This window comes from Meles meles, chromosome 11 (assembly GCF_922984935.1).
Source record: "Meles meles chromosome 11, mMelMel3.1 paternal haplotype, whole genome shotgun sequence".
Lineage (NCBI taxonomy): Eukaryota > Metazoa > Chordata > Mammalia > Carnivora > Mustelidae > Meles > Meles meles.
The window spans coordinates 68,738,520-68,882,698 of NC_060076.1; the positions used below are offsets into that span (position 1 = coordinate 68,738,520).

The window sequence follows — 144,179 nt, forward strand, 5'->3', positions numbered from 1 at the left end:
ACTGAGCCACCCAGGCGCCCCCAGAATAAGCAATTCTTGACCTGAGATCTGAGTGTTGAGAAGATGTTAAGTGGGTGAAGAAAGGAGAGAAAAGCCTCTTGGGAAGAAGAATGTATGTAAAGGCCCTGGTGGAGCAGGTTTGAGGACAGAGAGGAGGCAAAGTGTGGGTAGGGCCAATAGTCCAGGGCAGGGTGATGTTGAAAGGCAGGCAAGAACCAGGCCTCTTGGGGACCAAGGACCATGGGATGGAGTCAGTCTTTATCTCAAGAGCAGTGGGAGGTCATTGAAAGGAAATTGGCAGAAACGCCCAGAACGTCTGAAAATGTCAAGACACCCCTGTTTATACATTATCCACACTTTCCTTCCATTGACTATCAGTCTGGCTTTGCTTGAATAACTGAATATGCCCAAAATCAGAAAAGAAAATATTTAACATTATTATCTTAGTAATTTCTCTTAAATAACCAATATTTTTTAAATGCATTTTCAGGACACCTGGGAGACTCAGTTGGTTAAACATCCGCCTTCAGCTGAGGTCATGATCCCAGGGTCTTAAATGGAGCCCTGCATTGTGCTCCCTGCTCAGTGAGGAGCCTGCTTCTCCCTCTGCCTCTGCCCCTCCCCCTGCTTGTGCTCTGTCTCTCACTCTCTCACTCAAATACATAAATAAAATCTTTGAAAGAAAACAGAAACGCAGAGAAGATAAACAAATGAATTTGATTATCTATGGTGTTGGGGGAATGGGATGGAAGAGGAAAAGAGGATGCAGCTGAATATAACTTTTTATGTAGTTTCAGATTTTGAACAAGGTTAACATTTTACATATTCAGAAAATAGGAGTAAATCAACAAGAATGGGGGTGGGGAGGAAGTTGGGTAGGAGAACATGAAAGTGAAAGAAATGAATGTACTTGATTATAACCAAGCTGATAACCCAACTGTAAAGAAAAACAGTGTATCTGAAAATCTTTTGAGCATAATAACAAGGTGTTCTGATGCTTTCAGTGGGATATATATTCTAAGGACAAAAGAAATCTTGAACTTTACTTGGCAGGCTTGTTTGAGTAGTGATATTGGTGAGGCAATTCAGAAAGTGCTTTGTGTATATTGCAGATCAAGCAAATGAGTAAATATTTTTATATTTTAAGAAAGCAGGAGTTCGGGGCGCCTGGGTGGCTGAGTTGGTTGGGCATCTGCCTTCAGCTCAGGTCATGATCTCAGGGTCCTGGAATTGAGCCCTGCATTGGGCTCTCTGCTCAGTGGGGATCCTGAATCCCCCCGCTCTCTCTCTGCCTACTTGTGATCTCTGTCTGTCAAATAAACAAATAAAATCTTTAAAAAAAAAAAAAAAAAGAAGAAGAAGAAGAATGCAAGCCCCAGCAGAAAGCCCCAGGGACACTGGGATGTAGATGAATTTAGCAACAACAAAATTATTTAATCAATTGATTAAATACAGGACACCCTGTTAAATTTGAATTTCAGATAAACAACCAATAATTTTTTAGTATAAGTATGCCCCCAAATATTGCCTGGGTCACACTATATTTTATCTGGCAGCCCTTCCCTGAGAAGCACTTTGACCTCTTCTGTGCCCAGGGGATAAAGCTTGCCAGTTTCAGGAAGACCAGCACAGTTCAAGGTTAGGACCTTATTACATTTGTTACTACTACTTTTCTTTAATCAAACTCAGCTCTTCTTTAATAAAGAACTCCTCAAGTCATATTTTCTCCTTACATATTATTGGTACAACTCTCATTTAGACTCAATTTTCTCTCACTGCCTTTCAAAGTATTCTCCCAGCTCCACCCAGCTTTGATTTCTAAATACTTCACCTTTCCCACCCCTTACTCTACCGTTTTCCCATCTCAACTTCATCTCTCTGGCCCAGGCATGAATAGCTCCAAAGCAACAGTTGATAGTTCGCAGGAATTGCTTCCGGGAATTTGAGTCATGGTGTAACCCCACCCAATGCCATTAGTTAAATGCCTTGACCTAAGCCAGTTAGGGGACTCTCCCCTCCCAAAGTAATCCGTGGATGTCTTTTCCTGCATTTTTGGTACATTTGGCCTCCATGAGGCCAGGGTAATTAAGACAAAATATTTATAAACTACACTTTCTTAAATTCAGTGAAGCCCCTCCTTTTTTCGTCTTCTTTATCAGCTTCTCTTATTTTTCTTAGTTCTAAAGGTTAGTCAGCCTCAGTTTTTAATCCTGGATATACTCTTTTCTCTCCCTTAGGTCTAGTGCTTACCAAAGTTCAATCATGAGTAGATCATCTTTATGATTTTGGACATCTCTGCATAATTATCAGTATTTTTTCTTCAAATGGATTTGATCGTTTTAATTTAGATGTTTAAAAGAAAATTTTACTTCACAACTCTAAATGGAAATTTAGCATGTCAGAAGATAAATCTAAAAATTTAAAAACCCCAGATACATAAAATTTAATTTTTAACTTGGGTTTAAAATAACCAATAAAGGCAAGTCTTTAAAAATTTATAAACTTATAAAATGCACACCCCAAAATAAGTTACAGAGAAGAATTGAAAGATTTGTGGTCAGACAGGAATAGTGCCTATTTGGCTTCCTGTTCCTTGTCTCCGGCTTACAGTTAGGGAAACTGAAGCTCGGGAAGGAAGATAAGTTGCTCAAGATCAAAGCAAAAAAGAGAGAGAGCTGGATTGATAGCCAGAGGCTAGTGAGTCCCAGCTTCAGAGTGTGATCCCAGAATGGGAGCCTTCAGAAAGGAACAGTGCTTTTTTGGGGTGTGACGCCTTCATCAGAAGATAGGAGCTTGGTGCGTGATAGAGTAAAAATAACAAAAACAATGGAGTCAGAAAGACTCTGGTCAGGTCTTGACTAGACTAGGCCACTCAAGCCATGTTGCCATTCCTTCCCCCCACCCACCCCCATTATTTCACTCTGAGCCTCTGGGTTTTTTGTTTTGTTTTGTTTTTTGCTTCTTTGAGAGAATGAGAGAGAGAGCACACACGTGTGAGCGGGGAGGGGCAGAGGGACAGAGAGGATCTTAAGCAGTCTCCACACGCAGCACATAGCCCGACTAGGGGCTTGATCTCAAGACTCTGAGAAATCATGATGTGAGGCAAGATAAGAGTTGGCCACTTAACCGACTGAGCCACCCAGATGCCCCTGAGCCTCTGTTTTATACCATAACACTTTGAATTGTAAAATTCCAAGAGGACAATCAGACCTATGTCCTGAATACCCAGCTCGGTGCTCATTCCATCAGGAGACTTTTCCTTCCTTCTGCCACAGACCCACCCACCACCAGCTATGTCTCCTTTTGAAAGAAAGTTTTGTTTGGGTTTGTCTTTTTCTAGCCCTGATTTCTCTCCATCACTGCCTTATGTCTGGAGCCAGGAGAAGGGATGCCTTCTGGGCAGAGTGGATTGGTGAGGAGAGAGGCAGCAATGTCCAGGGGGGCTGGGTCTTGAAAGCCAAAGATGGCCTAGTGATGAGTTCTGATGTGCTCAGATAGTCCCATCTCTGGGGAGCCAAGGGAGGGCTGCAGGCTCTGGGGTATAGTCTGTGAGCCCAGAAATATTCTCAGGCTCCAGATCCAGTGAGTGCTCAGAAGCCTATTGGGAAGTTTGACCCCAGGAAAGCCCTGGACGTGGAAGGCCTGTGGGAGCCTAGAGAAGTCTATAGAGTAAAACATTTGATGTGTGTGGAGATGAGAGGGTCTTCCTCCACTGTGACAGTTGGAGAGGCATGCAGTGGGATCTATGAAACAGCCCCGAGTTGGATATTCAGTTTCCATGGGGAAAAGAGACAGCTGTGACTTGGAAGTGGGGGGAGGAGGGAAAGATAAGGTGGCTGGTCTCCATGGCAACAGGAAGGGGAAGCAGAAGTTTCCATCAATCAGAGGGTGAGATTACTTGAGGGAAAAGTTTCAAGCATGTGACCCATCCCCAGCTTGGTACCAGAGGGAAGTAGACCACCCCACCCAGGAGAAACATGGGAGGATTTCAGAAGTATGAAACTAACAGCAGGGCACAACCAAGCAGAGGAAGCTGAAATTGGCACTTCGGGCATCCTTGAGATTCTATGTGTCCTTTGAAAGTATCCAGGTGTTTCTGGATTCTTGGTGTCAAGGAAGACAGATGGCAAAGTAGAGATTGCCAGAACTGGGGGGAAAAGGGGAGGGGGGGGGTCAGTGGTGTCAGCCATGCTGAACATCACCTGGAAGTTACAGCTGGAAGTCAAGAGTGACACACGACACCATCAAATACAGGGCAAGTCCAAGTCAGCGACAGCAAACCATTGGAATGGACTGGCCTGAGAGAACCAATCCTGGGTCCCTGAGCTTGAGACTCAGCATTTGATGTCCAGCAACAAGGCAAAGAAGAGAGACTGTGAAGATACCAGAGAAGTAACAGGTCTGCTTATAGAGCCTGTGGTTGTGTATCCAGAGGGCACTTCTTTCCAGTTCTATGATTACAGAGCATCCCTTCCCCAGACGACATCCAAGGAAAGTGGAGAAGGAAATCTGAACAATGGGGGACATATCCAAGAGACCAAACCATCAAAGGTACTATTTAAATCCGAAGTCTGAGATACATTTACTGGCAAGTTTAACTTTTTTCCTCCATCGTTCCTAGGAGAGTAGAGCCCCAGAGTAAGATTAGATCAATTTGGGGGCGGGTGAAGAAGTACATTCAAAGTCAAGCCTTAACTTTTCCATTTCAGGACATTTGTCACCATTACCATATATTTTAACACAACAAGATCTGGGACTATGTTTGTTTTCTCTCACTCTTCAGACACATATCAGGCACTCAACATTTCTTGAAAAAATGTAATGAAGGAAGGTCCATAAATATATGGCTAATTCTGGAACAACAAGGTCTAGGTTTTAATTAGAGTTCACTGGCTTCCTGATTTTCCTGAGATTTGAAAACATGCACTGGAAATAACCTCCTTGTACTTTACACAACACATCTTAGGTTGTAAATATAAGGTCCTGGAGTAATTTCAATTAAAACTCTTTGACAGGCAGAAGCAAGAGATTCTATTAGCCCTTGGCAATTCCTCAAGCCAGAGAAATTAGAAATGTCCAGTCTAAGCCAGACTTAGAGGAAGGTCTTCGAAAAGACTGTACAAGGACAGCCCCCCAGAGACCCCCTGAATGTTGTCCCCTGTAATTCTCCTTTGTCCTCTGCCTTCCAGGGAGCAGCGAAAGGAGTATCTGTCTCCTCTGAAATTCTAAAAAGGTCTATATCGGACTGGAAGCTCTTCTCTGATCAAACATCAAAATTCTAAACACATTTTTTAAATTTCCCCATTCATACTGTGATTTTCAGGAAAGCCAGAGTTTGTTGCAAAGTCTGGAGGTGAATCTGTTTAACAGAGATGACATAAACATTGTTGGCTGCCATCCATTCTCAGCTTTCTCCTTCCTAACAGACGCTCCCTGGTGGTCTAGTGCTTAGGATTCAGCCCTCTCTCTCCTTCCTAACAGGACCCAGATTTTATCCACTATCCCAGTCTCCCCCAAAGCAAGCTGGCCTCTCCCCCTCACTCTGCGTGGGGGCCTGAGGCTCTATAATATGGTTCTTCACTGAAGGTAATAATTGCACCCCAGGGATGTCTGGCAATGCCTGGGGATAATTTTGACTTGTCACAAAAAGGGGGAAGTCATCTACTAGGTAGAGGTCAAGAACATTGCAAAACAGCCTGCCACACCCAGGACAGCCTTCCACAACAGAGAACTGTTCAACCCAAAATGCCAGTAATCCACTGGTAGAGAAACCTTGGTCTAAGGGTCATGGCATCCACCTTACCACCAATTGATTCAAGTTGGAAAGTTTCTTGGTAGGTTGGTCCTGGCTTCTGGAGGCTGCCTTCTCTCCTGCTGGATACAGTGGTGGACAGATGTGACGCCAGGATCTGCCAACACCATTGTTATGGGTCCAAACACACAGGAGGGCACAACTGCTTCATAAGGCTGACATTGAAGCTTACGCCGCCCCTCTGAACTCCCAGTTTTGGGAGCCAATAAGTATCTTCATTGTGTAAGCCAGGTTGTTTTTTTTTAAGATTTTATTTACTTATTTGACAGAGATCACAAGTAGGCAAAGAGGCAGGCAGAGAGAGAGGGGGAAGCAGTCTCCCTGCTCCTGATGCAGGGCTCGATCCCAGGACTCTGAGATTATGACCTGGGCCAAAGGCAGAGAATTAACCCACTGAGCCACCCAGGCGCCCCTGTGTAAGCCAGTTTTGAGAGAAGACATCACCTACCTCCATTTTGACCTCTGTCTGTACTTCCTAATTAAATTCTTTCTGTTTTATCTCTTAACTCAGGCAAAAGACCCTACAGGGCAAAGCATCCCATGACTAGAACCAAAACTACACTCTCAAGCAGGAACTAGTGCCCTGAGCCAGCAAGGCTTGTGTGATTGACCCCAAGACAATGATCTACCTGACCTTTACTGCCTACCTGCACGTACCCACTCACCTTTGTCCCATGTTCTCATTATATAAATCTAGAAGTATTTTCAGCACTTTGGAGACAGTCTTTGAGACACTAGCCTGCCTTCTTCCCAGTACTGGCCTCACTGAAATAAATTCCTTTCCTGTTTCACCACCACTTATCTCTCTGCCTTCAGATTTGGTCAGTGGCCAGTGGCCAAACCTGGTCTGCTTGGGATCCTGGGGCCAGGTGCTCTCACTCCTCTGTGTCCCAGTTATAGTTTAAATTCAGTTTTACACCAAACTCAAAGCTTCCTGCATCCTAACTGATTCAAGAAGTACTCTAACATAATTTTCTGAGAAATCTGGGGGAAAAAAGAAAGAAAAGGAAAAGAAAGAAAGCCCTTACGAGGATATTAAAGACTTTAAGCAGACAGTGAGGGAGGGATAGAATATTTTAAAGTTTCTGAGTTCATTGTCAATCCCACTGTAATATTAGACCTTTGTAAGAGAATTGATAAACCTCAAGAAGAGAGGGGAATCAAATGTTCATGAAGAAGCATTGTTGTAGAGCCTGGCTGGTCCTGTACCTTTCATTCATTCCACAGATAGTTTTTGGAGAGTCTGCTATGAGTCCAGCAATGGTCTAAGCTCTAGAGGACATACTGGTAGACAGAACAGTCGGGAACAGTCAGGCCCTTGCCTTTGTTGAACTTACAGTCTACAAGAGGAAGACAGACAAGAAACAAATAACCATGATAACTAACTAAATGATAAGGCAGGTGACAAGGTGTATGTAGTGTTACAAGAAAAAACAATAGAGAAGCCCCTGGGGGGGGCTCCCTGGTTAAGCATCAGACCCCCCCCTTTTTTTAGATTTTATTTATTTGGGGAGAGAAGAGAGTACAAGGAGGGTGAGCTGCAGGTAGAGGGACAAGCAAGCTCCCCGCTGAGCAAGGAGCCTGATCCAGAACTTGATCCCAAGGCCCTGGGAGACCCTGGGAGACCCTGGAGTCCTGACCTGAGTGGAGGGCAGATGCTTAACCATTGGAGCCACCCATGTGTCCCTCTTTCGTTCTTTCTTTCTTTCTTTCTCTCTTTCTTTCTTCCTTCCTTCCTTTCTTTTTTTAAGGCGTCTGACTCTTGATCTCAGCTCAGGTCTTGATCTCAGGGTGGTGAGTTCAGGCCCCATGCTGGGCATGGAGTCTACCTAAAAATAAAAAAAATAAATTTAAAATTTTTTAAAAAAGTAATAGATGAGGTGAGGGGAGTTGGGAAGGCAGAGGAGAGGGTGGTGAATAGCAACTTAAATAGGCAGTCAGAGTAGGCCTCATTGAGAAATGATCTTTGAGCGAAGATATTAAGAGGGTGTTAGCAATACAGACACCAAAGAGAAGAAAAGCATTCTAGACGGAGCGAACAGTCAGTGCAAAGTCCTGAGGCAAGAGCTTTCCTATATGATGCAGGAATGGCAAGAGGTAGTGTGTCTAGGGTGGAATGAATGAAGGGGTAAGAGGAATTAGGAGTGAGATCAGAAATAAAGGGAAGGGCTTTGGAGTCATTGTATGGACTTTGGCTTTTACTTCCACAGAAATGGGAGTCACTGAGGGATCTTGAGGTCGGGGGTGGGGGGTGGGGGGGGGGAGGGATCATAATCTGGCTCACATTTTACCATGACTTTCCTGGCTATCATGTACAGATAAAAGAGAACATAAATGAAAGCTGATGATCACACCAATACAGTGAAGCAGTAGTGGTAACTAGCAGGTTGGAAGTAGCGGAGATGGTGAGATAACCTTGGATTTCACACGCATTAGAAAGACCCAACACAATTCCCTTAACCAAGTAGATAAAACACATGAGGAAAAAACATGTGCTGACCAAGCTGTGAATACAACTCCTCAGCTTCTGACTCCATGGCCCTACAAAGAACAAGAACAGTGGCATGGGTTTGTGAAAGGTTGGCTTGTCAAGATGTATCACAATGTCAAAGTGTGGTTGAAGATAGAAGATACAGTGTAACACATGGAGCAGGGTTAATGTTCCTGGAAGCAGACAGCAGCCAAATTTCTGCTTCATGCTGTTGAGAAATATATCTAAGGGCGCCTGGGTGGCTCAGCGAATTAAGCCTCTGCTTTCAGTTCAGGTCATGATCTCAGGGTCCTGAGATGGAGCCCCACATCAGCCTCTCTGCTCAGCAGGGAGCCTGTTTCCTCCACTGTCTCTCTCTGCCTGCCTCTCTGCCTACTTGTGATCTGTCTGTCGAATAAATAAATAAAATCTTGAAAAAAAAAAGAGAAATATGTCTAGACCATGAAACAATCATCACAAAGGTTCTGAGAAACTCAGCATTCCCTCCAGAGACAGCCAAAACAAAACAAAACAACTTTTATAACCAGATTATAAGGATCAATTTAAATTCCCATTGTAGTATATTATATAGACAAAAAGAGCTGTACTGTCAGTATCTTTTGATTAGTATTGCATCTCGTTTGAGAGAGCCTAATCTACCCTCAATGTGAATCTTAAAGGCAAATTTAGAATGGAATAGACATTGGGGAACAAATACATTGAAGAAAATGCAAATAAAAAGTATTTTAAACTGGGACACCTGGGTGGCTCAGTGGGTTAAGCCTCTGCCTTCAGCTCAGGTCATGATCTTAGGGTCCTATGATCGAGCCCCACATCAGGCTCTCTGCTCAGCAGGGAGCCTGCTTCCTCCTCTCTCTCTGCCTGCCTCTCCACCTACTTGTGATCTCTCTCTCTTAAATAAATAAATAAACAAAATCCTAAAAAAAAAAGTATTTTAAACTCAAAAAGGTGTATCCTCCACTGATCCTATAGAACTCTGGGTATTTGAGGCAGACTTTTCCTCAACCAGTTCTTCTGTATAAGAATTACTCAGCTGGGTGTGGTGACGCTCCTGTCCCATAATAAATGTATTCATGTATCACCACATTCCCTTTGGAGCCTGTTTAAAAGCCATTCTCTGCCTGTCGGACAGATTGTTGGCTTGATTCTCATGTCTGTTCAGAACCAAAGCATCTAGATGAGGCATTATACAAAAGTTGTACCAATGTGTTTTAAATCACCTAAGTATAGATAGTAGTTAGTAAAGGACTCTGCCCCACTGAAGTTTGGTTTCCAGCAGTGCCATTTACTTTACCGTAAATGCTACTTCCCCACCTCTAAAACCGGCATAATGATATTTTTAGAGTATTTGTTGTGAGGATTAGAGTTAGTATTTGTAAAGCCCTCTGAACAGTGCCTGGCAATACCCTCTGTGTATGTGTCCATTATTAAGGACCAATGCTCCCCGGCATCTCATGGATTTAAATTTAATGCTCTTAAAAAGTAGAGAAACCAAAACTGCCACGCTTTTTCAACGCTCTCTGATTTTATTCGTTTCAAAGCATTTAGAACATGACGGACAGCAAAGAAGGTCAAAAGAAAAAGAGATAGGGAACCCCGAGTTGTTTGTTCGCGAGTTCCAGGCGTGTCTTCTTCGTTCAAAAACTGGACCATGACTCTCCCAGATCATTTGTGTGGTTACACACATTTTTGAATACACGGTTTTGTTTCGTTAAGTGTAACCATTCCGTAGACAACCTAAGAAAAAAGCAGAGCATCTCTCCTGACCACACTGAAATCTGGGTGAACGACGGATTATTAAACACTGACATTTCTAAACGGTCGGCAATTAAGACCTCGCTGAGTCCTTCTATCACTCGGACTTGCCAGAAAAATAGCAAGAACGCCACGAGGCCTCAGCGTCTGGCTGCACTTGCCGGGGACGCAACCGAGAGCATCCTGGGGCAAAGCCGAGCCGCCGGGCGTCCGAGCCGAGCGAGCCCCGCGCCTCCCGCGGAGAACCAGAGGCCTGCTCCCCGCGCTTCCGCGGTGCTTTCAAAGCCTGGAAGAGACCTGCGGCCCGGGTGAAGCTGGCCCGGGCGAGGAGGGAGGGACGGAGCTGGAATACTGCTGCCCGGCCCTGGTCCAGACCCCAGTGGCTCTCGCCGCACGATGGCGGCGGAAGCAGGCGGGGCGGGGGCGGGGCGGGGGCGGGGCTGGGCGGGGCTGGGCGGCGAGCGCCTACGGGCGCGGCGCGCGTTTCCGGCGTGAGCGGCGGAGCGCTCGGGCGGGGGGACTGCCGGCTCCGAACAGCGCACAATGAGACAGCGCTGAGCGCCGGAAGTGGGGCCGAAGGAAAACACGGAGAGGGAGCCCGGCCGGGACAGGAAGAGGCGGGGGACCGCGGCGGAGGTGGTGAGTGCTTCGGGGAGCCTTCTCCCCGCGTCCCTCCCAGACCAGCCTCCGGGGTGGGTCTCCGGTGGGTTCCTAGGTCTCCGGAGTAGATGGCGGGCCCGGCCCGAGAGAAACGTTGGCTCCATCCCGCGCCGGCCTCCTCGCCCCAGTTGCGAGGACCTGGGAGCCCTCAGGCCGGCGGAGACTGAGAGTCCGCATCTTCACTTTGTGTCAGACCCTGCCGGCGCCGGAGAAGCAGAGACTTGGGTGGAGGCACTCGGCCCCGGCCCCCTGGCCGGCCGGGGGGACCCCGGAACCCCATCGAGGAGGCAGGTCACTTCCTGCTTCCTGGTCCCCGAGGTGGCTTCGTGGCCAGGAGTGTGGGGACACCTCCTCTTTCTCTGCCTCCTGCCCCGAAGGGTGTAAACTGAGGCAGATCGGGGTGGGGCGATCAAACGGGGTCGAAGAGGGAGAACTGCTGTCCGTGACAAAACCAAACTTGTTTGGGGTTAGAGAATGAAGACTGGGAAGGTTAGTTGGAGTTGTGTCTTGCTCTGAAATCTAGCCCCCTTGACGAGGGAAGCCTTGGTGGGCAGCGAGCCCCTCCGCGAGGCCCTCCCCAGGCCAAGCCACCGAAGCCCCTGGTTCTGGATAGTGGTGGCGAGGGGGAGCCGAGACCCTTCCCTAAAGGACGGAGAAGGGACAGAAAAGTGGAGATGAGCTACGTTCACAGAAAGTTTCGGTTACTTTGTATAAAACTTAAAAGTAATTGCCAACTTTTTTTTTTTTTTTTTTTTTTTTTTTTTTAAAGACCGTCTCCGGAGTTTTCTAACAACAGAGGTTTGGGAATGACGGTTTTGTTTGGTTTTGTGGAGAACTTTTGTTTTATTGGTGAAGCCACCCAACTTGATATGAGTAACATTTTTTAATACTCCAGTTCTCAAGACTGTAGGGAGCTTCCCTTTAGTCACATATATAATCTTCATGTTAAATAGTAAGTACTAATTTTCGTGAAGAATATTACAGGATTCAAGCCTCCCAACTTTCAGTGTAATGTGCTGATTATTAGAATGAGATGGAAATTAGGAAACAAGAGTTTGTATAGGCTTTTGAGCATCTGTGCAATAAACGTGTTGTATTTCAGTATCTTTTTACAGTTTGATGATTTCCCAAAATGCCTTCTTTCAGGTGCAGAGTAAGAAAATTGAAGTCAAAGACCATGGGAGATGCAGCAAAACCGTATTTTGTGAAACGTGCTAAGGACCGAGGGACTATAGATGATGAGGATTTCAGAAGGGGTCACCCCCAGCAAGATTATTTGATAATGGATGATTATGCTAAAGGCCATAGCAGTAAAATGGAAAAAGGCCTTCCAAAAAAAAAAATAACACCAGGGAACTATGGGAGTACCCCAAGAAAAGGACCATATTCTGTTTCCAGCAATCCCTATGCATTTAAAAACCCAATTTACAGTCAACCTGCTTGGATAAATGACAACCACAAAGATCAGAGTAAGAGGTGGCTCTCTGATGAACTTGCTGGTAATTCAGACAGTCGGAGGGAATATAAACCTGGACCTAGAATTCCTGTTATAAACCGACCAAGAAAAGACTCCTTTCAAGAAAGTGAGGATGGATATAGGTGGCAAGACACAAGAGGCTGCAGAACTGTAAGACGACTACTTCATAAAGACTTGACAAGCCTAGAAACCATGTCAGAAATGGAAGCAGGAAGCCCTGGTAATGTGTTCCAACTTGTCAAGTTACAACTCGAAAGTCGCAATGTCTTTTTCATCCAAATGAGGTTTATTATTTTCAGCAATGTAGTTCCGATTTTTCATAGTTCCTGCTTATTTAATGTGAATACTTTAAAAATTGTAATCATGGTATTTGGGCAACTTAAAAACATTGCATGTACTGATCACTTCTAAAGTTCACTTGGCTATGAGGCCCATTTTACTTCAGTAAACGTATTTCCCATTGGTGCCTTTTACTTCAGTAAACGTATTTCCCATTGGTGCCTTTTATTTCCCATTGTGGACTATATCATATTTTCTGAGTGGTGTATATGTATTTTCTAAAATTATGTATTGTAATTTTGTATTTGAATAGCGAATGCGTCCATAATATAAATGACAGAATATAAAGCTAAAAAAAATCGTATTCAATGTAAGTATGCAATATAGACTGTATGTATTTCCTATCACAGAGGGTTATCTGTCTTTTGGATGGAGTATCGCTCTCTACAGGAGGGTAGTCCAAGATTTTTTTTTTTTTTTTTCCCTCAAAAGTGACCATGGCAAACAGGCTGGGACACAATAAGTTTTGAAAGTCAGGAAATACAGATGAAAGTTTTGCCTTTTAGTTTCTGTAGCACCAAACCCATTTCTAAGTGCCCTCTGTGTTTGATAATAATTGCCTCAAAGTGAGTATAAGTTTTTCTAAAAGGTGAATAGATTTTGTCCATGTAGCAGTGATTTCTATAAACAGGAAAATTAGCTAATGGACAGTAATTACTGAAATGAAAGAAACTAATAAATCTGAAAGAAAAAGTAAAACAGTATTTAGTCTGAAAATGTAAATTATGCCTGGGAAAATGGACTTTTAAATATATTAGCTGTAGGCCTTTTTTTTTTTTAAAGATTTTATTTATTGAGAGAGTGAGAGTGAGAAAGAGAGAGCCTGCCTGAGCACACAAAGAGATGGAGAGACAGAAGTAGACTCCCCGCTGAACAAGAAGCTCTGTGCAGGACTTTATCCCAGGGTCCTGGGATCATGACCTGAGCCAAAGGCAGACAGACTCCTAACTGAGCCCTGGGCCGTAAGCACTTTTTTAGTGACCATATGGAATGGGTGGCAAATTGGCCAGCATTTTAAAGTTTTTTTTTTAATTTAAGTAAATCTAGGCAATGTTGGCACTCTCCTCGGTATCCAGAAGCCCTTTTCTTACGTGTTATCTCACAGTGGCCAGTTACATTTATGCATGTTACTGGTAAGGCATTTGAATTTGTGATCTGGACGTTTAGAATACTTAACAGAAAACGTCATTTGTTATCTTTAGGGAGTCTTATGATAGTCTTAAATGAGAGAAGAGGTGCTGTTTTAGATTTCTTAAGGTAGGAAAAGCAAGAGAATATGCCTTGTATAGTAGAAATATAATGAGGTGTTGTAAATGAATCCCAGGAGAGAAAAAGCTTGGCTGCATAAATCTTTAAGCTAGAAAGAAATTGAAGGAATTGTCTGATCTAGTGCTCTGTTGTGATACATCGGGGTACAGTCACAACTTTTCAAAAAAGGTTGCTGTGGTCTGGCGAGGTTAAATTTATTTCCTGGGGTAGTGGCTGAGGAAGTGGAACTGAAATTGAGTGCTGTGCTGCTTTGGCCGTTAACTCAGCCTCACTGGACCTTGAATCTGACAGAGGGAAACCAAACACATTGATAATTTCTCGGCTTTTGATTGGTATTTATCTTTTTTAAAGTCTTCATATATTTAAGTATTTTTATATTATTGTGTCCAGGTAGGACATGGACATCTTAATGCAGTTACCAATAGTCTTTTACAAGAAAAAGTTGGTCTCGAGTAGCATTATAAAAACAAAGATTTATAGAATAAAATTTGCAACCAGATAGACATTAATAGGGACTGTTAACAGACTAAAAACTTCTTGTATATGTATTCTTGTTTAGTCTGAAAAGCAGCTAGGAAAGTTACTTTTAAGTGGTTTTGAACAGGAAGTACATACATTTTTACTGTCCTTTTAATTGAAGACAGTGCCCAAACCCCCATGTTCTCTGTAAATGAAAAATACTTATGTGCTTTCCCAACTGCGAGATGAAAAACTGTTCAGTTTCTAGCCCTTGAACATCTTCATAAGGGAAATACTAAGCTTTAGTATAAAATAACTTACTGTAGAGAGAAATTCAATTTGAAGTATAAACTTTGCACTGCATTCAGGATCCTAAAAAGGATCTCGTTAATGGGACTGAAATTTTCCTTGAATCAGAATTCTGTCTTAAGGAAGGGTCTCATTAAATGATGTGAGAAGCCAGTGAAAATTATCTTAGAGTTGCTTTGTTTTTTAATACTTGTTTTCTATTTTACAGTTCTGTGTTACTGTCCTGTACTTCATCCCTCAAGTATCCTAGATTGCCAATTTAATGTATTTGGGACAATGCCATTAGTGATCTTAGCTGGAAACTATCCACTCATATACACATGTCCTTTGTGAATGGTATCATGGGCCATATGCAAATAAAATATGGGAGACTTGGAATACTGTATACAGAGAATTCATGTTACAAGACACCTGCAAGAGCCAGGTAGTCTTCCTTTATGTAATTGTGGGAACTTTTTAGCAATATCCAGTTTTGTCTTTCAAGATTCCCTTCAGTGAGACTTTATTTGACTGCTTTTACCATGCAGTCCTGTGAATCTCAGTTTGGAAGGTGATACTGTCTTGTCAGTTATGGTCTACTCTAGATATGAATGGATACAAAGGGGGATTTCAGTAAGTTCTTTCCAGTTCGTATATTATTAGATAAAAGGCTGAATGTCAGAATTCCATCCATGCTTTAATCTTTATTTTAAATCCCATTACTTTCACTTAGTCATTAGTCCCTGAGTAAGTTATTTTCTTGGGCCAGCATTTTCCCCATCTGGATGATGGGGGCAGTATCAGCATCTATGACAGGATCACTGCGGGGATGAAACAAGGCAGTGCACATCAAGTTCTTGCATTGCATCTGTCGCATAAAAAATACTCCATAATGACAGCTGCTGTCGTCATTGTCATCAGACAGAATTTCTGCAGCCATCCCTTCTCCGTATAAAGACAATAAGGAGTAGGGCACCTGGCTGGCTCAGTTTGGAGCATGCAACCCTTGATATTGGGGTTGTGACTCTGAGCCCACGTTGGATGTAGAGATTACCTAAAAATAAAATCTTTAAAAGGAAAAAAGGATTAATCGTGCTCTTTGAAGGGAAATTGTCATTCCAGAAGATGACAGCAAATATAGTTACATGAAAAGCCTTTATGATTCGAGAGAGGAGGAGTTAAAAATGGGATTTGGTTCCATATCAATCACTGTACTATAACTAATTTGGACTTTTTTTCTTTTTTTTTAAGTAGGGATTCATCTGTATTTTTTTTAAGATTTTATTTATTTATTTGACAGATATAGATTTGACAGAGATAGAGCAGGTGCACAAACAGGGAATGGCAGAAGGAGAGGGAGAAGCAGGCTCCCCCACTGAGCAGGGAGCCTGATGAGGGACTCAATCCCACAACCCTGGGATCACGACCTGAGCCAATGGCAGACATTTAACTGACTGAGCCACCCAGGTGCCTCTAATATGGACTTTTCTAATGGTATTGCACATATTTGTGTAAATCTCTAATGAGTGTTTGCCAAAGTAGGAAACTTGTGAACACTGAAACCAGATATAATTATTTAGAGTAGAGCTTTGAAGATACACAAATGAGAACAGACACGCCTCTAAGTTAAAAGAAGTGCTTATTTCAGAAGGTGATGCAGATGGAGAGCACAGTCCTTAAAAGATGGTGATAATTTAATTGGGAGTAGAGGAGTGTTAAAAAGTAAGTATTAAAAGTAGACTGGTTTTTCTCCACAAATGACTACTTACCTTGTAGTATTTGTTTGGCCCCTTTTGATGGCTTTTAAAAAAAGAAACTATTTGTCCTAATACTTTAATTTCTTTCAATTGCCACTTGGAGAAGCTATTTATGGAATTTCATTGCATATTCATCTTATGGTACTTTGAGCATAGTGCTTGCTACTTTTCCTTTAGAGTTGTTGGCAACAGCCTTTTGCAAATTAGAGATCTTATATTTCCCTTTTCTGACTCACAAGTTTTTTCAGACAACTGGTTCATTGTAACTGCTGTACAAGAAATGAGTTCCACTGAAAACTTGACATAGAAATTGCCTCATGCAGGGCTTTTCAGTAGGTTTATATTTTGAAAGAGTAATTTTTGATCAGCCATTTAAACATTCAAACCATTTATCACAATTTTACTTGGGGAAATGAGTTTTATTTTAATCATATGTAATACTGATTTATTTTCAGAGCTTGATAGAGGTTATCAAAGCTATTTAAAACAATTTTTTAATAGATTAATCCCACAGTCATCTTCAGTTCCACAGGTAGAAAAGTTGTAAATTTAAAAAAAGGCAACAGATTGACTTATTAGTTACAAAGGTTGTAGAACTAACAGCAGAGTTTAAATGAATTAGTCTATACTTGTAGAAAACTTTTATTTCAACTAACGGCCTTTTTTTCTTTGAAATGTGCTTATTGTACAGGCTGTCTAAAGAAGCTAAAATGAAAGTAAAGATAAGATGGGAACTAGTTGTCCTCTGTAAATAAAATTTTGGCCTGAACTGCTTATATCCGTGTGGGGAGAGGGCCCAATGACATGAAAGCTGAATTTACAACTAAATGATGGATTTTCATTCCATGTGAGAATGTAGTTAATTTCTGAGTTCTTTGGAGATCATATTGTCAGTCTTTGCTCTGTTGAGGTTGTTCACCAAAAAAAAAAAAAAAGAAAGTAAATGTGGATAGTTTTCATTAAAATAACAGGTATACCAGAATATATTTGATACATTTATATTGTCTGTCATAACATATTAGGTGTATTAGAATTACAAGTATACTTACCTTCAGAGGACAGTTTTTACTATTGCTGAATATGTTCAGGAGTATACTTGGAAGAAATGATAAAATCACATTGTATGCTTAAAGCGACTTCTTTTCCAGTGTTTCTGAAAGAGGATTTCTATGGGTTGGTGTATCCAGATGAGGTGGCCAATGAGTATTCATGCATTTTATCCATGGAAGAGCTTTCCTTTTCCTGTGCTCAGATGTCGTTCAGATAATCACATTATTTTTTAGTTAATAAATATGTATGAATAAATTCGTACGGTCTGCTTTTTTGTCAGAGCAGTAATACTCAAGATTACCATTAATATTTTCCCCCTAACTTAAGAAAACAAGAAGCAGAGGTCCAGACCTCGGAAGCCACGTAGGACTAGAAATGAGGAAAATGAGCAGGACGGAGACTTGGAAGGCCCCGTGATTGACGAGTCTGTGCTTTCAACGAAGGAGCTCCTGGGCTTACAGCAGGCAGAGGAGCGATTAAAAAGAGACTTCATTGACAGGCTAAAAAGGGTAATGTCTTTTATTTGTTACTTAAAGTCCTTGTCTTGGTTTAAGCTGTGCTAGTAATTGGAACGTAAGCTTTGATGAGTTAGGCATCCTACAACAGTTATTAGCATTTAAGCCCTGTGAGTTTAAAAGTGACACTCAATTTGATTTAATAGAATTGCTTCCAAAAAATGGCCATTAGGATAGTGATTAAAAGTGACAATAATATATTAACAGTTTTTAAAGTGATGGGGAAATCATTTCTGGCTAACTTTTGTTTGCCTCTGTTTTGGAAGATACTGTATATATATATATATATATATATATATATATATATATATATAAATCTCTCCAAATTATAGCGACCAAGAAACTACCCTACAGCTAAGTACACCTGCAAACTTTGTGATGTTTTAATTGAATCCATTGCATTTGCCCATAAGCACATCAAAGAGAAGAGGCACAAGAAAAACATTAAGGTGAGTTCAATGTAACCCAAACAAATGTTTATTTGTTAGTTGCTTTTACTTGTCATCTTTGTGACTTTCCTGTCTTTAAGGGTATGATATTAATAACTTCACTACTTATATTACTGAATTTATTTTAGACAAAATACATTGGTCAGATATGTTTTGCTGGGCAGTCTTGTGAATTTCATTAAGAACAATATCAGGATGAGTGAAGTCATTGATAGGACCTTGGTATATGCCCTTATGCCAGTAATACTAAAGCAAATAATTTGTCATTGCTGCTTTTAATGTTTTTTCCCTGCACTTTTTCCTTATTTTTGCCTGCCTTCTATTATCACTTTATGTGCATAAAGAAGTATATGTGTTTGATGAACTGAAGACTAACACAGCTAAGGTGAGAGGGAGAGCTAAGAAAAATATTCCAGAATACTCTACAGGGTGTTATCTCAGTGAATGGTAGAAGGTAAAAACTGTGTGAGTCATTTTTAATCTCAATATTGATCTTAAAAGGAGAAACAAGAGGAAGAGTTGCTCACTACGTTACCCCCGCCTACACCCTCCCAGATAAATGCAATTGGTATTGCCATTGACAAAGTGGTACAGGAGTTTGGCTTACACAATGAGAACTTGGAACAGAGACTAGAAATTAAACGTATCATGGGAAATGTGTTCCAACACAAGTTACCAGGTATTTTCTAGATTTGTTTTTCTATTTAGCTACCTAAAAGTGCCTCATGCATTTTTCCAACCCGTAGTAATTTTCATCTAATAGAAACTGAGTTACCATGTCCTGAAGCTCTTAATTTTTGTGTGTTTTTGTTTCTTCTGGCTTTTCCCCAAGGTAACAAAGACTTTTATGTGCACTGTCATTAAACCTGTCTTCATTATGAATTTCCTTGTACACATGTACTTTAAGTTAAATGCTCCAGATTATGGGGGCACTGTGGGACTTTTGTGTATCTACCTGTTTACCTTCCTACCTATTCAAATTGACGCAACATTTTGAGTTAAAATAAAAAGTATATTTGAGTCATTCTCAGGTTATCTGTGTCCAAAAAAGGTTCTGTTTAACTACTTTTAAAAAGAATTGCAACATCTAAAATGAGTTCTGAACCTATTTTGTAATAGATTTTGTGTACTGTTGATTAAATTTTCCAGGCTATGTTTGTGGAGCCACAGAAGGCTATTTTTCATAAAGTTCCACAAGTGATTCTAACCCATAGTTAGGATTGGAATGACTATTCAGAGGTTATCACCATATTCCCCTATAGAACCATTTGTTCTACTGAAAAAACATTCATATGGCCTATCATTCATACTTGTGTATACCTTCATAAAAATAAAGGGCAAGGATCTGTTCATTTCATTATATCTGTATCTCATCCTTTGTGTTATAGACAAGTTCCAAGAAAGGGATTTGTAATGTCAGTGATTTTTGCTGTAGATTTCCATTATAAAATTTAATGTACTTTGTCATGGAAAACTGTTAAAACTCAAAGAAACCACTTGACTTAACAAACCTAGAAAACCCCACAAAAAACCCTGGTGGAAAGGAGATAAATTTTTGCACAGTAATGTTAAACATTGGGGGGAAATGCCATAAATAAATATAGGCAGCAAACACACACACACACACACACACACACACACCCACACCTGTCTTCCTCTGAAGAGTGAATTGCTTGTTGCCTAACATCTTAAGTTATATCAGTGATTTTATAATTATTTTTCAAAAATTTTCCTGAAGAGAGGATATTGCATTAAAGGTCTTTTTGTTCATAATCATACTGAAAAGTAACTTCATGCTGATTTTTATGAGTATTCTATTGAAACACGATCTTTACAGTAAATTATACCTGTGTGTGTGTTTTCTAAAAGATTAAATGTTTGTACTAACTCTTGAGTATACTATCAAGTTTATAAATATAAGACAAAGTTAGGCATCGTTTTTGACTTTCAGATTGTAAAAATCCTGGCAAATAATATTTTCTGCACAAAATATAAAATAAGTTAGAATTTTTTAAACATGTTACAATTGACATAAAAGAGTAGCTGTTAACCTAAACTGCAGATAATACAGCCTTCCCCCGTTACATAAAACAAAGTGAATATAAGCAAAGAGCCAGCTGTTCCTTTTTGTTTATTTATACCAGATTTGAATACTGTCTTACATTCACGCATAGTCTTAATTGATGGTTCCATGTCTTAAACAGCAGTATTTTGTTATGACTTTCAAGAAATTTCACCTTATATATGACTTACTTTTTTTTTTTTTCCAGATTGTTCTCTGAGATTATATGGGTCATCCTGTAGCAGATTGGGTTTCAAAAATTCAGATGTAAATATCGACATTCAATTTCCAGCCATTGTAAGTACAAAATAAAATGTTGAAATTTTCACAGAGTGGTCTGGAAATTCTTTTTTTTCAAATGTGAGCTATATAGGAATATATTTAGATACTTGAAGATAATATAAGTGGCAGCTTTCCCCCCTAAAACTTCCAGTTCCATGCTCTTCTGCCAACCTTCAATTTTAGTGCATTTCTTTTAATACTGTACAGATTTCTGTACTTCTTTATAGATCTTTCATGTATACTTCAAATGCTGGTTTTCTAACTGTGTGACTCTAATGGGGCTTTTTAGGTTCTGTTCACTTGAGATTAAATTATCTTGGTAAAGTCAACTTTCCAATGTCAGAGAAGAATTTCAAATTTGAAACAGTGTGGATGTGGCAACATATGTGACCTGAAAACTCCATTCGCTCCTAAGTTGCTACTGCTATACACCTACTTTGTTAAAATAATTAGGCTTTTGAAGACTCACACCTAGCCTGGATTTCAGGTTTCAATGTGATTGAAAAAGATGTGAGTCAGAATTTTGAATCTGGAAGGCACTCTAATAGATCATCTGTTCATCCACTGCTGGTTCCCCAGGCCAGTTTGCAGATGGTTTATGCCCATTTATCTGCTTTGCTAGTTAAAAATAATGAAGAAGATTCCTGGGCACCATCCCCAGATGTTCTGTCATACAGCTTCTCATTCATTGCCATCCCTGACTGCTATAGCTATATGGTCAGCTGACCAATAGGTTTTACTCATCTTTTAACTTTCAGTCAAAATTGAATTACATTTAAATTTGAATTAAAATTCAATCGAAGTTAGTAATTTACCAGCATAGCAGTTATTTTGGTGTCATTATTCGTTTAGCAAATACTCACTGAGTCCGTGTTGTATGCCAGGCACTGTCCTAGATCCCAGAGAACAAAACAGTTAGGATTCCTCCCTCATGGAACTCATGCCTAGTGGAGGAAATAAGTAATTACATATATATGATTAATTAGAATGAGAGCTATGTTGGGAAACAAGGTTCTGTGACAGAAAAGAACAGGAGATGTGTAGATCCAGCCATCATGAAGTCCCCTTTGAAGCAATGGCTTTGACTCTAGGCTCTAAACAATGAAAAGGAATAAGGAAGTCAAAGGGTGAGTGTTTCAGGCAGAGAGAGCAGTGTTTGCGAGCACCCTAAATCCCTACAGAGCTTGGCCTAGTCAGGGAGCTGAACGGAAGGTGGAACGGAAGCCATGGTGGAAGGACCTAGAGAAAGAAGCAGCCAGAATATTAGGACAGAGGGCCCAACATGCAGGATCTGTGGGCTTTGGTAAAGAGTTTCACTGTGACCTAAGGGCAATTAGGAAGCTATTGAGAGTTTTAAGGAGGGGCAGGACTAGGTCTGATTTATGATGTTAAGTGGTTGTGGTTCCTACATGGAGCAAGGACTGGAGAGGCCAAGGCTGAAGTGGAGACCAGCAAGCAATCTGTTGAAGTAATCTTACAGTGATCGGCAACATGAATAGTTTCACGTCTGGGAGGTTTGCGGAGAGGCTAATTATGTCAGGAATTCGTTATGCAGGAGTTGACTGTGCAACGATCACTTGCCCTCCTTTGGCATTCATCTCTGTCTCTGACTGATGTGTACACGTAGCATATGATTAATTTATTTACTGGGGTAGCAGCGTGCTTTCTAATTTGGAAAGGAGTTTGGATAACTTCCAATGACTGTGTATTCTCTCAGTGAAACAACAGTACTTATGGATTATTGCATTCATTGATTTGTCCTACGTATGGATTAGTAATGTATTCATTGACTTGTTTCCTAGATGTCTCAGCCAGATGTTCTCTTACTTGTTCAAGAATGTTTAAAGAACAGTGGTAAGGCCAAATTCTTTCCACGTTTTGCTCTAAATTTTCTTTCTTTTGTCATAATTTGAATATATCTTATCTGTCAAACGTTGAAAATAGGAAGTCATGCATCTTTTAATTATTTATGTGGGTAATATCCAAACAGAAAACTATTCTGTGATTTAAATTAATACCTCACAGATGATAAATAGGTGTGACCCAACCCTGATTAATAAGTCATCAAATACTTGCTCCTGGTTAAGGTTATCAGTGTCCAAAGTAATGTCTGGCTTAGGACTTGATGACTCATTAAACTGTCTCATCCCATGAATTAGTCTTTCCCATCCTTCTTGTTTGGGTTGGATGAAACATTGAAACATTTCTTCTTACTTCAGTCAATATGTATTTTGAGCCCAGATATTTTACAGTAGCTTTTGCAGCAGTTTTGGTTTTGAATATATCCTATCCACATTTCTACTTACCTTATCCATATAACAACACTTAAATATTCTGATTCAGTAATGAGTCAGCTCTAATCAAATGTGAGCCTTACAAAATAAGGGTTTTAAATTAACGTGATTACTTGACTGTTGTACATAATACTGTTTCCCTTTTCAAGTTATCTCAGAGCTTTATTTTGTAATCCTCTTTCAGAAGGCCAAACAGATTAAGTCACAACTTGTACTTCATCTAGTTCTGCTTTTAAACAGAGGTTTAATTAACCTACTTAATATTTTTTCTTCTTTCCTCAGACTCTTTTATTGATGTTGATGCAGACTTCCATGCTAGGGTGCCAGTGGTGGTGTGCAGAGAAAAGCAAAGGTCTCTGTTTCTTTAAGCTATTTATATATTAAATAGAAACTTGCCAGGAGCACATGTACTTTATTATATCTTAATGTCCAATTTCTAGAATAATAAGCTCCTTATGTAGTTAATTTCACAGGCTCACTATTAGCATTCTCTCTGTATGTTAGCATTTGATGCAAGAGGAGAAGGTGTTTTATTTTAAAAAGAATAAAATTATTTGAAAGGAAACAGCATTGGTTTGAAATGGAAGTATTTCATTCCAGTAAAAAACAACTTTATCAAAGGGCTACTTTCTGTAGCCACCTTATTCTGTCATCCTTTTTAGCAGCATTTTTAGCAGTGCTGAATAACAATTAGCGTGACTTCCCCCATGTGTCTCTTCCTCCATCTGGAAGCATTACCATCACCACAGTACATGGGTGGTTTGTAGGCTGTAATGATTCTTCATTAGGCAGATTCCCCCAACTCTTGGGAAAATACTCTTTTACAAAGATGAATTCCTACTCCCATTTGAACCATTTTACTGTATTTTCCTAATTTGTATTTCCCCCAGAATAGTATTAATGTATGAAAATACAGTTTTAGTTCTGAAAAATAAAGTTCACTCAGAGAATACCTGCCCTGTCTTGTTCTTAATGCAGTGACCTAAATGACCCATAAAGATTTTGTGAGTTTTTTATTTTCATTTTGAAGGTATTTATTATCAGTGCAAATTAGTTATTGTCAGTGTAAATAATACCTGATACCTGTATAATGCTTTTTATCTTTCTTTTTCTTTCCCCCTACCCCCAGTGGTCTTCTTTGTAAAGTGAGTGCAGGAAATGAAAATGCTTGTTTGACAACAAACCATTTAACTGCCCTTGGAAAACTTGAATCGAAGCTGGTTCCTTTGGTGATTGCCTTTCGGCACTGGGCAAAGGTAGGTTTGAGTTCTTTAAATGTGTGAGCACTTTCTATGTATGCATAAACAGTCTGATTTTTGCCTGGTTAATCTTAAACGTTTGGATGCATATTTATAGACATGAAGAGAGTAAACATCTGAGCATTGGAACAGAAATTTTTATGTCTGCAGAAAGGAAAATTTAGTGTATCTATTTCACTGTAACATATTGCTGAAAAGATCAAAATGACTTATAGTGCTTATTAAAAATCAGATTTGTGGGTCAAATATAGAATATGGCCCAAGAATTTACATTCTAACTAGTTTCCCAACATGATTCTTAGGCACAGGAAGGTTTGAGTGATACCATTTATAATCATGTACGCAGAAACTCCAAAAAATTGAAGCCATTCTCTGCTCATTCTTACATTTCTATAATGTTTTAAGTGTGATATCTCGATATTTATTAGAGCTTTTAGTATTTCCTTAAAATTGAAGGCCCCATGATGATTATAAAATTGAGATTCTGTGTTGGTACTTTATAGAGAAAAGCTAGAGCTTTACTGATTAAGATTTGTCTGTAACAGGGACACCTGGGTGGCTCAGTGGGTTAAGCGTCTGCCTTTGGCTCAGGTCATGATCCCAGGGTTCTGGGATCGAGCCTGCATCGGAATCCTTGCTCAGTGGGGAACCTACTTCTCTCTCTGCCTGCCACTCCCCCACCTGAGCACTTTAATGCGTTCTCTCCCTCTTTCTCTCTGACAAATAAATAAATTCTTAAAAAAAAAAAAAAAAAAAGATACAGCAGTAACAATATATAGTGCCTATTGCTCTGGTCCAGGATAAGCCAAGGATTGCACCAGTCTTAACTGGGTGAATTGGTAATTACAACATGCCATCCTTTGAAAGCTGCTTCCCACTTCGTCACTGAGTAGGCTGTGCTTTTTAAATGGTTATTCCTGTTGGTGCTAATGAGTTTGCCTACATTCTCTCCCCAGTCACCTTTCTGAGCAAAGCATGAATTTTCAAGGCAATAGGTTCAGATGAGGGGACCATTAAACTGAGCAGAGCCAGTTGGCTTCCACTTAGGATTGAACCATCATTTTGATTCACTAACAAGTGTGTTAACCAAGTCGAGTGGATTTGCCATGGGTGTCAAAAAAAAAAAAAAATTAGATTAAAAATTTGAAATGGAAGCTGCCCCTCAACATCATAACATGTGGTTGCTCCAGAAGTTTCAGGAAGTTTTATTTTTTTGTCACTGTGGTGTTTGGGGTTTTAGACCAAATTATATAGATCATAGACTGGTACAAAAGAATGCTTATCCTTTTTTCTCCTACTTGTAGCTTTGCAGTATAGATCGCCCTGAAGAAGGAGGCTTGCCACCTTATGTGTTTGCCCTGATGGCCATTTTCTTTCTTCAACAGAGGAAAGAACCTCTTCTGCCTGTTTATCTAGGATCATGGGTATAAAACTTTTTTTACTTATATATCTGATACTGATTTTATTACAGGGCCAGAATTGCTTACACATAATTTCAAAATCTAAACTTAACCAGAATGGACATGAATTTATTTATCTTGCTAGTATGAATATTCTTGCCTCTCACTGCTGAAATATTAGTGTATTTGACTATAAGATGCTGGTGTTTTAATTTGCGAAACACGTAGGGTCCTGAGGATTTTAAACAAGACATTGTGAACCCGAATTAAATTTATCCTTTGGTACATACTTCCTTTGGGTATAACTAAATTCTTAAATTTACAAGTCACCTCCAGACAAACTGTATGAAGCATTTGATTGCTGTAACTTACTTTCTGTTCTAGTCTAAATAGCTCTCTGCATTCCGCATTCTCTGGGAAACGAAAGAAAATAGAAGTATGGAGACTGCAAGATGCAGAGAATGTTGTCGTCACCCCTTGAATAGTATTTTGTTGTTCAAGATGAGTTAGAATTCAGTAATGTGACCACTCTTTCTACATAAATTAAAGTTGATTTATTCAAATAGGATCGAAGAAGTCTCCATCTCAAAGTCAAAATAATACTCTTCTCATCCTTTTGGAAACTTTTCTTTTAAATCCTAGGTGTTTATCGTGATAAAATCTTATATGCATACTTACTATATAAAAAGTCTAACTTGGTAAAAAGCTTATTTTGGCACATATGGTACTGTAACCACCTTTCTTCTTAAAGTACACAAGATTCTCATCATTTAAGGAGGATTTGTTCTGCAGCAGTAGCTTAACTATGAATACATACGAAAAATATATGATTATAGGGAAAAGCTTTTTCTTTGTACTTATATAGTGAGTATTGAGCACGGACCTTTATCTGCTGGGTCCAAGGAACAAAGACCAAAGCAGAATGAGCCCCTCGTAAACTCTGTCATGGAGGAGGGATCACAGACCACTGTGTGTTCCACTGGCCTGAAGGGTACTTTCTTTGTGCTTGTGGTACTGAAATGAAAGAATGCAGGGGACCAGTGGGTGTCTGCCAGATAGCTGTCCTGGTGGAAAGAAGAGAGAACAGCCAACCTTTCGCTGTCACTATTTCCATCAGACCCAAAAGGGCCTGTGAAGGTCTTTAAGGTTTTTCTTTCACTTTAATCCATAGAGACAGGAGTTTAGAATGGAACCAAACCAGTTAAATTCCTGTGCCTGAGAGGGCCTTTAGAACACATCGAATGCGTTCCCATGCTTACTATTGTCTTAGTGAGATCTGCTTTTTCTGGTGTCCTGATCACTTCTGAGTAGTCATCTGCACTGATGTGAGGATGCAGGAAAAGGGATGTTTCTGTTCTGGTGATGTGATTCTCCTCAGGATTTGCTTAAGAATACAGTAGTATGAGTACCATGTTCAATGGCTAGTGTATTCTAGGCAGTGGTACTGGACATCCTCTAAAGTGACATTGAATTTGCTTTTGATTATACCATTTGTTTATTTAAGATTTAATCACAGAAACAGGTATGTGGTGGCCAAAAATGGATTGAATTCTGTGATCAAATAAGGCACACTCTACTGCCTGAACCGAAATGATCTACAGTTTTCAGTATTTTAAACTCATCAGGCATCAATGCTAAAGTCTTAACCAATACTAGAAGCTTCTGCTAGGGTCATAGGAATATAAAGCAAGTACGGGAAAAGAAATTAAATTCAGCTCCTTATTGGTGCCAGACATTTTACATTGTTATTCCTGTACAAAATGCTTTGAAGATTTCAGTTATGTTTATAAAAGTTTCTAAATGTTAATTCCTTAAAATCTTTAAAGCACTATGTACATTTGTCATTTTACTTGGCCCCAAAGGGAATATACAGATAACTAAGATGAAATTCCCAATCAAGAATTTCAGGATATCATGCCTCTATGCCCTCAAGTATCTCTTCAGAGATTGTTGAACCGTTTCTTCCCAACCTACGCTGAACTCTTCCGTGTCGGAGGCTGTCCTTACAGACCTTTTACTCCTATGTATCGTTATTAGACTTTGATTTGACTAAAATTAATCATAGTGAGTTGTGACTGATGAGCAGGTTTAACCCTGTCTTCTCAGCATCCTTTATCCCCAACAACTAGTCTTCTAGTATTTGTTCTTTGGAATCTACCTAAATCTGTATAGATTTAGCTTTTAGCAGTTATTTACCCATGAAAGATGGCAGGTAATATAATAGAAAAAATAGTAGTCTAAAGTTTGCTAGCCCTACGATTCCTCTAGATCTTGTCACTTATACATGTCCTTAGGACCTTCAGCAAGTTATTTATTTTCTTGGAGCCTCGAAGTCCTCACCTGAGAAATTCTGAAATGAGATCATGAATGTAAAGCTCCTGAACCAAGGCAGGAGAACAAATGTAGTTCTTTTCTCCCTCAACAGAAAGTCAAGTTCTACTTAAGATGGGGGGGCACAACCTCCTGACCAAATGATCCTTATATAAATAACAGCTATAAATTCTCAGCAAAACACAAAAAACAACAACGTGAAGGCTCTGGAGACTGAATAAGCACAAGCAGACTTCGGACAGTCAAACTTTGGAGCAAGTGGCCAACACATAGAGAGTTTCTGTTCTTTTGTGGCTTTACCCTGAAGGCACGTACTCTGACAGCAAAACCTTCTCTCTGGCCAGAGGAACTAGGGCCACAGATAGAAGGGAAAAATATGGAGGGAAAGATACTGAGAAATGGGACCCTTAATTCTCTGTGTAAACTCAGCATGTCTCTGACCAATGCTGAACCAGTCTAGTCTGTCCTGTAAGGAGCTTGGAAGTCATCACTCTGTCTTCACAAAAAGAAAAAAAAAAAAAAACTGAATAAACTGAAAATCAACAACTCTTAGATCCATCGGAGATTTGAGGTCAAGGAAGGCCAGTGCCCTGTAACTGGAGAGATAGGCAAATACAGCAGATTATAATTTGTTAGAGCAGAAGCCCAGGAGCAGAGCCAATACCAGGGTAAGAGGGCTTCAATTGTGGTTCTGGAGGCTCAGTCTGCACAAGCCTGAGAGTGAAAAATAGCAGGGGTCCCAGTCTTCGGGAACCTCCCAATGGTTTCACAGGTTCTACTCCAAGAATCCCCACCAGGTTCTCAGGGTGGAGATCCAAGAAAAATCCCATTGTGCTTTTGGCAGGATGAGAAAAGAAGTCACCATTTTGCAGTATGCCCAGAGCACGCTATTCTCCTAAACAAAAGCCTGCCTTCAAGTGAAACTTTTTTTACCAGGGCCTAACCGGCCTAGAGAAAAGAAAAATACCCAATTCCAGCCCCTTTTCTGAGCCTTCCTGTCTTACTTCAGGTGGGGAGGATTGAAAAGCACTTTGTCAAGGTCACAGCCCAGGACCACAGGCTCAGCTAAAAGACTGACACCTGATCATAGGACTATAGAATGCTTCCCCTCCCCCAGACCTTACCACATTGTTAGGGCTCCTGCATAAAATGGGATTATAATGGAAAGACCTCAATTCAGAAGAGATCTCTTGGGAAACCCAAAAACAACCGGGAAGACAAAAACAAGGACGCCAGAGAAACTTTTAGCCTCGTGACATCTACAGCTACAACAATCAGTAAACATAGCCTAACTCCTAGCAAAATTAAACTTCACATTAAAGGCCTTTCTACCTCAGTTCCTTAAAAAAATGAACAGATCAGAATTGCTGTCCACCAGAGAAGAGACAGTCTGCAGTTGGTGTAGCCAAGTTAATTACCTATAAAAGTAGCCACATGTTCTGGAGCAGCATAAAGAATCCAGAATTTTCACAATACAGTATAATATTATAGTAACCAGAATGCAGTCTAAAATTACTCAATATACAAAGAGCAAGGAAAATGGGACCTAGGGGAGCCTGAGGCAGGGCTCACATCTCACAACCCTGAGATATGACCTGAGCTGAAATCAAGAGTGGGATGCTCAACTGACTGAGCCATCCAGGTGTTGCAACCCATAATAAGTTCTTGAAGAAAGGAAATAATAAAGATACAGACAAAATCAATAAAGAGAAAATAGAGTAACAGTAGAGAAAACACGGCCAACTGTTCAATCAGTAATACTGATAAGCCTCCCACAGATTCATGAGAAAGGAAGAGAACACAGTATCAGGAATGAAGGGGGGTTATCTCTCCAGATCTTACAGACATAAATGGATAAAAGAATATTATAAACAATTTTTTTAAGATTTTGTTTTATTTATTTATATTTATTTATTTGACAGACAAGAGATCACAAGTAGGCAGAGAAGCAGGCAGAGAGAGGGAAGGGGAACCAGGCTCCCCACTGAGTGGAGAACCCAGGACCCTGAAACCATGACCTGAGCCGAAGGCAGAGGCCCAACCCACTAAGCCACCCAGACACTGAGCCACCCAGGCACCCCTATAAACAATTTTATACCAAAAAATTAGAAAACTTAGATCAAGGAAACCTGTCCTTATAAGACTCACAAAAAGAGCATTCAAGAAAAAAATAACCTGAGTAGCCCTTTATTCACTGAAGAAAATGAATTTGTAATTAAAGACCTTCCCATGAAGAAAACCCCAGGCCCAAATGGCTTTACTTGTGAATTCTGCCAAACGTTTAAGGAAGAAATAAATATCAACTACATAAACTCTTTCAAAAGATAGGAGAAAGAGGCCAGCATTACCCTGATAACGAAACCAGACACACAAAAGAAAGCTGTTATATACCAGTATCCCTCATGAGTATGGACACTGAAACCCTGAGCAAAATATTAACAAATCAACTCAGAAATATACAAAAATAATAAAGGAGAAAAAGCCATGTGATCCTCGAGATGCAGAAAGAAAAAAAAACAATAAAATTCAACATTCGTTTATGATTAAAAGAAAACAAAAACAAAACCTCTCTACAAACTGGGCACAGAAGGGAACTTTCTCAGCCTGAAAATGGGCTTTTATGAAAAACACCTGGCAGTAACATCCTACCTAATATTGGAATCTGGATATTTCACCTGTACCACTGTGAACAAAAAAGGATGTGTCCTTCCCCATCCCACCCCCCGCCCACACACACATACACACACTATTTCTGTTTAAATATTTAAAGGAAGTCCTCGTCATTACAATAAGGAAAGGAAATAAAATCAAAAACCTGAAAAGAAAAAATAGAAGTTTCTCTATTTTGGGTAACGTGATGGTTTACATAGAAAATCCTCAGAAAACTACAAAACCACCTCTAGAGCTTACTAGTAAATTTAGTATGAACATAGAATACAAAGATGATATACAAAAAAAAAAAAAAAATTGTTCTTTTATATATTAGCAACATTTAAAAAGGTTTTAAAAATTCCATTAACAATGCTTCTTGAAAACACACTAATGAAGAATAAATTTAACAAAAGATCCATAAGACTTCCAACTTGAAAACTAGAATTTACTGTGAAAATTAAATAGGAACATACATAAATGTAGAGACATACCAAGTCTGTGGATTGGAAGCATTGATACTGTTTTCAACAAAAGTGCCTATGCATTTCATTGGGGGAAAGTCTTTTCAGCGTTGATCATGGAAAAACTAGATAATAAGGAAAAATATTTATAAACATCAACCCTTTAGCTTCCAAATTACCCCAAAATAGATCAGAGACTTAAAGGTGGAAGTTAAAATTATCAAAGTCCCTGGGCACCTGGGTGGCTCAGTCGGTTAAGCCTCTGCCTTCAGCTCGGGTCATGATCCCAGGCTCCTGGGACTGAGCTCCTTATCGGGATCCCTGGTTGGTGGAGAGTCTAACGCTCCTCCGTCTGCCTCTCCCTCAACTCATGCTCTCGCTTGCTCACTCTGAAACCATTGTGAGCAGGAGAAATGACAGGACGGCTTATGTTTTGGGATTACTCTGTGTACTAAACGAAAAAAGTAGTCCCACTTGTTGTAGAAATACATTTGAGAGGGGCGCCTGGGTGGTTCAGTGGATTAAGCCGCTGCCTTCGGCTCAGGTCATGATCTCAGGCTCCTAGGATCGAGCCCCACATCGGGCTCTCTGCTCAGCAGGGAGCCTGCTTCCCCCTGACTCTGCCTACTTGATATTTCTCTCTGTCAAATAAATAAATAAAATCTTTAAAAAAAAAAATACATTTGAGAAACAGGGTACCACATCCGCACCATGACTCATGTACCTTAACCAGTTTAAAGCCTGTGATCAATCTCACTGCACAGTAAAAGAAAAAAAAAAAAAAAAAACTATAAAAACAAACAAAAAAAAAACCTGTTCAACTTTGTTCCACATTTCTTAGACCTTTTGAGCCCAGACTGTGTTCTTTAGCAATTGACATCTCAGGAACATCAGTAGAAACAGTTTCTTACATTGAGCATTCACTGTGTGCTTTATGCTGTGTTGGTGGATTTTGTCCATTATTTCAAGTCACAAGTATCATGGAGGAAGTTCTAGGGTAGCCTGTTTTTACAGAAACCTGAGACCTCACAGTTCCTCCAGGGAGCCGAGGTTTGGACTCCAGAACCTGTGGCCTTGAGCCCAGGCTGTGTTACCTTCTCCTAGACTGTTTACTAAAGAAATATTTCACAAAATCACCATTTCTTTTGCAAGTGAAAACTTTGTTTTTTACATCAAAGAATAGTTTTAAATGAACAGATGTCTCGGTTCATAAACTGATAACCTTTTCTATTTTCAGTGAGTAATGTTTTCATTTCTTCCAAATAAATACACTGTGGTTGGTATAAAATCCTTTCTATCTCATTGTAATAGGATATGTCTAATTTTTCCTAGATTGAAGGATTCTCATTAAACAAACTAGGGAACTTCAACCTTAAAGATGTTCAAAACGATACCGTGTTCTGGGAATACACTGAGAGTGCTGCCGGCGATGCAGACACAGCAAAAGAAGGGGCACCAAAAGAAATGCCTGTTAAAAGGGGACAGGTCTGTTCTCTCTCGTTTTTAATTTTGCCATTTATATTTGATTTCACTGTTAATTGTGGAGTCTGTGAGTTATCAGTCCTCCTCTCATCTGTCAGCTATCTTACCTCTTCCATGGATGTTTTCATTTCCTAGTCTGTTCAGTCCTTGCAATAGACAAGTAATGAGAAAAGGTAAAATTCAGATCACTGAATCCACAGTGAAGAAGTACTCGGTATAATGCATTTCAGTGTCCTCATCCGTACCATTAGGGGTAGGCAGGGAAATTTATGCACAAGGAAAGAATTGCTGTTGAAATTTAAACAGAAATCTGAGCAATGTCATTATACTAGAAATAAGAATAGGAATCTGCCCCAAATTGGTATATGGGCCCTGACCCCACGACATTCCCCATAACTCTCTGGTTTGCAGTGGCCACAATACCCACAAAGGACTTCTGAGACCAGGATCCTAGTCCTCACTGTACTCAAACAAGTCTGTCGCTCCTCTGGTCCATGCCTAAAATAGGGAAGTGGTGGTGAGTCATAGATTCTCCAGTTGTGTTTTCTTGAATCCTTGAGTGCTGGAGAGAGAAGGGAGGTGGTGCCACTCAACCTGTTGCCCCCAGAACACCACCACTTTTTTCTGTATCCTTCTTGGAGTTCCAGTAGTAGAGAAGAGTACAGGCTGTGGAGCCAGAATCTTTGAATTCATATCCCAGCTGTCCCACTTCCTGGCTCTTGTGTCCTTGGGCAAGTGACTTAATCTTCCTGGGCCCCAGTTTCCTCATCTAAAAATGGAGATGATACTGGTACCCTCTGATAGTCATTGACTTCTAGAATGCTTAACTCAGTGCCAAGCAAGTGGTAAGCACTCAGTAAATGTTAACTTGTCGTTTGGGGGGGGGGGGGGGTTGTCTTTTGAAAAAGAAAGCGTTTCCTACTTTAAAAGAAGAAAAACAATAACAAGAAACAGCTTAAGTACCACTAGTGTAGATAAGTCCACATTTTTGTAAGTTCCACGTGGTGGTATTATCAAGTCATCTCAGTGAAATGCTTACAAGCCCTTAGCGATGCTGAATAAGGGTTATGGATAAAGAGGTGAAATTTAATGAGGCTTTCAATTTCTAGGGGCTTTGTGTCCTCAACTACAGTGTTTGGGACCTACATAACTTCAGATTTCAGGCAGTTCTGCCTTGTAAATCTACCAAATGGCTTTATCATACTTGACAAGAATATTTGTGGTCAGGATTTAGTGGTTAATAAAATACTATACTACTAGTTTTGAAGCTCAGTATAATAAAGTGTGATGGGCAACAGATTTGTATCCCTGAGAAGGAAAAGCTGTTGCTGTAAGCCCAAGAAATACTTGATGTTTACATTTTCATGTTATTTGGAGAGATTAGTCCTGCTACCGCATCAGAAATGAAGACCTAGGCAGGGTCGAGAGTGATTGCGTTGTGCGGTGAGAGAGCACTGTACCAGGATCGAGACTCACTGTTCTTGTTCTTTCGCTGACAAGCAGTGGGACCTTTGATAAGTCACGTCAACTCTTCGGGCTTTAGTTTTCTCTTGTAACTTAATGGGAGTTGAACTGGAGTACCTCACAAGAGCCATCTTACAGTTGTGACACTATGTTTCAATGATAAATGGATTTCTTGTACTTAAAAGCCTATAAGTGAAAGAATACAGAGAGCAACCAATCTGCCAGATGCTTTCCCTTGTTTCTCATTTAATCCTCATAACTATCCTGTGTTATAGGTGGTACCGTCCCTACTCTGCAGATAATGATAGCGACCATTTTTTGAACATGTGTGCCAGGCACTGTGCTAAACTCTTTACAGACATTCTCTCACTCAGTCCTCCCAACAACCCTCTGAGGTGGGTACTGTAATTCCCATTGTTCAGATGAGGAAACTGAGCCTTAGACAGCATAGAGCTTGGCCAGGATCATACGTGGCTAGTACATGGCAGAGTTGGATTTCAAGCCTCATGTGCCCCATTGCAAAGCCAGTTCCATTAGCCACGATACTGTCATGCTGACTGAAAGTGAAGAGGCAAAGGCCAAGAGCAGTTAAGAGCTATGAAGTAGCAGAGTCAGTATTTGGACTCTTTTGTTTCTATTCTAGGTCCTACGCACCTTCCAGTATATTCCATCACTGTATGTTCCAGTTTGTTGAGAGTCAGTGAATGTAAAACTGGCATCAATTTCTGATATCAAGGGTTACTTGACTTTGGAGCACTGGCTGGCTCATTTGTAACAGCATGAGACTCTTGATCTCGGGGTCATGAGTTCAAGCCCCATGTTGGGCATAGAGATTACTTAAATAAATAAACCTCTAAAAAAAAAAAAAGCTGACTTTAAAATCAGTTGTCCCTGGCAGATTCAGTGAGCTTATGTAACTTCTCAGAGCGGATGAAAGGAGTGTTTTGCCTTTTGCTCTCTGCCTATAGAAGCCACCCCTTTTTGAGTGCGTGAGCGTAGATGTGCTCCAGGGAGAAGCAATCCGGGCACGTTTCTCTCCACCTGTCATTAAAGCTTCAGAATAAGGAGTGCCCCTGGTTGCCTAAAATTGCCCATCTACTCCTATGATGATGGTTAGATTTTAACATGCTCTCATCCCAGGAGTGCAGGGTAGACATGCCATTTTCCCCACAAACAGAATATAACCTAGATGTGATTTACCTAGATGGATTGTCAAATTCCTAAGGATTTTCAGGTTTTTTGTAATTTGCTTGAATGATCTCTAGTTTTTCAGATTGTGCTGACACCTGAACTCACCTGTGTGTTTTCTCTTTGCTGTTAATAGGTATCATTAATATTTGATTTCAAGCATCTGCCGTCAGTACCAGTTGGGCAGCTCTGGGTGGAAATGCTTCGATTCTATGCTTTAGAATTCAATTTGGCTGACTTAGTGATCAGTATTCGTGTTAAAGAAACTGTATTTCGGGAATCAAAGGATTGGCCCAAAAAGCGCATTGCCATTGAAGGTATCTCAGAATGTTTATTTTTAATTCCTTGTCTTTTTAAGGTACCAGTCTAACTGCATGCTTTTTTACTTCATTCTCCTTTCAGCCTCCACATGTAATGTAGGCCTGATCCCAAAAGTGAAATAGTTAGAATTTTGCATGTGTTAGTTACTGTGGTCATTCCAAGGGATCAAACTGTTTGTTCATCCTGGGTTTTTTAAGCACTGCAGTAAAATGTCTTAGTTAAAAAACAGCTAAAACAGTGGCTGGCCAAGTCCTTGCTTTCTTTGTAAATTGCTTAACAACTTAACCGCTCCCTCCCCGCCGCCCACCCTGATGTGTGAATCCCCCTTTCCTCTTTACTGTTCTCATTGTTGGATTTTTTAAGATTCAGTCCTCTCCTGGATTGTTGTGTTCATTTAGTTTTATGAAGGTGAGAAAATACTTTTTCTCATGAAAAATAATTGTTCATTGGATTCCTTTTCATAGAGAGAGGGGCTTGTTATTTTTGGAATATCTACAGTAGCATTGGGAACTGATTCATGAAAACATTTTTTCTAGCAAAGGCTCATTTAACTAAAACCATTGTATGAAAGACTCGCTGATGTGCCCTGTAGACTACATTAGATGGACTAGCTCTTCTCAGCTTTGCAGAGTCAGGAGGTTGAAACCCCTCTAGAAATCTTAATTCTCCTCCTTCAGACAACTTAAAGAACCTCCTAAATGGAATTCTCATATTTTTCCTTGATTTTTTTCAAGCTTTATATTGCATAAGAGGGTTTTTGGTTTGGTGGTTTTTGTTTTTTTTTTTTTGCATTTTGCATAAATTCTGTGTGCAGTCATGGGGATCTCACATTTTTAAACCCTCCCCTGCAGTTTCTCTGGCTCAGCTCTTCTGGCCAATTGCCTAACCTGCTGGAGTTCTAGGGGAGGAGAAAAGATTGAGAGAAGTGGTGTCTCCTCCTGGTGCCTCCCTCTCGCCCCTGAATTCAGTCCAGCCAGTTCAGTGATGGGGCTTTCCAGGGCAGAAGAGTGGAGGTAAGCTCTACACACCACAGGGCCTAGCTGAGTGGGGAGGCAGAGCACTCAGCAGAGCCTGGCGGGAAGCCCTCACTTCCCCAAGGCACAAGAGCCACACAGATGACACCTTTTTTACCTCCACAGTCACAGAACAAAATAGGGAAGGGATATTGGTTTGGAACAGAACGGGTACTCTTCATAGAACAGACGTTTAAGGAAACATTTCTTTTTGTTCTTAAACTACCTCTTATTCCCCATCCCCAATTTTTTTTTTTTTTTAAAGATTTTATTTATTTATTTGACGGAGAGAGAGATCACAAGCAGGCAGAGAGGCAGGCAGAGAGAGAGGAGGAAGCAGGCTCCCTGTGGAGCAGAGAGCCTGATGCGGGGCTCGATCCCAGGACCCTGAGATCATGACCTGAGCCGAAGGCAGCGGCTTAATCCACTGAGCCACCCAGGCGCCCCCCCCATCCCCAATTTTTAAAAAAGCATACAAGAATCGTGCTAAACTTTAGTACCATTTGTTGTCTGTTTTTATCTACAGCAGGCTGATTTTTAAAACATGAGATAGAAATGTATGAAGTGGTGGATTTTTCTTTCTTTTTTTTTCGTTACAGATCCCTACTCTGTTAAAAGAAATGTGGCAAGGACTCTAAATAATCAACCAGTGTTTGAATATATACTTCATTGTTTAAGGACAACGTATAAGTATTTTGCCCTTCCACACAAAATTACAAAATCCAGCCTTCCAAAGCCTCTGAGTACTGTCACATGTCTTTCTGAACATTTTAAAGAAGTAGCCGAGCATGACCCGGGTACACAAGCAAAAGAGGATAAACTGAAAAACTCAGTTTTGGCTCAAGAGCTAGGTGTTGCCATTTCAACTACAGACACCTGCACGGTACAGCCACTGACTCTTATTAAAGAGACTGCTGAAAGCTTTGGAAGCCCCCCATCGGAGGAACTGGGAAATGGGCATGTCAGTGTCCGCCTGGAAAACCCAGACCGTATCAAGGCAGGGGCCAGTTGTGATGAGCATGGGGATATTAAAGGACACCATCAAGAAACAGGAAGTGAAACTGGGAGAGAGGGCAAGCATCCTTTGACTGCCCATGATCAAGGTTTAAGGAGTAGCAGATGTGGAGAGTTTGTCATCTGTGGCAGCACGCAAAATAATGAGACAGAGAGCACTTTGCATTTAGAAGGCTTCCAAAATCCCGCAGCCAAAGAGTGTGATGGATTCACTACTTTGGAAGACAAGGCCGATGTTGATGAAGAAGGCATAGAAGGTACTGATGCTCTCGAAGATGCTCTAAGCCACTTCACCCCATCAAGACCGGGCCATACATCAGGAATCATTCATTCCGATGAAGAGGAGGAGGAAGAAGAGGAAGAGGATGACGATGAAGAGCCCAGGCTGTCCATTACCCAAAGGGAAGATGAGGATGACTTGGCTAATGAAGATGAGTTAGAAAATACATACACGGGATCAGGGGACGAGGATGCCCTGTCTGAGGAGGAGGATGAATTAGGGGAGTCTGCTAAGTGTAAAGACTTGAAAGAAGGTGGAAAACCTGCGGCTGGGGCTCTACTAGCGGAATTCAGTAAGATCTGTCTTAAAGAAGAAAATACTTGTGAGGAAGGCTCAACTGTGGATCAGTCTGATTTCTTCTATGAATTTAGTAAACTCACCTTCACCAAAGGCAAGGTAATCAGTGCCACTTAGTGCCACAGAACTAAGAGACATTAAACAGTTTTAATGCATGTAATTTTAATTTTTGTGTACTAGAACAGAGCTTTCCCATGTCTCGGGTAGTGAGGAATTGGTGCAGTCCAGTACAACCACTTGATCGCCTTCCCTCCTTAGACCCATGCGAATATGCATTGGAGAAAGGGAATGTTCTTGGTAGTGGAAATTACTACTTTTTCTCCTGAGTATCCCATAAGATGTCGCCGTTTGGCTGCACATTATTTTTATTCCTTTGGCGAGTGAGAGTAGACTGTGGACTTCTCAAAAAGTGATTCAGAGGCCCTTTATTTGGCAGAGTTGTATCTTACGTCTTATTCTGCTTTGCCACCTTCCTGCAGTCTCCTATGGTCGTGTGCAGCTTGTGCAAACGAGAAGGTCATCTTAAGAAGGACTGTCCCGAAGACTTCAAAAGAATTCAGCTGGAACCTTTGCCACCACTGACACCCAAATTTTCAAATATCTTAGATCAAGTTTGCATCCAATGTTATAGTAAGTTATTAATATTTCTTTTCATTTGTCAAAATATTGCATTGACATTGGCTCAAGAGTCCACGGAAGCACTGACCTGTTAGCTCCGTCACCGAGACCGGGTCTCTTCTATTCTCCTCTGTGTCCATGGAGCTCTCTGTAATGCCTGTGCCAGTTGAGACTCACAGTAAACAATTGTGGAAGGAAAGACAGGGAGGGAGGGAGGATCTTTTGATTCTAACTGTTGGAGTACTAGCATTCCCAGCTGGTGTTCCTTGAACTGTTTTCTAAGTGCAGTTAATAGTATCTCTTGGCAAGGAGTACTGCACAGGTCAAGTAGGGAAGGAGTGTGCTCCGCTGCTCTCTGCTCTCGGTGGGGGAGAGTTGTGGGGCAAATTAGCATAATAATGGCCTGTGAGAAATATTCCAGTGAAGAACTTACTTAACTCTTCATCCCAGCATTTCCAAAATCTGAGCATAAAATAATTAATGGCCCCCTAACAGCCCTTTGAGGATACCAATTTGGGGAAGCAGAGGGTTAGAGTTAAAGGAAAAACACTGAAAGCAGGCCGCTCTTCAGATGAACTTGATCCATCACTGTGCTACCTCCTGAGGGAGCTGTGCTGGTAGGCACTTACTTATTAACCAGTGACTGAGTCGTTTTTAAATCTTTTTGGAGTTTATAAGCTATGAAAGGAAACTAGAGTCCCCTTAGAAAACAAATATATATATATGTATATGTATATGTGCACATGCTCACAAACTTCTGTGCCCTGAAGGCCACATTTATAGAACCCTGCGCTTCTGAAATTCATAGCAGAACCACTGTTCAGATTCCTGGGAACAGATTTATTCTTTCTTTCTTTCTTTCAATTATTTTTTATTTTGGGGGGTATAATACATTATTAATTTTTTAATTTTTTTGCTTTTCTAATTTTAAAAAGTTAGCATATAATATATTATTAGTTTCAGAGGTAGAAATCAGTGATTAATAGTTGCATATGTACTCAGTGCTCATTACATCATGTGCCCTCCTTAATGTCCATCACCCAGGTACCCCATCCCTCCCACACCCTTCCCCTCTGGCAAGCCTCAGTTTGTTTCCTATGATTTAGAGTCTCTCTGATTTTGTCTTTGTTTGATTTTTTTTTCCTTCCTTCCCCTCTGATCCTGTTTTGTTTCTTAAATTCCACATATGAGTGAGATCATATGATAATTGTCTTTCTCTGATTGACTTACTTCACTGAGCTTAATAGGCTCTAGTTCCATCCACATCATTGCACATGGCAAAATTTCATTTTTTGAAGGCTGCATAGTATTCCATCATATATATATACCATAGCTTCTTGATCCATTCATCTGTTGATGGACATCTGGGTTCTTTCCATAGTTGGCCATTGTGGATATTGCTGCTATAAACATTCAGGTGCACATGCCCATTTGGATCACTACATTTGTATCTTTGGGGTCAATACCCAGTAGTGCGATTGCTGGGTCGTAGGGTAGCTCTATTTTCAGTGTTTTGAGGGCTCTCCATACTGTTTTCCAGAGTGGCTGCACCAGCTTGCGTTCCCACCAACAGTGTAAATGGTGGGGGCAGACTATTTTCAAAGAAAGACATTCTCTGTTTTATATTACTAATGCTGTCTACCAAGAAGATACATGGAATTTAGTTTTCTTTTTAAGTTGTTAGATTTTGTTTTATAAAATGATTTATATTTTCTCCAGAGCATATGAACAATCTTTGTTTCTAAAATTTTTTTTTATTTTAAACAGAGGATTTTTCTCCAACTATTTTAGAAGATCAAGCTCGTGAACATATTCGGCAAAACCTAGAAAGTTTCATAAGACAGGAGTTTCCAGGTAAATAACTTTTTACATTTAGGAAAAGTAGCATGACCTTCCTTCAGAATGAGTACATGTGTTACAAGCACATTAACTTGGAGAATGAGAAAGAATGGTGATGGTGGAGACAGGGCTTCAGTTACTTTATGACATGCTGAGGATGGTATTTGGTCTGCCCGATCCTACTTTACCAACAGAGAAGACAGTAGCAGTATGGGATTTCTGTTAACAGACCCCACAACTGAAATTTCATTTCGTGTTCTTTTTATTTTTTTTTAAAGATTTTATTCATTTATTTGACAGAGAGATCACAAGTAGGCAGAGAGGCAGGCAGAGAAAGGGTGGGGGGAAGCAGACACCCTGCTGAGCAGAGAGCCCAATGCGGGACTCGATACCAGGACCCTAAGATCATGACCTGAGCCGAAGGCAGAGGCTTAACCCACTGAACCACCCAGGCATCCCATTTTTTGTGTTCTTTTTACAGTCAAAGTTCACATCTCTGAAAAATGAATATTTAGAAAGCAGTAAAATTACATTATTAAATATACTGACGTGATCCACATTTTCCTTGAACTGTCCTTTCATTTAAGAATAAAGTTTGGCACTTGGTAATCTTTCACACTATATCTAGGTTGTATTTATTTAAAGTAAATTTTGAAAAAAAAAAAAACTTTGAAAAGAAAAAGTTTGTAATAATTGAACTGGTTAATAAAAGAACATAATTATAATGAGATTCATACAGGATAGTTAACAACTGGGTATTTTTGATTCATGAGAGGGCCATTTTGATCAGATGATTTAATGTATTTAGGTAATTAGTTATTACTTTTCATATATCCCTAACAGGAACTAAATTGAGCTTGTTTGGCTCCTCCAAAAATGGATTTGGGTTCAAACAGAGTGACCTTGACGTCTGTATGACGATTAATGGACTTGAAACTGCAGAGGTACAGTGACCACCTAAAACTTGAATTTGCCATGGCGGTGTGATTTGACAGTCTTGACTGGCAGTACAGCTTGGTGTTTTCCAAATTTATCAGCAATACCATATGGAGTACGCCATTTGGCACAGTCTCTCTGGTCAGATACTTAAGAAGCTTAGAGGTAAACTTGAGGAGGTACCAGGGCATGTATTTTCAACATATAGTACAGAGAGGATTTGAAAGCGGCCTATGGGAACACTACCAGGCCAAACCAGCCCCTCCGGTGTCCCATTGGCATGGCCAGTGGGCAGACGTTGATGTAAACACACCCACATGAGGCTTTTTGAAAAGTGTTTTAGGAAGCAGGCAGTGTGGTCTTCTGAGACTTGTTTAGCAGGCAGGCAAATGTACCATGATAAGAACGCTAAACATACAGTTCAGAGTCCCAGATTCAAGACAGGCTTGCTTCATCTGTCCCTAACCACGTGGTCTTTGGTTGGTAATCTGTAAAAGGAAAGAGTACCCTCTGCTGCTCGTGCCGCAGGAGATCCTCAGCTTGGATCATGTCTATCAGGAGTCAGTGGACTACAGCCCACAGGCTAAAGCCAACCTACTGCCTGTTCTGTCAAAAATAGAGCCCAGTCACATGCCTCCATTTGTGAAGTGCTGATGGCCTCTGTGTTCGTTCGATAATGACAGAGTTGAGTAGTTACGACAGGGCCATAACGGCCTGCAGAGCAGAAAAGTTTTGCTAGCCCGTAACAAATTTAAGGCCTTCATAAAATATAAAATACTGCATGAAGATATAAAGTCTGAGAACTGCGAAGTCTCTTTTTTTATTTTTAACGACAGCCCAAACACTGTATAGCCAAAAATGAGTGATGTTGCTGTCACTCAAGGTCTTTTTATGTCTTTGCTTACTTTCAAGTCTTTGTCTTTTGAGGATGTATCTGATTTGGGAGAATAGCCAAAACTACCCGAGTTTGGTGAGTAAAGAGGATAAGCAGGATTGGGTCCAACAGATGGAATTACCTCATCGTACATCATCAGTATTGAATTTTCACATAGCTTAGAAATGAGCTTTATGGGCATTTCTGAAGGAAAATTTCCAGTACATTCTGGGATGTGTGTAGCCATCAAAAGGTTTATGTTGTAAAAGGTGAGCCCAATGTTTTTAAGTATGATTTATTTGCAATATTTGGATTTGCTGTATGACTTTCATTTGTGCATTATACACAGTCCTATGGAGGGATTATCTGAGCTTAATCACTTTCCACAGCTGTTCGTCAGCCCTGAACTGAAATATAATGAAAGTCCACCCAGAATGAACAAAACAGGGCACAGAAGCTCCATCTTCTTTATTCTGGCACAGAGGGCACTTCTGAATAACAGAGTTACATAGAGGGGGCAAATGAAGGTCCTTATTTGGACAATGGTTCAGACTTTTCTGGGACACCTAATTTCAGTCTCTCCTATACCTCCAAAAATAATTTTAGTAAATAGGGTCTATGGGAGTTTTTGTATCCTTAGGCTTTTTCCTATGAATACTGGCCTAGGCTTGCCTAAGAGGGAAAAATGTATATAGAATGAGTTGAAATTAATATCATTATTTCTGAAGGTAATGGAAACTCTCTGTAACCAGGTTAGGAACCGGTCTTCCCTTTGTGATTCAACACATACACTTTCTGTTGCAGGGGTTGGACTGTGTAAGAACTATTGAAGAACTGGCAAGAGTCCTCAAAAAACATTCAGGTACCTCAGCAAACCTTGTCTAAAACCATTTCTGTCTTTTTTATCAGTGTTTTGCATACTTAAAATTTATCCATGCCGATGCAACAAGTAAAGTTGCACACGTAGAGTACATTTAGAGAGTCGGTGTCTTTCAGCAATTTTGTGTGATGAAGTAGGACAGAATCGGTAATCATTTATGTGCGTTTTGTTGCCTAGCTGAGTTTTATTTCAGAACAAAGCATATACCATACAGGCAAGAAATTTTGGAAATCCATTTAGCCGTATTGACATTGTATCAGTCCAAGTATTGCTAGCAGCGGTGTGAAGCGTAGTGGAAAGCACGGGGGGGTTCTGGACCGTCTTTGTGCTGCTTGACAATTACATGCACCCTGAGCAAGTCATTTAACTTTATGCTCTCCTTTTCTCTCACCAATAAACTGAGAAAACTGAACTGGGTCACTACTAAATTTGTATAGCTGTAAAATGTACAGCTGCTATAAATCATGCACACTGCTGCCATGCCATTAACATATTCTTTTGCTGTCAGGGACAGCTATGGATGCTGTTAACAGTGGGTATTTTCTTTTTAGATGTGGTTCAGCAAATTTCTGTGCTAGGAGCTGGGAATAAAGGTGAACACAATATGTTCTGTGACCCCACAAAAGTAAAACTCCATGTTCTCTCCATGAGATGCTTTCTTTTAGAGGAAAGCAGCAAACATTGTATAACGAACTCTGTGTGTCCTTCATTCAGAGCCACCAGCTGTTAACATTTTACGACCTTTGATTTATCATCTTCTTCTTGCTTGATCACAATTTTTTTCTGTACCATGTGAGATTAAACTGCAGACATGTTCCTTTCCCCTACATACAGCTGTGTATCTATCTGTCTTAAGCATGAACTATGTTAAAAACAGGTCATTTTTATTTTTTTTAAATATTTTATTTATTTATTTGACAGAGAGAGAGATCACAATGAGGCAGAGAGGCAGGCAGAGAAAGAGGGGGAAGCAGGCTCCCTGCTGAGGGAGGGGCTCAATCTCAGGACCCTGAGATCATGACCTGAGCCGAAGGCAGAGGCTTAACCCACTGAGCCACCCAGGTACCCCAAAAACAGGTCATTTTTAGACTGAAACGACTTATACACACAGATAGTAATGGAATACAGATTACATGGAACAAGAATTGTAAATAATAGCTAAAGGGCTATGATTGAAACCTGATATCATTAAAACAGTCCCCAACTATCTTATTGGGTGCCTACTATGTGCTCAGCACTGTATCGGGCACTTCGGGATGGTGGAAAAATAAAACAAGTCTATACAAGCCTTTTCCTTGAGCAACTTTCAGATTTAAAACAAGGGAAGGTAATTTCATAGACCATGTAATGATGTAAGGCAGTGTTCATTTTTCAGAACAAGTCAGAAGCTACTGTAAGTATTCAGTAGGTTCTGAGGAGAGAGAGGTTCTGGGAAGGAGTTACATAGGGGAGATTCATGGAAGAGATGGGTTTATGCTGATGTCAGGTGATGCTGAATATGATCTGCGAAGGATCTTCTCCCAGAAGAGAAGTCATTCCTGAGAGTGCATGGGTGTGAGCGTGAGAGTTACTGCAGTTTTTCTGGGAGGACAGTGGGAAGATGAGGACATCTAAAGAGGAGTTTCAGGTGGTTCTTATTACTCATTAAGGTAAAGTCTGCAGATACTTGGAAACGAGTGAAGTTTCTTCCAAGAGAGGAACAACCCGATAAAAGCAAAACTTAAGCTTTTTCTTCAGCTGATAGAGTCTCTGAGAGAGGGTATACTCTAAGTGAATTCAGGGCCGAGGGACCTTAACCAGGTGCTAATGATCCTAAAAGGGAAAAGGATAGGAGAGATTCCCAAGGGGATGTGGTACCTGCAAGAAAGAAATAAGAGTTCGGACTGATGTTAGGTACTTGAGAAATGGGAGTGTTTGTAAGAGGACACCACGTGGAGGTGTTTAGTTTGCCATGAAGGTATAATCTCCAGGAGTTAAAAGTCCAGTAAGCAATTAGAAATACAGAGTTGTTGGTCAGGATTAAAGAACAAAAGAAAACAATTTTTCATTGAAATCCTTGAAGAGAAAGAGAGAGAGACCAAGAATAAAACAGAATTCTTAGGGATCCTTTGAGAGAAGTTAAGGACAATTCCTGTGAGTAGAAATTAAGAAAGGACACTGAAAAGGGCACCATTGGAACGACAAGAACCGGAATGATGTGCTGGGAATAGACCATAGCGGACAGGCTGGTAATGGGCAACCGTGTCAAATTCTAGAATGGGAAGGAGATGGAGTGTAGAGCTCTCTAATTTAGAGGCGGTATAGCAGAGTAGTTGTGGAGTCAGACTCTCTGGTTTTAAATTTTGGCTCTCCACTTGTGTGGAGATATTTATAATCTCTCTATTGCATATGGTCTTGCTGTGTGTCCCAGAAAGACACTCAACCTCATTTTAAGTACTTGGCTCCTCATCTACAAAGTAGAATAACGATAATAGCGTTCAAGGTTAAGAAAGGTGGTACATTAAAGTACAGGGTCTAGCATATGCCAGGGATTCAGCAAGTATGACCTACCTTGCCCCGCCTCCCCATCAGGAAAAGTTAGATCTCCTATCTCCCACACAGACTTTCTGTGCTGTAATTTCTTCTATCATCTACATACTTTCCGCCTGAACTTCGGATCACTATGTATCTGCCCTCCAGATACCACCACTTACCTGTTTGAGAAAAAACTCCAACTCCATCTCAGAATGAACTCCTCTTTCTCTTTACTGCCTTCCTGCTGCTGCAGCTTCCACTACCTGCCCTTTCCTCTGAATCCACTTTCTTCATCATTGACACTGACATTCTTGGAATCACCAAAATGGGTGAAGCAATGACTAATTCATCCTAGAATAGGTTCAGTAGAAATTTGGAGTTGGTCACACCTACATGCAAATTTCAGCTCTGCAACTTACTAGCTCCATGTTCGTAAGCAAATTAATATTTCTGGGGCTTTGTCCTCTTATCTGTTGGATGAGGGTGAACATTCTTAGGTGGTGCTTGTGAAGGATTGTGGGTGTGCAGGAACTGGTGGTTCTTATGTTACAGCCCTCCTTCTTTTCCCTTATCCCCCGCTACTTCCATGTCCCTTCCCCTTATCTCCGCTTCCCTAGCCAGTCCAGGCGTACATTTTCTGAAGCATGTCTTGCTGCTTCTCCGCACTGCATGCCACCAAGATAGTTGAGCTCCAGATAGATCATATGCTATGATAGACCATATGGTCACCATGCCCCTCTAGTTGGTGTCTCCAGTCTAGTCCATTGCCAGGGTGTTGTCCAGATAGATGAGGTCAGTGTTTCTCCCCAACTTACACAGTTCATTGGTGTCTCCTTGCCTCTAAGGATAATTCTTAGCAGGATGTATATGTTCTCTATAGGCTCTTCCTGGTTTCAGCCCCACCTCCTATCACTCATTGTTCCTTTCCCTAAAGTCTACTCTATAGCCTTCACAATTCCATGGAAGTTCTCGAACATACCCTTCTGCTTTAGGCATCTATCTGCCTTGTGCCTGTGTAATTTTCCTTGCCTGCTAAATCCCCTCAGTCGCCTCTATCTTTACCTGTCCCTCTCCTTTTTCAAAGCCTAGTTCAGGCAATTTCCTCTCCTATTGATGTTGATTCCTTTCTTTATCATCTTAACTTCTAGCTCTGATGAGTAATTTTTGTTTTGAGGATTCGGATGATTGCCCCAAAGGCTTTTCTCTATATTAGATGTAGTCAGGTGAGGATAATAGGGAGGGTCCACGTAGCCAAGACTCTGTAGTAGTCTCTTCTATTCTGGTGTTTATGAGACTGACAGCCCTATATGCATGCATGTGACCCAATGAGTTCCTAGAGGGCACTGGCTGCCTTGTTCACCCTTGTACTTCAGATATCGATGTGTTTCACTAATATGGACTTTGCCAGAAAAGTCTTCCCAGACGTTGAATAACAGAATTGAGTAGTTCTAGTGACTGCAGTGAAACAGACTAGTTAGGTTTACATCGTTTTATGTTCGAACATTAACAAGAGTAGCTTATGGCCAAGCTGCTGTGTTTCACAATACTATCTTATTCCCAACCTAGGTCTGAGAAACATCTTGCCTATTACAACAGCAAAGGTGCCAATTGTAAAGTTCTTCCATTTGAGAAGTGGTCTGGAAGTGGACATCAGTTTGTATAACACACTGGTAAGATTTTCTCTAAGCTTTTTCTTTAGGGAGATCAAGGGGAACAAATGTCTCTTAATTTACAAAATCTCAAGTAAAATTAAGCCATTTATTTTTATCTTACTCGTTTTTTTTAAAGATCTTATTTATTTATTTGACAGACAGAGGTCACAAGTAGGCAGAGAGGTAGGCAGAGAGAGAGGAGGAAGCAGGCTTCCTGCTGAGCAGAGAGTCTGATGCCAGGCTCAATCCCAGGACCCTGGGATCATGACCTAAGCCGAAGGCAGAGGCTTTAACCCACTGAGCCACCCAGGCACCCCTCATTCTTTTAATCATTGTTTCGGAGTGCTTGCTGTGTGCCTAGCAGTGTTCCAGAGACAGGGGATGTAACAGAGAGTTGCTTGTATTTATTTAAAGTGAGATCAGAGTGGCAGGTGCTTTTAGTTTGGCTTGAAGTTTGTTTAATTTTGTAATGTCTGTCTTTGGTCCCATAGTTGGTTTGCTTCAGAGCTTTATGGACCTTCTCGGGATCCTTGGGGCATTCAGTTTAAATAATGCCAGGGTGAGGTGGGGGCCTCCTAACAGCTACTTAGACAGAATTACCTTAATAGCCCTTATTTCTAGGAATGTTCAGACAAAGGACATATTAACATAATGGAAGTTGTGAGCTCAGATATTATTTATAATTCTTATTATTAGTAAGTTAAGGAAGCTCTGTTTTGGGGGAAAATATATTGGTTTCAGTCTAAATGTCTTCAGTCATTCAGAAGTGAATTACAGTGTAAACCTTTTCAGAATATTCCAGCCTAAAACTTTTTCTTCTAATTAATCCCTTATGGTGTAATTTTCCTTTTAATAGGCCCTTCATAACACAAGGCTCTTATCTGCTTATTCAGCCATTGATCCCAGAGTTAAATATTTATGCTACACCATGAAAGTCTTTACGAAGGTGAGTATCCTTCCTGTTGGGATTCATCAGGAAATTTCACTGCATCTTCAAACCTAGGTGAAAACATAAGTCTATATTTTTTAAGGACCCATGGCTATATTAAATGTTTCCTTTAACTACCTTGGGAAGCCTGCCATAGCAAGCTACAATTTTATCATCTTAAATTTCATACATGATAATCTGATCTTGCTTGTGGCTATTGGTTGGGGTTTTTCTTTTGTTTGTTTTTGACATCCTTTTCGTTGGTCTTGTTTGGTTTTGGTGACATACTTTAGCATTTGAAGATGTAATTTTCATATTAATGCCCTATAGAAGCACCTTACTTTTAGTGATAATAGGATAGCTGCAAATTTAGCAGAAAACATTGGTGATGTTTTCTTTGTTCCTCGCTTTCCTTCCCTCTAGATGTGTGATATTGGTGACGCATCTAGAGGCAGCTTATCGTCATATGCATACACGCTTATGGTGCTATATTTTCTCCAGCAGAGGAATCCACCAGTCATTCCTGTCCTTCAAGAGGTATTAGTAAAAGAAATTGTGTTTCTCACCTGTAAAGCTGGGTTGCCTTTGAGCCCTCTTCCTTCTCTAGTATTCTGTGGTTCTGTAGTTAAATATTTAACTATTTTCCTACAAGTTTTTGTATCAATGCATTAAATTTGTAATCCATACTAATAGTTTAAAAATTAATTTCAGATATACAAAGGTGAAAAGAAACCTGAAATATTTGTTGATGGCTGGAATATTTATTTTTTTGATCAAATAGATGAACTGGTACGTATTTTAAGAGTAAAGATTTTTTTACATCCTTGACTAAAAGTTAGCTATACTATGCTGTGGTGTCGTGGTCAACAACTATATTATCGCTTGTTATATTTATCTATATTATGATAGTGAGAAACTGGCATATCCAGATGTTTCCTTTGAAGTTTGAAAACATTTTTATTAAGCCAGGTGAGTTTCAAGGGACTGTATCTAGGATTCCTTTAATGCCTGTCAATTCCGAATGGTTATGTAACTTTATTCCAAGTGAATATTTGCCAAGTGGTTTTCAGAGTTTGAAAAGACTTTCTTTGAGTTCAAAGATCTAATAACCCAGGCATCATCAAGGCTCTTAAAATTTATTTCCAGATGCTTCCACAAACATGCATTCTGGGGTTTGACATTTAAAACCCTGAGCTCTCCCTGTCTCTGAGTCACAGGGTAGAGATTAATAAACTCATAAATGATATTTTAAAATGTGAAAGAAAGTTATGTAATTATGTTTTTATGTATTTAAATTCCAGTTAATTAAAGTAAATCCAAACTTACTTCCTAAGATACAAATGAAGATAGATATTAACACTTTACTATAGAGCATGATATCTCTTGTTCCCTTCTATTTCTAGCCCACCTATTGGCCAGAATATGGGAAAAATACAGAATCTGTTGGGCAACTATGGTTGGGACTTCTTCGATTCTACACAGAGGAATTTGATTTTAAAGAACATGTTATTAGCATCAGGAGAAAAAGTCTGCTTACAACTTTTAAGAAACAGTGGACCTCAAAATACATTGTTATTGAAGGTACAACGAAAATGAAACTTAAAATGGACTAGAATATAGGGGCGCCTGGGTGGCTCAGTGGGTTAAGCCTCTGCCTTCGGCTCAGGTCATGATCCCAGGGTCCTGGGATCGAGCCCTGCATCAGGCTCTCTGCTCAGTGGGGAGCCTGCTTCCTCCTGTCTCTCTGCCTGCCTCTCTGCCTACTTGTGATCTCTCCCTCTCTGTCAAATAAATAAATAAAATCTTTAGGGAAAAAAAAAAAGGACTAGAATATAGAGTTGGAACTGTGAGGGTGTTCTTTTTCATCCCTGCAGAGCTCTTCCAGAACGGCCTCTTTTTGTATCTACTGTATACAAGCAGTCTTCGATTCTTGATCCCCAAAAAGGGTTTTGAGGGTTTTTTTCCTTTGCTTTTCTTCACTATTTTTAGGCATTTATTGGAAATAAATATCTACACATAACATTCAAAGTATGAATTATTACATATGTATATTATATATAAAATATTTTAATTTAGAAAGTACTTTATCTCCATTTATTTCATGAATAAGTTTTATTCAGATCTTGTATAAATCTTACATCAGCATTTTTTTTCATCCTTCCTACCACTTTCTGGGTCATCTAATAGATAATATTCCAGAACACAACATATATATACCTATCTAAGACTTTGTAATGCAGACTTTTAACATCATAGAAAAGCCCTTTATGAAGATTTCACTAAAAACTGAGGTCCAGATAGCCATTGGTATGCCGTTGGGACAGGTGCATGTGTCTTAATTTGTCTTGTAACTGTGTTTTGTGATCTTCAAGATGACCAAAGTGATCCTTAAAACACTTGTTAGTTAGCAGGAACATCCAGCACTAAAATGTTCTAAATATATTTGTGACCTCTTTATGCTTCCCAGACTAGCACCATTAGATTATACGCAACTAATATGTCTCCAAACAATATTTTGTTGTTCAAAATGAAACAGCTCCTCATAATAGGAAGGAGTCTATACAGATTCAAATATAAAGCAACACGCTCTCTTCTGATGGACACTTTGGAGAAAACACATGACTTAAATTTAGGAATTGATATTACTTAGCTATATTGCATATTGGAAACTCATTAAAAAGGCAATCATTCAATTAAGTTAACCCTTGAACAGCAAGAGGTCGAACTGCACAAGTTCACTTACATGTGAATTTTTTTCGATAAATACAGTACAGTAAATGTACTTTCTCTTGTGATTTTCTTAACATTTTCATTAGCCTACTTTATTGTAAAATGCAGTGTATAATACATATACAAAATATGTATTAATCACCTATGTTATAGGTAAGACTTCTGGTCAATAGTAGGCTGTTAGTAGTTATGTTTTGGGGGACTCAAAAGATATGCGTGGATTTTTTACTCTGTGGGGGGTTGTTGCTTCTATCCCCTACATTTTTCAAAGGACAACTCTACTTTTGCAAATAATAAAGTATGTAACACTTCCTTCTTATATAGTCACTTAATGTATGAACAGTGGCATTTCCTATTTCATCTTTTTGTTCTCATTAATTTTCTTTGCTTAGATCCCTTTGATTTGAATCATAATCTTGGAGCTGGATTATCAAGGAAAAGTAAGTTGCTTTGTTTATAAATGTTATTGTGATCCCTTTTCCTTTCACTCCATCTAATTGAGCACTACTCTTTCTTCTTAGTGACAAATTTTATAATGAAAGCATTCATTAACGGTAGAAGAGTATTTGGTATTCCAGTCAAAGGATTTCCGAAGGACTGCCCCTCAAAAATGGTAAGTGTCCGTTAGAAATACCAAAAATACTGGGATGCCTGGGTGGCTCAGTCGGCTCAGGTCGTGATCCTAGAGTCCTGGGATCGAGTCCCACATCGGGCTCCTAGATCAGCGGGTAGCCTGCTCCTCCCCCTGCTTGTGCTTTCCCTCTCTCTCTCTCTCTGATAAATAAATAATTAAAATCTTTTTTTTTTAAAAAGGAAAGAAAAATACCTAAAAACCAAAAAAGGTGCTTTATTAGTTTGTACATATTACACCAGCAATAAATACTCTGAAAGTCTGGTGAATCTAGCCAAGATAAACAATTGCAATACACAACAATTCCAAAAACATTTTTTTAAACATCTCAGTTCTGAGGCCATTTTTATCAGGAGAAAAGGGAGAAACAGCCAGAAGTGGAGTTTGGATGGGAAGATTAGTCATTGTGGTGTTGATGCTTTGCCTTGGTAGCACATGTAGATGGCATTACTGTTCCGTGGGCATTTGGCTCCGTGCCAGCTTCTGCCAAGGCCAGCATCCATGTGGCTAGGGTTCCTCCACTTACCTCATAGGAAGTCTGGATTTTTCAGCTGGCTTGCAGAATAATACATCTCTTAATGGGCCTAAGAGAGAGACCACGCTCTCTGCTAGCAAGCTTACTGGTGTCCTATAACCAGTACTCAAGATTTGTATGGAACTGGACTCATTAAAAACAAAACACAGTTGCACTGTAAAAATTCTCTTCAGTGAGAGAAAAGGGAGTTAGGAACTAGAGGATTTTCTGTTCATGTTATTTTTTTCCAACATTAATTTTTTTTTTTTTTTTTTTTTTCTGTAAGAGAGAGAGAGGGAGAGCAAGCACAAGCTGGGAGAAGGGGTAGAGGGAGAAGCGGACTCCCTGCTGAGCAAGGAGCTCGATGTGGGACTCGATCCCAAGACCCTGGGATCCTGACCTGAGCCGAAGGCAGACCCTCAACAGACTGAGCCACCCAGGCACCCTAATTTTTTTTTTAAACAAAAACTTTTTAAATGAACCTTAAGTACATTTGTATATATTCAGCACTGGATCCCATCTGTGCATCTCGTTTTTGCTGGATATGCTATGGTTGTCTTCTTCACCAAGGCTTCTGAAGCTTATTCTAAAGAGCACCTTGGGGATTTTGTTAAAATGCAGATCCTGATTCAGGAGATTGGGGTGGGGACCAAAACTAGCATTTCTTAGACTCCCAGGTGATCCTGATGCTTCTGGTCCTCACCTAAATTTCACTGGCAAGGAGGCCTTCAGTCCAGACATTCTCTTTCCTTTCTTCTGATATTTTTCTCCAGAAGCCACAACAAAGAACAGCACATAGCTTCTTTCTTTTTCTCTGTATTTGTAATGCAAATCGTATTCCTCAGTTTATTGGATTTTAGCCTTTTCATTTTATGAGAAAGCAAAGCCTTTGTACCTGACCTCAGCCTCCCCCAAGTCCTGGCGAAGCTGACTCATGGGTATGTGTAATGCTCTTGTGTAGAAATGTCCTGGAAAAACAGGCTGCCTTTGTGGTTAGGGTTAAACCATGGTGTGCATGATGAAAAGGAATAAACCAACATGAATTTAGGTAAAATTATCCTGAAGTAAACCTCTTAATGGTCTTCAGTTTGGAATTAAACAGTATAATAATCATTAAAAAGAAGGTCTCTGATTGATATTTGGTTAGTTTTTATGTTTTGATCTCAGTTTAATAGTTCATACTTTTCTATACTTATGTTCTGTTAGGAGTACTTTTTTGATCCAGAAGTGCTAACTGAAGGAGAGCTGGCCCCAAATGATAGATGTTGCCGAATTTGTGGGAAAATTGGACACTTCATGAAGGACTGTCCAATGAGGAGAAAGTAAGTCAGTGTTCAAAAGGGGTGGTTTCATTTTTACTTTCCTATTGTACCAGTTTTTAAATGAGGTTCTATTGTAACAGAAAATAAACTTGTATTAAATCCAGCAGTTCTCAGATAAATGATTTTTCACAATGAAAATGAACTGATTTAAAACATGCATTTAAGCACAGATGACCAGATGCCCCTCGGGTGTACAGATAACAGTCTTCCAGGCCTGCTCCCCTTTCCTCATTTTGGTCACTGCCCCAGTCACTACTCAGCCATTTGGTCGGCAGCCTCTCCAACAGGGATGGCAGAAGAAACGAGGAAAGTAAAATGGGCTCTTTGGGACATCAGTTACACTTCCAGTGTACAGTAACGGGGCTGTACCAGACTCATGTACAGCTTTTTGCCAGTTAGGACCCTTCACATGTATGTGGTTCAACCCTTAATTATTGCTGTGCTGACCCACTCATGTGGGTCAGGATACTTCTGGTGACGTTTGCAGGAGGTGGGGTAGTGTTGATTGCTTGCTTGGGACGTACTGTTGTTTTGGATGGTGTGTTGGTCTTAATTGGACAATAATACTCTCATTTAAAGACATGCTGTTAAAATAAGGCACCATCTGGAATTTGAGGCTCTTACTTAGTACTTTGGTTTTATATTCAAATAATAGTCACTGCTCATGTAGAGCAAGAAGGAAACATTTTTAGCATTTTAAGAATATAAATCACCTTACAACCATTGTTCCCTTGTGAACTGAAAGTTCCACATCTCAAATTTCTAGTGCCTACTAAAAGAATGGGCCTCAGAGTCACAAGAAATCACCCCAAAGATCACTGGAGTTTCTTTACATCCATATCGTAGCAGGTGCTGGGCCAAGGAGTTCTGCTAACTGCAAACACTGTTTTTATGGCACTAGAGTCGTTGTGAAAATCAAAAAGAAAAACTGTACCATCGCCCTGAGGTTGCTTCCTGAAAGAGGAGACGGACTGAAATGTGTTACATTCTTGTTTTTCCCCCTGATACCTTCTGTCTCTGGTTATCTCCCAAACCTGGAGCACCCTTGGTATCTTGTCAGGTTTCTGTTTAGATTTTTCCTACCAGTGTTATATCATCTTCTAGAGTGAGGCGACGGCGTGATCAGGAAGATACCCTGAACCAAAGATACCCTGAGAACAAAGAGAAGAGAAGCAAAGAGGACAAAGAAATTCAGAACAAGTACACAGAGAGGGAGGTGTCAACAAAAGAAGATAAGCCCATGCAGTGCACACCTCAGAAAGCCAAGCCAGTGAGGGCGGCTGTCCACCTGGGCAGAGAGAAAATTCTCAGGCCTCCAGTGGAAAAATGGAAGAGACAGGATGACAAAGACTTAAGAGAAAAACGTTGTTTTATTTGTGGAAGAGAAGGGCACATTAAAAAGGAATGCCCACAATTTAAAGGCTCTCCAGGTATGGATCCCGGTCATACCTCAATGTTTGCACTCACATCTCAAGGGAAATCTCTTTTTTAGAGTTTAGAATTCTTTATTATTTTAGTTATATTTATTTCTTTAACAAATCAACTTACCAAAAAAGATTTTTAAGAAAGTGAACCCACCCACTTTAAATTCAGACCCTTTTATATGGCAATTTCATTGAGAGGCTTATAGAAGTCATTTGTTTGACTTTTCTAAGGTTATCCATGAATGGAAAATCCGGTCATCCCCAGTGCCTATAAAATGTAGCCTATGTGACCAGAAAACAAGCTACCACTTGAGCTTCACTTCTCAGTACGTGCACTTTGGAAACTAAAGCACTGACTGGCCACGGGGGAGGCATAACTAAGTTATCTCAGGACACCAGGCTGTGTATAGTGAGCCACTTGTACTTTCGTTTAAATATGTACATGCACATGCCTAGAAGAGGGACCAGAAGGAACTCCATGACACAGCTTTTACGGGGGTTCCAACTGCAGAAGAGCATTACGGAGTACGTAATAATACATTATTAGTTTCCCGCAGCGAACATGATTATTCTTACAATGAGGAAAAACACATTATCAGTCCATAGTTGAATGTCATCCATACATCCCGTCCCTTTGAGTTCTTGGATCTGCATTGACCCTTTCTATTAAATGGGTGAAGTGTCCACTGCGGGCACCTTTTTAACAGACTGTTAAGCATGAAGGTACCTTTTGTGTGTATAAGTTAGTATTTACAAAGCAGTTTATACACTCTCACTTTGGTTCTCAGAATAAACCTGTGAGAGTGGATGGAATTTGATTGGCATAGAGAAGAAACCTGGGGAAGTCATTTTTTAGATTAAAGTAGTAACCTCTCCTGTTCCTGTCCTCAACTGTGTATATGTACGGGTGGTGTAAGCGAGTCATCACTGATGACAATGCCCTTAAAATTCTCTACTGTTCGCCGTTCCTGGAACACTGATCCCTCTCTTCCATTTTATTATATCATAGCAGCAATATAATGTGTCTCTTTTTTTATAGACAAAATTTTTAGAGCACTTATTTTTTTAATGGAGCTTTATATGGAATGATGTATATTTTTAAATTATTTAATTATTGGTTTTAAAATAGGACTTCGGTGTTTATGGAAGATACAGCTTGTCCTACTTCTAAGGAGCTCAGACAGATGTAAACTCCAACTTTTTTTTACCCTGACATGGGACATAGACCAGATCTTTAATGATTATAAGAGGAATATATATTTAAGAGAAATTAAAATAATAGCCAGAGCTAACATTCACGGAGTGCTTCCTATGAGTCAGGCACTATTTTAAGTACTTTACGTGGGCAGTCTCATCTCATTTTCTCCCCAACCCCATGAGATGGTGGTATCGATAATCCCAGTTGACAGATGAGGAAACTGGAAGTTGTATAGATCAGATAGAATGAAGTTCTACCAAAGTTATTTTTGTAGACCCTTCTGAAACTGGTGGTCTGTGTTTACTAAGTAGCACAAAGCACGTTACCATCGCGTTCCTCTTGGCTACAGCACAGCGGTAAAGGGAAGCCCCAGCATTCCCCCAGCTTTGATGATTGCTTCCTCCCCAGCTGGTAGCAAAGTTTAAGTTGTCTACTACTGAAGCTGTCAGAACAGAGCAGTGTTTCTGAAAGCCTGCAGGGGCAGCAGTAAATCAAGGAGAGTCAGGGGTATGGTGGGGTGGGAGGCTAGTTATTATCAAACTGAAGGGAAAGCGCCAGAGTCTTGGATTCCTCAGAATGCAGTATTTACACACTAAATCAGGTAGTCACTGTATTCTAAAAGTAAAATGGGAAAGGAGGAGTGGGGCTAGGATATGGGGCGTTTCCTCCCGTAGCTGCTCAGTTGCTTCTTCCTATTGGAAAATTATGCTGCCCCCTCTCATGTCTTCAAATATGTTATTGTTCACACAAGATACTGAGTGGAGCTTCTGTCCTGTCCACAGAAAATCGTTCTGTGGAAGTTTGAAAACAGGGATGCTGCTTTCATTTTAAAGTGAGAACAAAATGCTAATTTTTTCCCAGGTGTGTCTAAATCAGATTGTGTATTCGGATCCCCTTCTTCACCTAGCCCCTTGAGACCAACTGGCACATTTGCTCAGGTAAACCTAGCTCACAGCTGAGCAGGAAGCCCCTGGGTCTCCTGTCTGTTGAGCGAACACTTACTGAGTGCGAGCAGCTCTGTGCAGGCCCTCAGCGAGGTGCCGGGCAGCCGCTGGCCATGCCCTCCTTCCGCTGGCTAACTCTCCTGGCTCCTGTCTCTGGCCCTGGTGCAGCGTGGGGTGCGGCTTGCTGAGCTCCGGATGGCGGGGTGTGCTTTGAGGATTCCCGAGTCTCTGTCTTGCTTTTCAATTAACTTGCAAAGTTGTGCCTTCCACATGCCTAATTTCGACCCTCCTTGGAAATGGTTACAGTTTTAAGGCTGTTTTCAGATGCTCTTCCTTTCAACTTTGTAAACCAGTCTATTTCATTTTTTAGGCAGTGCTTTTACATGAAGACAAAAAGAAACAAAAAACAACTATATTTTTGAGTCCCCAGTCAGGTATGTGGGTTTTGAAAAAAACAAATGTGTGTTCTTTTATTTACTGCATAGCTTACCACATGCCTTTTGAGATGCTTCCTTTGAGTAAGTGGTTTTAACAAGAACTGGACATCAGGGAACTCTTAAAAATACGGGTGCCCTGTCCCCACCTTTACCTTCTCAATCCGATTCTGAGTGGGTAGGCTTAGACCTGCATATCTTTTAAGTGTTCTAAGGTGATTCCTGTACCATCCCTGAGCAGGAACCATAGTCTTTAATTCTTTGTTCCTCTTTCACACTTTTTCTTTCTGCTTTGAAATTGCCACTGTCTTGTCAGCAGTGTACTCCCTCATGAGACTGTGTGCTGTGCACCAGAGTAAGGGAAGGAAGTAATTGTTGGCCTGAACTCCACTCTCTCGCTCTCTCGCTATGTCATTTATTCCTTCCTTCAACAAGTACTGATTAAGCCATTTTCCCTCTCCCCGCTCCCCTGCCCAGCCCCAAGTGCAGGGTACGAGCCTTAACGTGGGTGATACAGCAGGGAACCAGCAAAGTCCTTGCTCTCGTTCACTCTTCTTGTCAGAAGAGATATGTAAGTATTTCTTACGGCAACAGGTGCTGAGAAATACAAAGCAGGAAAAGGGAATGCTGGATAGGGAGGTGGCCATTCTGTTAAGTAACATTTATGCAAAGAATCAAATGAAGGAAGGGGCCGGGCAGGGGAAGTTGGAGGTAGACCGTCACAATAGAACCGAAAACCACCGTTGTCCCTCGGTGTCACTGAGTGGCAAGTGCAGGGACGGGGGTAGTAGGAGGTCAGGTCAGGGTGGATGGGTGTGGATCATGAGGCGCCTTGAGCACTAGCCAGATTGGATTTCTTTCTGTCTGTGAGATGGACAGCTCTTGGAGGGCTCGGAACAAAGGAAGTTGAATCTGAATTCTGTTGTGGAAGGTTCCTTATGGCTGCTGTGAGGCGGTGAGGGTGTCAGCAGGCCCACGAGGAGGCTTCTGCTAGAGCTCAGGGGGGAAATGGTGCTGGCTTACTCTCCGGTGAAAGAAGAAGGCAACGTGAGGACTGGTCATGTTCTGGATATTTGCACCAACGTGGGTTGTCACTGGATTAGATGGTGACATAGGACAAAAAAGTGGACCCGAGATGACACTACAAGTTTAGGCCTGAGCAACTGGAAGAATGGAAGTGGAATTTCCTGTGCTGAGAAGGACTCAGGAAGAGCAGATTTCAGGAAGAAAGAGAATCCAGTTGTAGCCATGTCAGTTTAAGAGACCGCTGGATGTCTGGGTACAGATGCCAGGTCACCCGTGAATGGACACACAAGGTGTTCAGAGCAGAGGGCCAGGCTGAAGATCGAGACTTGAGTATTTTCAGTGTAGAGATAGCGTTTGAAGGCCTGGGTAGGAATGAGATCACCTAGAAAATAATGCAGAAAGAAAAGAGAACACTTAAAGGCTCAAAATAAAGAAGACAGAAGATGGCAGTGAGGGAGCAGAGCAGCAGGAGAGCTGGCTCCTGGAGTAGGAGCTGGCTCAGAGGACAAGTTGCCTCAGAGAGGGCTTGACCATTCTTGGGCTTTTCCGCCGCATATTCGGGTGCAGTGTGGATGGTGCTGTAAGCATTGCATTGGGCAGTGCTCGTGTCATTAGTGACTCTGGAAAGAGCCATCCCTCTGGTGTGGAGAGGACAGAAACCTGACTGCAGGGGTTTCTGGTGAGAAGTGCTGCAAGAGGAACTGTGGGCAACTGAGCCTCATACCATCCCTGCCTGGCCACAGGCCTGTGGACAGATGCCCAGAGGGAGGCAAAACCGGGAGGCTCTCTCTTTTTCCCATGTTTCAAGAATGTGAGTTGGGAAGGGGAAGGGAAACTTGAGAGGGAAAAGGAAAAACTAACTGAGCAACTTTTTCAGCTTTTTTTAATAAGAAAGGATGAAGCTATAAACTCTATAACAAATATTCTGAGTTCTGGCCTATAAACACCCTTAGTAACTTTGCTTAGTTTCTCTCTCTCTCTCTCTCTCTCTCTCTGTCTCTCTTATCCAATAAAGTAGGGTTAAAGAAAGGAAATTGTGTAAGCAAATAGAGCATGTGTAGTCTTTTTAACTTGATTGTACAGTTTATGAGAAAAGTTTCTGAAATTTTAAAACTCCGTTGACAGAACCTGACATTTTTGTATGTAGTGTAAAACAACCCACATATTTTATGGTCAACTTTTACTTATTGTATGTTATTGCCAATATGCAAACACCGTTTGTTTTTAGCTTGGAGAGATGCTGTGTTCGTTAGAATGTGAAGAGACGAAGCTGTCTCTGCCATCAGTTACCGGGAAATAGCACTCCCCACCCCTGGACAGCCTTGTAGACCCCATGGGAGAGAGAGGCTTCCCTGCTTTCACCAGCACAGTCTGAGAGAAGCCAGGGCGCAGTGGTCTCACCCTGGGAAAGCTCTGAGAGCTCCCAGCAAGGGATGTTTGGTTGTCTCTACTCTGAATGTTGTTCACAAGAGAAAAATAAGTGGACTTGTTAAATTATGTAGCTACTTCCGTTTCTGTCCATCTGGGGATGAAGTATCTCAAGTATATACAGTAATCTAAACAGGAATAGGCACTGATTTTTAAGCTATGTGAATTCCAGGGATTTTTTTTTTTTTTTAATGATTGGAGAAAACATTTAAAGTGGCATCAGATCGCATAACAATTCCAATTTGTGAAGCGTGGGCACTGGGTTGGTATAGAGTGAGGTCAGATGGTTCAAGGAGAAAGAGCCAGAAATCTTCAGAAAAGTACCGCCCTTACCTAAAAAGGGAATGGTGGATATAAAGGTAAAGACGAAGGAGGCTCTGTGAGAAATGCAGGAGCAGCTGTTTCCTGGGAAGATTTTGCCATTGTTTTCAGTAGAATGCATGGACGGATGTAAAAACAAGAAACGTTCTAGTGGGAAATCACTCCAAATCGAATAGAAGTGAGTGGGCCTGGGGCCCTGTTGTGAGACGAGAGGAGGAGGCTGACACCCTCTGCCTCTGAAAGCCAAGTGTGGGAAACGGACTCTCCATGGCAGTGTGTGCAGTTCCCATAGATCCTCTGAGAGTTTCAGGGTCACAGAGTTACCATATGTAAACAAGCCAAAGGAGTGTTGTTTTTGCAAGCCTCAGCCTTGAACAGATATTTCCAGAGCATTACACAGGGAAAATAGGGATCCTTGCTTGGTCGCGATGTTGCTTTTGCCAAGGGTAGGGTGTGGAAGAACATGGCCTCTGCCATCAGATTGCAGGATACGATTTCTAGCTTTGTGATCTTGAAAAATCTGCTTACACTCCGCTTGACTCAGTTTCCTCATCTGTTACAAAGGGATAATAATAAAAAAAAAACAAAGGGGTAATAATAGCTGGCTTACAGGGATGTTGAGAAATCCATGTAAAAGCACTTAGAACAGCACCTGCGTGTAGCTGCAGAACAGAGGTTTGTAGGAGTGGTGACACACTGATGCTCCTGCACAGTGTCCGTCGGCGTGGCTCCTGCCAAAGGCTTTACACGTCTTGAAAGTAGAAATTTATTATAATTTTCTGAATTTGTTTGTCAGTGGGGGAAGAATACAGATGTTGGATATCTGGACATAATACCTGGGCATGGCATGACCAATTGGCTGTAAGGATTTCTGTGATTGTCTTCCGTGTCAGAGACTTACATATTTATAAGTATTTTCAGCAACTGTAAAACTTAAAGGTTGAATTGACTACCAAAGAAAAATTATTACAATAAACATACCTACTTTATACCAGAAAAAAAGAAAACATTTATGGGTGGTTAAAATCTATCTTAATTAAACTCCTCAGTCAAGCAACAGCTGTTAAGACTTGTCAGATTTATCCACAATAAATTCACCCATTGTCTATATTATAAATCCGAAATACGTCTCAACTGTCAGTAGTGTTAAATTTCCCCAGAGCTCTTTTTTCCCACAGTACTAAATATGTGACACACAGGTGGTTTCCTGTTGCTAGGACGGCCCCTGCTCTCTCCAGTAGCCATATTGACCTCAGGCAAGAGACCTGCTTTCTCTGAGCTCCAGGTGTCTCATCTAGAGAAGGGCTGTAGCCCCATTTATCTTACCAGATCCTGAGGGTAAAGCACCCAGCCCCTAAAAAGCCAAGTTCTCTTTCCTGATACTTCTTGCTCCATTCCTTTTTCCTGGGCTGTATATAGTCCTTAACTCCCAAATGAGAGAGTAATGAATAGAAGATTCCATGAATTTCCTCGTTTTTCATTGTGACTCCCCTTCCCCTTATACACACTGCTAACACAGTGCCTTAGATGTTCAGTGAGTTTTACTGATAGAGATGTATTCATTTTGAAAGAATAAAGAGACTAAGCAGGAGAAGGGCCAAGAATAAGAGCTTTCAAGTCAGACATATGTGAGTTTGAAATACAGCCCAACTATCTGCTGGCTTTTCAGCCTCTGTCAAGTTACTGGACATCTTTGTACCTCAGTTTTATCAATAAATTGGGGCTGACACCTCACAGGACAGTTGTAAGGATTAATTTTCTATACATAAAGCTCTTTTCACAGCATCTGGCAAATACTATCCCTCAGCAAGTTATCATTGCCTTGTTACGGGTGTAAACAGTTTCCTGCCTCGCTGTTACTTCCCTCTTCTAATAGGACACATATATCATGGACATTAGAACCATAGTCAGCTGGCTTTCCTGCATAAGTGAATTACTCTCGTTTACATAATAACAATTTATTCAGAACAAGAATCTCAAAAAAACTAACATTTCTCTATTCCTTACAACTCCCCCTTTTTGCAAAGAAGGTTATATTTCCAAAAGAACTACATCTGTATCTTCATTTATTCCATTTTAATCTCACAGTTTGAAATCCTAAAAACTGAAGATGTTGGAAGAGATTGATGTTATCGTTACTCCCTCATGATGATGTGTATATACTATTACAGTTTTTTTCCTCAGCCAGAATTTAAAAGCCTAATTTTTTAAAAAAGTGAACTTTATGATAGTAAATTTAAAATAACAGAAACAGGGACGCCTGGTTGGCTCAGTTGGTAGAACATGCAGCTCTTGATCTCAGGGTTCAAACCTCGTTTGAATATAGAGATTACTTAAAATCTTGAGTAAAATAAAATAACAGAAGTACCTTTGTAAACAATATAGGACACCTTGTTATCAGTGAGCAGAGATCATTCTTGTTGATACCCTTCTCGATATTCCAGTATATGAACATGCCATTATTTATTTAATTATTCCTTATTAATGCACTAGCTGCTTTCAGATATTTGGTATATCAGTGTCCTCCAAAACTTTGTTTGCTCTCATATTCTTCCCCCAAAATGTAGAAAGCCCATATATCTCATATATTTTTAAGTTGATATCTAAAATTTTCATCAAAATTGCAAAGCATATAATTCCTGAGGTTTTTCTAAAAATAAATGTTGAAATTTTAAAATAAATCTTATCAATTAGCCTTAAATATATCAAATGAAATTAATATATCACTGCTTTTTCATACACGCTACCATTCATTTACAGCTCCTTAACAGGCAGAAATTTTACATCATTTTTCTTTCCTCCTTGAATTCCTTTGTTTTACTTCCATCTTAAGGTAGTATATTTTTTAGCATATATATTTCAAGCATTTTAGGGGCACCTGGGTGGTTCAGTGAGTAGAGTGTGCAAATCTTGATACCAAGGTTGTAAGTTCGAGACCCACTTTGGGTGTAGAGATTACTTAAAAAACAATCTTACCCACTTTGGGTGTAGAGATTACTTAAAAAACAATCTTAAAAAACAAAAGAAGATTCAAATTCAAGCATATTATTGATCAGCCTATCCTCCTTATCTGCAATAATAATATTTATAGAAATCGGATTTTTTAAGCTTTTTATCAAAATGTAAAAATTTCTTCTAAATTGAGTTTTTGCATTAGAATATATAATTGACCAGATGTTACAACTTTTTATTAAAAATTAGTGAAAAAGATTTTTCTATTTATGTTTACACACTGAAAGTGACTGCCATTTAATGAGATAGTTGGGATTTTTCTCCATACAATCAAGTATTTTTGGATCAATACTACAGGAATGAAAGTGTTCCTCATCATTTCTATCCCAAATCTTTTTTGTTTTTATAGTTGGTAAACATCAAGAAACCCCAATAGTCTTTATGATAGGGTATTAAAAGTAATAGATATGCTTTCTTTGGGAATGGAAGATGTATTACAACAGTGTCATTCAGTTATTGCCATTCCTTTTTAAACGAAATGACCAAAAAATCACATAGTAATTTATCATTAAGAATTATTTGCGAAGAACATCACCTATCAGTGTAATTTCACAAAAGCTAAAAATTTGGAATTTTTGTTAGAGGCATTCATTCCACTTACCACAGATAACCAGCATTTCTTTTCCTTCCTGCCTCCTTGGGTTTTTTCTCCCAAGGCCATGTACCACATTAAGATTTGGATGAGGAGGAGACATGCCTCTCTTTTATAAAGTAGGAGGACTGTGAAAGGAAGACTGGTGTGCCTTCAGAGAACCAGCCCAAAACCTTGGCCGCAGAGGCATTCTCAGAAAGAATCCAGTAGACATGAGGCACCCCAGTCAAGCCCTGTAAAGCCCCCCGCCCACTCATCCTGTACAGCTGGCTCAGGGATTACATGTACCCAAGTTTGAAGACCACTGTTTACATCAAACACCATCAGGCAATATTTGCTTAGTTATTGCCTCAGGATAAATTCCTATTCAGTGGAATGATAGATTAAAAAAGGACACACCTTCTCACAATGATGCCAGCAATGCCAAAAGGGGATTGTTGGCCACCCCAGAGAGTCTCTGACGGCCGGTTTCCCAGACCCTCACTTTATGGGAGTAGTCTTTTGCCCATCGGTGTGTATTCTCCGTTGAAGTCTCCTGCTTTTCACATGTTTTCATCTGTATTTCTTCATGTTTCTATCTTTGTATTTTTTAACTAGGGTAATCATTTCTGTTTTTAGCTTTAGTTTCCCCATAGAAATCCATTTGTCCTTTAGCAAATGTGTTCTGTCCTTCCCTGCCACCACTCCAATTTATTAATCTTTCAGTCTCGTTTATGATTTGTTTTGCCATATAGTTTGTTGCTTGCTTGTTTCAGTCGTTTCATCTTAGCCAATTTTTAGGTGATTTCAAGTCATGCTTCCAGAGTTTTATAAATTTCATCTTCTTCCCTCAGAGTACATAAAAGTTCATGTTTTATTTCTAGTGGGTTTACTTTTTTACATGCACATTTTTATATGAAATTTCTTCAGGTATGATTTATTTTTTTATACAGGCTATGAAGTAATCAGACTATTAGCACTATTCTTAGAAAAGAGTGGTTTCCTAACATGTTGGGGGAAATACGAAGATACAAATATAACTCATCTACTAGAGAACTGACCTTGTTTTTTTTCCTTATTTTCTTCTCAATCTTTTTTTCAATAAAAGAGCATTAAGTTGGTCGAAGTCCGCTTTGACCACCATCCCAGACCCATTCCATCCTTCGTGGCCCCTCCACCCCAGAGCTATCTATTATTAGGAGTTCAGATGTTCTTCCAGTTCTTTTTTTTTTTTAACTTACATATGTACCCTTTAACATACATATCATTGATGAATTTTTTAATTTAAATGATGCATCATACTGTATAGTAAGAATGTTTTACACCCTGCTTTTTCATATCTATTTAATGAAGTGATTTTGAAATTTATATAGATCACTATATATGACTTAGTTGTATTTCTTTCCAGTATTCCATCTATGAATATAGAACATACCGTCCATTACGTAGCACATGAGCATTTAGATTGCATTTGGGTTTTTGCTCTTATAAACAGTGCTGTACTGAACATTCTCATCTGCTGCTCCTTGAGCATGTATGAGAGGTTTTATCATTTGTGTATCTAGAAGCCAAACTCTGTTAAGTCATAGAGTATGTGCATTTTCAACTTAGGTTATCAAGTGATTGGTTGAAATAATTGCCACTCCCAACAGCAGTATTTATTTTTGCAAATTTGATGGGTGAAAAATACCCTGGTGTTGTTCTAATGTATATTTTCTTGACTCTGGGGATACTGTTGTATGTTTATTAGCCAGTTGGAGTTACTCTTCCATGAATTCCCTGTTCATATCATTTGCCCATTTTGTGTTTGTTACCAGTTGGAGTTCTGTAAAATCCCTATACCTATCCTTTGCCTATTTTCCTGTTGCATTATCGTTTCCTTATTAATTTGTAAGTATTCTTCATTTATTCTGAATACTACTCCTTTATTATATACATTCCAGATACCTTCCTCCAGCATGTCTTATCTTTCAACTTGTGTCTGTTGCCACTCCAAAGTTCTAAATTTTGAGGTAATCAGTGGTGAATTTTCCATGGTTAGTTTTCACGGTCATGTCACTCAGTGATTTTAAGGTCATAGTTAAGAAATTCTTCCCTGAGTTCATAAAGATATCCATCTATAGTTTCTAACAGCTTTAAAACTTTTATTTTTTTCTGGTTAGATCTTGAACCTCTATGGATTGTGTGTAAAATACGAGGTGTAGTGATCTAAACTTTTTGTCCCTGGAATGATAAGTCTATCCTCAATACTTTGGGCAGTTCAGAATATCAAAGATTTGTTGCCTATAGACCATTCAAGGCTCTAGAGTATAAATAACCATGGGAGAGTGCTGTGCTTCTTCCTGGTATCACTCATTTTTCACTGTGCATTGACTATCTAGATGCTCTGCTTTGAAAAGTTTGCTTCGGGGTTGGGGAGAGCACATAAGTTTCTATCTGCATACTTAATATGTTTGCTTAATAAATGTAGATAGTTAAGCAAAAATGAATAAAATAAAAGCCATTTATACTTCATTCTAAAGTATAACTACTATTTAGGTTTGGGAAATAAAGTCTTCCCATCTTTTCACATCAATGTACTAATCTAATAATGGCTAACATTTATTGAGTACTTTTCTATGTACCAGCTACTGTTCAGTTGCTTTACCTGTATCCGTTTATTTAATCTTCAAAATAATTCCAAAGGTTATGATAAGTGTAATAACTCACATTTTTTCAGATAAGGACAATGAGGCACCAAACATTGGATTGATAGGATTTTTCATTTCTTTTTAATTTTTAGTGTTTTTTTTTTAAACCGTTTTCAACACAGGGCTTGAACTCACAACCCCGAGGTCAAGGCCTAAGCTGAAATCAAGAGTCAGACACTTAGCCAACTGAGCCACCCAGGCGCCTCTTTAATATTTAGTTTCTATGAAAATACTATTCATGTGGTTTTATAACCTACTTTCTGTGTTAGTAATTATTCTTCTATGCAAATCTAGTATTCTATTGTGTCTATTATATACTTAGTCATTCATATCACAAATTTTGAACATTTAAGTTATTTGCATACCTCAGTTATGGTAAGATTTCTATGACTATTCATTTAGCAGAATTCCAACCCACTTCTCTGTCCTTCTGACCTTCCTTCAGCTTGATGATCAAAAATTGTTTTAAGTTGCATTTCTTTGATTACTCATTGATACTAAATGTTTTTTATATATACTCAAATGCTTTTTTTTTTCCCCCTTCCGTATGTCACTTTTTCTTTCCCCAGCTGTATGTCAGTGTTCATCTTTTCCCTATTAGCTTGCTTTAGTACTAAGCACAGCAAATCTTTCTTATAGGGCAAGATGGTGTACTTAGGAAATTTCCCCACCCCAAGGTTATATAAATAATCATTACTGGGGCACCTGGGTGGCTCAGCGGGTTAAAGCCGCTGCCTTCAGCTCAGGTCATGATCCCAGGGTCCTGGGATCGAGCCCCGCATCGGGCTCTCTGCTTGGCTGGGAGCCTGCTTCCTCCTCTCTCTCTCTCTGCCTGCCTCTCTGCCTACTTGTAATCTCTGTCGAATAAATAAATCTTTAAAAAAATAATAATAATAATAATAATAATAATCATTACTTCTTATACTTTGGTGCTTTTATATTTAATTCTATAATTCATTTGGAATGGGGTGGAGAGAAAGGGTATGTTGAAAGAAAAGAAAACTAACTCTCCTCTCCCTCCCAAAATGACTTATTTGACACAGTACCAGCTATTGAACAATCCAATTTACCTCATTGGTTAGAAATGCAACCTTTGTTATATACTACTTTCTGAAACGTAATTAAGAATTTCTCAGTTTTCTTTTCATTGATCTATTTGTTTATACTCCAGAACAAAACTTATTAAGTCTTGTGTAGTATGGCTTTAATTAGTAATCCACATTTCTGTCCTTTACCTGTAAATATAATAAATTTCCTTTTTTCTTTTGTATCAGTAAGGTATTGCTAGAATGTCACCATTCACAGGTTCATATCTGCAAAGTAATGATGCAAGATATTTATTTTTAGCCAAAGAATTTGTTGCAATCTGTCCTGTGTGGTTGTAAATGAAGACACTGATGTATGCAAAGCAGAGGTTTCAAAAAGTCCACCTGGCCCTCTGCACCAACATGGAAACAGTGATAAGAATGATGTCACTCTAGCAACCTGCCTGCATTTAGAAAGAATTTTGAGTAGGTTTGTGTTTAATAGATCATGTTCCTTACATACCTTTTTTATATCTAGCCCTGCTTACTCAATTCAAAATAAGTGACCAGTACCAGTGTGAAAAGTTTCTGTAAATAAGTAATAATAAGTAATTTTATGGCTTTTGTGATAAAGTGAGGCTTGTTTTATTTATGTTGGGTTTTGTTTTTCCCCCCCTCTAGGTAGCCTTTCCAGTAAATATATGACTCAGGGAAAAGCCTCAGCGAAGAGGACCCAGCAGGAATCATGAGGGAAGGAAAAAATGCAGCACTCTAAATGGCCACTCAGGCGTTCCCATTCACTTTGAAATTAGGTTCATTTCACAGGACATAGCAGCATAGATCAGGCTTCAACTTAACATTTAAGGGAAATGTCAGATTTTTTTAACTTAATGAAATTGTTAATGAGGAAAAAAATTTTATACAGTCTTACGTACCATGAATCCCCATAGATGTAAGAATTTTAAGAAAAAACCATGATGTATGTATTTAAGACAGGTTTGTTTTGTTTTGTTTTGTTTTAGGCCAGGTTTAAAAAAAGAAAAAAGTATAACTGTGGGCCAGTATTCAGTGAATACAATTTCATGGTTTTTAATTCTTTCAAAGCACACTGAAAGTGGTGTGCCGATACACCCAGAGGAAATTAACCCTTTTTTTCACCTACAAATCCCTTTTTTGTTTTGAAGAAGGGAAATTATATTTATTGTTTACTGAATCCTTGTGTGAAAGCATATCAAATATGTGTGAACTGCTACTACTGTATTTACAATTTACAAACCATATTTTATTGATATTTGTAGAAGTGACGTGAACATGAGCACCTATTTATGCCAGCCTTCCGTGGGTCAAGCAGCGCCACTGAGGGGCTCTGGGGTTTTTTCCCTAATTTTAAGTAAATTGACATAGAATTACTGTGCTCATAAAAAAGAATGAAATAAGGAAAACAAGGAGTCCTGTTTGCTGCTAAAAACATTTTCAAAGGAAAAACGACAAAACAGAAGTGCTTTTTACTTTTTATGATACTCAGAAATTAGAGTGGAGAACTTTTAAAAATCCCTGAGGATTAAAGAGGCCATCTCTGCCAATCATAAGTTTGGTTGGTGTCATTCTGGGTCTGACTGGGTCTGGGTCTGACTGGGTCCCCGCTGGAACTGTTTCTCTAACTCCACAAGCCCTCCAGAAGTAGAATGTGGTCAGAACAATGCCTCAGTTTATTTATCATTTTGAAATAAAACCAGAATTTCAACCTGTAATTTTATCCACATTACTTTCTAGCAAGAGTCCTAAATTTCATGAGGAAACCAGATGAAGGAGTGAGGGCAGTATAAATCTGCTCCTCTTTATCTCGTGCTCCCTCTACTTTATCTCGTGCTCGAGCAATCTGCTGTTCATTGACCCCACTGTGTGCCAAGCACTGGGAATACCCACAGGAGAGGGCACAGGCTTGGTGGGATGAAGACAGAGGAGGATGGGGAGAATGTTTGTTGGGCAAGCGTTCCTGGCTAGGAGAGGGCTCAGAAAATAGCACCTGTGAGCCCTTCTTTTCACCTACTTGAAGACATACTCCAGTTAAAGAAGAATCCTATCAAAATTATCTACAGAATTTAGGAAGTTGTGGTAGGAGGGTTTAGTGATTGTTCCTTACTTCATTTGGACAAACCCAAACACCTGAATTAACCGCATGCATTAGTACCCAGGGCAGAAGCTGCTCTTCTGATTTCTCTTGCCTTCAGCATGAAAATGAGCTTCACCTGGCACACAGTTCTTGTTACACTTTCTTTAAAAAGCCATTAATGCTGTCTTCTGGCATGATAGCAGAAATCAGAGGCCAGCCTAATTTATGTTCCCTTGTAGATTCTATTTTTCTGCTTGGATACCTCAGCAGAGGTATCCCTGTAAGTTTTGTGTCTGTGACTTTTCTCTAAAACAGAAGCGAATCCCATGTATCTCCCTAGCCCAGTCTGGTTTTTTGGTTGTTGGTTTTTTTCAACTTGGAAAAGTACATTAATTTTTTTTTTCTCAAAAATACTTTTGTCTTTTTTCAGTATTCTCTATCTTTTTCCTTCCTCCTAGGAGAACTCAAATTTAATCTCCATGTGACTGGCTGGATTTTTTATGTCATTTTGCTGCTTTCTGTCTCACATGAATTTCATCATTTCACTTCTAATCGTTCTCAACGTACCTCAGCCACCTTCCCTTTTCCTTGCATTCAAGTTTATTCTTATTTTCCTTTTCATGGAAACCACATTTCCTTATATCCTTTTAAGAATGTTAAAAAGCTTCCTACCTTTTATTCTAGTTCCTGGTTAAATTTCAGTCCCTCACACTGATCAATGGGACAGGGACCAGTGTTTGCCAGACCTGGAGAATGGATGACCCTTGACTTGGGCGCTGGTCACAGCCCCTTTTTAGCGCCCCAGCCGGGGACAGGTGCATCTGCTTCATGCTGAGACCAGCTCCTAGTTATCGTTCAGATGCAGCTGGCCTATCCCCCACCTCCCCCCCGCAAGCTCCACACATGCTCCACTAGCGCAATTTCCTTTCCTCTTTCTCCCAGGAACACGTAAGAAAATGAAATCTATTCTTACAGCCCCATCTACTCTAATCCCTTGCTCAGTGTATACAGTAATCAGCGGAGTACACACTTAGAGATGTCACTAAAATGTTCTGACATAACTTCAGTTTACTTTTCATTTTCAAATGTGTTTCACAAATGATTCTACTTAAAAAAAAATCTTTCCTGAGTGGAAAAAAAATCCTGGGTAAATAGGGTTCATGGTGTTACAGGCAAAAAGAAAAAAAAGTTCAGATTCAGATGTTCACAGAATTCAACAAACTCCCATAAAATTGTAAAGATGTACTCAGTACTTTTTTCTTTGAAAGTAGGCATGTTTAGGGGCGCCTGGGTGGCTCAGTGGGTTAAGCCGCTGCCTTCGGCTCAGGTCATGATCTCGGGGTCCTGGGATCGAGTCCCGCGTCGGGCTCTCTGCTCGGCAGGGAGCCTGCTTCCCTCCCTCTCTCTCTCTCTCTCTGCCTGCCTCTCTGTCTATTGTGATCTCTGTCAAATAAATAAATAAAATCTTAAAAAAAAAAAGAAAGTAGGCATGTTTAGACAACAGCAGTCAAGAATTTAGCACGCTTCCCTGGGTGGAATTCTAGGCTTAATTAGGGTCTCTGGCTCTGCCGGTTTTCCAGCTGAGAGTGTGGCAATCCTCCTAACCTCATGGCAGTTCAGTTTCTGTGCCTATAAAATGGAAGTCACACCTGTCCTTTCACAGAGTAGCCAGGATCAAGTGAGGTCTTAACTAGGAAAAACACTTTTAAATGTCTAAAACCCTGAAACTAAGGCTGGAAGTGCAATGTTGAACATTTCCCTATTTTAAGTTTTTAACCTATTGGTGGAAATCTAAATGTGGTCACAGCTTGCCAACTCCCTCAACAGTTACCACACCCACCTCATGACACCCTAGGACAGCTGCTGCCCTGAGATAAGGGAGCCCACATATTTCTTAAATAGTCACAAAAACCTCCTAAGGCTTTATCTTAGTTTATCTCAGGGGCCTGCACCAGTTTCAAATAACATTAGGTATGCCTGACCCACCAATAAGTAAATTATGTGACTTACCACTCACACGCAAAACAGCCAACCAAGTTAACTGAGTAGTTTGTATTAAATAGATGAAAGAATTAAGCCTATATGGGATCCTGAGTCAGAAAATTTAGGATTAGGGCGCCTGGGTGGCTCAGTGGGTTAAGCCGCTGCCTTCGGCTCAGGTCATGATCTCGGGGTCGTGGGATCGAGTCCCACATCGGGCTCTCTCTGCTCAGCAGGGAGCCTGCTTCCTTCTCTCTCTCTCTGCCTGCCTCTCTATCTAGTTGTGATCTCTCTCTGTCGAATAAATAAATAAAATCTTTTTAAAAAAAAATTTAGGATTAGATTTTTTAAATGAACTTCTTTTCTAATCCACTATACTAAAAGGCCAGAGTTTATGCATCACTTTTAAACTAGTCGTCCCAATGTTCCTGCCCTATCCTAAAATTGTGAGACTATGAGAAAGTGTGCCCAACGGTGCTCCTGAAATCTATAAAGTGCTACACAATTACGTAACAATATTTCAACAATTAAGAACCATACATGGCATCTTTTTTTTACATTTTATTAACACTATTTCTTAGAACAGTTTCAGGTTCACAACAAAACTGAGTGGAAAGTGCAGAGTTTCTGTATACTCTTGTCCCAACACAAGTCCAGATCCTCCACTATCCACATCCTGCACCAGCGTGGGGTATTTTTTTTTTCAACTGATGAACCTATGTGGACAGAACATTATCCCTAAAGTTCATTGTTTACATTAGGATTCATTCTTGGTGTGATATGTTCTGAACAACTAGCGACAGTTTATTGAGTTGCTGGTACTTAGCTACGTGCCATACACTCCTCCAAGGGCCTTTCATTTAATCTTCACAGGAGGAAGGGCATCGGAAGTAAGACACCTTGTACCAAATCACCCAGCTAGTCCGATGCAGCCAAGACAAACCCACCATACTACCATCACCTAATCTCACCGTGTCTTTTGTGTTAAGCCGGGTTTAGAGGCAAAAACAACCATTCTCTTACTGTCATTACTTAGGGGAATTTTGAACTCTCCAATCCTATAGCAGATGAAAGAAGGCTCTAAAACACACTTCGCTGATTAGTTCTTTCCACACTGAAACACTGAGCAGAGTCCATCCTCCCCAGGACCGCCCCACCGACCCTCCTTTTCCTTTTACCTCTAGCACCGACACGAGAAATGCCACCCATGAGAAAAGCCACCTATCCGGAGGTTGCCCTGCCGAGCGCTAACCCTGCTGCACTTCTGTCCTCCCAGGATCGCTCATTCTTTCCTGGACTCTCCATTTACCAGGCTTAGGTGTATTTCAGTTAACAAGCAGAATTATAAGGCAGAAGCCCCTGAGCAGCCACGACAAGGTCTGGCAAACAGGTGTGCATTCAAGTCTATTCAGTGGCTCTTGCTGAGTGTTGACAGAACTGCCCAATCACATCCTCGGAGTGCGTTGGGTTCCAAAGTCAGCCCCTGAAAGCGAAAGTTGTATTAGCACCAACCTCCAAGAGCCCTTCAAGTCAGCACGCGGTGAGGGGAGGACGAGTAGGGGTGTGTTTGGGTGGTTTATGTCACCACTCTGCGGTAAGTCTACGCTCTGAAAAAGTGTCTAGCTCGACCAGAATGGAAGACAAGTACGTGTGCCTAGGCCTCGGAACCCTTCTGCTTTGGAGAGCACCAGCTCTCGCGCTCAGCGTTCCTAAGCAGTGACGCTGCACCTTTCCCAGAGACAGGTCCGGGAGCGACAAGTCTCCAGAGTCAAGCCAGCAGTCACTCCGCGTTCCCAACGCGCCTAAGCAGTCCCCGGAAGACGACCTTACACCCCCACGCACCGCAGCCTCAGGGTAGTGCCCCCGCGTCACGTGCCCACAGCCGGAGCGCCGCGCCGCGCCCCGCCCTCCGCCCTCCGCCCCTCCGCCCCTCCGCCCTCCGCCCCTCCGCCCCTCCGCCCTCCGCCCCTCCGCCCCTCCGCCCTCCGCCCCTCCGCCCCTCCGCCCTCCGCCCCTCCGCCCCTCCGCCCTCCGCCCCTCCGCCCTCCGCCTGTCACTCATGCGGCTGCCCAATGACGGCGGCGGGGGCGGGGGCGGGCCCGCGCGGGGCGGGGCCTGGGGCGCCGTGCGCCGGAGCCTGTGGCGTCAATGCGGCCGCCGTGTCCATGGAGAGACGGTGAAGTGGCCGAGCTCCGGCCCGAGGCACCGGGGCTCCGGGACGGCGAGGATGTCGGCTTCTTTAGTCCGGGCCACTGTCCGGGCTGTGAGCAAGAGGAAGCTGCAGCCCACCCGGGCCGCCCTCACCCTGGTGAGTGGCCGGGGCGCGCGGTCGGACGGGTGACATTGGTTCACCTCCGCCCTCGCGAGGAGGTCACGGCGGCACGGCGCCCGGCTCTCTGTGCGGTCGCCGCGTCGCCGCCCGGCTCTCCTTGCCCTGGCTCGGGAGATAAACAAGCCCGGGCGGGGCTGCTCCGTGGGGGCCGGGCGCCCCGGGAACTACGTTTCCCAGGAGGCCGTGCGCCGCTGCCTGCGGGGCGAAGGGGGGCGCCGCGTGTGCGCGAAGTCCCGGGCCCCCGGGGAGGCCCGCAGTGAGCCGGGGGCGCGACTGCGCTTGGGTCGCGGGCCCTTAGGAGCTCCAGGAGCGGGAAGCTGGGGGAGGGAACCCGGACTTCTGCCCCTCGAGGTGCGCGGGGAGGGCGGAAGCTCGCCGGGGGACGACGGGGCGAGCGACGTGAGAGCTACCGCGTCCTCAAAGCCCACCCCTCACTGAGATCAAGGCTGTAGTGCACAAAGGGTTCCTTCCTTTCGTCGGGGAGGCTTTTTGAAACACCCTCCGTCGGTCCAGCGGACCCCAGCTGTGGTCGGCTCTCACAAAGGACAAAGAAGGATAAAAATTTCTACCCTGAGTGAGCGTTGGGCGTTTTCTGGGTGAAAGGTTGAACACCCTGGGAGGGCACCTGAGTCCATACCGCGTACGCTCGCCGCAGGATTTACCACGCGATCCCTGGTGCTCTGTGCAGTTTGGTTTTTTTTTTAACTGAGGGAAAACTCACATACCAAAAAATTAACCAATTTTAAAAATGCACCATTCGGTGGCATTTAGTACATTCATAATGTGCAACCATCACCTCTGTCTAGTTACAAAACATTTCACCCCAAGAAAACTCAGTATCCGTTAGACAGTCACTTGTGTTTGCCGTTTTGAAAGAGTTGGATTTCATAGGAGAGCTTATGAATCAGTTCAGCATTCTTCTCACCCCAGTCTTGGTTAAGGAGAAGCCTTTGTGCAAGCATTCAGCACCTAGAGACTGGGAAGTAGAATTGAATCACGGATTCCATTCAAGCTAATGCTGTAAGAAAGCCTGTTGTCAGAAAATAGGTTAAAACAAAATGGAAGAAAGTTGTGATCAGGTGGGAGGATTTATTTTTGTAATGGGTAAGTGTTTTTCAGCCGGTACAGGTTATCCTGATTATTCTATATTCCTGTTTTCTGTGCCACCAACCCTGTTTTCATGTCCAGAAGATAACATCATCAGCTCTGAGGATTCTCCCACCGACTTGAAATCACAAGAACTGAAGGGCCTGGGTCATACTTGTGTCTTTCAGTCTTAGTTAAAAAATACTGAGAACTGAAAAGAATTCTGCCACTGATAATGGTAGAGCCAGAAAGAGGAGATGCTTTTTTGCCTTTTCTTTGTCTATCATTTACCATATTACCTGCTTGTTCAAAATCTCTGAGTCATTCTCTTCCTCCCTGTTCCTTGCCATTCAGCTGACATTTAAGACCTCCTGTGTTTCAGGACAAGAAATAAATTGAGTTACCCAATTCCCACCCTCCAGGGACATAGTTGTGGGCCAGGCCATTGCCACCCCTGGAATTATCAGGGATAATAACAGCTTACAGTCTCAGACCTGCACTCTCTGCACTTGCTCCTGCTTCATGACCTGTTACCGGGCTTATTCTCCTAACAGAATTGTGTCAGTTCTTCATCTTGTCGGTTCTTAGTTCACAAGGGCTCTATGTTGCCTTTGATCAAGTGTTTGATTAACTTACCAGAGGCCATTGTGTGAACTTAGCCTGTTTAACTGTCTACCTAACTTCAGAAGTTCCTTTCCCTGTAGTCTTAGCTGGTGCCAGAGAAAAAGCAAGTCCTAGTTGCTTTCCACGCATGGCCTGCATAGCAGGCTTGCAGTCATTTTAATCAAAGCATATGCTCCCTAGTCCCAAGACCCTGGCATGAACCTTGTAAATCCTAGCATGTTCTGTCGAATGCAGAAGCAGGAAGGTGATCAAAGGGCTAATGAGTGAATACAGATAAAAGCAAATGAAACCAGAAGTGATTCAACAAAATGGGTAGGAAGAGATCAGTGTTACCTAGATACATAAACATGACATCACTAATTTGACACGGTGCAAACTTGTCTAAGTACTGTACCTACGTGGCCAGCAGAGGTCATCAAAAGGCTAGAAAAAGGAAAAGGAGTTGATGAAATGAAAACATGGTTCCATGCTATCAGCGCCCAGGTATCTGCTTTTACTGATGTTAATCCAGGAGAGAACTCATGGTTTGCTGGAACAGAAGGCTTACTTTGGTGACCAGCTAGCTGTCCTTAACACTTCTCTGCAACCAGAGATGGTTTGATTGAATGTTTTAAGTCTCCACCCCACCACTTCAAAGTGAGTACCTTTGGACACCTGCAGAGGAATTGACAAAAGAAATTGAATTTTTAGGAACCAGAGTGAAATATGATGAAAGCCTGAAGATTAACACTGCCCTGCTGGCAGAGGCTTTTTTTTTTTTTTTAATTATTTTGTCAGAGAGAGAGGGAGCGAGCACAGGCAGACAGAGAGGCAGGCAGAGGGAGAAGCAGGCTCCCTGCCAAGGAAGGAGCCCGATGCGGGACTCGATCCCAGTACGCTGGGATCATGACCTGAGCAGAAGGCAGCTGCTTAACCAACTGAGCCACCCAGGTGTCCCTGGCAGAGGCTTTTATTTCCATCATTCTACAGATCAGAGTTAGTGCAGCCAAAGTTGTAAGAGAATGATGGTACATAGCCAGCATCATTCTTCATGCACAGAGAGAAATTAATTCATTTTGTGCAGTGTGTGCTTTAAGACTTAACTTTCTAGTGGCACCTGGTTGAGAAGGACGAGGAAACAATGTTACTTGAGCCCCAGTTAATTCATTGCAGGACAAGTACCAGAAGTGTTTTGGAGCAATGACCAAGGAGTATTTGTATATTTAGGCAATTTACAGGGCATTCTCCAGGAAACAATTGCAAGTCGCCTAAATGTATAACAATGAGAGGATAGTTAAATAAATTAGAGTAGATCCAGTTGGTGACCTATTATGTAGTCACTGTAAATAAATTTTTTTTTAAAGTTTGGGAGTCATAACTCTTCATTCCTTAACTTACTTTCCCTTTATCAGTTATTTACTCTTTAATACTTAATTCACAGAATTGTAAGAATGAGATGATGCATATAAACCATTAAACACCTGGAAGGTACTCAGTAAAGGGTTAATATGTTTATTACTGTGTATTATGAGAAACATGAGAAAGGCCACAAAATATACACACACAGAGATGACTAGGAAAAGACAAAAGGGAAAACATTATAATGCCACCCGTAGCTGTTAAAGAATGAGTTAAAAGATACTATAACTTGTTCGTTGGCTGCTATTTATCTGCCATCTTTTAAACATTAAAATGCCACATTTATAATGAAATTAAAATAGGTTGTAGTTGTTGGCACATGTTTTGTATACATAATCATGGAGTTAGCTTTGGTTTTAGTTTTGTTTTCTTGAGCAGCAAAATATTAAAATTGTCTGGGGAATTACTTAAGGAAATACGGTGTTAAGGATGAGAAGTTTCTGATACCAAAACAGACTAAAGATCTTTTTTAAGGGCCTTTTGTCTTGTTCTATGATCTACCTATGAGTAGATTAAAAACGATCATTCTATTTCATTGAGTTTCAGGAATCTTAAACTTTAATTCATTGGCCAAATTGCAGGTGAATAAGTCATTAATTATATATACATTTCTTAGAAAAGTATAGTTGTCTTAGTCGTTTGGGGGAGTGCATGGAAACGGGAGGCTACCAGGCCTGCAGCAAGTTCTGAAGTTTTTGGACTGTTTGCCAGATTGAGTGTACTTACTGCAGAGTTGCCAGAGTCTGCAAATGACTGTAGAGCCCAGGAGGATCCTCAACGTCTGCCTGGTCCTGAGATACAGAAAGTATTTTTTTATAGCTAGCATTTTTTTTTTTCAAGTGCCACATGTTCCCATTTAGTTCTTCTGACTTGTTCTGAAAATCAAATCCCTCACTTAGAAAGTTACAAGATCTGTATCTTTCCCCTTAAGTACGTACTCTGCTGGGTTTCCATCAGTAACACTCTGCCAGTGGAGTATGCTTGGTTTTGGCTTGATAGAGGAAAATTAAGAAAGACTCATTTTGGTTCCTATGATGACAGTTCCCAGGCATACTGGTTACTTTTCCCTGGACAGTATAGGGGTGTGAAGTCAACCACTCTGGAATAGGTGGACCACTCCATGAATTGTTTTTGTTTATTGTGTAAGTGTTTTCTACTAAGAGTTGGGAAAAGAAGAAAAAACTTTATTTTGTAAAAATCAAGTTCGGTAATTTAATAATCGTGTGGAGATAGAAATGCGTGGGGCTGTTGACAGAGTAGTGTGTACTCCCTGGCTTCTTTGTTTTGGTATCGTAGCAGTGAACACTCATCACCTTTGACGCCCCAGCATTACAGGGCAATTTGTACTTGCAATAAATATTTTCCCACGGTTGTGCTTTTTTTTTTTTTTTTTTAAACTTATCGGAAATCCTTTGCTCTTTGACAGTAATTAGGTTAATTTCTTCAGGACTCAAGTGGGAAATAAGACCATGAGACCAGCAGAAGCTAGTTTTTACTGGCATTTGTTTAGAAGGGTAAATGAGCATTTTTTAACATTTTTCTTCAGGAATATTCCTATAACTATGTGAGGTTGACATGCTGTGATCTCAAAAGAAAAAAAAAAAACAACGTAATTCTACTCTTCTCCATGTCCTTCTTTCCCTGGCGTACTGCTCCTTATTTTCATTATTGTCCTACTGGTTGGCTCCTGTTCTGGTAGAATTGTGGGAAAAGGCCTTTAAAAATCACTGCTAATGGTGATTTTTTTTTTTAACCTTTTTTTTTTTTTTTACAGTTACACACAATAAGTATATATGTGTACACCAACTGTATATTAATAACTGAGGTCATAGTGTCACTGAACATTCATCTTTATTTAGTGTAATACATTGTTTTCTTTTCTAGTTTGTGTTTTTAAAAAATACTAGTGTCAACCTTCTAAATTGGTTTCATGGCTCTTCTAAATTGGGTCCAGACTCTGCTTCCACATCTTCATCTGGCCAGCACCTCCACTGGACAGGCCAGAAGAGCACACATGGAGGCCATCCTCTTGGTCTGCTCCCTTAGCACAGGCTTGGGATTTGGCTACAGTTACTTCCAAGTCATATAATGTCCACTCTGGGATTCCACAAACCAATAAAATGCCAATAAAAAAACTGGAGGACCAGCACAGCATTGCCAGCTAAGGTGCTAATAAAGTAGGAAGGACACTATCTCTTTGTTAATACACTCTCATCATTGTAAAGTAGCAGGTTTATATTGAGCTCTTTGTGCCTGGCACTGTTCTAAATGTACTTCATGAACTCATTTATTTAATCCTCCCAAGAATCCTGAGGAGGAGGGTCTTTTCTCCCCACTTAAGCCAAGTAACAGGCTTGGACACAGCTAGGAAGTAGGGCAGAAATGCCCTGGAACAGACTTTGTCCCTGACAGCACCGTGAAAAAGCAGACAGGACCCAAGATAGAAATACAGTAGATGGGGGAAAATTGCTCTTCCCAGGAAAGGGGGCTTGGGGATGCTGACCCCATACACCTAATACATTGTGGTGTTTTCCTCCTTTTGAAGACATATGGGCCGGGTAATTAAACAGCATTGCTCCTGAAAAATGCCTCCCGGTGCTTGTTTCTATAGTTGACTAGCTTAGTTCTGTTCATCCTGATATCCTGAGATGATGTTTTAAGCCACATTTAGTAGCTGTGCGAACACGTGGTGGGACTGGTATGAGAGGCACCCTCTGGGTTGATGCTGCTGCCTTATTTCCTCTCTGCATTTTAATGGGCTTGAAATAGATTTGGGGTAAACAAAAAACAAAACAAAACAAAAAATAGAGTTAATAATAATCAAAAACTGCCTGAAGGTTTGCTTCCCCAACGATTCCTTGATTGATTCTTGGCTACTAAGCGCCTTCTCTGTGTCAGGGATTGTCTTGTTGCCCAGCATGCAGCAGGAGCACAGAATAGAGGCTGCCCAGCAAACGTATGTTTGTGATGTAAGTAGAACCAGAGAACTGATGACAGGGAGCCGATCTTGACTGGGGGGAACAAGATTCAAAGGATGTTGCTAGAAAGTATTTTAAAAATAAAAATAGAATGTTTTGAGTTGAGGAGAGTTCATGTCTTTGTGTACAAAAGCCACAAGGTACTCAGACAAGAATGGAATATAAATTTGTCAGACAAACGTGCTAATAGACTTGAATAGTCTTAAAGACTAGGGAACTATAAGGCTTTAAAGAAAGCAGGTTTTGTAACTAAAAACTTAATAACTTGTTCTTTTTTCAGACACCTTCAGCAGTAAACAAGATAAGACAGCTTCTTAAAGATAAGCCCGAACACGTAAGTAAAACCAATCAGATGAATATTCAGTAAAAAAATTGAAGTTGTATTTTCACAATGAATTATCTTGTGATACACAGTATGTTTTCACTGGTTAGGGTTATTTAAAAAGTAAGATACGCTCATGATTTTTAGAGGCTCAAATAAAATATAACAGGGTATTGAGTGAAAAGCACATCATTTTGTGACCCAAACTCATGGCTGTCTTTCATCCTTCTAAGGGACCACCTCTTAAGTGTCCTTCCTGAGACGAACGTTTGTGTGTCCATCTCCTTTCCTACTTAGAGAAAGCATTCCGTACATGCTGTGGTTACGCTTTGCTTTTTGCCCCTAATAATACAGCTTGAAGTTCTTTCCAGAGCATTACAGAAAGGCCCACCTTTTTTATCATTCTTTTTTATGAATGGATATATTAGTGTATTTTATTGAACAGGTTCTATTTATTTAGCCAGTCCCCCATATTAAGGTCTTTAGGGTTGTTTACATCCAGTGCTGCCACCAATATCGTTCAACAAATATTTAGTGTCTGTAGCGTGTCAGGCCCATTGTTCTAGAGGACTAAGCCTGTGAGCCTGGTTCAGTGCACTCGTTGTAGGCTGTCCTCCTAGACACAAATCGGTTGAGTAAGGGGAGTGTGCATCCCCTTCACCTTAGGGCATTGTTGCCTGTGGAATACTGTAAATTACGTCCAAGTACTAAACTACTGATATTTAGTAATTAGACTATGGAGTGGTGTCTAGGTTCTGTTGTACAACCTACATTATAGTGTAATGAAGTTCTGGCACATTCCTCCTAAGAATTACTAAATGCTAAAATATATCCGTGTGGCAACCCCGTATGGATAGACTGATGGAAAGTGTATATATACATGGGCCAGATGAAACACTGGTTCAGCTGTGTGTAGGTGTGAGGGAGGATGATGACGTGAAGAGGATGGAGCACACACGCCTCATTGGGTGTCACTGCTGGCGCGAGCAGTCCCTGTTCCAAACTCCAGGTACCTAAAGCTGTATTTTCCTGTCTTCTGTAAGTTTCTGTATTCATTCCCAGTCGTTGGACCTCCTGCTTTGCTTGAGTCTTCCTGTTTATAAAGATAAAAGCTAAGTCAAATTAATACTCAGAACATGTGCTCCAGAATTCCAGCTAGATGGTTTATTATTGGTCATGCTGAATGTGTGAATCGCCCCACACGCTCTCTTCTCTCACTCTGGGAGTGAATAAGACCACAGTTCTGTCTCCTTGTTAAGGACAGAGAGACTACAGTCGGACTGCTTCATTCAGAACTCCCAGGCAGTTTAGCATTCTAGCTCCCGCTCTCACCAAGTGTCTTCCCACTCCACGATTGCTTTCCTGAAGCAAGTATACATTGCTGCTTTTAAGAGAATCAGGATCTGCTTGGCGAAATCCTACTTTTTGTGATAATACTTTTACTGTATACTTCAAAAAAGCAGATAGGATCCAAGATTAGAAGTTCGGTAGATATTCTTAGAAAATCACATTATGGTAGACAATTAGATTAAGGCTGGTATTTTAAAAGTGCAGTTTGGTCCCATTTTAACTTCTTTTTTTTTTTTTTTGAAAGATTTTATTTATTTATTTGACAGAGATCACAAGTAGGCAGGGAGGCAGGTAGAGAGAGAGTGGGGGAAGCAGGCTCCCTGCTGAGCAGAGAGCCCGATATGGGGCTCGATCCCAGGACCCTGGGATCATGACCTGGGCTGAAGGCAGAGGCTTTAACCCACTGAGCCACCCAGGCGCCCCCCATTTTAACTTCTTAACATCTGTGTGGGCTGCAGTCTTTTGATTTCTGGTACTTGAGAATGTTTGCATAGTTCTGCATTAGAATTAGGGCCCTGTGTAGAGGCAGTTTGGTTTCCAGGGGACGGCCTAGGGAACTTAGTGAACCTAAACATAGGGAAGCTTCCTGAGAACATCTCTTGTAATGAGGTGGAGCACAAATATTTTTGAGGAATTGAGAATTTGTTAGGTATGGGCTCCTGGGTGGCTTGGTTCCTCAGGTCATGATCGCAGGTCCTGGGATCGAGCCCCACATCGGGCTCTCTGCTCAGCAGGGAGCCTGCTTTCCCCTCTCTCTGCCTGCCTTCCTGCCTACTTGTGATCTCTGTCTGTCAAATAAACAAATAAAATCTTTTTTAAAATGTTTAAAAAAAAATTTTTTAATTCTAAAAAAATAAAAAAGAATTTTTTTATTAGGTAGTCATCTGTGCCATCAGGTACTTTTCTTTTTCCTTAAAAAAAAGGGGATTATTCATGTTTAGAATTAAAATTCTTCCTTTAAGGGGCACCTGGCTGGCTCAGTTGGTAGAGCATGTAACTCTTGATCTGGGGGTTGTGAATTCAGGCCTTACATTGGGCAGAACTTTAAAAAACAAAAGCAAAAAACCCCCTCTTCCTTTAAAAATGTTATTCCCAGCCTAGTCTGCCAAAAGCAAGGGTTAAGTAGTTAACATGCATTGGTATAGTGGACTGCCAAGGCATTATATGCAGTTGATAATTGTGACAGTTAATCACATGGAAGGATGATGTCTTACTTGGCAAAAACAAATCAGAGAATTAAGACTTATTCCTGTTATAATAAAGCCTGTGTTTGGATTATATGTGTCTATGACAAAGGAAAAAAAAAATGTTTTCCGTAGAGTGGTAGTGACTGGTTTTGGGTTTTTTGCATTTAATTGTTTTTATTTTAGGATCCGCACTAGTATTGCAGTGCTGTTTGTTAAATAGCTAAATTTTTTAAGTGCTTGTTTCCCTTTCCACTTATACTTCTCGATGGGACATTTCATAGCCAGAAATCTAATACCTCTTTAAGCTTATGAAGAAACAAATGTCAAATAGCCAGGGTTTTTATGAATGTTTAATACATACTACTTTAAAACTAAGTTTATATTTACACTGCTTTTTCAGGTAGGTCTGAAAGTTGGTGTCCGAACCAGGGGTTGTAATGGCCTTTCTTATACTCTAGAATATACAAAGACAAAAGGAGATTCTGATGAAGAAGTTGTTCAAGATGGTGAGTTCCAAGCATACATAGTGCTTGCTGTGAGGTAGGGTGGTTTGATGGACTTTGATGTATCAGGTGATTGATACACGGCAGCTGAGTGAGAATGGTACTGTATTGTCCCCCATTTTGCTAATTAAGAGACTGAGACATGGGGAGGTGAAATAGCTTGTCTGAGGGTCACTCCACTAGTTCAGTGGACTGGGGAAAAGTTGAACCTACTCAAGTTGGCTCCAGAGGGTATGCTCTTATCATTTGTTTTATTTCAATTACAAAAGATAATCATTGCAGAAAGATTTTAAATGCGGAAACTTCAGACCGAACCATCCATCTTTTGGGAAGCAGCAGTTTGACGTCTATACCAAATAAGTAATGTCATCTCGTGCTTTTGAAGAATCTGTGTTTTAATTTTTATTAAAAATGCCAGTGCTCTAATTCTCTCCTGCCCCCTGGCCCTACCCAATAATCTAATAAAACCTATTTACAACAAAATAATGTCACGGCCTCGGGGGAATTTCTGCGAGCACTAGCACGTGCTCGGGTATTTCAGTGGTGGCTCTGCGTCAGAGCTGTGCTATTACCTAATTCATCTCATTAAAGTGAAGTTACTGACCAATGATGACATTTTTGTTCATGTGTTTTTTTTTAGATCGCTACATAAAATACCTTAAATATTAAATTTTTTAATTTTAAATATTAAATATTTCTGAAGATGATTTCTAATAACTATATACAGTTTATATTTGAGTAATTACTCAGTTTCTTATAAGGAAGAAAGCTTTCTTAGACCAGTTATGTTTACGAAGATACAGCCTCTACCAGCGTAATTCCAGGGAGTTAGGTTACTGCCAGTTTTCTTGCCCATGAGCAGAAGAACAAAACGGCCACGTTGCACTGACGGGCCTCATGACACCAGCCCAGTGTATCACAGTGCTGTGTATGTGCCTCGGCTTGCCAGTGTGTCATGTGTACAGATGTCCATGCAGGCTTTTACACATTTATTGACTCTGTTTTTACAGAAGTCTCAGAACATACGCCTTTCCTTCATGTTACAAATTGGAAAAATGGGTGAAGTACAGTGAAGAGCAAATTCTAGTTTTGCGTGGGACTGTCATGGAATGTGCTTCTCTGCACCTGTCAGGCCTAATACTGTGTTTGACTTAGATCATTGGGTGGAAAAGGGACAGACAGGAAACTGAGCACTAAAGCTCTTAAAGGAAGTAATAAGATAGATTCAGAAGCTTCCTGTTAGACTTTTGTCAGTGGTTGCTATTTAAAAAGTTCATTTGTGCTTTGAATCAGCAGGTTCCATAGACCTGCAGGCTTTATGTGACACGTGTTTTCTTCTCCCCAAGGAGTCAGAGTGTTCATCGAAAAGAAAGCACAGCTAACACTTTTAGGAACAGAAATGGACTATGTTGAAGATAAATTATCCAGTGAGTTTGTTTTCAATAACCCAAACATCAAAGGAACGTGTGGCTGTGGAGAAAGCTTTAATATTTGACTACTCTGGCTGTAAGCTCCAGGAACACTCATGGAAGTCCTAGGGCTTACTGAAGAAATCATGTGACTGTCACGTGCTTAAAGTTTATAATGTATGACTGCCTTACGAGGAAAATAAAATGATGCATTTTGAAAGTGAAGCCAGCGTGTTAGATTCCAGAAGAAGCGATACTTGTATTCTTTTTAGAGGCAGAAAACGAGAAGCCATTCCTCTCTTTAGGTCATTTTCTTGATTTGTAAAGAAAAAAAATCCTACCCTGCACTTAATTGTCTTGCATCCTTTCTATTAGAACCAGTTTCATGAATGCTGTCTACCTGGGAGGATTTCAGGAAACGTATTTTTAATACGTGTGCACGCCATAGCTCGCTGTTGAGAGTGGCGTGAACGTGCATTTCCCGACAAGATTGATGGCTCATAAAATTCAGAGGCAGAAGATCCTGACAGCGGGCATGACGTGGAACTGCCCTGGTTTTCTCCCCAAACTTGACACGGCATTTCTACATTTGTATCCAAAATGTCTTTGTCAGATGCCTCATTTGCTTTACCCTTTAGCAGCACCAGCCAGTAGGTGAAAGTATCGAACAGAGATTTCCTTGAACTGCAGTGCAGAACAGTTCTGAGCGATGGCATCAAAAGGTAAGAAATACTTCACCCACTGTTTTTAATCCATTTCTTTTGCCACCCAAAACGTCCCCTCAAAGGTGGAATCTCAAGCTGGTGTCTTAAAAGCCATCCAGCACACCCCCTCGATTCCATACCTGGGGAAGCAACCCCCAGTTCGTCCACTCTCACTCTGTGGGCTATGTAGCCACAGAGCTGGGACAGCTCTCTCCTCCCGCCCGTGTAAGGGACATTAGCCCTGCAGTCAGTGAAGATCAGTCTGTGGTTTGGCTTCTTTATCTGATTGGCATTGATAAGATTTCTTTGTAATTTGATGAAGCTCATACTTAGTTTATTTTATTTTGAGTGAGAAGAATCTTATTTTAAAACCCACTTATGTGAATTAGCATCTTGTTTCTTTAGAACTTTGAAACGGTGGTTTATGCTCGCAGAGAAGACATTTGTAGCAACCCCGAAATATCCTTTCAAATATAGTCGTCAGTTTGAAGCAGCACATGAGGGTCTTTTCTTAAAATTCCCAATACGTGTACACTTTCTGGATCTCAAGTTCAATGACAAATTCTTCACCTAACATTTCGTCACCAACTTTCCTTTGACGGCATTCTTTTTGCCATTTAGTTACTGATTTTCCTGGGTTTGACATACTAAGTGTTCTGTGAGAAGACACATACGCTTTTTTTGAAAGCTGACTTTGTATTGAAGTAGCTGTCCTATTTATGTCCGTCGTGTTCACTGAAGTACCTGGCACAGAGTACACCACCGCCCAGAGCAGTAGCCGTATGTGCGTGCTCCTGAGTCCGTATTGTTAATGATTGTCAGTCCACTTATTATCTGTGCAATACTGTACGTGTGTAGAGATTGAATTGTCAATAAAAAAAGAACATGGCCTCTTTGTGATCATAAAATTGCCTTTTCTTTATAGTAAAGAAGGGTTTGGGAATGGTACCTCTTCCAGCGACTAATGAATAGTGGCTGTTTTCTCTAACCAGCCTCGTCGCCAACAGGCATTTTCTGTGCCAGATTCTGTTGCATCATCATCTTGCTGCTGTGTTCTCCATGCCGCCCTCTGACAGAGCCATTTGGGATTTCTCTTGGCCCCAGACACATCAGCATTCCCTTTCTTCTGCAGCCTTGTCCTCTCCCTGTTTTGCTTCCTCCATCCTCTCACACAGATTCCTTCTTACGTTCTCGTGTCATAATCTCTCCCTGGAATGCTGTTTCCAGATCTGTCTTCCAGGCTTTATGTTCACCTCAGGCATGTTTATAAGCACCTGCTCTCCGCCTGCCCTGAGGTTTCACAGATGACCAGAGCTAGTCCCCAACCGCAAGAGATCTTAGGGTTGGCAAATGAGACACCAACGAAGAGAACGCTCTAAGTGTTGTAGTAGGGAAAATGTATTGCATACTTGCTCCATGCCAGGAGCTGTTTGAATGCAACCTTCACAGTAAGCCAGTGAGGTATGTCTGACTCCTGTCATTTCATAGATGAGAAATTGAAGCATGATGTGAACAAAATAGTGGACCTAAGTAACACAGTCAGTGGCCAGGTCAGAGTGACAGCCCACAGCATCGGGCACCAGCCTGTGCTCCTAGCAGTCGGGCCATACTGCATGTTCTAGCACCAGGACGGCTGCACTTTCTAAGAAGTTATCTTCGAGGTCGTGACACTTAGGCCAAGTTTAAAAAGCCCTGAGAGATTAGGGGAAGAGGGAAGAGAACAGACAAAACTAAAGAGGACTGAAAACATGCAGGAAGCTAAGCTCTCCGAAGAATGTGAAGCAGAAGGGCAACAGGACAGAGAACGCTGGGGCTTTCACTTTCTGTACAGGCGCGGAACCACTCAGTCATTACAAGGGGCCATGAAAGCATCTGCATTCAGAAGTATCTGGCTAGCTGGCTGCCTGTGGAGCATGAAGAAAGCCTGCCAGCGAGGAAGACAGGAGGAGGTACTGCAGAAGCCCGAGTGGGGCCCGAGGGGGAGACTGGTGAGAGGCTTCGGACGTGCTGTCGGCAAGACTCCATTGACCAGACCAAGCTCAGCAGGGCTGTGGTGGTGTGGCCCTTGGCTAATCACACTAGCAACACTTTACTGGGGATATTTGTTGTTGTTTTAGTCTTGCACAATATCAAAAGGTTTTTGAATACAGGAGCTTAATCATTTCTTCAGTGTTCATTTAACACCAGTCATGCTGTCATTATTTTTGACAAAAAGACTCTCTAACAGCCACATCCTGTTCTTTCCATTTCAGTCAAGCTCCTCTTCAGACCTCTGAGAGGTCACTTCACAGTGCTCCCGTGTGACATGGAGGACATCAGCTGCTGTGGTGGGAGCGTGCCACAGAGACAGGGCTGATGGTTTTTCAGTTAGAAGAGCAAACTAGAAGCCCACTCCAGTGGCTGAACTATCCCAGGAAGGATTTCAGGAGGCAGAAGCTACAGCACTCTTCTGCTACCTGCTGTCTCTCTGTCCTCTGCCCCACAAGAATGATCTTCTCTTTGGCAAAGAGGAAGAGGGGGGTGGCATTTGGAAAAATCCCTACAAGATCAGACGTCCCTAAGATTTCCAGTACTTCCTAGGTTTCATTCATCAGGAAATACCTCTACAAAACAGCCTTTCTTCTCGTGTTTTGATGTCTGAGACCAGGAAATGCGAAAAGTCTGTGATGTTAAGCTGCCTGGTCATTCTCATGCCGTCAGAGAGCGGTGAGGCCCGTGGAGCCTGCAGAGCTCTCTACAGGCGTCCAGTTTGTGCCTCAGCGCAGACGTGCCGTGGGCCACGAGATCACATCACCTCAAGGGTGAACACATGTAACCAGCCTGATGTGGGGGTTCAGTTCGGCGGTTCTTGAGATGCCAGCTTGCAAACCTATGGGTCTGAGGAGAGATACACCTGGATTTAAGTCACGGGCGCTGTTGTTTTGTAGCCTTTTAACCTGGCATGGGTTAGGTGATTTCTCTGAGCCTGTTGCCCTTTGTGTGGAATAGTCTCAGGATTTGGGGGAATTTGATGAGCTAATTACATGTAAACAGCATGCACATTAGAGTTAAAGAGTTTGTAGTTTTAGTCCTTTATACCTGTGGTTATTAGTCAAAGCAAGAGTTTAGGGAAAGGAGTATTTCCATTCAATTAGGGAGTTACTGCCCCATATTAAAATCTGGGGGAGATTTCCTTATTTCTTCATGTGACCACAAATATAATCATACAGAGATTTTTTTCTCTTTGTAGTTAGCCATCAAGAGAATTCCCATGTCAAGGGGCCTGAGAAGCTCAGTCAGTTAAGTGTCTGCCTTCAGCTCAGATCACGATCCCGGGGTCCTGGGACTGAGCCCCATGTCAAGCTCCCTGCTCGGCAGGAAGCCTGCTTCTCACTCTGCCTCTGCAGCTCCCCCTACTTGTGCATGCTCTCCCACCCCCTTAAATAAAATCTTAGAAAAGAAAAGCCCATGTAGAGAGATGTGTCTTAACCAAGTAGCTGAACCCCCTCCTTGCGCTGGAGGATTGGGGATCCACCTACCCTGTCCCTCTGTGATGCGGAGCCGTGTTGGGGGTGAGCCACAGTGGGATATGCGATAGCGACTGCCTCTCTTGCTCTCCACCAAAACCTTTGGTAAAGGCTAGAGTTCTCATGAATGACAGAACATAATCTTCCCCAAGGCAAGGGCTCTGTAGCAGTGTTAGCACCCCACATGAAATTCCCCTAGGTCTTTGATAGCCCTAGTGGATTGCATTAGAGGTTTACTTCCATGAACAGGTAATTCCCACCTGTTTACTGTGAAGTACACGTTTAGGGTTGCCTTACTGGCTCAGTCAGAAGAGCATGCAACACTCGATCTCAGGGTCGTGAGGGATTACTAAAATAATAACTTTACGTGTTTATTGTTCTCCATAGGGTCCACGTCTTAAAGCAATCCTCAAGCTTCAAAGTATAAATGAATCTGAGGATCTTGTTAATAGTGCAGACCTGATCCCAAAGATCTAGGGGATCCCGGGGTTCTGCACGTTGAGCCAGGGTCCAAGTAAAGCCCATGCTCGTGCTCTGCAGACCACCTTCGAGTAGGAAGGTTTTACCGACTACCCACCACAGTGTTCAGCGCTTCTGATCGGCCCGAGATGTGGCCGTGTTGTCACCCTTGAGATGACGGGACCACTCAGACTGCTTACCTGCCAGTTTTAACTCTAAGCACTGTGTGATACCTTCCAGTATTGTGAAATTCTTAATGTCTCAAGGATGTCCAGCCCCATTTCCACTTAGCTTCCTTGGTGGCTGGGTGCCCAGCTCAGTCCCCACTGTACGACCTAGCACAACCAGGCGACCTGGACAGCCCATAAGTCGTTTTGACCCTAATACTCTGGAACCAGAATCTTCTCGGATAGACCAAGTTTGACATCTCAGGGAGGAGAAATCTTGCACGGCCCTTCTCTGAGCGGCCACAGGTGGCACAGAGCCTTTCCTTTCCTCAGGAAATGTTTCGTGGTAAACTGCACAGAACAGAATTTACCATTTAAGCCACTTTAGACGGTGCAGTTCGTGGCCATAAGTACCTTCACAACCGTCACCATCTGTCTATAGACCTTTCTCATCTTCCCAAACTGAAACTCTGTACCCATTAAACACTAACCGTTTGTTCTGAGCCACCGCCAGTCTCCTGTCTCTGGACTTGTCCAGTCTAGGCACCTCAGCCCCGCAGTCACACAGCATGTGTCCTCGTGTGTCTGGTCAGGGGATACAGTTTTAATCTTCATCAGCAGGAGGCATGGCCTACATAGTCACTACTGTTGCGCTTTAACCCACGCTGGTGGAGTCTGACTGGCCACCGACGATGTGTCTGCTGATGGTTGTTTATGAACAATTGAGGGCAGTTTAAGAAAAGCATCAGACAGGAGAAAAGGAAAGCATCAAAAGACTGCACTCGACAGACCCAGACAAAATTCCTCCTGAGGACTCAGGAGAAACAGGTAAAACGAAGTTAAATATATAGCATAACCCTCACTTTTGTCAGGGAACAAAGTTCAGGGACATAATTTGGTGCTACAACAGATCTTCTCTTCCTCCTTTTCTTTCCAGCATGGCCCCATTCCACTTCTAGCCAGACCTTGTGGGCAGAGGTAGGAAGCAGTCTGTCTCCCAGTAACTGCCTCGATTTCTCTTCTGCATCTTGTCTGTATCTATAGAAGGGAAAACTTGACAATTCAGCTACTTAATTTACTACTTTTTCAGTTAACTTACAACTTAATCAGCTACTTTTTAAAATGTCCATCCTCCACATTCCACCCATTACCCTCATACAGGAAGATAGTCCCATGACCCTTGGTGTCATGCAGCTGTTGATGTGACCTTGAGGAGGTCCGTATGTCACAATGCATAGTTATTTACCAACACTGAGCATTAGCATTGCCCCATGCCAGGCTAGCCCAAGGGGTATCAGATGAATGAGACCCAGCCCTGCTCCCAGACATGCCGGTTCATGAACAAGATGGCCACATGAACAATTAAAAAGCAAGTGGTAAGTGCCACTCCTAGGGCATAATGAGAGAAGAGAAAACGGGAACTTCAGCAAGCTTGGGCGTGGCTAGGAGAGGAGGGGTGAGGTGGGAGGTGGAGAGAGACTGGAGATGCTGGTGCTGAGGGATGAAGTGGTAGCTGGGTTCATGTCTACAACTCAGGGTTGGGAAACTGACCTCCTTCCAGCAGGTCAGCAGGAAGCTGGATCCAGCTGGTCATGACTGAACTCACCAGTCCCCCTCTTCCCTTGGGGCTATCACTTAGCAGCCTTGCCCTCTTTCTGGATGTGTGTGCCTGCCTTCCCCACCCACCATGTTCCCACTGACTCTGAACCCTGACTTGGCTCTCCTCTACTCTGCCTGTCCTCACACCCAGCCCTGGGAGTGTACGGCCTTGGTAGAGGCAACAGTCTGAAAGAGGTGATGAGAAGACAGTAGAGAGCTTCCTCTCCCGGCTTCCCTTGGGCCCAAACTGCATGGTGGAAATAAATGAGCTCATCAAACTGGCTTCCATCCAAAGCTTCCAGGTGTTACCTCCTCCCCCTGCCCAAGCAGTCCTGTCAGTCCAGCCAGTGACACTAAGCAGGTGTCATTCCCTGGGGACCATTCACAGAGCTCAGAGGACAGTCAGCATTGGTCCATGGCAATCCCTTTGGATAGAATCACACTGTTCCAATCCATCTCACCACTTTGTACTCCAGCTGCGACCCACCTAGGGTCTTGTCTTCCTTCTCCCATTCCATACATGCTACCCCACGTTTCAGGGGCTAGGGGCGCCCGTAAACACACTGCGCTGGTGTGGACGGCAGACAAAGCGAAGGCCGATCACCCAGGAGTGCCTCCAGACTGGCCTAGGAGCCTGCTCCGTACCTTAGCCAATTCCCTGGAGAAGAGGTGGGAAGTAAGCCCCACTGCGGCTGTGCAGCTGTCTTTGGTATCAAAGGAAGTGAAGTAGACATGGTTGTGGGTGTGGAGATGGTTGGGCACGGTTGGCATTGCCCATGGAAAACCCCAAGGACATCTGTTCCTCCTGTAGGATGCTGAGCAGAACTGTGCACCCTCTTCTCTGGTTTCTGTCTTTGGGAGTCCGGCTCCTCCTCTTTGGGGTTCTGTCCTATAGGTCAAGGGCTGCTGCCTCCCCCAAGCAAACCAGAATCAAGCAGAGATCTTCCCTGGAGCTTACACCAGGTACTGATTCCCATTTTTAAAAACTGTCCTCTCCTGAGGCCCCTGAGCTGCCCCCACGTCCCCTGCACTGAGAGTCCGTAGCACAGCCACGTGCTGACATCGCCACATGTTCATTACCACTTTCTTTGTCCCCAGCTTGGGGAGGCTGGGGGCTGGCTCATTTGGAGAGGGCTCCAAGGAATGCCACTGTCCGCACGCAGATCTGTCTGGTTTGGTTTGGGCTTGCTTTCGGTGCGTTTAGGCTGGCTTTCTCCATGGGACCACACGGCCCCCCTGTTTCATCAGCACGTGTTTATGGACCCCTTGTGTTGGGCTGTCCACAACGGTGTCCCCCCACCCACCCAGAGGCAACCTCATAGGAGGAGGAGAGGTAGGAGGAGGAGGAAGAGCATAGTGGCAGCAGCTGGTGGCGGCAGCGGCTGGGATAAAGCCACTAGCCTCGGGAGAACAGGTTCCGGGAGCCAGGCTGCCTTCCAGGCCCTCTGCAGGACTCAGCGCGCTGAAAACCCACGCAGCTCCAGGGAGTTGACACCGTGCTCACCAGGCCCATTTTACATATGGGCGTCCTGAGTCCTGCGCTCAAGGCTAGCAACAAGGACCTTGATTCTCTCAGCCACTGTGCTCAGCTGAGGAATATAAAGCCAGTACAACCATCAACAAGACGGAAAACAATGGATGCCATTGAGGAGACGCAGGGACAGTGCCAAGGAGGCTCAGAGAAGCAGGGGAGGACTGCGTGAGGGAAGAGAAGTGGGCTGCCACTGTGAGGAGAAAGGCACCGGGGCTTCTGTCCAGGTGGGGCAGATAACCAGGCACGGACGCTCAGAAGTAGAGCTGCCCGACAGGGAAGCGTTGGGGACACTCACGGCTTCTGGCCAGGCTGAGAAACCCTGAGCACTAGGTGAATGCGCTTGCACACTGTGGGCCACTGAGGCTTTTGAGCGAGAGCAAGTCTGGATCAGAATTCTCTTAGGAAGAGTTGACCCAGAGTGGCTTATAAAAAATAAGACATGGGAGCACAGGGGTTCTCAGGCACTGAAACTGTTCTGTGATGTGTAATGGTGAATACGTTTGTCAACACCCACAGATGGACAACACGAAGTCAACCCCAAGGTAAACTAAGGACTTAATAATATTGGTCTGGCTTGGTCAGGCAGGCATCGGACTTGATTTCAGCTCAGGTCATGATCTCAGAGTTGTGAGATGAGACCCCACATCGGGCTCCACGCTCAGCAGGGAATCTGCTAGAGATTCTCTCTCTCTCCTACCTCCCCCTGCTTATGCTCACTCTCTCAAATAAGTAAATAGTTAAAAAATAATAGTAATACTGGTCCATCAGTTGTCATAAATGCATCGCACTAATACAAGATGTTAGTAGGGGAAGCTGTGTTTATGATGGTGGGGAAAGGTGAATACTTTTCACACAATTTTCTGTAAACCTGAAACTGCTCTTTAAAAAAACAAAGTATTAATATTCAGAAGTCTTTTTTTTTTAAGATTTTATTTATTTATGAAGGGGGGTGGTAGGAGAAGCACAGGGAGAGGACAAGCAGACTCCGTGCTGAAGGCCGAGCCTGACGTGGGCTCGATCTCATGACGCTGAGATCATGATCTGAGCCGAAACCCACTGAGCCGCCCAGGGGCCCCTCAGAAGTCTTTTTTTTTTTTTTTTAAGAGCTTTTCTAAAAATGTTAATGCCAGTCTAGTTAACATATAGTGTGATACTAGTTTCGGATGTACAATACGGTGATGCAATAGAAAAGATATCATTTTTAGCAAAATAATCAGATTGCATTCCTAAGAAACTCAGTTTTTCGAAAATTGCGTTTTGAAAGCAGTCATTTCAAAGGAAGGATTGAGAGTTTCATTCATTTTTCCCTGCCAAAATTAAATAATAGAGTCATTTTTTTAAGTTGACTTAAGTAGTCTTTACACCCAACGTGGGGCTTGAACTCACAACCCTGAGATCAGGAGTCACACGCTCTTCCAACTGAGGCAGCCAACGGCCCCAGTAAAGGTCATTTTTTTTTTAAAGATTTTATTTATTTATTTGGCAGAGAGAGATCACAAGTAGGCAGAGAGGCAGGCAGAGAGAGTGAGAGGAGGAAGCAGGCTCCCTGCCGAGCAGAGAGCCCGATGCGGGACTCGATCCCAGGACCCTGAGATCATGACCTGAGCCGAAGGCAGTGGCCTAAACCACTGAGCCACCCAGGCGCCCCAGTAAAGGTCATTTTTAATAGTTGGCTGTGTACAGCCATAAAATCCACATATCAGAAAGCACTCTGGTCTTTGCGTCTGGTATCCGCCCAAGACTGATACGCTCTCTTGGCACATGGGCCGCAGCGGGATGGTGCCTGCCACCTTGCACAGTGTACTCCCCGAGCCATTGTCCTCACCTTACTCCCTTGCCACATGTTGGTAAACAAGGCCACTCTACTGCTGTGCTCTTGGCCAGGGCCACAGACTTTTTCTGTCTCTGAGGTGCTAAACCTGATGGAGCCAGAGTTCCAGTTCTGTTCAGTTACAGTCAGTAACAGCATGCTGCATTCCGTAACCAGCTGTGTTGCTCTGACCAGCAGTTCCTCTGACAAGCCCAGCAGAAGGCCTGTGATAACTGAGTACCTGCTCTGTGCCAGCCGCCATGCTGTGCAAGTGGACAGTCGGATCCCAAGGCTGAGGAATCCAGGGAAATCCACCAGGAAAGCCCAGTGGACATTTTGGTGAGAAAATCATGCGAGACTTAGTGAAGTCCAGATGGATCCTTGGGTCCCTGTGGCCTTTCACCTGCTTCCCAAGTGGTCCTCTTCTCACTTAGACCAGCATTTCCAAAGTGTGGAACCCCATAATCTCTCCGGTGGGCCACAGGCATCTGGAGTTTTCAGAGGGAAATGCAATGACACAGTAGTAGTCACATGTATGTCTTGAACTGGAGATGGGAGATCGTAGTGACTTCACGAAAACCCTATTTTGTGCTCCATGACAATTCCATATTTAAATGTTGAACATTTTCTGTAAGGACAGTGTTAATCAGATTGTCTTAAGTAACATTCATTGGACAAGATTCATCCTGGTTAATGTATTTCTCACACCATTGGCTGGCATCAAATTTGCAATCTTTTTTTTAAAAAAGATTTTATTTATTTATTAGAGAGAGCGAGAACACAAGCAGGGGGAGTGGGAGAGGGAGAAGCAGGCTCCCCACAGAGCAGGGAGCCCAATGCAGGGCTTGATCCCAAGACGAGAGATCATGACCTGAGCTGAAGGCAGGTGATTAACCGACTAAGCCACCCAGGTGCCCCTCAAATTTGCAATCTTTATTATTGCTATTGGGTTATATTTTATTCCATTTCACTTTTTTAAAAAAGGGATTCGTGGCTCAAAGTGTTCACTGAAGCATAAAATAGTGATGGAAACAGTATTTTATATCCTACAGATCAGAAAAATCTTTAAAATATCCCAGGAAACTATGAGTCCAGATTGATTTAGAAGGTCAGGATTTATTGGGTCAAGCAAATCTGCAGGTGTGATTTTACACAAAGCCGTTGAACATTAGAACTTAATAAAAGATACATCTGGTCATGAGTTTGAGCCCCACAGTGGGTGTAGAGCTTACTTAGAAACTTAATAGGAGATGCCACAATGAAAATCTGGAAACTGAATTTAATTAGATTGGAGCTTCTGCTTGCCTGGGTCTTCCCAGTAAAGTCACAAAACCTGGTCAGAGGGTACCAGCAAAGCTTTTAAGTTCTTAACAGTAAAAGATGGTGACAATAAGGCACTTTTTCAGAAGAAGTACAAAAAATTGCTTTCCAGGACAAAATTGATTTATTGCTGAACACAGAGTAAAGACAAAAATGGCCAACCTGTTATTCAAAACCTTTACCTACTTAAGCAGAGAGGTACATGTTACCATTCCGTTATAAACCAATCCACAAATTTACTCACATACATTATGTTCCATGAGAAACAAAATGAGCTGGTGGTCAAACAGTTTCATTAAAGATCTTATTTTATAGAGTTTTTTTAAAAGATTTTTATTTATTTATTTGACAGAGATCACAAGTAGGCAGAGAGGCAGGCAGAGAAGGAGAGGGGAAAGCAGGCTCCCTGTGAAGCAGAGAGCCCGATGCAGGGCTCGATCCCAGGACTCCGGGATCATGACCTGAGCCAAAGGCAGAGGCTTAACCCACTGAGCCACCCAGGTGCCCCTTTTATAGAGATTTTTTAAAATTAATTTATTTGAGAGAGAGAGAGAGAGAATGTATGTGTGTGAGAGTGAGGGCAGGGGCCGAAGGAAAGGGAGAAAAAATCTCAAGCAGACTCAGCTGAGCACGGAGCCCAACGCAGGGCTGGATCTCAAGACCCTGAAATCATGACCTGGGCCAAAACCAAAAATTGGATGCTTAACCAACTAAGCTATCCAGGCACCCCTTTAGAGATTTTTAAAAATTTTATTTTGTCAGTTTATTTATTTAGGTAATCTCCATACCCGGCATGGGGCTCGAACTCACAAACAACCTCAAGAGCAAGAGTCACATGCTCCTCTGACTGAACCAGCCAGGTGCCCCGTCGGAGATCTTACTGCACAACGATTAATAATCTACCCTACCACAGAAGCATTTCCGGTTGCAGACGTGAGCTCGTCTACAGCTCTTGTTGTATGTGCTGTATGTAGACACGAGGCAGGAAGCCGCAGTGGTGCTTTGTTCTGTGTCACTGAACCTGCAGTGAAAAGCCATGGGAGGGGTGGGCTATAGACGGAAATAGATGCCCAGGTGTCCTGTCACAGCAGCAGTGGAGGGAGCTGTGGAGGAGGGCTATTGCGCCAGAAATGAATGACCCGTCTCTGCCCGCCCACACACCGTCTCACTCCCAAGGTGCTACTTCTTGGATATGATGCTGTTTGGACAGATACTGTGGACATAGTACACAAGTTGTGGTCACCGCATGTCCATCCTGCCCCATAAAGAAATGGGGATAGCGGGAAACCATTGATATATGTTAAGATGATGGACTGAAATCGCCAGGGGTACCTGGGTAGTTCAGTCGGTAAAGTGTCTGCCTTCAGCTCATGATCCCAGGGTCCTGGGATCGAGCCCCGTGACAGGCTCCCTGCTTAGCGGGGAGCCTGCTTCTCCCTCTCCGTCTGCCCCACTCATGGGTGTTCTCTCTCATGCTCATGCTCTCTCTCAAATAAAATCTAAAAACAAAAAAAGGGAAAAGAGAAGAAACCACGTAAGTCCAAAGCTCAACTTTAGAATAAAATTGCAACACAAGGATGTCTGTTAAAAAGACAGCACACAAGGTAAGATCTGGCGAGGTGCTAACATCAGGAACATTTTGGAAGTTGGAAGGTACACAGATGAGGGGTTACTAAAGGCTTGGCAAACGGAAGGAAACTGAGAACTAGATGGCCCCCTTATGCCCTCGAATTCTCAAAAGGCTCCACTGCAGAAGATACCAGCTCTTCCCAGAACTAAGAGCGAAGGGAACGGTGGGTGAGAGGATGGTTATTGAGCACGGGATGAGAAGGGGGACCCCCAGAAGCCATCCCCCACTTCATGCCTCTGCCTGTAACCCAAAGAACTTCTCTAGGGAGAGGTTAACACAGGGTCTGCAGACTGGGAGAGCCAGGCCCAGTAGAGGGTGTTCGTATCCTACCGGAAAACAACCAGCAGTCACCCAAACAATACAAGGGATTCTGCGAATGTGTGTATTGTAGGTGCCTGATACAGGGGCCCCTAGCCCTACGCCGGCTCTGCTTTTACCCTGTCACCGTGAGATACTTAACCCCTCCAGACCAGGGGATGGGGAAGCTTACCAGCCCAGGAAAGGCCTAAAGATGCTCACATTGTGGGATCCTCCCCAAAAATGGTCCACCCAAAGCCTAGAGCCCCATCAGTGTGTGTAGAGTTTCCTGGAGCTTTTTAGTGCCCCATTCATATTTGTGAGTGACAAGCACAGCTCAGCAGACACGTGAGGACTGGCCCTATCACGGAAGTTAGGGCCAAAGCAGGAAAGAGAGACTGTGTTGGGAGAAGACAGTTCATCTTCTCTCTCTCAAATAAATAAATGAATCTTAAGAAAAGAATAAAAAGCACCAACTGTAGTGTCTTCAGAGGGATAAGATGCTACATCCTGAAGCGAGAAAGAAGGACATGGAAAGGAGCACTCAGAGCAAAAGCAGCTCTTACAAACCCAAGCGCACGGTCACAAAACACTTGGAGATAAAGTGCTCTTCACCTCAAAAACTAGATGAAAAAGACAGTCAAATAAAAAGCCAGAGAGAAAAAATGAACAGTGGGTATTTACTGCACTTCAAAGGAAAGCTCTGGGTTGACCTGCTCCTGAGATTTGGAGGTTGGCCCTTGTGAACCAAAACTACAGAAAATACAGATATGAAGCGGCGCCTTACCCTTTCTGGCCTCCTGCTCTGCCCTGGCCCACCCCGTATCCCAGCTGACACCCCAGCAGGGGTGGACCCCGTGCCAGCCAGGACGCAGTCACAGCGGTGCCTCTGACTCCTCCGAAAGAGACCCTCGAAACTCAGAGAAGCAGAGGTCCGACGAGCTCTTTTCCACTGGAGCTTGCATCTGACCGGGGCAACAACGGGTTCTCGCTCACTGTCATCCTTCCATTTTGAAAAAGGAGATCATTTTCCACCACAAAAGGTGAAAAAATTGCAGACAACAGTGGATATAGACTTAACGCTATTGAACTCTACACTTGGAAATGGCTGCGATGGTAAATTTTGTGTTACGTGTATTTTGCTGCAATTAAAGTTTTAAAAAGAGGGAAGCAGGGCGCTTGGGTGGCTCAGTGGGTTAAAGCCCGTCTGCAGCTCGGGTCATGATCCCAGCATCCTGGGATCGAGCCCCACATCAGGCTCTCTGCTCAGCAAGCAGCCTGCTTTCCTCTCTCTCTGCCTGCCTCTCTGCCTACTTGTGATCTCTCTCTGTCAAATAAACATCTTAAAAAAAAAAAAAAAAAGATGTTCTGTTAAAAAGAGGGAAGCAAGCTGCAAGAGAAATCTTCTAGGGAGATCTACATAGATGAGAAAAGTGGCTAGAGAAGAAGGAAAAGAAAAAAGAGAATGCTAAACATAAAATTCAGGAGGGTGGTCATCTCTGGGTGTGAGGAGGGAGGGAGATGGCACTGGGATGGTCCAGAGGGCCTTGGGCTGTTCCTGGCATTCTATCTCCTAGGCTGGGTTTTGGCCACATGGATTCCCATGATCACTCATTCCCATTTAAATGTAGACATGCTCCGGGGGGCCCTGGGTGGTGCTGTCAGTGAAGCTTCAGACGATTCATTTTGGCTCAGATCATGATCTCAGGGTCCTAGGATCAAGCCCCCCTGAGTGGGGCTCTGTGCTTAACGAGGAGTCTGCTGGAGTTTCTCTCTCTTCCTCTCCCTCTACCCACCCTTCTCTCTCTCTGAAATAAAATTAAAAAAAGAAATCTTTTAAATAAATAAATGCTGATATGTTTCACTATTATATTTTCTATTGTATATCTACTCTCTATTACAGAAAAAGAGCTCTTTTAGACTATTTAGGCACTGACTTTTATTATACACCTGCTGCTGTATTCGGTGCCTGCCTGTGATCATTGTCACATCGGTGTTATTTTATAGATCAGTGTTGTCAAAACAGTAGAATGCAAGTCACTTATGTGATTTTAAGTTTTGTAGTAGTCACATTTGAAAAAGTGAAAGAAATAGGCAAAAATAATTTTAAACTATTTAACCCAGTGTATCTGGAATAGCATACTTTTAGCATAAAAGGAACATACAAATCCTTAATGAGATATTTTGATTCTCTTTTCATGCCACAGCATATCTCAATTTGGACTAGTCACGTATCAGGGGCTCCAAGGCCACTCATAGCTAGTGACTACTGTATTGGACAGAGCAGACTGAGAAAAACACTTCGAACAGTAATTAATTTTTTATTTTTTAACTTATTTTTATTTATTTTTTTAAAGGTTTTATTTATTTATTTGACAGAGAGATAGCACAATTAGGCAAAGCAGCAGTCAGAGGGTGAAGCAAACCCCCTGCAGAGCAGAGAGCCCCGATGCACATGGGCTCGATCCCAGGACCCCGAGACCATGACCTGAGCCGAAGGCAGACACGTAATCAACTGAGCCACCCAGGTGCCCCGGTATTTACTTTTTTAGAATCTTTATTTATTTATTTATTTGAGAGAGAGAGAGAGAGCTCGTGCATGAGCAGAGGAAGGAGTAGAAGGAGAAGCGGACCCCCCGCTGAGCAGGGAGCCTGATGTGGGGCAGGATCCCAGGATCCTGAGATCATGACCTGATCCAAAGGCAGATGCTTAGCCTACTGAGCCACCCAGGTGCCCTCAAACAGTAACTAAATGCAGCCTCTGCCACCATAATTCATATGACTTAGGTGAATGAACAGCAGCCATTCAACATCATCATCAGGCTGAACACGTCCAGTTCACACAAGCACAGCCCATGAGAATAGTCTTGACAGCCACTGGGCCACCATAACTGTGAGATCACCACTGACTGCAACCTACATCCTGCTTTTCAGAGATGTTAAGGTGTAAAGTTGATACTATACAGTAGTTATCAAGCAAGGCATGTGGTGTAAGGAATGGTTATTAGTTTGAAGCCCTAAAGATGTTGTAGGGAGTTGAGGGCTGGGTGCATTTGAGAAAGTGAACCTGGAACTCGGGTGTTCAATTTAGGGAAAGAGGCTTGCTGAAGGTGGTTTTTGTGACCTTGTTATTCTGCTGGAGTATGGTAAAAGGTCAAAGAGGCTCGGGGAGCCTGGACAGCACGTCCCCACGAGGAGACCTGTGCGGGCACTCAGGGAACTCCAAACACCTAACTTCTGCTGCCACCCTGATGGGGTGCATCACGTTTCCCCTTGAGGTGCCTTTGATGGGCAGCTGGTGTCTGCAAAACCAAATCTTCCTTCTATAAGACCACTTCGTGGCTCCCCTCTTCAGTGTTTTCTTTGCTGGTTTTTTTTTTTTAAGATTTTATTTATTTATTTAACACAGAGAGAGATCACAGGTAGGCAGAGAGATGGGGAAGCAGGCTTCCCACTGAGCAGAAAGCCCGATGCCGGACTCGATGCCAGGACCCTGAGATCATGACCTGAGCCGAAGGCAGAGGCTTAACCCACTGAGCCACCCAGGTGCCCCTTCTTTGCTGTTTTGTTGTAGTAGTAAGCTTAGACTTCTAACAGCTAACTCCTTTATTGTCATATGGGGTTCAAGAAGGAGAGAGAAAACGCTGGGTGGCTCAGTGGGTTAAAGCCTCTGCCTTTGGCTCAGGTCATGATCCCAGGGTCCTGGGATGGAGCCTCACATCGGGCTCTCTGCTCAGCGGGGAGCCTGCTTCCCCCTCTCTCTCTGCCTGCCTCTCTGCCTACTTGTGATCTCTGTCAAATAAATAAATAAAATCTTTAAAAAAATATATTCTTGGGGTGCCTGGGTGGCTCAGTCAGTTGGGCGTCCAGCTCTTGGTTTTGACTCAGGTCATGATCTCAGGGTCATGAGATGGAGTCCTACGTCAGGCTCCGTGCTTGGTGTGGAGCCTGCTTCAGATTCTCCCTCTGCCTCTCCCTTCTGCCCCTCCCCCAATTCATGCACCCTTTCTCTCTCTTTCTCTCTCACTCTATTAAAAAAATTTTTTTTGAGAATTAAGAACTTTCAAATATTTCTTCTAATATCCTCAAAAGGGCCTATCCCATGACTTAGCACATACAGATACAAGAAGACATGTTTATCTTTCTTTCCCATACGTGCCTCTTTCTCCTCAAAACAGGAAGTCAGCCACATCCTAACAGAATTGTTTTGACATTATGAAAGGAGTATATGCTTACCATATAAAAACTTAAAGCAAGGGGCGCCTGGGTGGCACAGTGGGTTAAAGCCTCTGCCTTCAGCTCAGGTCATGATCCCAGGGTCCTAGGATCGAGCCCCGAATCCGGCTCTCTGCTCAGCGGGGAGCCTGCTTCCTCCTCTCTCTCTGCCTGCCTCTCTGCCTACTTGTGATCTCTGTCTGTCAAATAAATAAAATCTTTAAAAAAAAATACTTGGCAAAATGCATACTATTGATAAAGAGTAGAGAGCAAATCTCCGCTTCTGTCCCCTTCCTATTACCTCTCTTCTGTTGAAATTGGTACATGTCCTTCCAGATGATTTGCTACGAATTGACAGCTGTGCTCACATTCCGCTTCATATACAGGGAACGTATTTTAGCAATATGGTTCTCCACACGGCAGCCAGAGCGCTCGTTTACAAACATAAGTCAGAGCCTGTCACAGAGCCTGCAGTGGCTCCCCAGTGCCCTCTGAGCAAAGCCAAAGTCCATGTCTGCCTCCAAGGCCCCCAGGGTGACAGGTGCCCTCGTCCCTCCCACTCCCTGTGTTCCACTCCCCTTGAAGCCTGCTCTTGCTCCAGTCAGCCAAGCACATGGCCCTAGCCCTGGCTGGTCTCCTCCTGGAAGCTTCTCCCCCCAGGTTCTCAGGGCTCACACCTCCTGCAAGTCTTTCTCAAATGTCACCTTGCCAATGAGGTCTCCCCTGACCACCCTATTTAAAGTTACGTCCGGCCCCCCAACACTCCCTCTCCCCCTTTGGCCCTTTCATATTTTACTTCCTTTAGAGCCCTCTGACTTTCAAACTTATTAATTCATTTATTAGCTAGATGATTTTCCGTGTGCCTCCCCTTGCTGGCATGTGAGCTCCGCAAGAGCAGAAGTGTTTCTTTTGCTTGTCCGTGTATCTGTCCCCAGGGCCGAACTGTGCCTGGTTGAGAACCATGTGTTCCATGAGTTATTTGTAAAGGTTTTAGAAATTTTCCCGTATTATTTGCACTCCGTTTACCTTTGTATTCCTAAAGCCTAGTCCAGTAGGCCTTATGAACACTAAGTGTTGTTGGATTGATGCTGTTTTACAGCCACTCAGTCAAAAAGGAAGGAGGGATGGAGAGAGGATTGAGAAAGTAGAAAATAGTGGACGCAAACTTACAGTGAGCGCCACCTAGTGGCGGGATGGCGCCATCGGCCACCCTGGGCAAAAAACAGATTTGTGTGAATAAGATAAAGTAATATTTCTCACTTAAGATTTTTATTTTTTAAGGGGCACCTGGGTGGCTCAGTGGGTTGGGCCTCTGCCTTCGGCTCGGGTCATGATCTCAGGGTCCTAGGATCGAGCCCCGAATCTGGCTCTCTGCTCAGCGGGGAGCCTGCTTCCCTCTCACTCTCTCTGCCTGCCTCTCTGCCTACTTGTGATCTCTCTCTGTCTGTCAGATAAATAAATAAAATCTTTAAAAAAAAAAAAAAAGATTTTTATTTTTTAAGTTTTTATTTTTTTATTTTTTAACTAGAGAGAGGGTGCGCACATGCAGTCTTTGGGTAGGCTCTGGATAGTGTGTCCTTGAGGACAGGGATGGAAAGGACATCCTTGGAGACTGGCTGCGAATATTTGATAGTGACAAGTATTTAAACACCTATTTAGACAATTTTTTTAAAAAACTGTTTTTCAAGGAAATCCAAGTTCCTCAACCCTCACTACTGAAGCGGATAATGAAAACAAATAATAGAATAATCCTTACAAGTTCTTAGGTGGATATTGTTGTTCTTAATTTTGTCCCTCCGTTCACACTAAGGAGGGAAACAAACCATGTCTCCAGGACAAGACAGCTCCCCTGTAGGCTGCATAGGACAAAAGATGCTACTGTAGTGAAGCCCCATATCAACCATGGCTTCTGACAAACTTTCCCATCCCAGGCCTTGCTGGCCCTGCAGGGACTGGCCCTCCCAGGGTGAGCTGATTCCTTGACACAGTAAACCACCTGTCTTCGAGTGTGCCTTTCAGATGCAAACCAACCGACCCTCTGAGCCACTACCCACCTGCCCTATGCCTCAGGGCCAGGTGTCAGACACCAGAGGACTGCCCCCATAGCCCAGAATCTGCTGAAATCATCCAAACTGGTTTCTAAACCTCTTGGTCCTGTCCCACCAGTTCCTTCCTGCAGAAACCAGCAGGGGCTCTGGCTCATATTTCCCACCCCGACCTGCCTCCTAATGGGCCCCGGTACTTTTCCATCTGGTCCCTCAGGCAAGCTCCCTCTTGGGAACTGTGAGTAACTGTCTTTTCAATGGCAGTTGTCCCCTGGTCTGTTGGCCTTAGCCTCAGCTTTTCTAGTAATACACTACACAGTTAACCCTTGAACACCATGGGTTTGAATTGTGTGGGATCCCTTACATGCGGATTTTTTCAAATTGTCTTATTTAAATTCAATTTAGTTAACATAGAGTGTATTAGTAGTTTCAGGGATAGAATTCAGTGATTCCTCAGTCGCATGTAACACCCAGTGCTCATGACCCCAAGTGCCTTCCTTAATGCCCTTCACCCAGTTACCCCATCCCCCCACCCACCGCCCCTCCAGCAACCCTGTTTGTTTCCTACAGTTCAGCATCTCTTATGGTTTGCCTCCCTCTCAATTTTCATCTTATTTTATTTTTCTTTCCTCCTTCTGTGTTCATCTGTTTTGTTTCTTAAATTCCTCCTGTGAGTGAAGTCCTATTATTTGTCTTTCTCTGACTGACTTTTTTCGGTTAGCATAGTACCCTCCAGTTCCATCCATGTCATTGCAAATGCGGGTTTTTTTGATAAATACAATACAGTGCGGTAAATGTATTTTCCTCTTCCTTATGATTTTCTCTAGCTTATTTTATTGTAAGAGTATTGTCTATAATACTTAGACAAAATCTGTGTTCATCGACTGTCAACAAGGCTTTGAGTCAACAGTAGGCTCTTAGTAGTTAAGTTTTTCAAGAGTCACAAGTTACACATGGATTTTCCACCTTGGCATGGGTCGGCACCCCTAATCCTTACATTGTTCAAGGGTCAACTCTATTTAAAAATTAGCCCTCGGATGGCACAAGGTAGAGAGGAGTCCTGACTCCTTAGACTCTGTCCCCACAGCAGCACGGTTGGCCCCTGTTGTCTTCCTCCTACAAAGCCGTACCAGCTGCCCTGAATTCAATGTGGCTCCCCCACCTGGAGAAAAAGGGATAGATGCCCCCCAGGCAGGTCAGCTCCACCCCAAACCTGGAGCAAGGAGTCTCAATTTTCTCAGGCATCTTTCCCATCCCCTAGCAGGAGGGCCTGGGGTATGGTTGTCAGGGCTGGGGGCGGGGTGGGGGGGCGCACATTGAATTCTAGGGTTGAAGCAGAAATGAGAACATGTTCTTGTAGCAATAAAGTAAGGGAACAACCATAATGGCGGGAGGCTTACTAGATGAGTTCGTGGACTTTTCATGAGAAATCGTTAGTGAAAGAAAAAGATCCAAAATGTGATCTCAGTTCTGTAGCAATTACCATGAAATCTTTGATACTTATGACTGTGCATATATGGCAATATATGATACATAAGTACAGAGAAAAATAAATTTAATTATACAGGTTTCCTGATGAAGGGGTTAATGAAAGAAGGCAGGGGAGAGGGGGAAGGAGCAAAAGGAAATGCAAATAAAAACACACTGAAAGGGGCACCTGGGTGACTCAGTGTGTTAATTAAGCCTCTGCCTTCAGCTTAGGTCGGTGATCTCAGGGTCCTGGGATTGAGTCCCACATAGGGCTCTCTGCTCAGCGGGGAACCTGCTTCCCCCGCTCTTTTCTCTGCCTACCTGTGATCTCTCTCTCCCTCTCTCTGTCAAATAAATAAATAAAAATCTTTAAAAAAAAAACACACTGAAAACTGCATGTGTGACAAGATCATAAGTATGGATGATAGCATAATATAAGTAGCATAACAAAAAATCTGAGGGCTTGGGGGCTCCTGGCTGGCTTAGTGGGTAGAGCAGGCAACTCTTGATCTCTGAGTCATGAGTTTGAACCCCACATTGGAAGGTAGAATTTACTTAAAAAATAATTTTTAAAAAATTTCTTTAAATATTCCAAAGTTCTGAAGTGGGTCTGCTTGGTTTAAAACCAGATTTGCTTCTTCTTAGCCCTGTTATGTCGGGCAAAGTGCTCCTCCCCTCTATACCTCAATTTCCTGATCTGTAAAATGGAGATTATAATTGTACTTATGTCCAAGAGCTATTGAGAGGATTATATGGAAAAATTCATTTAAGCTCTTAGAACCATGTCTGGCACGCATAGTGAGTGTTCACCAAACACTTGGCTAGCATTCATAGTCATTACCAACAGTCAGTACCCCCAGTTTGCATGCCCCAGAACCTCTGTTCCCTCTAGCACACAGCTCAGGGCACTGAACTCTGGTCCATCATCACAGATGCTGAGCCCAAATACTGCCGTAAATTTCTAACCACCCAGGTTGCCTTCCATATGCACCACGCAGACCACTGCCCCTCTGTTTATACAGTTTCTCTCCAAGCAGATCGCAGTATAATTGACCCATTTGGGAGCTCTGTCTTTTCATCTGTTTCCTTTTTTAAAACAGCTTTATTGGGGTATAATTTACTTACAATAAAATTTACTCCTTTTAGCACACAAGTCAACTGACTTTTAATGTTCAACCATCCCTGGAGTCTGATTTTCGGACTTCTCTTTGCATTTACTTATTTATTTATTTAAAAATATTTTATTTACTGGGGCGCCTGGGTGGCTCAGTGGGTTAAAGCCTCTGCCTTCGGCCCGGGTCATGATCTCAGGGTCCTGGGATAGAGTCCCACGTCGGGCTCTCTGCTTGGCGGGGAGCCTGCTTCCTCCTCTCTCTCTGCCTGCCTCTCTGCCTACTTGTGATTTCTCTCTGTCAAATAAATAAATTAATCTTTTTTAAAAAAGATTTTATTTACTTATTTATTTATTTGAGAGGGAGAAAGAAAGACAGAGAGAGAGAGCACAAGCTGGTTGAAGGGCAGAGGGAAAAGCAGACTCCTGTTTCCTGTATGTTTCTAGGGATTTATCCATTTCTTCTTGGTTGTCCAATTCATTGGTATATAGAGTTTCATAATATTCCGTTATAATTGTTTGTATTTCTGTGTTGTTTGTTGTTACTTCTTTCTCATTTGTGATTTTTTGGGGTCTTTTCTCTTTTGTAGGGGGAGGGTTTGTCCTTTCTCTTTTTTACTTGATAAGTCTGGCTAGAGTTTTATCAATTTTACTGATTTTTTTTTTTTTTTCAGAGAACAAGCTCCTGGTTTCATTGGTCTGTTCTATTGGTTTTTTAAGTTTCTATTTCATTTATTTATGTAAGGGCCTATTTAGCCAGAGTGACTCCATCTTGGTTAAAAGCCATTTTATTGTTTGTGCAGTAAAACTTAAACTGACCCTGCCCCCCTCCCCCCAGAGAAACTTACTTAGAAGCAAGTCTGGGAAGCCAGGAAAATATGGTCAGCCAGTTCCTAATAACAGAGCCCAGAATACAAGGCTAGGTCGGCCAGTTCCTGATAACAGAGACCAGAATACAAGGATGAGTCGGGCCAGGTGGAGACATCCAATCAGTAAGAAACACATACTTTTTCCCTAACCACCAAAGAATGTAAATCCCGTCGTCTGGGTGCCAACCTTGAGCACCAATTCTGACCAGAGTAATAGGTTAGGTCAAACAGCTACTATAGGGTAAATTGTAATTCAACTGGCCACCTGCATGTGGCCTAACATGACTATACAGTGTTACAATCTCATTGGCCACCTATATGTGGCCAGGTTTTTGCTCTATAAAAATTAGTCTGTGAGGCTGGGAGGGGTCGCTCTCCTCGGAGCGGCCCTGGCCGGTCAGTCTGACTTCTAATGCTTGGCATAGTTTAAAGCTTTGCATAACTTCAACTTGTTTATTTCTAATGCTTAGCATAGAATAAAGCTTTAAATAACTTTCACTTTGTCTCGGTCTCGTTTCGTTTAATAACAACCTAACAATTTCTTCTCTAATTTTTTTTCTAAAGATTTTATTTATTTATTTGACAGAGAGAGATCATAAGTAGGCAGAGGCAGACAGAGAGAGTGAGAGGGAAGCAGGCTCCCTGCTGAGCAGAGAGCCCGATGTGGGACTCGATCCCAGGACCCTGAGATCATGACCTGAGCCGAAGGCAGCAGCTTAAACCACTGAGCCACCCAGGCACCCCTCTTCTCTAATTTTTTATTATTTCCTTCCTTCTGCTGATTTTAGGTTTTGTTTATTCTTTTTCTAGCTCTTTTAGGTATAAGGTTAGGTTGTGGTTACTTGAGATTTTTCTTGCTTCTTGAGGTAAGTCTGTATTTCTATATACTTCTCTCTTAGAACCACTTTTGCTATATCCTTGCTATATCCCAGAAGTTTTGAGTCACTGTGTTTTTCGTTATCATTTGCTTCCATGTACTTTTTTATTTCTTGTTTTATTCCCTGGCTCACCCATTCATTGTTCAGTAGCATGTATTTGTGGTCTTTCCAGATTTTTTCTTGTGAATGACTTCTAGTTTTTGTAATGTTGTGGTCAGAAAAGATACATGGTATGACTTCAATCTTTTTTAATTTGTTGAGGCTTGTTTTGTGGCATAATATGTGATCTATTCTGGAGAATGTTCCATGTACACTTGAAAAGAATATGCATTCTGCTGTTTTAGGATGGAATGTCCCATCATATATCTATGATGTCCATCTAGACCAGTGTATCATTCGAAGTCACTGTTTATTTGGGGATTTTCTGTTTGGATGATCTATCCATTCATTGATGTAAAGGGGGTGTTAAAGGCCCCTACTATTACTGTATTATTATAGATTACTTCATTTTGTTATTGTTTGTTTTCTGTATTTGGGTGTTCTCAGGTTGGGTGCATAAATATTTACAATTGTTTAATCTTCTTGAGTGTCCCCTTTATTATTACATAGTGTCTTTCTTTGTCTCTTGTTACAGTCTTTGTTCTAAAGTTCAGTTTGTCTGACATAAGTATTGCTACTCCAGCTTCCTTTTGACATCCATTTGCATGATAAATATTTCTCCATCTCCTCACTTTGAATCTGCAAGTGTCTTAAGGTCCAAAATGAGTCTCTTGTAGGCAGCATACAGATGGGTCTTGATTTTTTATCCATTCCGTCACCCTATATCTTTTGATTGGAGCACTTAGTCCATTTACATTAAAAATAATTATTGATAGGTATGTGTTTATTGCCATTTTATTACTTGTTTTATGGTCGTTTCTGAAGATTTTCTCTGATCTTCTCTTATCTTTCTCTCTTTCATGTTATGCTGGTTTTCTTTAGTGATATACTTAGATTTCTTTCTCTTTATTCTTTGCATATTTATTAGTGGTTTTAAAATTGTGGTTACCATTTGCTTCAGATATAACATCTTCTGTGTATAGCAGCCTGTAAATTGATGGTCAGTTGAGTTTGACCCCATTCTTTACTCCTCTCCGCCCCATGTTTGAGTTACATGGTGTCGTATCCTTTCATTGTCATATCCTTTTATTTCATGAATTACTTTTACAAAATTATTTATTTTTATTGCTTTTATGTTTCTTACCTTCATACTGTTATTTTTATCTTTCTATTCAAAGGGTCCCTGTTAATATTTCTTGCAGGCTGCTTTAGTGGTCATAAACTCCTTTAGTTTTTGTGTGTATGGGAAATTCTTTATCTCTCCTTCTATTCTGAATTATAGCCTGGCTGGCTAGAGTATTCTTGGCTGCAGGTTTTTTCCTTTCAGTACTTTGAATGTACCACACCACTGCTTTGTGGCTTGGGAAGTTTTCACTGAAAAATACTCTGATGGCTTTATGAGGCTTCCTTTGTACATAACCGTCATTATTTGTCTTGCTGCTTTTAATAATTTTTTAGAAACTTTATTTATTTATTTGGCAGAGAGAGAGAGAGAGAGAGCACAAGCAGAGGGAACAGCAGGCAGAGGGAGAGGGAGGCTCTCTGCTGAGCAAGGAGCCTAATGTGGGATTCAATCCCAGGCCCTGGGATCATGACCTGCGCTGAAGGCAGACGCTTCACCGACGGAGCCACCCAGGCATCCCTTAATATTTTTTCTATATCATTTTTTCTTTATTATTCTGCCATTTTATTTAAAATATGTCTTGGTGCATATCTGCTTTTGTTGATTTTCTTGGGGGTTCTCTGTGCCTCCTGGATCCAGTTGTCTGTTTCCTTCCCCAGATTAGGGAACTTTTCAGCTATTATTTCTTCAAATAAATTCTCTGCCCCCTTTTCTCTCTCTTCTTCTTCTGGGACTCTATGATACGGATGTTATTACGTTTGATGGAGGCAGGGAGTTTTCTAAGTCTATTCTTGTTTTGCATAATTCTTTTTTCTCTTTTGTTCAGCTTGTTTAGTTTTCATTACTCTGTCTTCTAGGTCATTAATTTGTTCCTCTGCTTCTTCCAGCTTGCTGGTCATTCTACTAAACCTGTTTCTCATTTTGTTTATTGATCTTTTATCTCTGCTATATTATTCCTTATCTCTGCATTAATGGTCTCACTGAAGTCTTCCACTCTTTTCTCAAATCCAGTATCCTTATGATAATTGCTTTAAATTTCCCATTAAGCATGTTACTTCCATCTGTTTTGCTTACATCTCTGTCCATGTTCTGTTGTTCCTTTCATTCTGTTCATTCATTTGAGACAAATTTCTCTGTCATCTCATTTTGTCTAAGTCTCTGTGCCTGTTTCTATGTTAGGAAAGTCAGAGACTTACCCTGTTCTTGAGGGTGATGGCCTCATGGCCTGTAGTGCCTCCTGTATAGTGTCCGTTGTTTCCCCAGGGCCTGGTGCTTTAGGGAGTATCTCTGTGTGTTCTGTGTGCACTCTGCTTTTGTATTCTGGTCACTTTATCCTTCATGCCAGTCATTCTCAGGAGCTCTTTTTGCCTCTTGTGGGCAGAGTTTGTTCCCTGGCCTGAATGTGGCATGTTTTAACTAGGTTAGCTCTAGCCTACTTGCAAAATGAGACCTGTTGCCACCACCACTGGAGCCAAGGCCTCACGAAGCTCTGGGGTCAGGACACATGGTGCTGGCAGGGGTTTGGGCCAGTCTTCTGGGAGAGGGAGCCAGCTGTGTTGGGATTGAGGCAAGTATTACCGGGGAAGGGGCACATTTCCAGTGCGAGGTATAAGCAAGTTAGGTAGTGAGTGTCTATGTATTCTTGGTTCCTGCAGGTGGGTCTGTGTTTATCTGAGGTGGGGGAGGGAAATGGTGCTGTCTAGTTCCTTTGTTCCCAGAGGGTCTCTCTGTTAATGTTGTCTCTCTGAGACAGGTCTGAGATGAGCAACTAACCTCCCCACTGTGTGTCCCAGGGCCTTTTCCGATTGCTGTTTCCATGCTGTGTGCCCATGGGCTATTTGCCCTACCTTTTCACCAAGAGCAGCCCTAATGTCCTTTGAGCTCTCCCAGAGCCAAGCACACTGACCTTTGAAATACCAGGCTTTAAGCCTCACTGGTTATAAGAGCTCACAAAATTCAGGTCCTCTTTCCAAGCCAATTGCTGTAGAAATTCGTTTAGCTCTCCTCTGAGATCTCCTGTGTGCTGGTCTATCTCTTGTACTTCTTCATGACCTCAACTCCCTCCCCACCACAGCAGCCATGATCCATTTCTCTCCCAAGCCATGTGTGTCTGCCCTTCCTACCTTCTTCAGTGTGGCCTTCTCCACATTTAGGTGTGGAGTTTGCTCTGCCACCCTTATGATCAATTTCTGGGGTATTTGAGACGATTTGATAGTAATCTAGTTGTATTCATGGGACAAGGCAAACCTAGGGCCTCCTATTCCATCCCCATCTTTCCCTCCAAGAAAAATATTTTTTTAATTTCTTTTCCTTTTTAATGGTTACACGGAATGGTAGTTTAAACGATTTTCAAAAGTTAATCTCTTACTGATTTAATTCCCTATTTCAGCTTTTTAATATTATGAGTCTTTGAAAATGAGCATACTTTGTCCAATTTTCTGGTTATTCTTTAGCACATATCCCTAGAAATAGCACCATTAGTTCTAAGAGCCCACATATTCCAGTACACATTGCCAGATTTTTCTCTAAAGTTTGGACTAACATTGAATGAGAGTTACTCTCAATAAATGGACATTATCACTATATTGACATTTACCAACCCAACCTGATGATGTTAAAACCTCATTTTATATGTATTTGCATGTAATTTCCTGTTAATTGAGAATATTGTTATGTTTACTGACTTTTTTTTTTTTTTTTAAAGATTTATTTTTTTGACAGATAGAGATTACAAGTAGGCAGAGAGGCAGGCAGAGAGAGAGAGAGGAGTAAGCAGGCTCCCAGACAAGCAGAGAGCCCGATGCGGGGCTCGATCCCAGGACCCTGGGATCATGACCTGAGCCGAAGGCAGAGGCTTTAACCCGCTGAGCCACCCAGGCGCCCCATGTTTACTGACTTTATTCATCATTCTTAATTGTGAGGATTTCCTCTTCAAGCCCTTTGACTATTTTTCTATTATTTCTTTTTCTAATGAGTTGTTTATCTTTTTCTTAGTGGTTTAAAAAGCTCTTTATACATCAAATATATTTACCAGAATTGGGCTGAGGACAGAAATCCAAATATAAATGATCATAAGCAAAGGGGAAATTTTGGGCAAACGTAACTACAATGCAGGAGGTACATCATTGTGATGGTTTCAGGAGAGATGGGCCGCAGAAAATGGAATAGCACCAGGACTTTCTCTGCATTTGTCTGCCTTACCTTGATTTTCTTCTGCACATTATCTTAATTCTTTTTATTTCTTGTTATTATAAACAATGCTGCACGAAGAGCTTGGTTCATAATTTATACACCTGGCCAACAATTTTTGCAGGAAAAGTTTCAAGAAACTCAACTGTAGAGTCATAAAAAAAATTTTTTTGAATGTTAATAGATATTGCCAGATTGCCAAGAAGGCTGTATTCTTCCAAGTGTTCTATGGCTTGCCTCTTTTCCAAATAGCTCATCAACATGAAATAATTTTAATGTTTTTATCTTTGCCATTTTGGAGTCTTAACTGTATTCTTAACCTACCTATACCTCCGTCCCCAGTTTGTAAGGTGGGGCTGATAATAGCATCTACTCATTTTTATGACTATCAAGTCAGTTAATACATCAAAGAACTCAGAGCAGTGTCTGACACATTGTAAACACTCTATTTGCAGTGATTATTTTCCTTGACATTATGTGGCTCCATGTCTATCATTCTTACTACTTTTTCAGTTATGATAATTATTACGGGCCTTTCATTTAGCAAAGTTAAAAAATTATACCTTTTAACATTTTGTTCTGTTTTCTTCTTTAGTAGGAGCAAGTATATATATGTTGGTTCTTTACTATTTTTTTTAATAATTATCATCTTCTATGCAATCCTAAAGCCTTTGTTCTTTTTCCCCCCAATATAGCCTATTGTCTTATCCCTTCTTTTTCACAGAACCTACATTTTATTTTCTCTCAGCGCATGGAGAACTTTTTTAAGATTTTTTTTATTAAGCTTTTAATTTTAATTCCCATATTGTTAATGTAGAGTGTACAATATAGTGATTCAACAACTACTGAGAGTATGGAGAATTTTGATTATAAAATTGCCTTGTTTTCTTGAGTAATTTGTCCATAAACTAAGCATTTAAAAAATTATTATGACAAATTGCAAACAAAAGTAGATTGCAAAAAATGTGGAGGTAAGAATATAATTTAAAAATTGAAGAAAAGGTAGAAAAATATCATAAATTTCAATGAAACAGTTACACGATTGTCAACTGTGGTTCCATGTTTTGTCTTAGAATATCCTTAACCTAGATTTTACTTGTTTTATACTTTTCCTCCAATGTGTTTTTGTCCTATGTTGTGACATCTATTTAGCATACTGAATCCTTTCCATTATCATTAATCGTTCAGTATTGAGTTACCTCCAGACCCAGACCCAGTTCTGGTTGCCCAAGAACAGTGTGAATAGATTTTTCTTGACTTTTCCCTGAAAAATCAAGATTTTCCCTGGAAATTATTTTTTTCCATCTTAGGTAAAGTTTCTGTTAATATCTTTTTTAAAAAATTTTATTTATTTAAATAATCTCTGTGCCCAAACTGGGGCTTGAACACACGACCCTGAGATCAAGAGTCACATGGTATTCTGACTGAACCAGCCAGGTGCCCCGATGTCTGAGACACATATGAAAATGTTCATGGATTATAAAGGCAAAGCTCAGTGGATTTCTATCAGTTACACACACGTAGCATTCAGATCAAGTAAACAAAATATTACCAGAGCTGTGGAATTCTCATGTTCCAGTATGGACCCCTCCCAAGGTAAACACTATCCTGACTCCTAACCTTATAGATTGTTTGCTTATATTTGAGTGTTACATACATTGTAACATGAAGTACAGAATCTTTTGCTGAAGAGTATTCCATTGTGAAATGAAAAAGCACAACTTATCCTTTATACTGTAGGTGGGCATTGGGTTTGTTTGACTCCTCATTCTTTTAGGACGCTGAAGTTGTTTTCAGTCTGTTGCTGTTACAAAGTTGTTGCCGTGAATAACCTCAGTTATGTTTCATTGGCATCTATGGAAATGTTTTTCAAATGTAAGAATAGATATTTAGGAGTAGGAATCCTAGGTTCAGAGAATATATGCATTTGTAGTTTTCCCTTACCTTGCCCTACTGCTAGAAGATTCTTTACTTCTGAAGTCCATTCTTCTCTTGGCTGCTTGAAGTCCATCAGTCAACTGGTAGTTCTCTCAAGAAGGACTCATGGGAACAATATTTCCTGAGTTCTTGCAAGATCAGAATTTTTTCTTGAGCTTTTATTCTTTCTTTTTTTTCTTTTTCTTTAAGGATTTTATTTATTTATGTGACAGAGAGAGAGAGATCACAAGTAGGCAGAGGCAGGCAGAGAGAGAGGAGGGAAGCAGGCTCCCTGCTGAGCAGAGAGCCCAATGTGAGGCTTGATCCCAGGATCCTGAGATCGTGACCTGAGCTGAAGGCAGAGGCTTAACCCACCTGAGCCACCCAGGAACCCCCAAGCTTTTATTCTTTCAAACATAGCTTGAATAAATCGAAAAATCCTTGGCTCAAACTTTGTTTTGCTTTTTTGTGTTTTTGTCTGACTGTTGCTATAGATAAAACTAAGGCTTCTTTTCTTTTTTTCCTGATACTCAATTACTTTACTAGAATATGTTTTAGTGCTAGCCATTCTGATATATCGATACACAGATTCAAATCCTTAATTCCAGGAAAATCTTCTTGCATCTTAATTTTAACTATTTTTCTATTCTATGATTTGGGTTTTTTTCTTATGGGGTAACCAGTTAAATATTTTGCATCTCCTTAGTCTATCTTTCATAACTATCATTTTCTCTCCAAATCATTTCTAACAGTTTTATTAACAAACAATTCACACACCATTCAATTGTTTCAAAGAGCACAGTTCAATAATTTTAAGTATATTCAGAGAGTTATGCAGCCATCACCCAATCAATTTTAGAATTTTTATCACCTACACCCCAAAAAAACCAGATTGATTAGCAGTCATTCCCCATTCCTGCATGCCCCCCAGCCTTAGGCTAGTTCCTGTTAATGTACTTCCTGTCTCTATGGATTTGCCTATTTTATAAATTTTATGTCAATGCAATCATACGATATGTGGCCTTTTGTGAATTGCTTATTTCACTTAGCCTAATTTTTCAAGGTTTATCATGCTATAGCAATATCAGAACTTCATTCCTTGTCCTCCATGAATAGCATTCATTTTATTTTATTTATTTTACTTTTAAAGATTTTATTTATTTATTTGACAGAGAGAGATCACAAGTAGCCAGAGAGGCCGGCAGAGAGAGAGAGAGAGAGAAGAGGAAGCAGGCTCCCTGCCAAGCAGACAGCCTGATGCGGGGCTCGATCCCAGGACCCTGAGATCATGACCTGAGCCAAAGACAGAAGCTTAACCCACTGAGCCACCCAGGCGCCCCTCATTCATTTTATTTTTTTAAGATTTTATTTATTTGACAGACAGAGAGCACAGGTAGGCAGAGTGGCAGGCAGAGGGAGAGGGAAAAGCAGCCTCTCTGCTGAGCAGGGAGCCTGATGCAGGGCTTGATCCCAAGACCCTGGGATCATGACCCAAACCAAAGGCAGATGCCTAACCAACTGAGCCACCCAGGTGCCCCATGCATCAGAAATTCTGAATAAAGTTCAGCGTGTGTGTGTGTGTGTGTGTGTGTGTGTGTGTGTGTGTGTGTGTAGTGAGGGGTTAAGTCAAGCTCTGTTAGGGAGAGGAAAGGGGAGAAAAATGTATTGTCCATTGGTCATGGGAAAAGGCAACCCTCTCTAGTGGGTGGCACCGCTGGAAGGCAGGGGTAATAGGTGCCCAGGAGGCAATAAGAGGTTTTAGATGAAACCAGTTAGAGAAATATTTTCCTTTGCAAGAAATAACAAAAGGAAAGTACAATTAAAAAAAACACACACACAATCAAGTCTTCTTTTAAGTGGTCAATGATAGATCTATCTATGGGGCCACTGTGCAAATGTAGGAAAGGGAGTCATCATGCTGCATTATATTGCTTTCTTTTTTTCCTTTGGTCGTATATATTGATACAGTGTACTTACTAGTGACCGTAATACATTTGGACATATGTATATCCAAGTAATAGGTAGGTACATATATCGATAGATATCCCAGAATGACTATATATTCAAATATATGTTAGTTTTTTCCTTCTTATCAAGCAAAATAGAAAAACCCAGAGTGAATAGAAATATATTCACATATAAATGTGTTCATTCTGGGTTTTTCTGTTTTGCTTTGGAAAGAGAAGAACCTCGTTGTTTTTACTTCACCCCAAACACCAAGAGTATTGTTAGTTCATCTCCGATCCTCATCCCAATTATTGCAGTTACCCATGTGGATATAGTGGTACCGAGGAAGATATTGTCCCTCACACATTCCCTTATCTCCAACAGAGGATTCACTGGAATAAATTAAACCAGGAATGTGAAGGATTGTGGAGTTTATCTGCTATTTATACTATGTAACAGTCCACTCAAACCTTAGTGTCTTGAAACATCTGTAATTCATTATTAGCCATAATTTTGGAGTTGGCTGGCGTAGCTGGGTGGCTGTTGTTCTCCATTTGGGATCGTCTGGAGTTGCTCAGGCAGCTGTAGCCATCTGGAGGCACAAATGGGGCTCGGTGATGCAAGAGGGCCTCGCACACATGTCTAGTGGCTGGTGCTGGCTCTCAGCTCCCCTTGGGGTTCCCAGAAGGATAGCTGGACCTCTTTGCATGGTGGCTAGGGATTCCAAGAGTGTGACGTGAAGCTGCAGAGCTTACTGCCTAGGCTCTGGCACTCAGAGCTTATACCTATATGCTGTTGGTCAAGGGCAACCATAAAGCCAGCCCAGGGTCACATGGGGGAGCAGACGGGGGCACCTGGTTGGCTCAGTTGGTTGAGCACTCAATTCTTGATTTTGGCTCAGGTCATGGTCTCAGGTTGCGGATCAAGCCCCACCTCAGGCTCCATGCTGAGTGGGGGGTCTGCTTGAGATTCTGTCTTCCTGTCCCTCAGCCCTCCCCCCACTCACTCTCTCGTTCTCTAAATAAATAAAATCTTTTTTAAAAATATGGAAACATCCTGGGGGCACCTGGGTGGCTCAGTGGGTTGAGCTTCTGCCTTCGGCTCAGGTCATGATCTCAGGGTCCTGGGATCAAGCCCCGCATCGGGCTCTCTGCTCAGCGGGGAGCCTGCTCCCCCACTCTGCCTGACTCTCTGCCTACTTGTGATCTGTCTGTCAAATAAATAAATAAAATCTTTTTTAAAAAAGTGGGAGCATCCTGAACTGCTCCCACTGATGAGATCAAATGTAAATATTCTGTAGACATCTCCAACTCCTCACAAAGAGATTTAACACAATTCCATCTGTAAACTGCATACTGGCATATCTGGCCCAAAGCAAATCGTTCTAAAATGTAAACTGTTATTTTTTTATTAGCCTCTTCCTCCTGAATAAAAAGCACTTTTCCTGGGTAAGAAATAAAAGAGTTTTTCTTTAGATAAACTGGAAGTTGACCAAAATATGTAAGACAAAAACATTAAACAACCCATATAGGATTCTTTTAATTAGTATTAAATGCCAGAACATATATGTCATATACGACTTTGAGGTGTTTCAGAGAAAATATTGGGTTGGCATGTGAGTCATTGGATGGACCTAGGGTAAGAAGAAAACTTAAAAATGGTATAAAATTTTAGCAAGTGTCCCACCTACAAAGTCCTGGACTGGTAAAAAGCATCACCCATGAGCGCCCACTCCTGCCTTGTACTTGGCTGGATTGTTCGTCTTTCACTCCGTCTGTCTCCTCTTCCACTGCTTTCTCAGGACTCCGAGGACGAAGTCCCCTCACGATGTTTCTTAGTGATGACACCAGTCCGGAGGAAGGCGGAGTGGAGTCTCCCGGGTGTTCGGTAGGTGCTTACAATTCTGCAGTACTCCACAGGGCAAACGATATTCAAAAATTGTGACAGTTTGAAAAAAAAAAAAATTGTAACAGTTTGAGCTACCGCCATACCCAGTGATGTGCTTGGGGGCCCAGGGAATTCGAACATTCCCCTTCATCGACTGACTGATGCTCTTTGGTCACAGTGGAATGCAGCATTTCCAGGGCAGGTACGTGTGAGAGCTAAGTTCTCACGATAACGGCCGTCCTTTGAAAAGGCCGTTCTCACACCTCCGCCCGCTTGGTATCTGTTGCTCTAGCGCAGAACGGCCTAGGAGTGAAGGGAAAGTGCCCTGGGCTGATGACCCAAATCTGGGTTCTCACTTTGATCTTTCTGGCCTTCCAGTTGATGGCCCAAGAACTTCCTTAGGAATAATGGAGTTGGTAGGCACGATGCTGGAGAAAATGAGATTTTATTCCTTCAGTGTAGGATTTTGGATAAGGAAGGTATTCCAAGGAATCTTTATTGTTTTCTCTGCCAACAACTATTCCCAAACATTCCTCCAAGTTAACTCTTTGCTTTGCTAAAATATCGCAATGAATAGGGACTCTTAGAGCTTTCTTTGCACTGCATTCCGGAACATTCTGAGCCCTCTGGACACCAGGATGAAGCTTTGATATCTGTATTATCTGGCTCTCTTTCTTCCTTAAAAGAAATGTAGCCTTAAAAAAAAAATGAAAAAGAAAAAGAAAGAAACGTAGACTTACTCCAAACAAAGGCTGTAAGCCTCCACAGATCTCTTTCTCTCTCTCCATGGCAGCTCATCGTACTTTACATTGGAAAGATCTTACAGACTTTCCAATCCAAGTCTAACAGGCCCATTTCATGGTTTAAGTGGTGCGTCTAATAATACCCCTTTCTGGGAATGACTATGAGATTTGACATTGCCACTCTTAACTCTGGTTCATTAGGCCGAGATAGCTTCCAAAGACAGATGCTTCTGTTTTCACGATTCCTTGGTATCCTTTTGTTCTAGGGTTTGTGAGTCTACCAATTACATTTTCATCCAGTCTCCTGACTTCCCGCCTTTTTCCCTCCCGCAGCTGCCAGAATTGTATGCTTTTGTTGAGGACTTTACTAAGGAAATCAAGAAATCAAATCTCCTAAAAACTCACGGTATTTCACCGAGTGAAGCACAGAAAATGATTAGTCAAAACCTGAATGTCATGTCAATTAGTGGAACCGACAACATGAGGGAAGAAGACCCCCAGCCTCTTTTCGTGTGCAAGGTGGTGAGAAGAGAGGAGGAAAAACCAGACTCTATGACTGAAGTCCTGTACCGAAGCTTGTTGACCCCCTCACTCTCTCCGGTGGAGAGACTCACCAGATCCCAGCAGAGGCTCTTCCAGCACGGGATTCCTGCTCCTGCACACACTTTTCCCTATGAGATTCTCATCAAACACTCCAAATCCTCATCACCGGTCCTCGTCCCCATAAAGGAGAAGACTCAGGGTGCCAACATACTAGGCATGCTGGGTATTTCCAGGATCAGGCCAGAAAGTTTTGTCTTTGCAGACAGAATTGCTAAGTACTTCTTAGTTGATCCAGGTAATCTAAACAGATGAGGCTATGTGGGGGGAAATTCGTGGAAATCTTATTGCAACATTTACTTAGGTTATGAGAGCTGAAATAGTGACCCATGGGAATCTTGCAGTCCTGGGGCTCGTGGCTGATGTGCCTGCCACCTACAGTGCCAATGGGAAGTAGAGAAAAGAGATTAGAACATTCCAGGGTCCAGGCTCAGGTACAGTCTCGCAAAGGAGTATTTTGGGTGTGGTACTTAAAGTCACTTTTATCATATTAGCTAGTTAAACTTGGACTCTAAGTCACCCATAACTATTATGAACTTAGCCAAATGTTAGTGAATAATGGCTTATTTTTCTTAAGTATCTTGGCTTTAGTGCAATTGAGAGGGGGTATTTTTAGATATTTTTTCAGGAACTCTTACCCTTTCATTATTGATACATCTCTGCAAACAACAAGAGGAAACTCCTCTCTTCATTTCTGACACTTTAATAGGAAGATGTTCTTTTTAAAAAAAACTATTTAGAAAAAGTTAAAAATATATAAAATATATGATGGTGAGTTTCAATGAGAAGGAGGTGTCTTATAAGGTCTTCATTTTCCTTAATTTGAGGGAGGTAATAATTTGTCATTCTATATAGCTGTAAAAAATAGATTAAGTCAATGATATGAAATATTTGAACCTTTCTAAAGTAGGTTCTTGACTCAAGATAAAACCATTTGCACAGCAAATATTTTGACAGCACCATTTTTATACTAAAGTAGTGGGAGAGTCGGAAGAACAAATTCAAAGACATAGACTGATTACTCTGCATATATATATATATATACACACATATATATATGTATATATATACGTGTATATATATATGTATATATATATACGTACATATATACGTGTATATATATATATATGTATATATGTATACCTGTATATATATACATATATACATATATATGTATATATATGTATGTATATATATGTGTGTGTGTGTGTGTGTATATATATATATATATATATTTTAATCTGCTCATATTTGGTCCAAGATGCCAGAACAGGCTTTGCTGTAACTCCCCACACTGATGTTTTGACGGAGTCTAATGCAGGTTTCAGATCCCTTTGATAGAGTCATACTTTGTATGTTCTAGAGCCCAGGCAGGAGTAGAAATCAGGGCAATTGTAGGAATGGCCTAGCTAATCCACAGAAGTGCATAAGGTAAAGTCTGGGACCAGAAAGGAAAAAGTATGGAAAATATTAGGAATTAATTAGTCCTGCCAAAGAGCCTATTGAAAAAGTGCTGAGGGCTTTGGATATCTGATAGGGATGTTTATGGTTTGTCATTGACAGGAGCCAAATTGTCCTTTATTCCCAATGTATGGCTTGTCTCCTTGCAACATAACTTCTAGAGGTCTCTCTTGTGGCCTTCCAGACTCTGCTGGGGTTACTTCTCTGTCTTCATGACCTCATTTCCTCAGATCGTATAGGCAGAATTTCAAGTACACACCCTGTCTATTCAAGGAATATGCGTGAAGCCAGGTGTAGGCATCCATATGGAGACCATCCAGTAATTTCTTAGGTTTAATTGGTATTGCAACAATTCATCTTTTACTCTCCTATATTGTCCAGTATTACTATCATTTTATCAGCCAGCCAGTCCCTAAAGTATTCTCAGCTGCGAGGACTTTAGGGGTCTTGGTATACCAAAGAATATTATAGTACATATCCTTACAAGCATCAAGCCCTGGGGAAGGAAAAGAGAACGGATGCTACCATTTTGTCCTTCTATCATATCAGCTCCTCTTGCTCCGGCTATATACTGTGGGACTGTGTAGGTTAGGAATGTGTTTGACCAAAAATGACAGAGAAACCAAATAAGGATGATTTTTCTTATGTACTTAGAAGTCTGGAGGTAGACAGACAAATGTTGGAGCAATGCTTTTGATATTGTCCAGGACCCAGGCTCCACCATCTTTTTGTGTACGGCTTCTGTCTCCATGGTCAAAAGATGCTTCCCTTCACCTCCAGGTACCACGGCCACGTTCCAGGCAGCAAAACGGGGCTAAGAAAAAGGGCCACATTGGCTACTTGTGTCCTCTTTTAATAGGGAAGCCAAACTTCCTCAGAACGCTCCTCCTCCGGGGCTTCTCCCTACATCTCATTGGTCAGAATTGTGTCCAAGAGCCACCCCTTACTGCCGGGTGGTGAATAGAGATCTTAGCTTTTCATCCTCTGTGGTGGAGGAAGACAGACAAGGATTGCAGTGGGTATGCGGTGAGCCAACTATAGTGTGTACCACAGATCATAACATAAAGTCTGTAGTAATCAAAATCATCAGCTCTGTGGGCTTCTCTTGTCAAATATATCCTTCTGTTCCTTCTAGAACCAGATCTTCCAATGCCAAGTCTGCTAAAATCTTGTCAAACTCCTGACACTTGGTAATTGCCCTTAGGGAGACACTGTTGACCACCAGTGTTCAACACCAACAGCTTGCTGCAGTATCTGTTCCTCTAGGGAAGGTATGAACGCAGGGGACAGTCCCTGGCCCTGGTCTCCTTACAGAATGTATACCAAAACTCGGGTCTTTCCAGGACAGGGATGGAGGCCTGATTGGTGCAGGGAACATATCTGGATCATAGCAGACCTGCTCAAGTATTACCATACAGGGAGAATGATAAGAGAGAATTAAACCAGCCCTCCTTCTTGTTCGCTGTATCCATCATTCACCTTCTGTTCCTCACACTCATCTCCTTGACTCTTGGGCCTCTGGTTTTACACTCAAGTCTCTACCTCAGACCTTGCTCTTTTTTTATTGTTCTTTTTTGGGGGGGAGGGTGGTTTACATTTTGGTTAGTCATTAAAGAAACTGAAAGGAAGGGAAAGGAAAATGACTGCCGAGTAAGAGAATATGCAGTGTATCTTGGCCTGACTTTCCATGGTTCGTTGGCTTCTTGAAGGGATTATAATTACTAGTGATGCCTCAAGTTGGTAGGTCCTGAAAAAGTAGCTAGCCACGGCCCTTTATATCCAGGGCTTAACCCAGCATCTTGGAAGAAATGACACTAACAACCTATGGACTTCTGATGAATCTTTGTCCTTGTTTTAAACACTCATCAGGATCCTTTTCTCCTCTCTCTTGATCTCATGATCTCCGTGCTCTGTAGATCTCTCCATCTGTCCATTATTAGGATCCAGGCACTGAAGGAGACTCCCCCACCTGCTAGTGTCTGCTCCAGCGCAGTGAGCCAGGCCCACCCAGCTCCCATTTGGGAGGAGCGCTTTAGACAGATGAACACCATAAGTGCCTGCTTCATTTATAAAGCTCTAGAAACGGTTTCTACCAAAAGGGAGAGACTCAAGTTCATCAAAGTTTCATTCTGTCCAAGAAGCATCTCTGAATAACTGAAGGTTAAATAACACCTTCATGTAATTCTTTGAAAATGTGATTCTTTGCAGAGAAACAATTCATGGATCTAAGGGATCTGGAATGGAGATACTACAAGGGGCTCGTGTCGTGGAAGCATGGTACTAAAGATCCATTCATAGACATAAAATACGACCGTGAGAAGAGATTTGTGGACAGCCAGCGGATGCCTGGTGTCATTTACCCCCCTGTAGTTTGTAGGTCTTTAGTCATTTACCCTCAGGTTGATTATCCCCCCAAAAATGCAGCTTCTTCTTAAATGAAATATGTTGTTTATTAAAATACTTTGGACATGGGTTTTGTTTTTGAACTTATATGTGAAAATAAAGAAGCAGATGGGACATAGGAACCGAGTCTATACAATATTGATGTAAAATCCCAAATTAAACCATTAATGTGGAGGACAAGATTCAGATTGATCTGCTTATATAAGACCAACCGGGTTTGGACCCATGAAGCCCATTGGGACCAGGGCTGAGGCAAATCTAGATCATGTGAAAAGTTAAGGACGCCTCTGAAGGAGAACTACCAAGCAAGAACAGCTCTTTAATATGTTCTACACACTTGAAGAAGTGTATTATCTTTAAAAAAGGTTGGTAAATTCGACAAATCAAAGAATGAATCCCTGAGGATGTAGAGATCAATCTGAGAACTTGAAAATAGTACGTTAACTGCTGAAAGACACGAGGAAGGAAGTAACATTTACAGAACAAGAACAGGAAGATTTGAAAAAAAAAATTGGAAATCTTGAAAGTGAAACATATAATTATTGGAAGTAAAAAATAATCATAATAACCATCAATAAATTATCTCAATGGGTACTGGATGTATATTAAGAGAGAGGATTAATTCTTTTTTTTTTAAAGATTTTATTTATTTATTTGACAGAGAGAGATCACAAGTAGGCAGAGAGGCAAGCAGAGAGAGTGAGAGGGAAGCAGGCTCCCTGCCGAGCAGAGAGCCCGATGCGGGACTCGATCCCAGGACCCTGAGATCATGACCTGAGCCGAAGGCAGTGGCCTAAACCACTGAGCCACCCAGGCGCCCCGAGAGAGGATTAATTCTGAAGGAAGGATCATGGGGGTAGAATGAGAAGTTTAGAAGAATATTCAGTGGAAGTTGCAAAAGAAACCAGGGTGTGAACGGCGATGTTTGAAAATGAAAGGACCGATAATTTTCCAGAAATGAAATGAATGAAAACTTGAATGGAAAAACCTCACTGAATGATTGGCAAGAAATTAAAAATAACTTTCTATCCAGAAACCCCATAGAGTAACTGCACCACAGTAAGGAAGAAAGGAAAAACAGCCTACGGAAGAGAGGTTGAGGGATTGCGTGGACAGAAGTGACAGATTCCGTTAACAATACACTCAAAATGCTGAGGGAAAACACTGGGCAGCCTGAAATTCACCAGCCAGCCAGATGCTCTTCAAAGAGCAGGGTTAAAATAAATACATTTTTTTAAAATGTAAAAGCCAACTTGTTTACCACCCATAATCTCTTACTGGAAAAACCACTAGGAAAGTATATACTTTAGCAAGAACCCAGGGGGAGTCCAAGATATAATGGTGAGCAAGTAAATGATCAATAATATATGTGTATGATTGTGTAGATACTAAAATATATTTCTGGAATCGTGTCCCCAATATTTTATTTAGAAAATTTGCTTCCATTTGGGGCACCTGGCTGTTTATTCAGAGAAGTAAGCAACCCTTGACTTTGGGGTTGTACGTTTGAGCCCCACAGTGGATATAGAGATTACCTAAAAATAAAATCTTTTTTTTTTTTTAAGATTTTATTATTTATTTATTTGACAGACAGAGATCACAAGTAGGCAGAGAGGCAGGCAGAGAGAGAGGAGGAAGCAGGCTCCCTGCTGAGCAGAGAGCCTGATGCGGGGCTCGATCCCACTGGGATCATGACCTGAGCTGAAGGAAGAGGCTTCAACCCACTGAGCCACCCAGGTGCCCCAAAATTAAATCTTTTTAAAAATTTTTTAAAATTTGTGCCTAGATGGCTCAGTCAGTTAAGCATCTGCCTTTGACTCAGGTCATGATCTCAGGGTCCTGGGATGGAGCCCGGTGTTGGGCTCCCTGCTCAGCAGGAGCTTCTACCTCTCCTCCTGCTCATGCTCTCTGTCTCTGTCTCTTATCTCTCTCAAATAAATAAATAAACCCTTAAAATAAAATAAATTCTAAAAAAAAACAAGAAAAATTTGCCTGCATTTAAGTCATTTATCTATAGTTTCTTTTTTTGGCACTATTTTTTAAAATCAGATCTTGCCTGGGCAACTGGGTGGCTCAGTTGATTAAGCAACTGCCTTCAACTCAGGTCATGATCCTGGAGTCCTGGGACTGAGTCCCACATCGGGCTCCCTGCTCAGCAGGGAGGTTGCTTCTCCCTTTTACCCTCCCCACTCATACTCTCTCTGTCTCTCTCTCTCTCATTCTCTCTCTCAAACAAATAAAATCTTCAAAAAAAATAAGATTTTTGCCTTCAGCATAGTGGATATCTTCAGGAGGTGAAAACTTTCTAGAAATGGGCATGAGGGGGGTTTCTAGGGTGTTCCATAGTATTCTGGTTTTTTTTTCTTTTTTTTCACCTTGTATTCTGTTTTTTCATGTGTGTGCCCAAGTGTGCTAAGCATGCAAAAATTCCCCCAGCTATGTACTTACAACTATGAAGTTTTCTTCATGCATCTTATAGGGTTTTTTTTTCTTTTAAGTTTTAAAGTTGTGTGACCTTCATAATATGAATTGGGAGGGTTCACCTTATGTGGGAGACTATAGCTACTTAAATATTGGAAATATTTATTCCTAAAATCCACCTAGAACTCAGCTATAAAACTATCTAGTCCTGACCTCTTTCTTCCCATTTTTACTATGAAAATATTTAAGCCATCATAAAAATAAATAAAACTGTGTAATAAACCTACACATACTCATCACTTAATTCGACACTTACTGAGATTTTTCCCACGCTTAGTTCATCTATTCCTTTTGTTATTGGGTCTCCTGTCAGCTGCAGTGTTTTGAAGATTTTATTTTTTTAAGTAATCTCTACACCCAATGTAGGACTTGAACTTACAACCCTGAGATCAAGAGTCTCAGCCTCTACCAACTGAGCCAGCCAGGCACCCTTGCTGAAGTATTTTATTTTTTAAAGAGGTTTATTCATTTATGGGGCGGGGGGGTGGGTAGAGAGGGTCAGAGGGAGAGAGAATCCTGAAGCAGACTCCCTGCTGAGCGTGGAGCCTGATGCAGGGCTAGATGGTGACCATGGGATCATGACCTGAGCCGAAATCAAGAGTCAGCTACTTCACTGATGAACCACCCTGACGCCTCCTTGCTGAAGTATTTTAAAGCAATTTCTTAGGCATCCTATCTAAGATACCGTCCTTATATGCTTTGGTGTGCATCTCAGAAAAAACTATGGACATTTTCTTTCATAACCATGAAGCCATCATTATATCAAGACAAATCAACAGCTATTCCTCAGTACCATTTATTTTCCCATATTCAAAATCCCCTTATTGTCTCAAAACTGTCTTTGTCTAGCAGGATCCAAGCAAAGTCTGAAGACTGCACTTGGTTTTTCAGTCTCATAAAATTCTTTTAAGCTAGAACAATTCTTCCTTTGTTTTGTTTTGGTTTTTGATTTTTTTGTTTTTTTCCCTGCAGTTGACTCACCAAGGACCTAGGTCCACTGGCCTGTAGATGTTCACACAATTAGATTGTATTCTCATGGTGTCATTTAACTTCTTCCATTATCCATATTTCTTGCAAATTGGATGTTTTCTAAAAGTTTGATTATCTTTCAGAGAATACTTTGTTAGGTGATGCTGTGTCCTTCAGATGGCGTCACAACAGAAGGTAAATAGTAATCTGGTTGTTGCTTTTTTAGTGATTATGGGATTGAGTAGTGGATTCAGGTGGTGAATTTAATGGCGTCCAGCCACTGAGGATGATGGTCGGCATCCTCCTCGAGGCTCCCGGTGATCTCTACCTCCTGGTAGTCACACCCTGTCTACTGCCCTCCCTTGAGTCTAGGCAGGACTCATGACTTGCTTCTCTGAATAGAATGTAGCAGAGATGCTGGGATGTCACTTCTAGATTAAGTTACAAAACAACTGGATTCTGTCTTGTAAGTCACAAAAATGTGGGTTATATCTTGGATTCCCTCTCTCCTGCGCTCCCTTACTAGCTTTTAGGGAAATCAGCTACCATCTTCTGATTTGCCTTGTGGAGAGGTCCGTTTGCAAGTAATGGGTGTATTTCTGGCCAACAGCCAGCTGAGCATCTGGGATCCGCCGCCCACAGCCACATGAGTGAGCCTGGGAACAGACCCTTCCCCTGTCAAGACTAGAGATGCCTGTGTCCCAGCTGACCACCTGCAACCTAGTGGGAGACCCAGAGCCAGGGGCACCCGATTAAGCTAGGCAGGGATTCCTGACCCCTAGAAATTGTGAAATAATGTTTGTTTTAGGCTGCTACATGTTGGGGTAATCTGTTATATAGCCATAAGTAACTCACACAGAGATCTTTGCTTGGATTAATTATTTTCATTGATGATTTTTAATTCTGTTGTTAATTGCACATTTATTAATCAGGAATCACTTGTAAAGAAAGCCTTTTCTTCATCAAGTAGGGCTGTTGAACGACACTGAAATACACATTTTTGTATATTATGTATAATATGTATATATACAAACAAGGAGGTTTACTTCTATAGTTTCCAATTTTCAGATTAAAGTGTCTATTTTTCTAGTTACCTTCAAGGGTCACCAAAAAAGTGTTTCTCTCTTTCTCTCTTTTTAAAGAATACTGTAGACTTACTGATGTTTGTTTTGTCCTTAATAAGCTTTTTATTTATTTATTTTTAATTTAAAAGATTTTATTTACATATTTATCTGACAGAGAGGGAGAGAGAGCATAAGCAGGGGGAGAAGCAGGGAAAGGGAGAGGGAGAAGCAGGCTCTCTATCGAGCAGGGAGCCCAACATGGAGCTTTGATCCCAGGAGTCTGAGATCATGACCCGAACTGAAGGCAGCCGATTAACTGACGGAGCCACCCAGCTGCCCCTTTAATAAGCTTTTTAAAAAATTAGATCACACAGAAAATCCAAGTTTGATAATTACAGCACACTGAACATACCCATGGAACCAGCCCACGTTATGAAACAGAACACACCTACAGTCCCCTCTCCTAATCATGACTTCATCCCTGCCCTCCAAAGGTGACCAGCATGTATCTTGGGTTCATTTTATCTATTTTTGCACTGTTTTATACAAATGTAAGCACACATTTGAACATGTATACAGCAGATTCTCTTGTATCTAGCTGCTTTCAGCATTATGTTTGTAAGAGGCATCTCTGATCTATATGCAGTTAGCAGTCATTTTTATTGCTGCTCAGTATTCAATTGCATGAGTACAGCTCGGTTTATTTATCCAGCCTGCTGTGCATGAATATTTGGGTCATTTGCAGTTTGGGGTTATCACAAACAAGGCCTTGCAATGCCACTGGCCATTAAGCAAGGTTTGTTTGCTAGAGAAGACCCCCAGGACTTAAGGTCTGGATGTTCAAGTCTCCAGTGTATTGCAGGAAAAGGATCTATTATGGCAAAGCATTAAAGTAAGGATATGCCTCACAGATGACAGCAAGGGGTCCAGAGAGACCAGACCCAGGCCCGAATTGTCCTTCCCCTGTTAGGACCATACTGAACACACTCATTTTCTCCATTCAGGAACCAATGTGTGCATGGAAGTCTTTAGAATTAGGGAGCGTGAATTGGAGTCTTTGTTTTTTACGTTTTGTTGGTCAAGTAGGCGTATTCCTGCTCCATAAACAACTGCTAGTCTCATGGAAACAGGTGAGAATCGTTAATATCACTCTTATCAATAAGCCATGTTGATAAGGTGGTACAAACCACCCCAAACTACTTAGACCTGTGATTACAAAGCCACACTACAAATCGGTAGGTTTCATGCCTTGGCCGGAGGTCCCTGTGATGTGGGACCTTTAGCAAAAGAGCTCGGGCTAATTGTAGGTCTGCTGGAGTTAACCCGCACAGCTGTGTTGCTATGAAGTCATGTTCCTTTCTTCTGATACACGTGCGCACACTTTTCTTGGGTGGAATTGCTAAATTACAGAGTCTGAAGATATTCAGTATTAGCAAATAATGTAAAACACTTTTCCAGAATTGGTGCTACCAAGTTCCAACACTACCAGCAGAGTATATGGAGTCTCACTGCTTTCTAAGACCGTATTGTTGACCCTTTAAGTTTGAGTCGTTCTAGTAGGTGTCGTGATATTTTATGTTTTTATTACACTATTCCTGCTTACTTGTGAGGTGAGACCTTTTTCATGTGCTTACTGACCAGTTTTTGTGACTATGTTGCCCTTTTTTTTTTCTAACTGATGTGTCAGAAATCTTCATTCTGATATGAATTCTTTTGGATATGTATTTCAGATACCTTCCCCAATTCCCTGCATTACCTTTTAATTTTCTTAGTAGTGTCTTTTTCTTTTTTTAAGATTTTATTTATTTATTTGATAAAGATCACAAGTAGGCAGAGAGGCACGCAGAGAGGGGGGGGAAGAAGACTCCCTGCTGAGCAGAGAGCCCAATGCGGGACTGGATCCCAGAACCCTGGGATCATGACCTGAGCCCAAGGCAAGGCTTAACCCACTGAGCCACCCAGGCACGCCTTAGTAGTGTCTTCTGACAAATTCCTAATTCTAATGGAGTCTAGTTTATCAGTCTCTTCCTTTGTGGCTAAAGCTTTGAGGGTTCTGTTTAGGAATTCTTTACTTATCCCAAGATTGTGAAACTCTCTACTTATGCTATCAAATCTTTATTGTTTTATATTTCATATGTAGATCTACAATCCACCTGAACTGATTTTCTTACAAGGTAAGGAAAGAGGGCAAGATTCATTGTTTCCCCATTTGGGTATCCAAAATATTTGTGGGATGTAGCTCAAAGATGTGCTTATAGGGAAAATTATAGACCTCTATGCATATGTTAGAAAAGAAGAAAAGCCAAAACTCAATTATTTGCATTCATCTTAAGAATTTAGAAAAAGAAAATTATTTCCAATTTCCAATGTGATACCATCTTTGAATTCTTTGAGATTATTTGAAAGTACATTGTGTTTAAATAACTAGAAGTATATTTCTTAGTTGCTAAATATATGAATATTTTCCATTATCCTTTTACTATTGACTTCTAGCTTAATTCCACTGTAGTCAGAGAAAATATTTTGTGTGACTTCTGTGCTATGAAACATGCCTTAGGGGCCAGCATATAGTTAGTTTTGGTAAATGTTTTGTACTTACTTGAAAAGAATTTTTATTCAATTTATATATTAATTTATATTTATATGCCTCAATAATTGAGCATAGATTTTTATTTATATCAGTTATGTCAAATTTGTTAGTCATGTCATTCAAATGTTCAGTAGATCTACTGATTTTTGTTTGTCAGTTACTGAGAGAAAGCGTGTATTAGCACCTGCCACTGTGATTCAAAGGGGCTTTGCCTTTATTTTCAGTTCCATTAATTTTTTGCTTCCTCTATAAGACTGTTATTCAAGGCATGTAATTAAAAAATGTGTCTTCTGGCTGAACAAAACTTTTATGATTAAGAGGGAGACATCTTCTTTCCTTCTAATGATGCTTCTTATCTTTTTTTTTAAGATTTTATTTATTTATTTGAAAGAGAGAGAGAGAGCAAACATAAGCAGAAGGGAGGAGCAGAGGGAGGGGGAGAAGCAGGCTCCCCACTGATCAGGGAGCCCGATGCCAGGACTCTGGGATCATGACCTGAATCAAAGGCAGATGCTTAACTGAGACATCCAGGTGCCCCAATATACCAGCTTTCTATTAAGGTTTAGATGATATATCTTTTCCTACTGAACCTTTTTTATTCTCATAACTATGTCTCTTATAAACGACATACCACTGGAACTATTTTATCCAGACTGACAATCTTTGGCTTTTCACTGAAGTATTTATTCCATTCACATTTAATTTAATCATTTAGCATATCAATATCTAACATCTTACTATTTGCTCTCTATTTTTCCTACCTGGAATGTATTACTCTTTCTTGACTTTCTTGTCTACTTTTGGACGATTGAGTACTTATATTATTCCCCCCCATTTGCTTTTTAATTATACATTATCTTCCTATACTTGTAGTGGATACCCTAAATATTATAGCAAACATCCTCAACTTCTTAAAAACCAATGTGTGTTAGTTGTTTCACTGCATTTCAACCATACTTATCCCCATTCCAATGTTTGTACTATTGTTTTCATGTATTTTAATTCTGCATAGAAAGAGCCACCTCCTAACATTTTTATTATTCAGAGAAGGAGTACAAATGGAGACCCATAACAGTATATCTGAATAGGTTATAAATCAAGCTATCAAGGGCTATTTAGAGCCCTTCTGCGCTGGAAAATTATGACCTGGGAGAACTAGCCACTGGTTCTTGCTTCAGTCATCCTTCAGCTCATCCCACCCAATTCTGTAAGACAGGCAAAAGATTTGAGCAGACTCTTTGCCAAAGATAAAAAAAGAAAATACATCTGATATTATGAGAATTTGCTAAAATTTGGTTGCTACTGCAGGGCTTGTGGTCAGACAACCTGGACTGAAATCCTGGCTCTTTGACCCAAAGCAAGCCACTTAAGTTCTCGGTATCTCAATATTTTCATCTGTGAAGTAATTCAAGGCTCTTCTGAGGCTTAAATGATTAAATGTATATCAAATGCTTACAGGGGCGCCTGGGTGGCTCAGTGGGTTAAGCCTCTACCTTTGGCTCAGGTCATGATCTCAGGGTCCTGGGATCGAGCCCCGCATTGGGCTCTCTGCTCATCAGGGAGCCTGCTTCCCCTCCCTTCTCTCTCTCTGCCTGCCTCTCTGCCCACTTGTGATCTCTCTCTCCTTGCCAAATAAAATCTTAAAAAAAAATAAGTGTATATCAAATGCTCAGAATCTGACTCATGGTAAACACATAAGAATTGTGAGCTTTGCCTTAGTGTATACCTTCACTCCATTACCATTACTAGTATTAACAATAGTACTAGTAGTATTTGTACTGAGAAATTTCCTCTTGGTTTTGGCTTCTGTAATATTTGAAACCAAATTTCAGGATAACATATAGGCATTGTGCCAGATTTGTTTTCCTTCTTTTGGAGTTACCATTATTGCTGGATTTATTTTCACCAATACTTTTCCTAGTTCCCTAGGCTATTGGGTTTTTTCCTATTCTATGTCATATGATTTAGGATTGTGTTTGGTTACAAGTAAGAGAATGTCCAGATGCCAGCACCTAAAATTCACCAAGTTCTGTTCATTGCATCCAGCAAGCTGTGCAGAGGTCTGCAGAACTGAGCGGTGCTGTAGGTCCATGATACCATCTTCAGTCTCTCAGACTCCTGCCTTTCTCTTATCTCAATTCTTATGTGTGGTTTTCATCCAAACGGTTTCAAAACAGCTGCTACATCCATGGGCATTGCATTAAGGTTTCAAGCAGGAAGAATAGGGAAGAATGAAAAGCCGTCTTTGACAAGCTTCCGTTTTTATTGTGGAGGGGAAGCTCTTCCCGTCAGAATTTTAGATACGCACTATTAACAGAACCATGTAACATGACCACCCCTCGATGCAAGGGACTCTGAGGAATTAAGGACTTTTCATTGGACAAAAAGCAACCCCAAACAAAACTGTAGTTAGGGAAGAGATGGGGATGGATGGTAACAGGGTAGGGACCGGGCAGTGCCAACAATGGGGGTATAAGTGAAGATCCACAGAATCCTCGTCTTCTGGCCCCTTCCCACTCGGTGACCCCGTCTTACGTTTAGCACCCCTTTGACCCCATCATCCAGCCACACTGCCTTCTTTTGGTTCTTTCAACTACTAAGTTTGTTCTTGCCTTGGGACATCGGCGTTGAGCTCTCTCCTGCCTGGAGTGTGTCCTTGGATCTCACATGGCTGCTTCCTCCTCATCTGTCATAGCCCAGATTCTAACTCTTCGCCTCAGAGAGCACTCCCTGGCCAGCTAGTCCAAACAGGCCATCCCATCTGTCTCTCACACACAACCTTATTTTAAGTCTTTTTTTTTTTTTAAAGATTTTATTTATTTGAGAGAGAGAGAGCACAAGCAGGGTGAAGGGCAGAGGGAGACGCACACTCTAAGCTTAGCAGGAATCCTGATGCGGGGCTCGATCCCAGAGCTCTGGGATCAAGACCTGAGCCGAAGGTAGACGCTCAACTGACTGAGCCACGCAGGAGCCCTTTTAATTCTTTGCTTAGTATTTATATGATTGTATAATCCTATAATTATATCATTATTAAAATTATATATGACTTTTTACTGTATCATTATTTAAATTAAATAGGATCTTTTTCCCTTATTCGCTAATATTGGTCCATCTTTCCCACTAGGAACCCTGTCCTTCTGTTTATTGTATTTCCAGTGCCTAGAACATTTCTTGACATTTAATAAGTACTCGCGGTTATTTGTAGAGTGAATGAATAAATGAATAAAATAATCCCAGTTATCTACTGACTGAATGAGAACATCTCTGTGAAACTCTACCTCTTCTCTTCACTATGCAACTCATTGTCTCGCCTCATAATCATTTCCCCAGAAATTCGTCAGAGAAGATAGCATTTCTGCAGCTTTTGGAGTGCTCCAGGCAGTTCCAAATACGGCTGCCAACCCCATAGTGGCAGATACATGACGCATATGCCAAATTATTTTCCAAAGTAAAAATTTTGGAAGCAATCTCCGAATAATCTGTAGGTTGCACTATTGAAAATGAAGCCCATGAACTCGATCCTATTCAGGCAGGGAATAGATGAGTTTTCTTGGCTCTAGATCTTAAAGATACAATCATCTCTCCCCAGGCTCTCAGTTATATTGTCCTTGCTGCCACTTGAACTTTTCCCACTTGTAATAAATTGCCTCCAAATTTAATGCATCATAAAATTGAGAGCCTGTTGTGCCAATTTGGTTTCTAATTTCCCTGTAATTTGTATCTGTTTCTAGAATGGTAATAAAATCAACATAAATCATATTTTAAAAAATAAGATTAGGGCCTGCAGAGAAACACACAGTGTTTCATTAAAAGAGTAGGTAACATAATCAGGATTCTGAAATCATCAAAATATAATCATCTGCAAAATTTCTGTGGGAAAATTAATGGTTGAATGATACAATCATATGAGGAAAATAAGCACAATAATTCTGAATTAATATAGCTCCCTATTAAGAAATGATTATGAAGGGGGAAATGGGCCACTTAAAAAGGAGCTGCTGTGGTCTCTTACCAGGTCCAGAAACAAAAACAATAATCCAATTACTGTCAAGTCTGAAAATAGAAATAGACATGGTGATCTTGAGAAAGGGAATTATTTTTCACGTCATTAGAGGCATAGAGAGATAGAAACCAGATCTTTTGATGACACTAATCCAAGCACTGGGATATACATGAATAAAAGGAAGAAAGGAAAACAACCAAAACCTAGTGCACTGAACTAAGCCTTGGACCTTTGAAACACAGAACTTACCTTGTACTTTGGGGTTTAGATTTAGGACATAATATTTATTTAGATACCCCCTTCCCACAACAAATAATACCTAGGCGTGCACTTACTGATTGATTGTTTTATGGATTTTATTTTTAAATAATCTCTCCACCCAACATGGGGCTCAAACTCACAACCCCAAGTCCAAGAGTCACAGGCTCCACTGACTGAGCCAGACAGGTGCTCCCTACCCAACACAGGGCTTGAACTTATGACCCTGAAATCTTGACCTGAGCAAAAATCAAGAGTTGGATGCTTAACCAACTGAGGCACCCAGGTGCCCCATCATGCCCTTTTTGATGTGTTCTTGTGGTCTCTGAGCTGTAGAGATGATGATTATTTGTTCAGAGTTTTACCATTTATAAAGCATTATCTCAATTTCTTATCTCACTTAAGATGTGGTATTCAGACAGATTTGTTATTTATTCAAACAAATACACCAAGAGATGAACACATATTTTATTCACTTATATTTTCCACTCGCTGTAACTAAGAGAGCACCATCACCACTAAATGACTCTCCCCAGAGGGGAAAAAAGGAAAAAAAAAAAAGGAAAAAAATCTACACTAGGTTCAAATTTTTGACTTCGACAAGCAGAGAAGCATCTGATGGTTTCACATTACAAAGGAAGAAATTTAAGTCTACAACATCAAATAATCCATGAAAGTAAAAAAAGTCTCTTTTCATTAAAAAAAAATATATCCTGGGGCGCCTGGGTGGCTCAGCGGGTTAAAGCCTCTGCCTTCGGCTCAGGTCATGATCCCAGGGTCCTGAGATCGGGCCCCGCATCGGGCTCTCTGCTTGGCTGGGAGCCTGCTTCCTCCTCTCTCTCTCTCTGCCTGCCTCTCTGTCTACTTGCAATCTCTATCTGTCAAAAATAAATAAATAAATAAATAAATAACTATATCCTGAGGCGCCTGGGTAGCTCAGTCATTGAACGTCTGCCTTCGGCTGGGGTCATGACCCAGGATTGTGCACACATGTGCTCTCTTCCTCTCTCTCTCTCAAATAAATGAGTAAACTCTTTAAAAAATAATAAGAATACGGAAGATCTCCATGAACTGATCCATTGTGATTTCTCGGAGATACTGTTAATGGAAAGGAGCAAAGCGCAAAAGATCACGTGCATTTGTGCTCTACCTTCTGTTTAAGGAGGAAAATAAGGCAACAATGTAGATGGGCTTATCTTGAAAAAGGAAACGTAAGGAATTAACCCGGAAACTGTGAAGCAGATTGATTGCCTTCGAGAGGTAGGAGGTGCAGGACTGGAGGGGTAGGGAAGAGAGTGACCTTACTGTATGAAAGGGCATACAGTTCTGACTTTCAGAAACATTAGGTAAGTAACCATGTGAGCACAAAGGACGAACCGCTCTGAGTCATTATCTGACCTCCGGCTGAGCACAGCCTCTGACTGTGATGTTTGATGGGCGACTAGAATTTGAACTTACACCTGCCAAATCCAGCCTGTGGTCCGGACTCTTCAGGACTGGAAAGGACCTTATGGAGGCGGCCCAGCCCTCACTTAACAGGTGAGAAACCAAAACCCAGCAGGCTGAGCGACGCAGAGGGTCCACGCGGGCACTGCTGCCTTCGAGGTCTGGCACGTGAGTTTGTTCCCTGAAAGCATGCTGCCTCTAGCTTGAGTTGAACCAAATGTGCTTCATGGAGCTTGATACGTTTTAACTTGTTATATTTTTCTTTTTTAAAGATTTTATTTATTTATTTGACAGAGAGAGACACAGCAAGAGAGGGAACACAAGCAGGGGGAGAGAGAGAGGGCGAAGCAGACTTCCTGCTGAGCAGGGAGCCCAATGCGGGTCTCGATTCCAGGACCCTGGGACCATGACCCAAGCTGAAGACAGATGCTTAACGACTGAGCCACCCAGGTGCCCCTACTTATTACATTTTTCAATCTCTTATTCAACAATCACTGATGGAACATTTTTGTTCTTCTTTTTTACTTCCCTTCCTTCCTTTTTCTCTTTCATCCTCATGATCACTTTGCCCTGAAAGGAATTTTGACTGAAATACTACTACTATAAGAGAGGCATTCTAGGGCTACCTGAGTGGCTTAGTTGGTTAAGTGTCTGCTCAGGTCATGACCCTGGAGTCCTGGGATCGAGTCCCACATCGGGCTCCCTATTCAGCAGGGAGTCTCTTTCTCCCTCTGACCCTTACCCCTCTCATGCTCGCTCTCTCTCTCTCTCTCTCTCTGTCTCTTTCTCACATTGTCTCTCTCTCAAATACATAAAATCTTTTTAAAAAAAAAAAAAGAGGTATGCTAATGGATGCTGGAATGCAAAGTGCATTGGGGCAACTGCATGGTTCTGTCAGTTAAGCATCTGACTCTTGAACTCAGCTCAGGTCTTGATCTCAGGGTCGTGAGTTTAAGCCCCACATTGGGCTCCATGCTGGGTGTGGAACCTACTTTTTAAAAAAAAGTGCACATGTGACAGGTTTCCTGCGCTCAGTGGGGGATAGCTGGACACACACAGGTACAGCAAGGTGTAAACGCCATCACTGAAATCCTCTTGGTTTGGATAGATTGTGAGCAGCTTTCCAGAGGCAGAGAAGGTTAAGTCTCATCTCAAAAAAGTAAATGGGAGCTTTTCATGTTATTTGGGGCCCCAGGAAGGAGGGTGTCTCCAGCAGAGGCACAGCAGGTATGACAGAACAGAGACAGTAAACTTTGGTCCTTAATGTTGATGTTCACTATGCTCTTTAGACTTAAAAAATCATCTCTTAATCTTAACTTAATCAGTTCGTCAGGTTCAAAACCACATGTCACATTCTAGTAACTGCTCATGCTTTTTACCGTGGCCCTTTCAAAAAAGAGTCATTGATTTGGCTCCTCCTATGTTGAATCCCCTGCTACAGGGTTGTAAATACTCAGTGCACGCCATGGTAACCCACACTCCCCCTCACTCCACAAAGCGGCATCGATCAGCACGTGATGGGCCCCCAGCTAGGCGCTGCTGCAGAACCAGAGCCGAGAACACAGGGGATGCAAGGAAACTGGGAATGAGGGAGATATCATCTCTCACCCACTAGAAAAAGCCTCTAAGGAGACTAATTTCAGCCGTTGCTGTATTGGTTGAACTACTGCCAATTCCTTGAAGGCAAGAATGAGTTCTGACAGTCCCTGGAAGTCACTCTTGACTCTCCTCCTCACACATCCCCCATATCTATCCATTTTACCCCATGCGTGCTTTTCAAATCCATCCATTTCTCTCCAACTTTATCAGCACCTCCATATTGTAAGCCACCGCTATCTGTCCTGCGGATTAGCCCACTGGTCTCCTTGCATCGTTGCTCATCCCTCTGTAATCCTCTCTAATCTATTGTCCACATGGCATCCAGAGTAATCTTTGCAAAATGCAAACCTAATCATGTTCAACTCTCACATTTGCTCAAAATCACTCAATGCCTTCAGCTGTTCTTGGTATAAAGACGTGGTCTGTCTCTTCGTGTCCCCAGTGGGAGCAGAGACCCTTAGTCAAGCCTTTAGGACCCTGTGTCTCTGTTCTCAGAAGAAAGGTAGGGAAGGGCAACCATGTCATCTGATGCCTCAAATGCTTAGTCTGCCCCAAATTCATTCTTCATGTATCATTCATTCAATTGGCATTGAGATCTTTCCGTACTGGCATATAGCTATTTATTTTTTCTTAATGACCACATGATATTTCATTGGGTTCATGTTTCATAATTTATTTAAGCAGTCCCAATCCCTCTTAAGATGTGTCCAAGACTACATAGGTACACGCTGTTTTATGGTTATCTCTGGTTACTATTCTCTTTAAAAATTATTTTGGGGCACCTGGGTGGCTCAGTGGGTTAAAGCCTCTGCCTTCGGCTCGGGTCATGATCCCAGGGTCCTGGGATCGAGCCCCACATCAGGCTCTCTGCTCCGCAGGGAGCCTGCTTCCTCCTCTCTCTCTGCCTGCCTCTCTGCCTAGTTGTGATTTCTCTCTGTCAAATAAATAAAATATTTTAAAAAAAATTATTTTTAGCTCTTCCTACAATATTCTTCCTCTTCCTGTATCTTCCATATAAAATGTTGACTCAGTTTCTGAAGCCCCTAAAAAATGCTCTTGGAATTTTGCTCAGAACTGAAAAAAAAAAAAAAAAAAAAATATATATATATATATATATATAGTATGTAAAGAATGAATGATGAGGGTATGGAACATGATTCTCCACAGTTTGGCACAAATGATTCTATGTGCATAATAATTTTGTGCAAGAAGCCAAAAAAGAAATAGCAAATTGGAAGCATAATTCAAAAAGATAAGAAAAGGGAGTACCTGGGTGGCTCAGTTGGTTGAGCATCAGACTCTTGGTTTTAGCTCAGGTCATGATCTCAGGGTGGTGAGATTGAGCCCTACTTTGGGCTCCATGCTCAGCACAGAGTCTGTCTGAGAGTCTCTCTCTCTCTCCCTTCCCCTGCTCTCACTTTCTCTCTCTTTCTCAAAATAAATAACTGCATCAGAAACCAAACTGCATCAGAAACCAAACTGCATTAGAAACCAAACTGAGTGGTAGGTGCCCAAGTCTTGCTGGGGACCACCGCCTCCCAGTCGCTGGGGTCCCCCCTGGAGGCTCCCTGCCTCACCCTCACTGTACCACAGACCCACTCCCGGCGTGGCTGCACCGTTGGCTCCTGAGAGGCTGCTCCTGATGGCGGCACTGCCCGAGGCGGCGTGGCTGCTTGCGGTGGCGCTGCTGCTGTTGCTGCTGCTGATACTCTGGCTCAGGGTGGCGTCGCTCGCGGCATTGCCGCTGCCGCTGCTGCTCGTGGTGGCGCCGCTGAAGCTGCTGCTTCTCTGGGTGGTGCGGTGCACAGGGCGATGCCGCTTGAGGTGGCGCCGCCGCCGCTGCTGCTCTGGGCGGTGCACGGGGCAATGCCGCTCGCTGTGGCGCCGCTGCTGCTGCTGCTTGCCGGTGGTGCACGGGGCGGCGCCACTCGTGTTACAGCTCAAGGAGGCGCCGCTGCTGCTCTGGTGCACGAGGCGGTGCCGCTTGCTGTGGCGCTGCCGCCGCTGCTGCTCTGGGTGGTGCACGGGGCGATGCCGCTCGAGGTGGCGCCACTGCTGCTGCTGCTCTGGGCGGTGCGGCTCGCGGTGGTGCACGGCTCTTGCTAAAAAAAAAAAAAAAAAAAAAACCTTTCCACTCCAGCCTCACAGACCATCCTTTATAGTGCTGGTTGAGCCCAGCCCACACACAGGTGGCCCATCGGATTTCAACCTACCACAGTTAATATATGCACACCCCTCTGACTGAATACGGCTATCTGGCCTGGCCTGCCCCTATATCCGGGGTTTTTAAGTAACTTCTTTTGCTAACCAGGCCCCTACAATGGGAACTGGGCAGTGCTTGTCGTTGGGTGACCAAGGAGGCTCGCCCTGGGTAGACACATTCAAACTGAACTCTGAATGACAAGGACCCAGTTCTGCAAAAACTCAAGGGGAGAGCATTTTGGGCATAGCAAATGGCTGGTGCGAAAGGCCCAGGGCAGGCATGAGATGGGCGAGGGAAAGCACGGTGAAGGGGAAGTCAGTCAGGAAACAGAAAGACAAGTACACTACCATCTCACTGATGTGTGGAATTGAGAAATGAACAACAACAAAAAAAGCTCAGATTCAAAGAACAGCTCGGTGGTTGCCAGAGGTGGTAGGGAGGGCATGGGGGAAACAGGTGCAGGGAGTCAGAAGGGCCAAACTTCCAGTTATAAAATAAGTAAGTTTGGGGATGTAACTACCCCACAGTGACTAGGGTTAACAATACTGTATTCCGGGGTGCCTGGCTGGCTCAGTCGGTAGAGTATGTAACTCTCCATCTCAGGGTCGTGAGTTCAAGCCCCATGCTGGCCATGGAGGCAACTTTAAAAATAAATAAATAAATAAATATTTGTTGTTATAAGTCCTAGAGTTTGGGGGTGGGTTGTTACGCAACATTGTTGCCTCTGTGAACCCTTCTAGGCCTCGTGCCCATCCACACACATTAACATTCCCTCCTCTGAACCACTTTCTCACCTCCCACACAGACAAGCACACACACTTAGCCACTGGTTGTAGATTTTTTTTTTAAGATTTTATTTATTAGACCGACAGAAATCACAAGTAGGCAGAGAGAGAGAGGGGGAAGCAGACTCCCTACTGAGCTTAACCCACTGAGCCATCCAGATGCCCCTGGTTGTAGATCCTTTTTAATGATTTTTATTGTTTTATTTGAGACAGACAGCACCCACGTGAGGGTGGGGAGGGGCGGGGGGGGAGGGAGAGAGAATCTCAAGAAGACTAAACTTTCCTTGAACTAAAATGAATCCAAAAATGCTCCTTGAATTTTGCACTACATGGAAGCATCCTCCTCTGAACTCTCAGCCCTCTCCCTTTCTGCCCAAGAACAGGACATATATTTCCCTTTGCAACCATGACCCCCACTCTGTTCTTCTGTACCAGCAAAAGGAGATGACTCTTGTCACTGGAAATAGCACTGACTTGAGCCTGCGTAACAAATCTTACTAAACAGCTTTCTCTTCCATCAGTTTCCCATATATTTAGCCTGGCACCATTGACCTCTCGGAGAAGCCAAAATCATCTTCTTCATCTTGTCAGGTCAGCACGATTTATTGACCTTTGTTAAAATGGTATAAAAGCCCCAGGCTTCACCACCTTTGAGGGTTTTCACTTGTTTTCTCTGAGGCTCCCCATGTGCGTCCGAAATAAATCTTTTCTCCTGTTGATCTAGCTTTGTCATTTTAATCTGCAGGGCCCAGTCATTGAACTAACAGTATAGAAGAAAAGAGGGTTTTTTTGTTTTTTTTTTTTTTGTTTTTTCTTCCCTACAGAATCCAATACACCTTTAAGGAAAATCTTCCAAAACTCACTGCTGAATCTGTTGCCACAACTGATACAATTTGGTGACGATCATTAATTTCACACTGTTATTTTGTAACTTCTCTAACTCCTAATTCACAAGTGCCTGAAATAACTAAATCACACAAGGAGTCAGGAAATGTGTGAAAAAGCAAAACTCACGAGTTTATTAGCAGCAGGCCAATTCTTACTGAATAATAACTACAGGGAAAAATTTGTGTTCCTTGAGGTTTTGACTTTAGCCTTGTATCTAGGAAGCAAGAGCTTTCTTACTAGAGGAAGAAAAAAAAAAACTGTATTTGTAGGGGAAAGAGAGTCCACATAAAATAAGGGCAGAGGAGGAAGGACCCAGCCTCCTCTCCCCCCATGCAAGGAAATGCTATTTTTATTCAGACCAGTGGCAAATGGAAAGCATCTGTTTTCAAACTTCAGCATCAGCATCACCTGGAGGGCTTGTTAAAACAAGATTTGCTGGCCCACTGCCAGAGTTCCTGATCCAGTAGTTCCCGGGGGGATGGTCTGAGGCTCTGCACTTCTAACCAGGCTCTGGGGCCATTGCTGCTGCGGGCACCTTCCCGGGACCACACTTTGGGAATTGCTGGTATAGAAGAAAGGATTCTGTGATGATAAAGTAGCCTCCCCAGGGAGCTCCATGGCCAGGTCATGGACACCTCTCACCAGTTCCTTCTGCATCTCCCCTTCTAGAAGACTCTGGTCTTTTCAGTCCACAAATGGCTGGCACCCTGGGCAGGGTGCAGAAAGGAAAACCACAAGCCAGATCCTCAAAAGCAAGGACCACCGCTTGCGATCGTTCAAGTTCCCCTGAAAGCAAAGCCTGAAGCGAAGACTTGGGAGCAGTGGCTTATCCGGGAGGCCATCCCAGGCTGCAGGAGTGAGGGCGCAGGGAAGGAGGGCACTCCAACGTCACGGTGTGCTAACAGGTCCTCCAAGTCTCCTAGGACCTCTAGGAAGCTGAACGCCTTCCAGAATTGCCTACCAGAGAAATGGGCATTATCCACCTGCCAGACCCATTGTTTGAGGATTGGCTCAGGACCTTAACACTCTTGCACTGCCAAGCCAAGCCAGCTCGTGTGGCCCATGAGAAGGTCTTGGGGCAGAGGTAGGTGATTGAATGGTGATTCTGGTGAGCCTGAGCTCTGAGGACCCGTCCAGGACAGTTGCGTGGGAGGTCCAAAGTGGACCTACAGGGCACGAAGAAAACGCCAGAGATGTCTGCCACCTGGCTGCGGGCTCAGGTGTGCGAGTCGGCTGGGAAGACCCGGATGCAGGCAGGTCCGGCTGGCTCTCCTGGTAAGTCATTAAAAAAAACTCTAGTTGCACACCCAGGCTCTCAGCAGCACTGTTGGTAACAGACCCAGGTGGAAGCAAGCCGTCTGAAAGGCAGAGAATAAGCCCGTCGTTGCCAGAGGGAAAATGGGTGACGGGATGGGTGACCTAGTTGAAGGGGATTAAGAGGCACAAATTTCCGGTTATAAAATAAATAAGTCACGGAAATGAAAAGTACAAGACAGGAAGATGGTCAGTGGTATTATACTGACGTTGCATGGTGACGACAGTTAGTGGGATAAGCATTGTGGAATGTAAAGAATTAGCAAGTCCCTGTGTTGCACACTTGAAACTAATATAACGTTGTATGCCAATTATACTTCCACTGAACACTGAAAATTATGAATTTAGAATATCACATAATTGCTTATTTGTTTTATTCTGTATTACTCACATGGGAAAGTCCCAGGATGGCCATGCCATCTATAATTTCTATAGTTTTAAAATATTTGTAGCAGTTTTTCCGTAATTTCTTTCATCCACTCTCCTTCGACTCTGCAAGATGTCTGTGTGATGTACAAGTGTGGGAGAAGGAAGCCCACAGGGAGAAGCTTTGAGCAGGAAGTGCAGAGCCAGGGGTCCTGTGCTTCTCTCCTCTCTCGATTGGCTGTCCCCAGCAGCCTTCCTATGTGTGCTTCCTGGGAGCTGGCCCTATAAGAGGGAGCAAATAGGTACAGTGAGGCCC

General features: G+C 41.8%; 3 protein-coding genes across 10 annotated transcripts; all 3 read left to right on the forward strand.

Annotated features, from left to right (window-relative positions):
• The first annotated feature begins 10,550 nt into the window (after nt 1-10,550).
• On the forward strand, nt 10,551-69,215 carry TUT7 (terminal uridylyl transferase 7). Of its 7 annotated transcripts, none has more exons than XM_046021728.1 (29): nt 10,551-10,697; nt 11,865-12,415; nt 17,685-17,866; nt 18,205-18,321; nt 18,823-19,000; nt 20,592-20,680; nt 22,468-22,519; nt 23,242-23,311; nt 24,089-24,215; nt 25,523-25,642; nt 32,395-32,547; nt 35,333-35,513; nt 37,130-38,220; nt 38,601-38,751; nt 40,507-40,593; nt 41,422-41,522; nt 43,193-43,250; nt 47,349-47,452; nt 48,291-48,380; nt 48,786-48,899; nt 49,074-49,151; nt 49,766-49,943; nt 51,485-51,532; nt 51,614-51,705; nt 53,444-53,559; nt 54,664-54,989; nt 57,043-57,119; nt 57,496-57,559; nt 68,314-69,215. In XM_046021728.1, exons 2-29 carry the CDS (start codon nt 11,896-11,898, stop codon nt 68,379-68,381), a joined length of 4,632 nt encoding a protein of 1,543 aa, XP_045877684.1. In that variant the 5' UTR covers nt 10,551-10,697; nt 11,865-11,895; the 3' UTR covers nt 68,382-69,215. The 7 variants fall into 7 exon arrangements, with proteins under 7 accessions (XP_045877684.1, XP_045877687.1, XP_045877691.1 ...); XM_046021731.1 differs by lacking the exon at nt 68,314-69,215 and adding an exon at nt 59,814-61,679; XM_046021730.1 differs by lacking the exon at nt 10,551-10,697 and adding an exon at nt 10,708-10,750.
• Nucleotides 69,216-73,828: 4,613 nt separating this feature from the next.
• On the forward strand, nt 73,829-86,526 carry ISCA1 (iron-sulfur cluster assembly 1). Of its 2 annotated transcripts, none has more exons than XM_046023726.1 (4): nt 73,829-74,033; nt 80,424-80,477; nt 83,403-83,508; nt 83,775-84,845. In XM_046023726.1, exons 1-4 carry the CDS (start codon nt 73,953-73,955, stop codon nt 83,867-83,869), a joined length of 336 nt encoding a protein of 111 aa, XP_045879682.1. In that variant the 5' UTR covers nt 73,829-73,952; the 3' UTR covers nt 83,870-84,845. The 2 variants fall into 2 exon arrangements, with proteins under 2 accessions (XP_045879682.1, XP_045879681.1); XM_046023725.1 differs by lacking the exon at nt 83,775-84,845 and adding an exon at nt 84,852-86,526 and having other exon boundaries at nt 73,835-74,033.
• A 32,086-nt stretch (nt 86,527-118,612) lies between these two features.
• Nucleotides 118,613-123,956, forward strand: C11H9orf153 (chromosome 11 C9orf153 homolog). The gene is made up of 3 exons (XM_046023635.1): nt 118,613-118,690; nt 119,767-120,271; nt 123,703-123,956. Exons 1-3 carry the CDS (start codon nt 118,631-118,633, stop codon nt 123,927-123,929), a joined length of 792 nt encoding a protein of 263 aa, XP_045879591.1. The 5' UTR covers nt 118,613-118,630; the 3' UTR covers nt 123,930-123,956.
• The last annotated feature ends 20,223 nt before the right edge of the window (nt 123,957-144,179 follow it).

Coding starts and splice junctions, on each gene's coding strand:
- ISCA1 (XM_046023725.1), top strand. CDS start 73,953: ATGTCGGCTTCTTTAGTCCGGGCCACTGTCCGGGCTGTGAGCAAGAGG. Junction 74,034..80,423: donor CCCGGGCCGCCCTCACCCTG/GTGAGTGGCCGG, acceptor TTCTTTTTTCAG/ACACCTTCAGCAGTAAACAA. Junction 83,509..84,851: donor TGAAGAAGTTGTTCAAGATG/GTGAGTTCCAAG, acceptor CTTCTCCCCAAG/GAGTCAGAGTGTTCATCGAA.
- TUT7 (XM_046021728.1), top strand. CDS start 11,896: ATGGGAGATGCAGCAAAACCGTATTTTGTGAAACGTGCTAAGGACCGA. Junction 49,944..51,484: donor AAAATACATTGTTATTGAAG/GTACAACGAAAA, acceptor TTCTTTGCTTAG/ATCCCTTTGATTTGAATCAT. Junction 54,990..57,042: donor ACAATTTAAAGGCTCTCCAG/GTATGGATCCCG, acceptor ATTTTTTCCCAG/GTGTGTCTAAATCAGATTGT.
- C11H9orf153 (XM_046023635.1), top strand. CDS start 118,631: ATGTTTCTTAGTGATGACACCAGTCCGGAGGAAGGCGGAGTGGAGTCT. Junction 118,691..119,766: donor TGGAGTCTCCCGGGTGTTCG/GTAGGTGCTTAC, acceptor TCCCTCCCGCAG/CTGCCAGAATTGTATGCTTT. Junction 120,272..123,702: donor GTACTTCTTAGTTGATCCAG/GTAATCTAAACA, acceptor GATTCTTTGCAG/AGAAACAATTCATGGATCTA.